The sequence below is a fragment of the Lotus japonicus genome, chromosome 2 (genome assembly GCF_012489685.1).
Source record: "Lotus japonicus ecotype B-129 chromosome 2, LjGifu_v1.2".
Classification (NCBI taxonomy): Eukaryota; Viridiplantae; Streptophyta; class Magnoliopsida; order Fabales; family Fabaceae; genus Lotus; species Lotus japonicus.
Window position 1 is genome coordinate 2,793,725 of NC_080042.1, and position 119,543 is coordinate 2,913,267.

Sequence of the window (119,543 nt, forward strand, 5' to 3'; positions counted from 1 at the left end):
TATTCACTTTGTATCTAATATAGGAATTTTAGTAGCTAAAAGAGGTTCCCCCATTCAGATTCAACTTGAGTAGTTAATTGAAAAATTGGGATTTGGCATTATGCAATAGTAAAGCAAAACAGATGATGCATTAACTTTAGTGATTCTTAAAATGAAGCTAAAAGCAGAGTGGTATATACGGAATGCAATTGACAGGACAAGATTCTATTGCCTCTTCCATTTTGTGTTCAGAATCAGCCCACTGAGCAACATCCCTTGCTCTTCCATAAGTTGATAAAGTCGAAGACAGGAAAGCAGAACGGCTACACGAGCATGAAACATAAAAAGATTATCAGCTGCTCTAAACATCAGTTAGCACAACAAATTGGAACAAGTAGTATAATGTAATGCCAAACTAGAACTCCCTAAGAAGCAGTGTTATCAAATAGCGGTTATAGCGGTTCTATGCCGCTATAGCGTAGCGGATTTTTGGCTTATCGCGACGCCGCTATTGCCCGCTATAGCGCGCTATTCCCGCTATTTCCGCTATTCGCTGCCAAATAGCGGCCGAAATAGCGGATTTTTGGCTCACCGCGATGGTCCACGATCGCGATTTGATAACACTGCTAAGAAGTAAGAATCTGAAAGAACTGCCTAAACTTCCTGAATGCTAAAACCAGAACTGCCTAAATTTCTTGAATTCCCAAAGCCTGAGCTACCAAAGGTTAATGTTCCTGAATTGCCAAAACCTAGAGTTCTCAAAGCCAGAACTGCCTATGTTTCATGTTCCTGAATTGCCAAAGACTGAACTACCTAAGGTTAATGTCTCTGAATGGCCAAAGCCAGAGCCACCTAAGGTTAATGCCCCTGAATTGCCAAAACCTGAGATGCCTAAGGACCTTGAGTTGCCAAATCCTTAACTGCCTAAGGTTGATCCAAATTATCAATCTTATGAAACAAGTCAACACTCCCTGAAGCCAATTGAAACTGGAAAACCTGTATTCACTTCCACAATTTCACTCGATCATATCATACCAATCCAGCTAGAGAAATCCAAGTTAAGCAAACGATAATAACAAAAAATTTAAGAGAATACGAGATGAAAAATGGGTAACGAACCTATAAACATCAAAATACTGAGCCTAACAATGAGGAAATCGTCTTACCTTCCAGCTCCAGATAATTTCTGCCTAATTTGTGATTCCAAAGAGAAACAAAACTCAAAATCAGAAGCAAAATTGAAACACATATGGAAGTGGAGTTGAGTTCTTACAAGGAAAATGCAATTGAAGCAGAGATCGAGCGTTCTCTCGTGAAACACTGGAGATTGAGGAATCAGGAAGAGAATCGAGAGTAGATTTTACGGTTTAATTGAGAGTGAAGGTTGAAATCGAGAGTCGAATCGGTGGAAAGGATTCAGGAGCTTCCATGGTTAACGAATAAGGTTGAAATCGTGAGAGTGAGAATGAGAAACGAGTTCAGAGTGAGACGAGAGTTCAGAGATGAAAATTGGGAGAGTTAATTAACGTAATTTTTTGCGGGGGTTATTAAAACCTCCCCTTACTAATGAAAATGAACGTAATTTGCGGAGGTTATTAAAAACCCCGCTAAATAACCCCCACTAAATAACGTTTTTTTTAGTGCAAATATAACTTAAGGTAAATGCTTAAAATGAATAACATGTTATGTAAATGAACGATAGAACTTGTATTTATAGGGTGGAGCGAATGATAGTACAAGCGTGGATAGCTTCCGTAGAAGGGGAGCATGGTATAATAAGGTGGTGACTCGCATTTGAAGGGGAGGATGTTGAGAATTTAAGTGTGAGTTGGAGTCCACATTACTTAAATATGGGTGAGGTAAAGGCTTTATAAATGTGATTTATGAATATGCTTTTAAGGTTTTGGGTAGGAATATGGTGTCCAAATCTCTTGGTGGTCTTCGGTGTTGGACAATGACTGCATGGTTTCGTGCTTTGAGTTCCCCTTGTCTCCACGACAAGTGGTATCAGAGTCGATAGTTGGTGTAGCCACAATGAAAGCTCCTTGTATTAAAGTGTGGTGTTCAATTCTCTTGATAGTTTTCAGTGTAGGCTCATCGATGCTTGGTCTCATGCTTTGAACTCCCTCTATCTCCCCAAGAAGCTTATATGAGGTTTATCATTATTGTACTGACCTTCATAAAATTTATCATTATTAATATTAGCTCAACAATTGTCTATTATTCATTTAATCTATTTTGCAAAGTAGAGGAGATGTCACTGCAATAATAATAAATTTTAAGGGATGTGTGTGCAATTTCTCATTGAACATATTAATTAAAGAATACATACAACTTATTTATTATTTAGTTAATTTCAACGAAGTTGATCCTGTCATAGCTATTCGAGAAGCAATGGCTGTGGGTTGGTAATCTAAACAGAAGCAGAAATTCTTCCATTTATGAGGAGGTGGTAAACTCTCTTCTTAATTCTTATGCGGTCAATCGGACGAGATCAAAGTCAGTGTGATAATGTTGCAAATTAACTGAAACACTAGGGCTAGGGCTGGAAAGTAATTAGGCCACTAATTCACAGACGTTTTCATACGAGATGAATGGGATGACGGATGACCACTTGAGTGATGTGACGATGAAGGCATAATGACATGCTATTTAAATGAATTACAACAAATTAACTTTTTAATATAATTTAATCTAATCTATATATAATATAAAGCAAAATCACTCCAAGAATTATTTTGCCACGTGTCAACACCACAACAATTCTGCTACGAGAGTGAATTTAGGAGATTTCAAGCCACATGTCATTCTCTTACGAAACGGTTATCATTCCTATCCACTAAGTGCCCACCCACTTCAAAGATAACTTCTGACCCATTAAAAAAATAACTTCTACTCTAACTTCTCACCCACTCTCATCAAAGATCACATCTCTCTTGCTTTGGTTTATTGATGTGGTAAATATTGAACGATCAAACTATCATTTCCTACACCCCACTAACTTCTATGCTTTAAATTTGTTTTCCACAACACACATTTTTATAAATTTCGATATTTTTGCCACTTAATTTCATGTAAGATCACATCTCGATTTCATGAACATAATTTTAAAATATATAAGTTAATAGGGAAATATACCCTAACTTTAACAAATATTTTTTTTAATATTGAAAACATGGTATATTGATATTACGGATTTTAATAGCTAGAAGAGTTGTTACCATATACACTTTTTTTAATACTTAAAGTGTAGAACCCTTTTATTAGATTTTTTTCCTTTTAACCTCATTATTACCATAGACAGTGTAGAAACATATTCAATTTAACCACCGACTCATTTTTTTTTCTTTTACTATGTCTCTACCACGTAATAAAAGGTTCATGGTATGAGCTCACCATGTTAAAAAAAAGACTAAACCTCCCACCATGTTAAAGGAAATAACCACCTACTCATTAACTTCCACCATGTCTTTCTCCTTTGAAAACCGCCCACGATGTATAAGCTCCCCATCATGTTCCAAAAACTTCTTTTCAACCGTAAAAAAAATAACTACCTTCAATGACACTTCTTCTATAAATTCCTCATGTGTCTTCACAATCCATCCATCACAATTCCATCTAAAAATTATCATGACTCTTAGTCTTACTGTTGACGATTTCCCTTCCATATCAAAGGAAAAGGATGTGTGGAGGGTTATTGTGAAGGTGGTGCGGAAGTGGTTGATTCCAAGTTTCGATCGTACAACCTAACTCAATGGAGTTGATTTTAATAGATACTCTTTGCTCGCTGAGCAGTTTTTGACCATCGGATGGAGATGAGTCAGATGATTCGAGAAGTCATCATGAGATAATACTTTTTTATAATTAATTGTCTTTTGTCGCAGAATCGACATTTACCTTAGGGTATTCTTTTTAGAGACAATAAGTTAGTTAGAACACGTGGCGACGTGTCGAGTGAGGTCGGAGACGTTGTTTGGCTAATCACTTTGCATTCATGCACACATTTCTGGGGTTAATACACGGTGGGATGCCGGACCTCGGTGGATTCCAAAATGGTCATAAGACTCGGATTTCCACATAAGAACACTGCGGTGATTCTTAGTAGCAGACGGAAATGGCAGGCCTTCGGGGTTTACTGCTGATCTGACTACCTTTTGTTTGGTATAAGAGACACGCGAGCGGAAATGGTCCCACCGTGGCTGGTGTTAGGGCTGACTCGTTGATGCCCATCCCTCTGGATTGCATCTTGTTCCTCGTCATCTCATTCATGCACCATGCATACTGATTTAGTTGCCGAGTGTGATTGATACTTGTTAATCTTACTTGATGCATGTTAATTGTTATTATTGTCATTTATATTCATTGGGAAATATAAAATTTTATGATGCTATCACTAACTTCTAAGCCTAAGTAGCTATCCCTTAAACTTTATCTACTGGAGCTATTACTTATGTAATTCTTTGGAGTTGACCCTCGCGTCTTCTGTGTGTGCTTTGGCGGACTACGCCCATTGTCAGATGTCCATGGCGGATTGGTTCACGATGGTTCACCCTTCGGGGGGGACTAGATTTGAGATGCTTGATCAGGAGGACCCCGACTCATGGGTGGTCGACCCCGCTGGCCACCGAGCGACTTACTCGGGGAGAATAATGGAAGACCGTGTCGACAGTCTGGGACACTTGACGGAAGGAGTTTTGAGGAGATGTACCGTCAGCTTCAACCTGCCACCCGGCGTGCACTGCGGACCCGGTGTAGGAGTACCACCACCACCGTCATCTTCGGACGACGAGGACCCCTCGGAGGAGGAGCCTGTGGGAGGGACTTCTTCGGACTCTAGCTCACCTACTGTTGCCGTCATTGATGACCTTGGTTCGGGCCCTAAACCCGTGAGACCAGCACAGGAGCGTGTCGCAGTAGCAAGAGGGGGAAGGATGGTGTATATTGACCTAGTCGTTCTGGATTCCGATTCGGACGATGACCACTCTAGCATATTGTTTTGAGTGCTGAGTGAACTCCTCTAGACAGGATTAGTGTAGGAGTAGTGTCATAGCTCTGGACGTCATGTTTCTTTTTGGGACAGGGTAGTTTCCTGACCGTTAGCTTTTTGTGTGGTTTTCTTTATGGAAATCACAGAGAGTTGGTCGGACTAGGAGGTCTTGTTTAGGCCGTTTTGGGCTGACTTATTCTCGTTTTTGGAGGACTGTGTTGCGAACACTTGACCTTTTACTTTGGTTTGTACATATTGCCTACGGGCGCCACTTTCGGTTACTTTCCGTCACTGGAGGATACTCGTGACGTGGTTCACTACTTACAGCGGGGGCTGTAAATATATATTGTACATTAGTTATGTTGTCTTTTGTTGTAGAGTCTTTACTTCAACAAGTCTTTCGTTTAATTATTTAAACAAATCGAAAAAAAAATACTCACGTTTTTCCGCTTTATTATCTTTTGGTCACTAAAGTGATGCCACCGAAATCGGGGTGTTACATTTGTTGATAAAAAAAATTAATATTGATAGATGAACATCACATTTATTTTTTTCCATTGTTATGTATGTGATTTCAACATTTATCTGCGTTTCTTTTATAGGTATATATACGAAGGCAAGAGCTTATTTGAAGGTTGGTTTTCCTTTTATCATAAATTTATAATGAAGATATTAGGTAATCTTTATTTATTCCTATTGAATCCTTTCGGTCTGTGTTGTATTGAAGATTTTTGAAAGCAGTGAAGGAGCATTCGTGATTTTTTTTTTGATACCAATTCTTATTTTAACAATACAGGCTTTTATCCACTGTAATGTGTTCTTTTATTTTAATTGTCAAGTTGGAGCAGGTTTCGTGGTCACTGCTGGTAGTGATTACAAAGGCAAGGTCTTGGCTAAGAAATGAAACAGATGTGAAAATCCAAGATGGGGAAATACATAGCAAGTTGACTTTATTCTGCTTCAGCAGAGGTTGGAGCAAATTTTGAGACTTTTGCTGTCAATGCTTACAATCTGGTGATCTTGGCAGGAGGATCAAGCAAATTCTAATACTTCCAATTTGTATTTCTATCTTTGCATTTTCACTTTCTTACTACTTAGTTTGAAAATGCCTTCACTTGGTGTTGAGGTTTTATTTGTATAAATGACAACCCATTGGTTCCTCTTAATGAGAGTTTTCTGCCTTCATTTTTTTTTTTTATATATATTGCCTAATGTCTCTTCTTTACACTAACAATGCACATCCATTAAACTAAAAAAATGGAGCATCCTCTAATCAAATTCACACGTTGCTAATTTTTTTGAATTTTTTATTAAGATATTTAAATTTCTATAATTTATGGTGTGAACAATAACATATCTTTTGAATTTCAAACTCAATTTGTTAGTTTTTTTTTAAAAAAACTTTGAATAAGTCTGAAGATAGGATATTTATGAAGTTTGTTATGATGTTAGTCTGATTATGTTTAAATCTGTTTAGAGCTACCGTTCAATTAGTTTTCAAATTCTGTAGATTATAGATTTTATGCAGGTTTAATTTTTAGATTAAGTTGTTAGTCAATTATTGTATTTAAAAAAGTAAGATGAATAAAAATGAAGGCTTCCATCAGAACTATTTTCACCCTACATTAGTCTTTTCTCCCATCTTTCATCTTCACATTTAGAAAAACCAACAATGGATGCTACTCTACCGTCTACATGATTTGCACAATGCCTATACGAATTTTTTTTAAATCACCTTGATTTCGAATGGGAAACATCACTGAAAGCTTTTTTTAGTACATCGGAAAGATAAATTGCACTCGACAGGAATCGATCTCTGGACCTCCCCATATCCAACTCATATGTCCTCCAGCTCCTACCACTTGAGCTAGCCTACGGGGACATCATTGAAGTTTAGTAATATACGAAGTATAAAAGATAAATAATTAAGTATGTACTAAAATTTAAAATAAATCTTAATCATATTAATTTTTAAATTGTTCTCTAAATGATTATTTTATTTTATTTGTTTAAATATCACATATTCATTAAAAAATTAGATAGAATCATTTATCAAGCAAGTTTTTCATATATTCTTTTAATATTTATTTTACAATATTTTTTTTACTTTTAGCATCTTAAATTTGGATACAGTATATAATTTAATTAAAATGCTCTCACAAGGAGAAATATTTTACGGGACAACACATTCATGTTCAAAAAATATAGACATGAAATTAATTTCCATTAATATAATCATATAATTTTTTATTATTTTAAATAATTTTAAATATAATTTCATGTTAAATGTATACTATATAACAATATTATCTACTTTAATTTTCCTACAAATTAAAGTGTAAGAAGTTACAACGGAAGGAACATTTTACATGAAATTACTTTAATGTTTATAAAACTACCATGAAGAGAAATATCTCATATTAAAACTAATAGAATAATGTGCATAAGATTAATGACATGTTTTCCATCAAAGATATAGTCACGTAAAATTTCTGCTATTAATTTATATTCGTGCTTATGAGTTCATTGATTTTACTTGCTGGGTGGATTAACTCTGGTAGAGTTATAATCTACGGGTATCTCTATAATCTCAACTCAATTATTACTTTGTGCATTATAGGCGTTGTTTCATGTAACACCCCGATTTCGGTGGCGTCACTTTAGTAACCAAAAAGAAAATAAAGCGGAAAATCGTGAATATTTTTTTTTCCGATTTATTTAAATAATAAAACTAAAGACTTAATGAAGTAAAGGCTCTACGAAAAAAGACAATATAACTAATGCACAATATATATTTACAGCCCCCGCTGTAAGTAGTGAACCACGTCACGAGTATCCTCCAGTGACGGGAAGTAACCGAAAGTGGCGCCCGTAGGCAATATGTACAAACCAAAGTAAAAGGTCAAGTGTTCGCAACACAGTCCTCCAAAAACGAGAATAAGTCAGCTCAAAACGGCCTAAACAAGACCTCCCAGTCCAACCAACTCTCTGTGATTTCCGTAAAGAAAACCACACAAAAAGCTAACGGTCAGGAAACTACCCTGTCCCCAAATGAAACATGACAGTCAGAGCTATGACTCTACTCCTACACTAATCCTGTCTAGAGGAGTTCACTCCAGCACTCACAACTACATGCTAGCGTGATCATCGTCCGAATCGGAATCCAGAACGACTAGGTCAATGTACACCATCCTTCCCCCTCTCGCTACTGCGACACGCTCCTGTGCTGGTCTCACGGGTTTAGGGCCCGAGCCATGGTCATCAATGACGGCAACAGTAGGTGAGCTAGAGTCCGAAGAAGTCCCTCCCACAGGCTCCTCCTCCGAGGGGTCCTCATCATCCGAAGATGACGGTGGTGGTGGTACTCCTACACCGGGTCCGCAGTGCACGCCGGGTGGCAGGTTGAAGCTGACAGTACATCTCCTCAAAACTCCTTCCGTCAAGTGTCCCGGACTGTCGACACGGTCTTCCATTATTCTCCCCGAGTAAGTCGCTCGGTGGCCAGCGGGGTCGACCACCCATGAGTCGGGGTCCTCCTGATCAAGCATCTCAACCCTAGTCCCCCCCGAAGGGTGAACAATCGTGAACCAATCCGCCATGGACATCTGACAATGGGTGTAGTCCGCCAAAGCACACACAGAAGACGCGAGGGTCAACTCCAAAGAATTACATAAGTAATAGCTCCAGTAGATAAAGTTTAAGGGATAGCTACTTAGGCTTAGAAGTTAGTGATAGCATCATAAAATTTTATATTTCCCAATGAATATAAATGACAATAATAACAATTAACATGCATCAAGTAAGATTAACAAGTATCAATCACACTCGGCAACTAAATCAGTATGCATGGTGCATGAATGAGATGACGAGGAACAAGATGCAATCCGGAGGGATGGGCATCAACGAGTCAGCCCTAACACCAGCCACGGTGGGACCATTTCTGCTCGCGTGTCTCTTATACCAAACAAAAGGTAGTCAGATCAGCAGTAAACCCCGAAGGCCTGCCATTTCTGTCTGCTACTAAGAATCACCGTAGTGTTTTTATGTGGAAATCCGGGTCTTATGACCATTTTGGAATCCACCGAGGTCCGGCATCCCACCGTGTATTAACCCCAGAAATGTGTGCATGAATGCAAAGTGATTAGCCAAACAACGTCTCCGACCTCACTCGACACGTCGCCACGTGTTCTAGCTAACTTATTGTCTCTAAAAAGAATACCCTAAGGTAAATGTCGATTCTGCGACAAAAGACAATTAATTATAAAAAGGTATTATCTCATGATGACTTCTCGAATCATCCGACTCAGCGAGCAAAGAGTATCAACATACTCAGAAACTACCCGTTTCCCGGCTTATCTTTCAGATAGCCAAACAACAAAACTGCTCCTCGAGCAAACGAGTATCGACATACTCGGAAACCTATGAGTTTCCCCAAAACTTGGATTCGACGAAACTTCTCTTTTTCCAAAACTAATATTCAAACCCTAAGCTTTCATCCGAGATTGTTATCTTTATTTAAAGGTTCAGAGGTTGTTTAGTGTCTTATGAATTTTCCTTGTAAAATAGTTTCCATTTAGTTTTATCTCTAATCTTATAAGTTTAAAAGATCCCATAATCCCAAGTAACTCCCAGAGAAGGTCTCGATCCACTAAAACAATAACAAGGCCCGAACCTCCGTTCGTCCCGTCAAACTTTCCCAAAATCTCATGATAAGTGTGGCATAACTGCCCGTTATCCTCACTCTGACGTACAACAGATATATATGTAATTGCATAATCAAATTAGCACAATCCAACAGTCATGGCACATATATCAACACATCCTAGATTAACCATTTAGCACATAGCAAGTAGATCAATATCAACACATCCTAGATTAACCACTTAGCACATAGCATGTGAATCAATCTCAAAAACAACCCAGAGATGAATAATCATCATTGTCAGCCGAAGCCTCAGAAAACATTTCCCAGTCAATCACAATCAAGTGCATAAACAATAAATCAAGTCGAATTCGTCGACACCTAAAGCATTATCTAGTATTCAGTGAGTAGCCCTCACCTGTAACTCCTCCAGTGTTATCCTGCAACGTTCCTTCACAATCTCCTCCTTCCTCTCCTTGGAATTCCTCAAATGAACCTTAGAGCAAAAACCACAGAATTCAATCACAATCAATCAGAAACTCAGCAACCACTACCTACTAAGGTTACACGAAGCAGCATGTACTCCGAAGTGCGATAATCTAACGCGATAGGACAAGTTTTTGAAAAGAGAAATTTTCTCCTCCTCCCCCCTTGGAGTGCTCTCGGCCACACACACTAATTGTGTGCGCCGATTTTTCTTCGATCAAACTTGGTTCCTAGGTTATCATTAGTCGTAACTAAAGCGAATCAAAACTCGGAAAAATTATCGGATCGAAAACTGTCGCAGGGGTATTTTGGTAAATATTTTTAGCTCAGAATTTCAAAATTGGAAATTCGAAAAATAAATTGGATGGGGACGTCACCAATGACGTTTATGACAGCTAATCCTATTGGCGCTAAGCTCAGTCGAGAGTTTTAAGCCTAAAGGGCGAAACTTTAGCCAAAAATGGGTTTTTCAAGCAGAAATGAAACTCGGCGGCAGTTCGGCGAGAATCGGCGAAATGTAATCCGCTAAACATGCTCTTGGGCACGCAGGGAAGAGGTTTAGATAGAAAGATGAAGTTATTTGGACAGTTTTACAAAAAGCTCAAAACTTAGAGCAGAGAAAGACATAGAGAAAAATGACAGAATTGACGATCAGAAGTAAGGAATAACATCTATACCTCGAGATCTTCAAGTAGCAACTGTCGATGCAACGATCAAGCAAGAAACGGCGAAAATCTTTTCTCCCCTCCTTCTCCTCTTGCTTGCGGGTTTGATGGTGAAATGGTGAAGAGTTTTTGGTTTTTCTCCTATTTATAGGGGATGGAAAATGCGGAAAAATGAAAATTTCGCGATTCCGATTTTTCCTGTGCCATCCTCCGTGAATTCTAAGATAGGTTCTGGCGACAGAATTCCATAACTCAAAATAAGTTTCTTGGAATTAAAACAAACGATTCAAAGTCGGGGTAAATCTATTTTACCCGAAAAACTACTTTTTGCAGTGGATGTCGGATGAGAAAACTTCCTTCTGAGGAAAGATTGGAAACATCAAGAGAAATGGGTGTACGCGTGTGGAATCTTCGTTTGAAGCTCCGAATAGAAAAAGTCTTCATCAACCGTTCATTTTAGGTTTCTTGAGCTATCATGGTTTTAGTTTCGGCAAACCTCCAAGAATTGGAATCGGACGTTCGTACATTCTAGGGTTTCGCATCGAAACGCTTGTCCTGGAAGGATTAAGAGAAGTTCTAACATTTCTCTGAAGATTTTTGGAATTAGTTTCCATCATGTCTTTTAGTGCAAATTAGTCGTTTACTAACGCTCTCGTCCTAGGGATAAGCGAATACTACTTGTACTATAACTTATATTGACTTTAATACAATCCTTAGCCTTTTCCTGAACTTTCTCCTTCACAAATTCATTCCATTTGATAAACACTTGTTCAGGTTTTTCCTTCACGTTACATCGAAACTAATCGTGAATAGGAATTTTATTCGGTTTATTCCAAGCTTAAAAATTTGGGTCTCACATTTCAATTACACCTACACTTATAAGCAAGAAAGAGTCATAGACTCATAGCATTCATGAGTTAGTTTATACTTTGAAGACTTGAAGGTCAACAAAGGAACTCTCATGCACATACCACAAGAGACCTAGCTGGATAGACAAGCTTTGGTTTATTGCATTGCATTTTAATATCTCTGTTTCTTTTGTTTCTTTTGATACATTATATATATAGTCTATTTTATCAAAGGATGTAGATCTTCTCAAGTGCATGTAACTTTCTCTCAAACTTTCTTAAGTTAAAATTTTATGTCTATTTATCTCTTTATATTTATTAAATAGGAGGGACGCATCCATATTAATAAAAAAGAAGATAATTAAACACAATGTTTCACTTGACATTTTCATTATTTATTAAATTTTCAAATTTCAAAGTAAAAAACACACGGGAAGGAACATTTTAAATAAAAAATTTAGAACTAATAAATAAATAAAATGTAATATAATTTCAAAAAAATTTTATATATTATTTAAAAAAATTTAGGAGTATATATATATATGAATATATACTCCTTCCGTTCCTATTTATAAGAACCAAACGAAGAGTGTAGCTTGGTCCTTTTTATAAGAACCAATTCAAATTTCAAGATGCATTAATTATTTTTGGGCAACAATACCCTCATTTAATAGATGTTTCTCTTTCTTTCCACTATGCAACTCATTAATGATAAGTAGAAATTAAAAAATAAAATAAGTTGGGGTAGTTTTGAAAGTTGAGATGAATTTGAACAAATTTAATACTACCAACCACTTTCTTAAGGGGCGTGAAATGTTAGTTTGGTTCTTATAAATAGGAACGGAGGGAGTATTATATATTAAGTATGATAATATAATATGCATTTATATGTTTCTTGGGAATTGTATAATCATGTTGAAGATTTCCTGATCAAAGAAGTGCCTCAAAAGAGTTATTTATAAAACATTTTCCTTTTTTTTGTCAACTACATTTTGTTTAATTATGGTGGTTTTTTTTTGTGACCACCTGATTAATCTAAAAAGTAACATTCCTTTTTTTTTTTCTCAAGTATGATAATCTAATGGTATTTTTTTTATACATTGGAAAACTGATAATCTAATGTTATTGATAATCTAAATTTAGGAGTATATATATATATATATATATATATATATATATATATATATATGAATATATACTCCTTCCGTTCCTATTTATAAGAATCAAATGAAGAGTGTAGCTTGGTCCTTTTTATAAGAACCAATTCAAATTTCAAGATGCATTAATTATTTTTGGGCAACAATACCCTCATTTAATAGATGTTTCTCTTTCTTTCCACTATGCAACTCATTAATGATAAGTAGAAATTAAAAAATAAAATAAGTTGGGGTAGTTTTGAAAGTTGAGATGAATTTGAACAAATTTAATACTACCAACCACTTTCTTAAGGGGCGTGAAATGTTAGTTTGGTTCTTATAAATAGGAACGGAGGGAGTATTATATATTAAGTATGATAATATAATATGCATTTATATGTTTCTTGGGAATTGTATAATCATGTTGAAGATTTCCTGATCAAAGAAGTGCCTCAAAAGAGTTATTTATAAAACATTTTCCTTTTTTTTTTGGTCAACTACATTTTGTTTAATTATGGTGGTTTTTTTTTGTGACCACCTGATTAATCTAAAAAGTAACATTCCTTTTTTTTTTCTCAAGTATGATAATCTAATGGTATTTTTTTTATACATTGGAAAACTGATAATCTAATGGTATTGAAAACATATCATATGAGATTGTACCAAAAAAAAAATATCATATGAGAAAATGAATATTTTAAATGAATTTAGTTTCAAAAAGATATCTTTGTATAATTACCTCACATGAAACATGTTATTTTTTACTTCAGAAAGTATAATTATCTTTGTATAATTGCACCCTTTTATTCATCCCTAGCATGGTAGTTAGTATCGTGCGTATCGCACGATACGTATCCCGATACGATACGAAAATCAACCAAACGATACATATCTCATGAACGTATCTTTTAGTGTTCGTATCGTGACCTGTATCGCACATATCGCATGATTATGGCACGATACGTATCCTGATACGATACAAAAACAATTTTCAAATGTCGTTTCATCTTACTCTCCTAGAAATTAGGGAGTGGGCATTTAATTTCATTAAAAATTAGTAAATTACCCTAAAAAGTGATGTTTTCTTTGATTCTTTCACCGTTTCACGTTCAACTTCAGCATCTTAGGACTTTAGTTTGGCTTATGGCTTGGAATTAGGTTGAACTTGAACTTAGTGAGACTATTTTTCTACTTATGACTTGGATCTTTGATTATTTTGAACTATATTTATATGATATATTAGTATATTATTTAATCTATGACTAAATTTTTTTATGTCCGTATCTTACGATACACGTTGCGATACGATACACGACACGGAATTAGGGTCTAGCGATACACGATACGTATCTCGATTTGACTACCTTGATCCCTAGACCTCCCACATCCAACTTATATATCTCCTAACTCTTACAATTTGAGCTATCATTTAGGGTCGACACATTGAACATGTTTACTGAAGAATATAAAATTTATTTATTTTAGTATCATAACCGTAACCATTTTTTATTTCAATTGTAGTTATAAGCGAAAAATGATTCAAAAGTGTTATTACCTATATTTTCTTAATTGAATTATTAACTTTCTCAATCATATGAAAAAAAAAATTCATTTTTTTCATAGGCATGAAAATGGTTCTTCATCCATTGCACAACATTGCACAAGTACACACACTATGTTTTATTTTTCTTCATTATTCACCACCCGTGCAGGGCACGGGTACAAATACTAGTTTTTATAATTTGGTAAAAAATATTATCAAAATGTATGTTTTATCTATGCAAATACTATCAAACCACAAAAACAACCACATGTTTGGTTCAAATATTACATTTTTGGTTCCCTTAATAATTGGAACGTGCTTCAGGATAATATTGATGTCATCAGCTTAAACAAGATTATTTTCGGTGTATGATACTAGATAAAAAAAAAACACCTGAACAACCATCCGCAAATAGGCGAATTGGGTAGGTTAAAACTTAGGTAGCGTTTGGAAACCAAATAGAACATAACGAAACATAACATAACAGGACGGAACAGGACAATAATGTTCTGTGCACTGTGTTTGGTATATACATCACATACAGATCAGGACTGTAATGTTAATTACCTATGTATGCTTACCATGTTTCAATGTTTAATTAAGCATGAAAAATAGCAAAACAATGGAACATATTACTTTTTTTGGATAATGAAACATATGGTTGATGGTGATGGTTGATATCTTTTATATTAGCGATTGAATTTTTTGTTGACGGAAGATCAGTGATTGATATTACTTACTAGTGTACATTGGATTGAGAAATGGCATCAGACCATTGTTTTCATCCATCAAGTAATTAAACTGGAGATGAATTTGTTTCGATAACGTCCATCTTCTATGTGGGTGTACATGTCGATGTGATTAAGAGGAAAAAGTAGAGTGATTGATTTTTTTTACATGGAATAGAGTTCGCAGATGATGAAAATTGAGATGGATGAGACGGCTAACAGAAAACAGAAGAGAGAAATGAAAATTGGGGGAAGATGAGAGCATAAACCTAGGGGTAGTTTTGTCCGTGTAAGTATTTTATTTGAGTGTCCTGTTCTGTTCTCTTTGGTTCCACCCTTTTTCAGGGAACCAAAGTGTACTGTTCAATGAGTATTTTGTCCTGTTCCGTTCCTACTTAAACATATAACAAACATGGAACAGAACCCACATGTCCCGTTCCGTTCCGTTCCAACTTATCTACCAAACGCTACCTAAAATACAGCCCCTCTGGCTATTTAACTCAGCTCATTTAACTTGCGAGTCAAATATCTTTTTTTAATTGTGAAATTTTTTACTGTTAAAAAACCTTGAAGATGAGAGTGGACTCGGCAAGTGAAAGCATGCTAGACATTGTTATCATTAAAAACTCAAGGGGAAGAGCTCCTCCTTATCATATGTTTGGAATCAAATTGAATTAGTTTCTGAAGAAAATCATAAACAAGGATAAATAATGATTTTCTCGAGTTCAATTATAGTTTCAGCAAAACTCAATAGAATTTTAAATATGTTTGGACTTTAAAGTTTTTTTATTATAACATTTTTAATATTTTTCACCTCACTGAATTGGTTGAGCCAATCTACGGCGAATTGAGCCAAGTTCAACATCTCCGAGACTTGTTTAAATGTAATCCAGGTTGGCCCAACCTGTTTTCTTCCAACTCGGCCATGATGAGCTAGCTTGTATATTGGTCGGACTGACCCATGTTGATTGCTCTATTGTGTAGGTGTATTAATTAAGCGCTTATGGTCATAAGCGCATATGACATAAGCGTTTATTCATAAGCTATTTTAAAAAAAAAGTGAAAAAAATTGAAAAAAAGTTATATATAAGCATAAGCTCTTTTTCATAAGCTATCCTCAATAGATTATGAAAATAAGCTTAAAACAGCTTATGGTAGGCCATAAGCTGTTTGCATAAGCTCTCCCAAACACTAGCATAAGCTATCAGATAAGCTCAAATAAGTTCTTCCAAACGAGGCCTAAGTAACCAATATGTTAACTTTTATGTTTTTTTTTTTTTTTTTTTTTTTTTTGAAAGGAAACTGCAAATTCATTAATCAAAAGCAGGCATAGAAGCCATTACATCCTTATGAACCAGAGTTATGACCTCCCTAGGTACCTCTTCCAACCAAACCATATCAGTGTACTTGGAAGCGGTACCAGCTAAGATATCAGCAACAGAATTGCCCCCACGGCGAACAAAAGACAAGTCAACATAATCAAAAGAACGAGATAACATAAAGCAATCACCAACAATAATAGATAAATACGATCGACCATCTGGAGGTTTCTTCCAAAGCTGGAACAGTCGCAAACAATCTGTCTCGAAAAGAACCCGACGAAACCCCATCTGAATGGCAAGTTGCATAGACCAGCGGAAGGCTAAAGCCTCCCCAAGAATCGCTGAAGCTGCATGGAGAAGATATTGTGCTGCAGAAGCAAGGACCTCACCCAACATATTCCTCACAATCAAACCAAAACCCACCTCTCCCGTGGTAGCCACAGCTGCATCAAAATCCAGCTTGTAGATACCATAAGGTGGTCGGGCCCAAGTTGCCTGCAACAACGGGGTTGGTCTAGGCACCACTATCACCTCTGACACCGGCGCAGCAGCTAGCATGGAACATCGCTGGATCACGGCTGCTATGGGCACAAGAATCTCACCATCTCGGAAAACCACACGGTTGCGCATCTCCCAAAGAGCGTACACTGCCATAGTGCGAGAGCATCATCATCCGCTGCTCGAAAAAAGTCCGCCAAGAAGTCCTCCATGGAGCTAAATCCGTGCACACGAAGGGAAAGAGGAGAGCCAAACCAGAAATTCTAGGCCACAGGACAAGACACGAACAAGTGAAACACAGTCTCCTCCTCATCAGCACACACCGGGCACAAAGGGTCCACATCCATGCCTCTCCGACGAAGCGCTGCACGGACTAGAAGTAAAGATGAAACCACACGCCACACCACCTCTTTGCAACGGGGCTGGACACTAGTACGCCAAAACTTCTTCCACAAAGGAGCTGGAAGCGATGGCTGGGAAGAGGTTGACGAACAAGCGCCAAGGAGCTTCCTGCGAACAAAAATATAACCAGATTTGGAACAATAATTGCCATCAACAGTTTCTGGCCACATGAGAGTATCAACACTACCATTCAAAGGCAAAGGAATTTTTAAAATATGAGATACAGTGGCTGGGTAGAAAATAAAATCCACCAAAGCATACTTCCAAGATTTGGCTGCATGATCAATTAAATGAGAGACATTGGACACTCCAAATTCAGCCATTAAATCTTGACTACCTATAATAGGTACCCCCTGAGGTAGCCACTGGTCATGAAGAATATCAACCTGACTACCATCACCAATTTTCCACCGACCACCCTCCTGAAAAATCCAGCTGGACTGCAAGATACAAGACCAAGCATAGCTTGGACGATAGCCACGTTTGGCCCCCAATAGATCACCTTGCGCAAAGTACACCCCCTTGAAAACTTGAGCAAGCAAAGTTTCAGGTTGGGTATAAATTCTCCACCAGTTTTTGGCCACAAGGGCAATATTAAAAGACTTAAAGTCACGAAATCCAAGACCACCATCAAATTTTGAACGAGTTAACTTTTTCCAACTAGCTCATTGGAGGCCCCTCTTATCGACATCGCCACCCCAGTAAAATCTGGACACCATCCTTTCAATATCTGCACAGAGAGAGTCAGGTAAAATAAAACATGACATAACATAAGAAGGTATCGCTTGTACCACAGACTTAATCAAAACCTCTCTACCTGCCCTGGAAAGAGTGGACTCCTTCCACCCTTTGAGCTTCTTCCAGACACGATCTTTAACAAAGTTAAAAATTCTAGTCTTGGACTTACCAATCATGGTGGGTAAACCAAGATACTTGTCAAAAATCTCAACTGCCTTCACATTCAAAAGCTGCTTTAGCTCATTAAAACCATTCTGAGGTACATTGCGGCTCATAGAGAGCTGAGACTTATCCAGGTTAATGACCTAACCAGAAGCCCGCTCATAGGTGGACAGAATGTCAAGAACACACTCCGCCTCCTGAGTATTGGCTCGTGCAAAAATGATACTATCATCTGCAAAAAGAAGGTGAGAAATCACAAGTGCTCTGTTAGCCACTTTAATGCCATGCAACATTTTAGAAGCCACACGCTTCTCAATAAGAGCTGAGAAAACCTCTCCACACAGAATAAAAAGATAAGGCGAAAGAGGATTACCCTGACGTAGGCCCCTAGAAGGAGCAAAACTCGGCTGGGGATTTCCATTAAGCATAATGGAAAACCTAACAGAGGTGACACAACTCATAATCAAAGAAACCCATGAGGGGGGAAACCCCATCTTCTGAATAACACCCTGCAAGAAAGACCATTCGACTCTGTCGTATGCTTTGGACATATCAAGTTTCAGAGTCATCATGTCATTACGGCCAGGAATTCTCTTCTTCATAAAGTGAAAACACTCATAAGCGACAAGCGCATTATCAGTAATTAATCTACCTGGCACAAAAGCACTTTGAGTTTGACATATAATATCAGGCAGAATAATTTTCAATCTATTTGCAATTGTTTTAGTAATAATCTTGAAAAGCACATTACAAAGACTAATTGGGCGAAACTGGGTCGCATGCTCAGGCTTCTTAATCTTAGGAATTAAAACAAGTAAAGTTTGATTAATCATACCTAGCAGGATTACTCCCTGGAGCACCTGAAGGCAAAAAGCTGAAACATCATCACCTATGATATCCCAATATTTCTGATAAAACAAAGCTGGAAATCCATCCAAACCCGGAGCCTTAGTAGGATGCATCTGGAAGAGAGCCTCTTCCACCTCCTCCCTAGTAAACGGCTCCCCCAACACTGTCAAATGGGATTCTTAAACTCTTCCAGCCACCAGGTTTGTTGTCTCCTCAATCCCCTCAGGATTTGAAGATGTGAACAAACCTCCAAAATAATCACCAAGAACCCGAGCAATATCTGCATCATCCTCCACCTCCCTCCCATTATCATCCTTTAGAACCTCAATAAGATTCCGTTTCCTCCTCTGATTCGCCTTCTGGTGGAAAAACCTAGTGTTTCTGTCACCATGTTTGAGCCAAGAGGCTCTAGACCGCTGCTTCCACCATACCTCATCTTGTTCCAACAGGGAATCCAAATCTCTTTCCGCCACATTAATCGCCATGAGCACCTCCTTGGTTTGATCTTTCCGCTGCAATTCTTGTAAGAGAGCTTGGCCATCTGAAATTTCCGTGGTAGGTCACCAAATTGTTCCTTCCCCCATCTCCCCAGCAAGCCACTCATATCAGATAACCTGTCAGAAACTTCTGTGAGAGATCGACCCCAAGTTTCTGCAATCACCTCTTTGCACTCTTCATTTTTCTGGAGCCATAATTCCTCAAACCTGAACATATACTCCCTCTTAGATTGTTTTCTCTTTCTGCGATCAGCGCACATAAGAAGGATCGGGCTATGATCGGAGCAATGTCTATGGACATGACACACCTTATTAGAAGGCCAAAGCGATTCCCACGCATAATTAACTAATGCATAATACAACCGTTCCTCTACAGTACCAGGCTTTGGTCGATTATTAGTCCATGTAAATCTTCTACCTGTAAAATCAACAACATGTAAAGCACAGTCACTACATGCACGTGTTGCCACCTGCATGCGGCCCATATCGGGCAAATCACCACCAAGCTTATCAGCTGGGGACAAAATATCATTAAAGTCGCCAATACACGGCCAAGGGATGTCATCTCCTGGCCGAAAACGTTTGATCAATCCCCAAGTACGATGTTTATTCCGATCATCATGGAAGCCATATACCGCAAGAACCTGCATTGGTAAACCATGATCAGGGTGAGTAATAGTAAACAAAATATGATTAAGAGAAGAGTTCTCAACCTCCACTGTGACATCTCTATTCCAGAGAAGGCAAAGTCCGCCAGATCGGGATTTCCCCCGACCGGCACAATGAACAGGAAAAATGTTTGAGAGACCACCCATCCCTCTGTGACTCAACATTTCTGAAGAATAAAGTTTAGTTTCTGACAAAAACACCACCTCAGGACCTTTGGAATGAATGAGTTCTTGCAGAACTCGAACTGTCGGTCGGTTCCCAAGCCCCCGACAGTTCCAAGATAGAATCCTCATTGAGGTGGGCGGGACTGCTCAGCAGTCTCCGCCAATCCCAATCCAATATCAGAATTTGTCTTCTTCCAAGGGGGTGAAAACCCCGAGCTCTCACTACCCATGGCTGAAGAAGAAGCACTTGGGCGTTTACGAGCAACAAACCTCCGCGGCGAATGATATTCATGATCCTCCCTTCGAGAATGATGACTATGAAGCGAAGGATGCTTGCCATCTTGGTCTCCCCTCGCACTACTATCCTTACGGCTTGGGGATTTTGATGGCCTGTCTTTTACCTTAAGTTTCTCATCACGACCAGCAGGTGGAGGGTCCGTTGCACTCATCTGGCTAGTCTCCTCATCAACTACTTCAGTGGCATGGTGCCTTCTATCACCCTTGGCCCTCTCATTCCTATTGTTGCGGTTATCGTTTCTCACCCGAGGGCGAACACGGCCATCCTCGGCCCTCAACCAGCTCCCAAACGGAGGCGGGTCACGCGGCTCCAACACACAATTTCCAGCAACATGATCAAAAAAGCCACATTGGTAGCAAAAATTATGCAATTTTTCGTATTTAAAAAACACCTTAAAAGGGTTGCCTTCCTCCGGAGCTATCATCTGTCCACGGCGCAGCGGCGAGTCCACGTTGACCCAAGCTCTCACCCGCATGTAGCCTCCATACAAACTGGCCTCAGAGCGATCCCGAGCTATGAAACCAGCAAACCCCTCGCCGATCGAACGAGCCACAACCTCAGTGCGTCCCTCCCTCGGCAAGCAATGGACCTGAATCCATAAGGGAACTTTAGAAAGCTCCACCGAGGAAGGGTCGCTCCTCCCGTCATAGGCACCCAAGGCGATCAAATGCCTATCAAAAAACCATGGTCCAGACTCAAGAATGAGACCCCTGTCTTTCTGGGACGCAAACTTAAAAGTGAAAAGATTTCTCCCTGCGTTCCTGATCTCTGTACAGCCCCGGGATGACCACAGGTTGAACATAACGTCCTTGAATGTTTGTATGCCCACATAATAGTTGATCAGAATCCTGCCGACAAGCCACACGTTGGAATCTTCCATCGGATCCTTGGCTAATTTTCCATCTTTCAGTACCACAGCTTCCTCACCCTCCAAGTCGAAATTGAAATCCCACTGTTGCGACTTCATGGCGCTGGCTTGCGGGCAGTAATAGCAACCCACAAAGAAACAAGTTGACGAAGAAAACAAATGGAAGAAAACACAGAATACAGTCCAAAAGCACTCAGTTCTAGAGAAGACCAAGTGTCCACGACAAAACCGTAAGGGAAGGAACGGTGAGCCGTGCACGGGAGCAAAAAAACCAAAAATTTGAAGTAACCCAAAGAGAGCTACACACGTAGGTGAGCAAAAGGACCAGCAAAGACTGCTACCGCCGACAAACCGACAAAAGACAAGGATTGCACAGAATTTTTTTTTAGGTGGCGGCGCTTGTCTTGACCTACCAAACCCAAACCCTAGGAGAGCGTTGGGGACCCATCAAGATTTTTTAACTTTTATGTAATTCTGATGTATTTGTATAGATTTTTTATATACAGTCGACATATGAGGGATAAAATTGACACCAAGCATAGTGTGGATTTCTTATAAGATGAAGTATATTTTTTTATCATTATAAAATTGACACATTCTATTTTGACACTTAAAAAAAACTTGATTTAGAATCAAAATATAGTGTTGGCCCTGGCATTGAAGATGAAATCTTACGGTTGCGCCGGCTAAACCAGTGCTATTCCATACACAAAGCGTAAAAATTTGGATTTTTCTATTTAATAGGTAGCATCGACTAAACCCACTCTACGACATATAAAAGTCAACTTTACAACTTTTGTGACAATCGATGCTAATTAAGAGCCCACATGCAATGGCCTAATGGGTAGCGTCGGTCAAGCTAACACTAATGTTAAATGAAAGATGTAATCCCTAGCCTCACGACCACACTTTCTCTCTTAACCTTATAACTTGCACATACGATCGTTCCTCCAAACCCGACTACATCTCCTTTGACTACTCTGGTGATTGCCACTGCACCTCCTTCGACCCTCATTATCCCTTGGGCTTCCACCGTCGAAGGAACTGTCATTTAAAAGCATCAAGATTTTGTCTTGTGCTCCCTACCACTAGGAGTGCCACCATCCTTGCCCTTCCTTAGTGGTCATTCGCCGATAGTCACACAACTTTGTATGTGCTTCCCGCCGTCAAGAAATCTGTCATCCCCATCCCTCTTATGTTTCTTTTGAGTAACTCTCTCTCTCTCTCTCTCTCTCTCTCTCTCTCTCCCCCCCCTTCTGATAAGTTTCAAATTTACCATGCTTCTATTATTGTTTAGGCACTTATTTTATGTAATTATGAGAAATATCTTGCAAGTCAACTCTCTTTTGATTAGAACTTCTGAAAATGTGAATTTTAATCTAGAATGTGTTTTACTCATGATTCCAATCTCAATTTGAGTTTATAGGAATGAAATTTAAGAACAAAAAGCTTGTTTTGGGAGAAGAGGATATTTAGGAATGAAGAGACCAACTAAGCTTCTCATAACCCGCTCAACCCTTTGAAGCATTGGAGAAAATATTGAATCTACTGAAAATCCGCTAAGCATCCAACAAGAATGCTAATTAAGCATCCTATGGCGGTTCAGGGAAACCCGCCTTTGAAGAAACAAGGCGCTAAGCGCCAAGAATGGGGTACTAAGCGCCCTGTTTAGATATGAACCTTATAAATACGATTTTTAAGCATAAAAACTAATCTATCACAAAAAATATAGGAGAAACATGCAGAGAAGAAAGTAGAGAACACTTCTAAGGTTCTAATATAGTTCCCAACAACCTGGCGACAAACCGAGGACGACACTGAATCAACTCGTCTCTTTTCTCTTTGTAAGCTATACAGCATCCATGTTTATGGATAGCTAAGCTTTTCTTTGTTGGGATTTGGTGTAGTACCTTGACTTTATGTATCTAACTTAGTTCTTATGCATGTGAATCCATGTATCTCTTGATTTCAATGATATAATCTTGTTCTTAATGCTTGATCAATTAGAACTTGATTTGAGATTTGATGTGTGAGTGAAAACTACATATTTGAATTGGATGTAGGTTATATGATCTAATAATCACAATTTCTAGACATAGAGTTAGGTTTTTTAATTGTTAAGCACCTAAATTAATCACGCTTCGCTTTGTTATTTATGCGAGACATCGATAATTAGGAGATCGGACCGTTAATCTTCTCATGTAAGGAATTAATGAGTTATATAAGAACTGGTGTGATGGAATCAATAATAGAATGACTCATATGTTTGAATTAAAGGATTCATAATGGTTAAGGTGTGAAACCAAATCCCAACAGTTTTCTCAATCTATTTTAAAACCGTTTTTACTATTGTATGTTTGCTTTTTTAAGTGTTTCTAAGTGTGAACTAAAACAACATTTAACAAACTTGATCCATTGCTTAAGTGTTTGGCTAGAGAACGACATTGTATTTTCAATTTCCTGAGGACAATAAAAACCCTTTGCTATACTACGACTGAATCAAAGTGATTTGGTATTATTGTGGTAAAAGATCTTTCAACAACTTCCCTCTGTAAGGCGATGAAATGTTATTGACCATGTTAAGCATGAAGTAGCATTTTCCGTTAGTTTTGTTATGAAGAATGGAAGGTTGCGGAAGATTGGTGATGGGAGAAGTGTTAAAGCATAGGAGGATAATTGGATTCCTAATGGGTTACCAATCAATAATTATTTGTCCACACCTCTAAATTGAGGCGGAAAGAGGTGGAGGAGGAGAGAGATAGGAAGAAAAGAAAAAGTAAGAGAGAGAAAGTATAAGATATGATAGATGATAAGAGGAGAGAGATAGAAATAAAAATAGGTGGAAATGAAGTGTATAAATAAAGAGGTGTGTATATATCATTACCAATTTGTGTACTGAGAGGATGTTGCTCATGAATTGAATATTAAATTCGTCTTTGATTTGATGGTTCCCTCTTCTTTGTCTTGGAACCCGGATCTTATTGATTATCTATTTTGACCTTCTACCGCGTGCATTGTGCTGCCCATTTTGCTTTCCATGCTGCTGCGAGATGATTTGTTTTTTAGGCCTCTAACTTCGGACGATGTCTTCGGTGGTTCAGTTTGAAACTGAACCACCATGGTGCAGGTACTGTTCCACACTTAAAGTACCAAAATGCCCATTTATTTTTTTCACATCCCTTCCTTCTCCTCTACTCCCACAGTCTCTCCTAGATTGTCTCTGGCGACATGTGTCGCTGTTACCAGCCGCCGCTCCACGACCTCCACCCCTCCACCACCTCTTCCAATCTTTCCTCTTTCACTGTCAGCGAAAATGGCTGAAGAGGCTTATACCCTCTGACCAATCATGGAATTGGTCCATTACCTCAACAAATACATCCCATGAACCCACCATTCGTGTCTTCAGTTCGTTTTTCTCCTGCTCACTCTCTCATCCGCACCAAGAACAAAGGCCTCCTGAAGAACATAACAATAAAGCCATAACAACCATCTAAAAAAAAGGAAAAAATCAGAGAGCCAAACACACTTCTTCTATTGGACTTTCTATGTCCTGGGTTTGCAATTCAACGGTGCTTGCTTTCAATAATTAACTAGTTAAGTGCTTCAATAATTCGGTACCAATTTGGGATTAGAGTTAGGATTTTGAGTAATTTCAATATAATAACATTTGGGGGTAAAATAAGAGACAAATTCATGGATGGAAGAGATGAACCGGAAGAGATGGAGTGGTGGCTTAGGTGAGAAGCACAGTGGTATGCCTTGAGCTTGGTGGAGATGGAGTGAGAACGGAAGAGAGGTTCACTGTACCAGTGAGGAAGTAGATCAAGGGTCTTTTTGTTATTGTGATTATTTTAAACCTTTAATCTGAATCGCCTAATATTTAACCAATAAATCCAACGGTGGAGAATAGAATGTACCACGGTGAGTCAGTTTTTCACTGACCCACAGAAGCCAACACCCTAACTTCGGATGAAAGTTATTCTTTCAAGTCAGCCAACTCTTTTATTAGACAACAAGGTGCTTCCTTCGTAACATCTCCATGTTCTACTTTGAATTTACTAGTGAATTGTTGGAAAAAGCTTTGGAAAGATGATTCGTTGCCTCGGTTAAGGATACTACTTGGAGAGCTTGTATGAATATTCTTCCGATTCATTCTAATCTCATTGGTCCTGGTTTGGAGTTGGATCCCTTGTGCTCGTGTTATCTTTCTACGTAGAAACTACTCATCAATATCGTGCACTGTCATTTTGTCGTGAAATTAAGCTGATTTGGTTTGCTTCTCTCTCTCTCTCTCTCTCTCTCTCTCTCTCTGGATAGATAATGAATGTGCTTTATTTTTTGTTGTAGACTTCTTCATTGGGATTTTTTTAACAAGTTGTTATTTACCCAACAGTGATCATCACTGATTCAGCTCCCTTAGTGTGCAAACAGGGCTGCAACCTTTCATGGTGTTGCGTGGTTCTGCTCTGCGCCTTGCAGTGGCCCTCCAAGCGATGTAGGTTCAACCAGAAAGGCAATAATTATAGTTAACTTTGATGCGTTTGTTTCAGTTTCCAAATTAGCAAGCTTCAGATTCATGACTCACAATTGTGATGGTGGGAAGATGGCAGCGGCAACATCATCTTCTGTTGAGGTTTTAACCCCAATTCTTGTTGAAGCTCTCTGTTACGAATGTGATTGTTAGAGTTAGTTAGACAGCTGGCAGTTAAGCTGTTAGAGTTTGTTAGGAAGTTAGGAAAGTTGTTAGAGAAGTTAGTGAAGCAGTTGAAGTATAAAGAGCTGCTAGTTGATGAATTGTAACCATGTTGTTGATGAATGAACTTCTCTCTTTCTTCTGAATCTTCTTTCTCTCTCTATCTCTCTCTCTGGTTTCTTCCCTAACATTGGTATCTAGAGCCTTCGATTCTCGGAACCGCCATGGCTGAAGCAACACGATTCCAGAGTTCGATTCGTGAAGCTGAGGAACGAATCATGGCTGCCATGGATCCCTGCATCGCGTGTCACATGCGTGAGCTGGAACTCCGATTTGAGACGCAATTCAATAGATTCCAAGAAGCCATGCGTGGAATTGGGCTTCAGGTTACGGATCTGGCTTCGTCGCGGCGAAGCAAAACAGCAAGCGACGGTGATTACCGAATGCCAACCCGTCTCACGAGGTTGGATTTTCCGAAATTCAGCAAGGAAGACGTTGATTCTTGGATCGCGAAGTGTGAGCGATTCTTCGCGTTGGATGGAACTCCGGAAGCGGAGCGTGTCGCCATCGCCAGCATCGCTTTGGATGAAAGCTCGTTCAGATGGTTTCAAGGATTGGAGCAAGGCACTGTGGGCAGAGTGACTTGGCCTGAGTTCGCGGCGGCGTTGCGAACACGATTCGGCGTCGAATTCGAGTCCCTGATGGAGGAACTCAAGCGATTGACGCAGCAAGGAAACTTGGAGGAATTTCATGAAGCGTTTGATAATCTGGCATGTAGAACAGAGCTATCTGAACAGTTGAAGCTTCAATGCTATTTAGGAGGCCTCAATTCCGAGTTGTGTACTGGGGTGAAGATGTTTGGTCCTCGTACGGTTCTGGAAGCAATGAGGATTGCTAAGCTGCAAGAAAGGAGTTTGGAGTTACTGCACAAGAAGTCTAATTTAGTAACCAAGTCCTATAGCAATTGGTCTGAGAAGAAGGGAGTGACTCCTGCAATCGTGGAAAAGAGGGGAATTGATCGGAAATTGGTTGGAGAAAACAGTCAGAAAGGTATTCTGGGAAAACCAAATTACACATTTCAGAAGAAGCTAACTCCCAAAGAAATGGATGAGCATCGAGCTCAGAATTTGTGTTTCTTTTGCCATGAAAGGTATACTCCAGGGCATGATTGTCCTCAGAGGAAAAAATCTCAGGTTTTTTTCATGGCAGTGGATGATCTTGATCAACAGGAACTTCCTGTAGAGGTGGAGCATGAAACTGGGACAGAGGTAAGTGCTCCTAAGGTTTCCCTTAATGCTTTGCATGGTGATTCTATTTCTCTCAATGCCTTAGAGGGTGATTCCCAATATCCTATGATGCGGTTAACTGGTTGGTTAGGCAAAAAGAGGATTTTTGTATTAATAGATACAGGAAGCACTCATAATTTCATTAATAAAAAATTATGTCATGAGGGTTTAAGCAAGCTTCAATGCTTACAACCAATGAAAGTAACAGTAGCAGATGGGGGAATTATACAAGGTTCTGGCTGGTGTGGGGGAATTACTTGGAAGATGCAAGGATACACTTTTACTGATGATGCAATAGCTATTCCTCTAAGTAGTTGTGATCTCATTTTGGGTATGAAATGGCTTAGACAATGGGGAACTATTTCTTGGGAGCCAATTTAATAATGGAGTTTGCTATGGGTAAGGAAATGGTCAAGTTGCAGGCTATGGAAGAAAAGGAGAACAAACTAGTTTCTGCTGCTAAATTGCACCACATGGTAGGGGAGGATAAATTCAGTTATTTGCTGCAGATCCTTCATTGTTCTAGAGAGGTAGCTTGTTGCACTCTCAAGGCTAAGGAGTCATTAGATTCTGGGTTAACTGTGCAAGGGAGAGATGTGGAGTTGCAGGCTCATGAGGAAGCCATTTTGCAAGATTATGGTGATGTGTTTGAGGAACCTGCTGAGTTACCACCTTTCAGGGGCATCCATGATCATAAGATCATATTAAAAGAAGGGTCAAATCCCATTTCTCTCAGGCCTTATAGATACCCTCCTGCACAAAAGGATGTCATAGATAAAATGGTGAAAGAGTTGCTTGAGTCCGGGGTAATTCAACCTAGCTCTTCTCCTTTTGCTTCTCAAATTGTTTTAGTCAAGAAGAAGGATGGTAGCTGGAGAATGTGTGTGGACTATAGGAAGCTCAATGATATGACTGTGAAAGCAAAGTTTCCCATTCCATTGGTGGAAGACTTATTGGATGAATTAGGGGGAGCTAAAGTTTTTTCTAAATTGGATTTAAGGGCTGGTTATCATCAGCTGAGAATGAGACCTGAGGATGTGGAGAAAACAACATTTCAAACACACTCAGGGCAATATGAGTATGTTGTCATGCCATTTAGTCTTACAAATGCTCCCTCAACTTTCCAAGGAGCCATGAATGCTATATTTGCTCCATATTTGAGGAAGAGTGTGCTTATATTCTTTGATGATATCTTAGTGTATAGTGCTACTATTGAGGACCATATCCAGCACTTGAGAGAAGTCTTTGAAGTCCTTAAGAAGCATTCATTCTATGTCAAAAAGAGTAAATGTGCTTTGTTCACTCCTATGATTGAGTATTTAGGCCACTTTATTTCAGCATCAGGGGTTTCTACATATCCTACCAAGATCAAAGCCATTCAAGAGTGGCCTGAACCAACTACAATTAAACAATTGAGAGGGTTTTTGGGACTCACAGGCTATTACAGGAGGTTTATTAAGGGCTATAGTATCATGGCCTCACCATTAACAGACCTTTTGAAGAAAGATGGCTTCTGTTGGTCAGTTGCAGCTACAGATGCTTTCCTAAAGCTCAAAAATGCATTGGTTACAGATCCTGTCCTTGCTATTCCAGATATGCAGAAACCTTTTACAGTGGAAACTGATGCTTCCAGTACTGGCATTGGGGCTGTTCTACTTCAGGATCACCACCCTGTGGCCTTTATTAGTAAGGTCTTATCCCCTAGAAACAGGTTGTTGTCAGTATATGATAGGGAACTTTTGGCTCTGGTCCATGCAGTTACAAAATGGCATCAGTATTTGGCTATCCAGCCATTTACTATTCTTACTGATCAGCAGAGCTTGAAATTCTTATTGGAGCAGAGATTGTCTACTCCAGCTCAATATAGGTGGGTTACTAAGTTGATGGGTTTGTCCTATGTAATTCAGTACAAAAAGGGTAAGGAAAATGTAGTAGCTGATGCTCTTTCTAGAGCCTCTCATGGAGAATTATTGCAGCTTTCAGTCTCTTCCATATCTTCAGAACTGTGGGCCTTACTTACTCAAGCTTATGCAGCTGATGATGCTCTTAAACTCCTTATTTCTCAGGTTCTGGCTCAACCCCAGCTGCATACTCACTACTCTGTGGTGGATGGGTTGTTGTTTAGGAAACATAGACTAGTGGTTCCTAATGATGCCCAGGTTAGGACTTTAATCTTGGAGTGGCTTCATTCCTCTCATCAAGGAGGTCATTCTGGCATAAAGGCTACTGTGGTCCGGATTAAGTCTTTCTTTTACTGGAAGGGGCTTAGTAAGGATGTAGCTGCATTCATCCAATCATGTGAGACTTGTCTCAGGTGTAAGTATGAGAGAGTTGCTAATCCTGGTTTGTTGCAACCACTCCCTATACCTGCTGGAGTATGGCAAAGCATAGCTATGGATTTTATTGATAAGCTGCCCAAATCTCATGGCAAGGATGCTATTTGGGTTGTCATTGATAGGCTGAGCAAGTATGCTCATTTCATACCCCTCTCTCATCCTTATACAGCTTCTACTTTAGCTGAGATTTTCATTAAAGAGGTTTATCGGCTACATGGTGCTCCCTCCAATATTGTTAGTGATAGAGATCCTCTTTTTACTAGCAAATTTTGGACTGCTTTCTTACAACAGCTGGGAATTTCACAGAGTTTAACCACTGCTTATCATCCTCAGTCTGATGGTCAGAGTGAGGTTCTCAATAGGTGTTTGGAGCACTATCTTCGAGCTATGACTTGGCAGAGGCCTAAGGAGTGGGCTACATGGTTGCCTCTAGCTGAGTGGTGGTATAACACCACTTATCATTCAACTATACAGACCACACCTTATGAAGTGGTGTATGGTTAGCAACCTGCAATTCATCTCCCTTATTGTCCTCAGAGTACTATGGTGGAGGCTGTGGATAGAAGTTTTATAGCTAGAGAAGAAATGATTCAAAGGCTTCAAGCTAATCTCATGAGAGCTCAGGCTAGGATGAAGGTCCAAGTTGATAGACACAGGACAGATAGGGAATTTTCTGTGGGCGATTGGGTCTTGCTGAAATTGCAGCCTTATAGGTAGAGTTCTACCCAGCATAGAGCCTCTGAAAAATTGTCTCCTCGTTTCTTTGGCCCTTATCAAGTCCTACATCGTGTTGGCAAAGTTGCCTACACTCTGGCTCTACCACCTGACTCCAGAATCCATCCCACATTTCATGTTTCACTACTGAAACCTTGCCCTTCTTCTGCTATGCAACATGTGCCTTTACCTCTGGATTGGGGCAACATGGATCAGCCACGTGCTCCTCTTAAGATACTGAAGCGAAGAATGGTCCAGCGCCGACACAAAGCTGTTATTGAGGTGTTAGTTCAGTGGCTAGGAGAGCTGGAAGAAGATGCTACTTGGGAGGTTCTCTACAACCTCAAACAACAGTTTCCTACATTTGATACTACTGCTGATGTTCCTGTGGATTTACAGGTTCTTCCTTGAGGACAAGGAAGTTGCTAAGGGGAGGGATATGTTACGAATGTGATTGTTAGAGTTAGTTAGACAGCTGGCAGTTAAGCTGTTAGAGTTTGTTAGGAAGTTAGGAAAGTTGTTAGAGAAGTTAGTGAAGCAGTTGAAGTATAAAGAGCTGCTAGTTGATGAATTGTAACCATGTTGTTGATGAATGAACTTCTCTCTTTCTTCTGAATCTTCTTTCTCTCTCTCTCTCTCTCTCTCTCTCTCTCTCTCTCTCTCTCTCTCTCTCTCTCTCTCTCTCTCTCTCTCTCTGTTTTAGGTGTGTGCTCTCCGATATTTACTTTTACCGGGTTTGTTTTGAGCCAGAGTACATGTTATCTCAATCAAGTTTGGAAACGTCCCTCTGAGTGGTTCTTATTTAGTGCGAGACTATCATGATTTAGATTTAGTTTCTCCCTTTGATGTTGATGATTAACTGTTTGTTCATCGAACTAGTAATTATGTGACGAACTTTTAATTCATTTGTCTTTTTTTCAGATGACTTTGTTTCAATTGAGAAAGCCCCCATGCTCATATTGATGTATTGGCGGTCATTGAGCTAACTGCTAAGCAAAACAACTACTACCTCGGTTTCTATTTAACTGTCAAGACATAAAAGAAAGACGCATGTTAAGGAGTACAATTAATTTTGTTAATTTTAATAAAAAATTTATTTCTTTTTCTATTTTACCCTCTAAAATGTGTTTTATATTTCTTCATTTATTACTCCTACAAAGGCACTCTTAAGAAAAACATGATTTTTTTTTGTTTACACTAGGAAAAGTAACAGAAAAAAAAAAAACAGAACTAGCTAAAAGAATCTAAGAACAACGAAGCATAAACAAAAGAGGGTGGTTGTTTCCACACTTGAGAGGGACATCCAAGACGACCAGCTTCCCGTGCAAGGCTATCAGCTGTGTTGTTCATGTCTCTTCCAATCTGAACCAAATGAATATCCTGCAACTTGGCCATTATCCCTCGGACTCGATTGATATCCTCTCTATTCTAGTGAGTTGCAATCTCGGCGCCTGTCTGCAGAGCAAGAACCACCCGTGAACAATTAGAGGAACACACCACAGAACTGTAGCCCAAATCAAACGCATGTTGTAGACCCAATTCCACTGCTAACAGCTCTGCTAAGAATGTTGTGCCATAGTCGTAACTTACTGAAATCGCAGATACCCAACTACCGTGAGCATCCCTCACCACTGCTCCACAACCCATTCTACCATTCACGGGATTCCAGCTGCCATCCACTGCCACACGCACACTAGGAGAAGTCCCTTCAATGCTCATGCTCGCCACCATGCCAGAATGCAACGACGAGTCCAGCAGGACGTGGCTCCAAAGAAGTTCATCGCGCAGAACACACCTCAAAATCTAGTTCAGAGTTAGACCTTGCACCTCAAAGATACGGTGATTTCTCCAGCACCAACTCCACCACAGGACAGCGATGGCCAGGGTAGCGTTCCGGTGCACTAGCAACCCCGCAAACCATGAATTGAATTCGACATGTGCAACAATAGAAGGTAGCACCCTCCTGAACTGATTCCACAAACTCAGCGACTCCGGACACCCACGAAAGAGATGATCTAAATCCTCTACATCGGCGTCACACCGAGTACATGCTGCACTCGCCGAGAGATGAGAAAAACATGATTTAATGCTTATTAAAATGCTAAGTTGACAGATAAAATTTTTTTTTGGTTACAAATGGAATGAAAACAAACAACAAAAGAAAAACTAGCTAATAATGTCTTCACAGAGCAGGGGAATCACTGTTGCTGGTGGTTGGGACCAGAGTTTCCAATCCTAATCCTCATTCCCAGTGAGCTTTGCCAATGCATCTGCAACTTTATTTTTTTCCCGCGGTACATGGAAGACCGACACACTCCAATCTCTATTAATCAATTCCCGGATGGCCAGAATAACATCTCGGTGCCAAAAGTTATCCACTGCTCTGTCACTTGCAATTACCTCTTGGGCTTGAAGACAATCCATATAACAAACTACACTTATGTATCCCATCTCCCAAACGTGAGAAAGCCCCTTCCTAGCAGCCAAGAGCTTCGCTTTGAAGGCATCTCCAGCGCCTAAGCTGGCAGCGAAACCAGAGATCCAGCGACCGTCTCGATCTTGGAAAACGCCGCCACCACCCATCCTGTTCACTCAAGGATCCCAACTTCCGTCAGTATGCAACGAAACGGAGCTTGGCGCAATTGTTATCCCAGGCGACGGTTGCTTCGTGGCTAAACCGTGCTTTTGGAATTCAACCATGTCAACATGTATGCGACGCAGCACCTCACCGGGTTGCCACAGAGATTGCTAAAAAACAAACGAGTTCCTCCACTTCCAGACGGTCAAACCGTAGCTAATATTGTTTCCATATATTTATATATCTGTCAACTTCATAAGATCGTCAGAGATTTATAAATATATGGAAACAATTTTTTATTTATTTAAATGAAATTAATAAGGAATAGAGACGACCAAAGTTTATCTGTCCTCTAACTAGCCCGTCACAACATTCTCATACCCTCCCCGGCTCTGTAAAACAAGAACTTGCGCCTCCGGTTCGTAAATTTGAAAATTTGAGGCGGAAGCGAAACAAACAAATACAGATACAGATACATATACAAGTGAGAGTCAGAGAGTGTGTATCAGACGCAGCAATGGCTCCACCACCGCGCACGATCTCGCAAGAAGCATTCGATGAGATGGTGAAGGAGAACATCGACGACCTCGACATGGAACCCGCCGAGGCTCTTCAAGACGCAATCCAAACCCTCACTCTCCAAGGCGTCGATCTCTCCGGTATCGTCACCTGCGTTCCGGGAGAGAGCAACCCGGTGATCGAATGCTTGGAGAGGTTGAAGCGGTTAGATTCTGAACCGGTGGTGGTGGATTTGGATGGAGTTGTTCAAGTGTTTGATCAGATTAAGGACTTGTGTGCCGCTGAGATTGCCAATGCGGCGATTGCCACCAAGAATGGTGCTGTGGAATTGGCTTGTTCTCTTTGCTCCAAGATAGCTGGATCTGACGCTGCTTTGCTTTCCGCTTTCAATGCCATTGCATCGATGCTTCGCGGTAAGATCTTCGTGCTGTGCTTTTATCACTGATTGCATGAATCACTGTGTTGAATAGAGTTTTACCGCTTATAGTGATCTTACACGACAAATCACATGTTTTAATTATGGTATGCGGCAGCAATTAGGCTGCAATGGCTGTGACTGCATCATCGCGATCGCGATTGAGGCTTTATTGACTGTATTTATTCGCAATTTTCCACATTATGAATGATAACAATGTAACTGCAACGGTGATGGTAACCGGTAACCACAACTTAAAACCTTGCTTGTGATCCCACACCATAGATATTCATTGTGTTTTTGAATTAATCCATTGGTTAAGGGAACTTCAAAGAGTAGCCACCATGTGAAATTTCAGATGAGGTGATGGAAATAGAAGGCCTTTAAATAGGATTTTTTTCCAGCTGGAGTTGGCTTTTATGGATGTGGAAGTTAAGAGTAGGGAAGTGTCAAATCTTCTAAATAGAAATTGAACTGAACCGAGATTAAGTCATTACCAGAACTGCGACAGTAATGCAAACCATAAATGCCGGTCATGAAGTTAAACGGATTTTTATTAACTGGTATTTGAACTTTTAAAAAATAAGATTGTGTGAACTATGAACCGGTTAGCTGAACATAGTATATGAAATTGCTCACAGCGTCACTGACTTATGAACCTTAAACCCTAATCCCTGATTGGGTTGTTGTTATTACAGTTAGTATTATTATACATCTGTCAATGCTTGGTTAATGTAGTTGATGTTTTTTATTTGGTAGTTTAATATTCCTCAAATGCCTGTAATGTTGTATAAATCATAATTGTCTGGTTCATAATGTCTGTATTCCTTCCCTGTTTCTACAGATGTTCAAAGTACTGGAGCATTTCAGAGAAGTAATGGACCTAGGATTATAGTTGATATCTTAAATGATAACAAGCAAAAGATAGACATCCTAGACAGTGGCTTTCATGTTGTGGCTTCAGCTGCAACTGGTGATGAGATTGTCAAGGAGTCATTCATGGAGTTGAAAGTTGATGAGTTAGTTATGGAGATAATGTCCATACATAAGAACACTGGAATTCAAAATGTATATGATGCTATTCGTGCTCTTTTAACACCTGACGACAATAGAGTTGTTGCTTCGCAAGTAAGTAAAGGCTGCTTGAGTGTGCGTATGTCATATATGATTTGAAGAAATATAGTGTCACACATGCACACACAGAAGAAAAAGGCGTGAAGTTTGCAACATAATTTGGTAAATAGGAGGGTCTTTCGAAATTGTAAGTTGCTATCATTTCAGTTAAGTGTGCATCATGACTTTAGCCAATACATCCAATTTTCAGGTATATGGTTATGCACGGAAATTTTCTAAGATTGGGATTGCAGATGCCATTGTGGATTCTCTGCGAGCAGGACTTAGCTCCCCTCACCTAGTATCAGCATGCATCACCTTAAAGGCCATTGCTGTAAATGTAAGAGAAGTTACCCTACATCTAGTATGCAGTATTCACTTTGCATTATATTTCAAGGGAAAATGGCCATTAGATCAAAATAATTTAGCTGGATTGTTTTAGGTAATATTTGAAGTGACTGCTCCTACAGAAAATTATTAGTCATCTTCAATTCTAATCTAAAAATAGTTTTTTATTCTAATTTTATTCATAATAGTTGTATACTTGTATGATGCCAAATGTTGAGTTACTGCTGCAATGGCTGCCATTCCTTTTCCTGAGTCGGATGACCTTGGTGGAAGCTTTCTGAAGCTATCCTCATGATATTTCTTTCTTCATGAAGAAACGGGTTGATAGTGCGAGTGGACTCATTAATAGAAAAATAAATCATGGCTAATTGTGGGTGACACTTGCCTATGTATCTTTTTGTAGGACAATGGCTCACAATTAGTAGATTGGTCAATGGGGATGCCTTGAACTCAAGTTTTTATTCTTTATACCCTTAGATTTTTGTAATGTTTCTTAATATTTAGATTTGGGATGTTGTGCCACTCTTGTTAACACCATTAAATTGAAACACTTAAACTAATATGCATTCTCTTGTGTTATCTTTGTTGAGTATTTATATTGTGTTGCAGGATGAAATATGTAAATCCATTGCTGATAAAGGTGGTATTGATTCAGTGCTCAGATGTATAGATGACAGTGGTGAACAAGGCAACAAAGCTGTGGCCAAAGTTTGTTGCTCATTACTTTCAAATGTAGGTTCAAAATGTTCACTCTGGACCGTGGACTTTTTTTACTTATTATTTATTTCCTTTTTTCCCCCCACTTCCAGCGGTTGTTTTGAGTGTTTGAGTTCTCCCTCTAAGTTTCCTACCTGAGTTTGTTTCATTATTTGTGTCCTAGATGTCCTTTGCATCTTATATTTTTTTGAAATAAAAGAATGCATATCACACCATTCTTATAACTGATAAAATTTGGCTAAGCTTCCGCAAAAGCTGGAAGAAGCAAAAACTGGAGTGATTTGGCCTCCAATACTACCTGGGCTTTTATTTTCCTATGCTTTTCTTACAGTTCATAATATTGAATTTAAATATTTATGTGAATTATGTCATACTTGACTAATATGGGGAAAAAATGAATTACATATTCATTACTTGATTGCCTTTAACTCCTGAGGTTCAAAGCACTTGTATCCTCCACTAGACTTGCCTTTGGAAATATTGTCTGCCTTAGCTCCCTTTTTACTTTAAATGTGATAGGATGATTACTTTTGCATTTTGTTTTCTTGATTTGAATGATTCCATTATATGTTTAACTGATCAGTTAGCAGGAAGCGACGCAAACAAGAATGCAATCGTTGGAAAGGGGGGTATGGATAAGCTTATCAAACTTTCTGCCAGATGTGCTGATGACCCTTCTGTTTTGCAAGAGGTGAGAACCTGCAATTTTTGTATACGGAGCCTGTGTTTAGAATTCAAAACAACCAGTCTTTTGACAACCTATCCCAAATATAGTAACTTATTGCTAGTTTGATAATTGATTCATGTTATTTCATCTACTGATTTATTCTTCCACTTTAGTATTGCTATTCATTTGGCTTTATTTAACCAAAGAATGGACATTGACTAATTTGAAAATGTGGAAATTCTGTAATCATTTATAGTTGAACATAGTCCTAATTCCTGATATACTTCATCATCTTATGGGTGCCAAGTGCCAACATTTACAAAATTCTGGCCATATCCAAGACAGAATTTTATCTTTACAAGTCCTGATATGCTTGTTTACTCTCAGTTCGTATCTGTGCATCTTATACCTGTCTTCATTTTATTTGTGGCACAGGTTATGTCTATCATTTCTGTGCTTTCATTAAGATCCCCAGAAAATGCAGCTCGTGCCATTGAAGCTGGTGCTGGTGACCTTGCTATTCAAGCCATGGAGAAATTTCCTGCAGCACACCAAATGCAAAGAAGCTCCTGTCTTATGATCAGAAACCTAGTAGTCAGAAATCCAGAGAACAGGCAAGTTTATAATTTGTGATATTCCTAATGTAAGACGTTTAATTATACAGCGCCAGGCATTCTTTTCTGTTTATCTCCCCCTTCTTTTATATTTTTCCAATCCTTGCCTTCTAGCATATTATACAAGGGAATGTAGCTCAGCTAGAGATAGAAGATTATGGATTTGGCTCCTCTAGAGTGAGTGAGTGGCTTTAAAGGGTAAAGTAGGTCACCGGTCATCACAACAATTGATTGAGAAATCAACGGTTGAGACTGTATCATATACTTGCACATGTATAACAAGTTATGTTGCTCTAAAAATTTCAACTGTCAATTTTCAATTAACAGTTGTGACGATTTACTCTACTCTTGAAAGCAGTTCCTTCACTTTAGAGGAGTTAAATTCAAAGGTTGTCAATCCTATTACCTCTTGATCATTGCTCACTTGCACACTTTCTATTGGACAGAACTATATTGCTTAAAAATGGAATTGAGAAATACATAAGGAAGGCAAAGCAAACACATGGAAACTGTAAGGATGCTGCTACAGATGCACTGAGGGATTTGGGGCTTGATAATTACAACTTGTAGCTGATAATTTTTTACCTCTTGTTTTTCAATGTAACAGTACCGATATTCTTTTGCTTCTGAAGAAAATATGAGTATGAGTCTATGACTTCATGTTCTTATCATTCTCATTCTCTACTAGATATTGTATGTGCGGAATTCATTGTACAAAACTGAGGATGAAATCTTATTCCCTTATCTGTCATATATCTGTGTGTGATATCCAATAATTAAGATGAATATTATTTATTAGATGTAAATCATAAGCAATGCGATCACTTATCACAGTAATAACAAATATGATTGAGTTTGTATATCACCAATTGGATTGTCAGCAACTCGAAATACTTTTATTGGTGTCTTCCATTGTTGCAAAGGATTATCCACAGTTTTCATTCAAATAATTAAACGTGGACTGTCATCACCACCAGAAACTGAGGGCAACCAAAGCGCTCTTCTCTCCTTCAACCGCCAGGTCTTCCCACACTCACAAATTCCGATGTTGAATCCGCAGGACCCAACAACCGCCACATGGATAGTGATCAAATGGAGAAGGCCATGAATCACTCTCTCAGTGCTTGTAGAGGCATTCTCTTAGCCCCTCTGCAAATTCAGCATACATCAATTAAGTCTTGATTCATAGAATTGAGAAGTTTCAAACGTAGAACAAATCCTGCTGCTACGTTCCTGTATAGAATTCATAAATGGGTTGGGTTCCTACCTTCAATTTCTCCCATTGGAAGGTGGGGCTTCAGGTTTTGGCTCTTTAATGGTGAATTGGTGATGATGAGATGTAGTTTCAAAAGGAGAAACAGTGTGCGGTGGTAGCTATCTTGTCTTGAGTGTGGCTCTGTATGAATGAGAATCCATGGTAGTGGTAAGGGACAGTAAAAATGAAGGTTAGTGGTAATGATGTGGAAAGATAGTCCATGTGTAATATTTTGGTTGGATAACAGGACCAACAGTACTTATGGTACTGCAATGCTACAATAATTAAACGGCGAGAAAGAACAATCAAGATCATTCAAAGCAATGCCACAACCATGTTGAAAATAAAATACATATTATGCCGAATAACAGTTACAGATTAACTACAAAATACAGCAAAATCTTTACTCTCTAGTTCTCTGTGCATTAGAAATTAGCAATATACAACTAGGACATTTCAGAGGAAGGTTACCACAATATTCAAGTCCTTTCATTTTGCAGCCATCGCAGTTACTTCAGCGATAAGAATCACGAGAAGTACAAAATTCAAACATGTTCTGGCCACAAAAGCCACTTCTCCAAACCATCATCATTTATGAAATTTGGAAATCTTGATCATTGGGCATGCAAACGCCTAATAAAGCATAATGCAGTACCACCTTCTTCATTCGTATGAATCGCTATTGAAGTTAATGTTGTCTTGACTTTCCACTGAATCCTGCTCCAGCATCTTATCACGTGTCTCTGGAAAGTATTTTACGTCTTCTAAAACATATGGCTCAACCAATTTCCAGAACCAAGTTGAATTGCTTCCGAGAATACCAATCCAAAATACCTTTCCTTTCCTCTTTACTTTACAATCCATGGACATTGCTTTGAACTTTTTGACAATGCTCAGAACACCCTCACGACTTCCCTTTATCTTTAGTAAAATATCACCGGACGAACTTCGTCGACCCCCATACATGTACCAGTATGCAAGAACACACGGTGACAGCCACCTATGGACTAGTTTTGGAATTGTAGGTTGACCTTCTGACCAAAACTGTTCTGCATAAAAGCCAAAATGAGAGCTTGCAATGGTGCAAAACTTAGCTGGTATGTCCTCACTGTCATCACTTGGCTTACAAGTAGGATGCAGCCACTCATAAAACTGGCGATGTAAATGACTCTTCAGGACATGATGACTGATGGAATCGCTATCAAAATTAAAACAGATAACGTGATTCTTCCTTTGGTCATCAGAATCAATCTGCAGGCCACCTAAAAGCAATCCAATTAAGATTTCCCTCTGTTCTTTGCTTAGCTTGAGGCTCACAGGCTTTTTAATAAATTTTCTTCTCAAGCTCAAGATATAGTCAAGCTTCTCCATCAATGAGGTTTCAATTTCATACTTCTTTAGGCACATAAAGTCATAGATCTTCTCCGCCTTTAAGTGATTGTCCGAGGACAAGTATCCTCTTAAGATTGCGTTACACGATCGAGCATTGACACCAATAGTCACATCCCGATTCATTTGGTAAAAGATATCCTCTGCTTTGTCAAGATTACCAACTTTTACCAAAGAATCCAAATATATATTGTAGAGAGTACAATTAGGACGACATTTCTCCAGGCACTGGGAGAATGTCTCTTCCAATTTATCATGTAATTCCAAATTGGAGTACATGTTTAGTAAATCAATGTATGATGGTGTAAGGGGTTTCAGGCCACTCTTGACAAAATCTGTCATGATTGATTCTGCAAACTCTGATTCTTGTGCTTTGCATAGTATCTCTATTATTTTACTATAGGCTGCAACACTTATTTTACCTAGTTTCAATTGCATTTCCCTAAATATCTCCAAGGACTTCATAGGCATGCCAACTTTTGAGTAGACTTCCATTTTATACACAAAAGCTTGCGATGGGGGATTACTTTCAAAAGGAAGAAGTTTGGACCAAGTTTTCTCTGCTTCCTCCACCTCACACTCCCTTGCACAAGCCCTCAAGATCGATACCAGCACCTCTTTGCCCTCCTTAATTCCAGCACGTAACATCTCTTGCCGCAATGCTGCTATCCGTTCTTTATCTATGGAGTCCTGATAGCTATGCAGCCAAATTAGACCCCCGTAAATATCCTTATGCACATCAAGTCCAGAAGTAACCAATTGATGATATATAAACTCAGCTTGCTTAAGGTAATCCTTTGAAGAGACCCCTGGTTTGCTTACAAGAGCTTTGAAGAGGGAATTATGCAAGCTAAGACGGGGCTGGTAACCACCCAACTGAATCATACGGTTGTAAATGCTGCATGCTTCATCCAAACAACCTTGAACAGGAGCACTAAGGTAAGCTACAATCAATATATGGAAAGTTGACTCGCTAGGAACACGGCCTTGATTGATAATATCATCAAATACCTCACGGCACTTAGAAAACTTTCGCTCTTTACCCATGTAATCTGCGAGCGTAGTGGCAAGAGCAAAATCAAATTGATACCAACTTCGTTGCATCATCCACTTGTATACCTTTACGAGGGCAAAAAATAAATAAATTAGTAATTGATTTCCAGCTAATGGTAATATTTTGCAAAATGTTCTGCTTATGTGATCAAATAAATGAATAATCAATGCCAAATACCCATTCCAAAAGTAGGAGAAAAGCAGAATAAAAAACCAATTCCCGGGAAGAACTGATCTGATAGAACATTTAAAGGTAAACAAAATGATCAATAATGACGCAAGACTAGCAACAGGGAAGTTCTATACTATTAGAAATTGGGAGGCCTATACTCAACCACAAAAGCTAGCTCAAGAGTTGAGGTTTGCACTACCCTTATAAAGGCTATCTATGCTCTATCTCTAGCCAATGTGGGACTTCTAACATATACCATTTACTATCCCACACCCAAATATATACCACACTCAAAAGTTGACTATTTTTAAAGTTCGATACACTTAAATTTGATCATTTTAAAAGTTGATCATTTATCTCCAAGGGAAAGTTCTATACCTTTCGCTGAATCTATAATCCACAAGCTTTATACCAGAAAACTATAACTAACGTTTAGTATCACAGCTTTGGAACTTTGCTAAAACACCAATTTCATGAATATCCAAAACAACACTGTCAATACATGATAACTTACAAGACTCACCACAGGCTTCCCTTCTTCCATAAGCATTAAACCAATATCACATGCAAATAAAATAGCATTTTCCACAATTCCTCCCATAGTTGAATTGAAGCCTATGGTTCTCATCAATCTCCACATGCAAAATCATCTTTAAAATGTTACAAAAAAATACACGAAAACAAAAGCATGGTTTAATTACACAAAAACAAAAGATTAGTTAATCCAGTTAGAGAGTTTATCTGTTAGCATGTGCAGTCGTCTCATCTTAGCTTAGTTACTCCAGTTTCATAGTATAAATAAATGGTGTATCACTTATCCAACACATGATAATAAGATGAAACCTCAATTACTTTCTCTCAAGATATCATTCTCTTCCTCCCTCTCTCTATCCATTCTGATACCTTATAGTACAGAAACAATACGCATGAATTAGTAAGAACCAAACAACTTGACTAGCAGTTTAACTTCCAATGAATTCTCACCTCTACCTTCATAGTCTTGTTCATTTATTTATCAATTGGTTCATTTTTTTCGAGCACAAATTTTCGCATATTACAGCTCTACTGGAATCTAAATTATTAAAGATTATAGTTTGCAAACTTCAAAAGTGCACTTAAGAGTGGTTTCTTTTAGGTAAATAACTTAATCATGCACTTATACCAGATAATTCGAAAACTTCACTGGAATAAGTTCAAAAACTCTACTAAAAGTTCATGAATATAAGCTAAAAAAAGCTTATAAATAAGTCATAAGTTATTTTCATACTCTATATTAAAAGTTCATGAATATAAGCTCAAAAAAGCTTATAAATAAGCCATACGTTATTTTCATACTCTATATAAAAAGTTCATGAATATAACCTCAAAAGGTTATTTTCACATAAGCCCTTATTCATAAACAAATTTGAAAAGCTTATCGAAATAAGCTCAAATTAGTTTATAGGTAGATATAAGTGTTTATTCATAAGTTAATATGAACCGCTTGTAAAATTAAGCTTAAAACAACTTATTGGTAGGCCATTAAACTTATCCAAATACTAGCATAGAAATCGCTTAAACTACAAGTTAAGCTCTTATAAAAGCACAAGTGTTCATAGTTTTTTCATAAGCTTATCCTTATCCAAACACATGCATTGCATTGAGAGTTTGAGACCCTTTATCTAAGTGTTTATTCTATAAGATAAACTCCTAAAGTTTACAAATGATAAAAGCGAAGAAGAATCACTACACTAAACTACACTTACCCTAAACGCAGTCTCATTCTCCCGAATCCGCAAGCAATGCATCACGACATAGGTGGTGTCTCCTTGCCTCATCCACTTCTTCTGCGCGTTCAGTATCCTGATCAGAGTCCCCGCCTTGTGCACCGGCAGCTCCTTGCATAGCCACGCCACCCTCGACCTCCGCCACAGCTCCGGCAACTCACTCAGCTCCTTCACCTCCACCTCCGGCCGCGGCGGCAGACGCTTCACCTCAACCTCCGCTGCCGCCGCGTCGAAATCGAAAACCTCGTACTCCGGCAGCTCCTCCTCCTCCTCCTGCAGAACAGCCGGCTGCTCCGCGCTGCTGACGGAGAGACGCGGGAACTGGCGGATAGTGACGGTGGAACGAATGGGATGAAAGAATTTAGGGTTTGAGAGTGTGTTGCGAGAAAGAGGAGGGAGTTGAAATGGAAGAAGAAGCTCTTGGCCTGTGAGTCTCACCACCATGTTCTCTCTATGTAATAATTGGAGGAGATACTTGGGCTTTATTGACCCCAAAAATAACATCCTCTTCAAGAGGTTTTACTGACGTTTTCTTTGTTGGCTTTGTGGTTATGGTTGAACAAAATGGTGATGGAGAGATATAAAAATACACTTCAAATGGTAAAATAGGAAAATAAAAAATATGTTTGAAATTTTTTAACAATATTATTGTGTTTTTTAATATGTTTGTTAATTTTCTGTGTGAACTGTTATTTTGAAACGATTGAAGTACTATTTCCGTTGCAGAAAGTTTGTTGTTTTGTACCTTCTTTTAGGGCTCGTTTGGTACATCGTATTAGGCATGATAGTATAAGCTTATATAATACATCATGAGCATATCCATTGTTTGGTGCTCACATTGTATTGTATAAGCTTATACATCAATCTCTTCTTTCGAAAATGTTTGTTGTTTTAGAAATCCAATGCATTTTTTGCTTAATTTTTCCACATACAGTAGAAACTCTTTAAATTAATACTCGGTAAATTAATAAACTCTCTAAAATAATAAATTTGTCCAGTCCCGACTTAGGTCAATGTAAAAAATTGAAAAACTCGATAAAATAATAAGATAATAATTTTCGGTCCCAAGAAAATCATAAATTAATAATTCATAGAAACTGGAAAAATATATTACACTCAATTGAAATATGATTCAATAGTTGTCTGTTTTCCTTTAAAGTTCAAGTATATTTGGAGCTGTAACACCCCACTTTTCGTTATTATATTATTTATTATTTAGTTTAATTATTATTATGCTATATGGTAATTTGATAATTTATGTGATTTAATTAGATGATTGTGTGATTTAATTAGATGATAATGTCATTAAGTGATTTTTTAGATAATTAATTTATTTTGTGATATAGATAAATAAGGGTTCTAGGTTTTATAGTGACTAGTTGGGAGTGGGGCCCATTGTAAGACTATTTAAGGGTTATGAGTGAATTAAAAAGAAAGAAATCAGAAATAAGGTTCTCCTTCAGTCTATTAGTTCTTACGTCTTAGTGGGTTGTATTTTAACGAAAAAAAGAAATGAATTTGAGAATTGGAGAAGTTAGCAGACAAAGAGAACACGTGAAAAGCAATGAGAGGAGAAAAGAGAAGAAAACCTAGACTTTGATCTTCAAGAGGTAAGGGTTTGAATTTACCTTGTATGATTGTAGAATAACAGAGGTTGAGTTTAACATGAAGGAACCCCCAACTTCTTACTGTGTTGAGGGTTAACATGTGGTGAGCAAAATTGATTTTGAGCGAAATTGAGGTTTTAGGGAAAATTGGGTTCTGTTATGCCCGCAGATACCATAACAGTATGTGTTGTAGAGAGCATAACTCTCTCTAAAGAATTTCGAATTGAGTGAAACCACTTTTGTATGAAAGCTAACTCATAGGGTTATGTTGGGTAAATTTTTTTTAATTTTTGGGTTACTGGTTCAGTACCAGAATTATCTGCAAGTTCACTCTGTTTCTGCCCGCAGACACCCTAGCAGCTTGTGCTATAGAGATCATAACTCTCTCTACAGAATTCCGAATTGAGTGAAACCAATTTTGTATGAAAGCTAACTCATAGGGTTATATTGGGTAATATTTTCGTAATTTGTTGGTTGCTGGTTCAATACCTGAATTATCTGCAAGTTAACTCTATTTCTGCTCGCAGACACCCTAACAGCCTGTGCTGTAGAGAGCATAACTCTCTCTACAGAATTTCAAATTGGGTGAAACCAATTTTATATGAAAGCTAACGTATAAGGCTATGTTTGGTAAAATGTTCATAATTTTTGGACTGCTCATTTAGTACCAGAATTATATGCGAGTTTGCTATGTTTCTGCTTATTTCTGGGATTGATTCTGAAACTGATTTCGGTAATTGATGTGAGACATTTGATGATTTTGTGTTGCTAGTATGTTGGTGGAATAGTGAATGATTTGATAATTATATTGAAGTGTTATTTTGTGCAATTTTGGTGTGATTTCCGTTAAGGAATTTGGTGAGAAAATATGTTATATATTTGGGGCTGGAGTGGTCTCAAATTGCATGTTTTAATTTATGAGTTTTTGCACGAAATACACTTCATTTAGTCAAGAGGCAACGTGTCAGTTTTCCGAAAACTGAGGTTTGTCCCAGAACTGGAGTGGTTCTGGAAGTCTGGAGTGGACTTCATTGGTGGTTAACTGTCTGGAGTGGACGCGGTGATACCGCTAAGGTTAACAATTGGTACCACATGCATACATTAGAGTCTCACACACTAAGTTTCACGTTTTCAGTGGTTTTATGTGTTTGGTGAATTGTTGGTGAATTGTTTTGCTGTTGTGGTAAAGTCGAATTATTATTCTTCTTAAAGCTTATAATTTTTCGAAATATTAATAAGAATTGTGAACCTGTCTTGAGAGCAAATATTATAATCACTCAGATTTTAAAGAAAAGGTGAAGAGTTTATAAAGCATAATCTGAATTGTTTACTTGCTCTTTGTTATGCTATATTTTATACAATATAAGTTCTTACCCTTCTGTTGGAATGATGTTCTATGCGACATCGCTCAGGTACTGGAGGTAGAGATGTGGCTCATGAGGAGTAGCTTCGGAGAGTCTTAGTTTATGTTATCATTATTATTATAATAAAATAAGTGTCTTGCTCTGTAATGTAACACTGGGTAGATATTTTACGTTATTTTTACATTTCTGTTGAGAGGATTTTATAACCTCTCCTTATGAAAGTTGTTGAGTAATTTTCTAAATTATGGCGATGTCGTACTGTTGATGGCCGAAGTGCTTATGAAATTCAGTTCTGAGTATGATGAATTTTATTGGAATATCATGAAAGATAAACCTATTTAATTAAGTGATTTTATGCCTCTTAGGATTATCTGGCTGGTTTAGAAATTTTATTGGCAGGAATAATTCGTTCTTTGAAAATCATATGAACTTATAAATTTTCAAACACAATCAGTGTTAATTTTAATGAGTTTTCGTGAAGAAGTGTAATACTCCCTTGATATGTTTTTAAACTCTGATAAACGTTTTTAAATAAAACAATGAGAAAAAGGGGGTGTTACAGGAGCTCATCTCTAACTTTTCTTATTGCATCCAATAGCTCAGGTGTTGTATTATTTTTATTGTATCATAAAGTTGCATTTTTGTTTGGTATGTATAGTATAATTACTTAAAAAATCTTTAAATAATAATTATTAATTTATCGATAAATTAATAACTCTCTAAATTAATAAATTTCTCCGGTCCTGACATTATTAATTTAAAGATTTTTTACTGTATATCATCATTTAATACATTTTCTCTCACTTATCACCTTTTATATTAACCTACCACAACTCTTCTCTATTAATTACATTCTTCTCTATCTAAGTTATAAGTTAATAGTTGCACATCATACTAGTAAAATTAAATAAGGACAATCTAGTCAAATTATACTATCAATAATTAATTTCATACTCTTTGTTCCAGAAAGTTTGTAGTTTGATAGAGGGAAGGAAAACACTATCGAAATATGTGTCTTTCTAGTTTGATTGTGATATTAATGTAGATGGAAAAATTGAATTTCATGGGACCTAGTAGAAAATTGTTTTCGTTCACGGTCAGATATAGAAAACTATTAGTCCCTGAAGGATAGCTCAAGTGGTAAGAACTAGGGACATAAGGGTTGGGTGGGGTGAGGGGTCCCGGGTTCGAACCCGGATGAGAGATTAATTTACTAACATTTTCCTATAAAAAAAAATAGAAAACTATTGAATTTGGATCCTCTCCAGCAAATATTATTGTCCAGCTCCTCCAGCAGTAACACTGATCGTTAGATGCATTTGATGGTTCATAAAATTAACTATAATAAAACACCTAAAAATTAATTACACATTAAATGCCAGCCATTTGATACATCTAACGGTGGAAAAATTTATAGCTTCTAAATCCATATCCTTCCTTCGTTTTTTTTTATAGGCAAAGAAATGCATTATTGGGAGTAAAGGGGTACTCAACCCATAATACAAAGAGCAAAGAAAAAAAACAAAAAAAAAATACAGACCCAGTAAAAACAACAAACAAATGAAGCCTACATGCTACCAATCCTCACCCCAATTATATGAACGAACCTTCCACTGACCACACCCAATTAAATAACAAGCAAATGAACAGCAAGAAACAACCCCCATCACCCAATATAACCTGATACGAAAAGCCAAACAAAACAGCAGTAGTGCAATGAATTACAAGCCTTCCAAACACAAAATTGGGTTCATAGCCCACTCAAACAGTGAGTGAGAAAATCCACTCATATTTGATTTATTCCAATGCCAAGACCGCCACTTGATAAGATCCATAACAGAAGAAATATCATACACACCGCCCCTGAAAACAACTAAATTCCTCACCAACCAAATAGACCAAATTGCAGCAAGCCAAATAGAAAGAGCCTTTTTTTCTGATACTTATTCCAGCCAAAATCAAATTGAAACAGATGATCACGTGGCGACCTTGGAAGAACGTTTGTATTCCAATCCAGCGGTAACACCCCCACCACAAATACAAAGAAATCGGACATGCTAAAGCTAGGTGAGCAGTAGTCTCCACAACCGACTGACACACCTTACAAACAAGGTCATCTTCAAACGGAATGATCTTCCGCTTCCACAAGTTCTCATTACTAGAAATTATATCCAGCAAAAGTCTCCATAAAAATGCATTCACATTTTTAGGAGCAATAGACTGCCAAATACGACTAAAAGCCAAATCTGGGTTCACCGCCTCAGGTACCTGCAAAAACGAGTAAAATGAGTTAATAGTAAAAATCTCATCTGGACTTAGGAGCCAACTCCACTCTTGCTCCCTTCCTCCTAAACCCCTCCTCCATCTAAAACTCCACCGCCACACCCCATGCACCCACTCCCCACAATCTTTGATAAACTCAAACTATATCCTTCCTTCGTTCTCTCTCTTCAAGTACAGAAGCAACATCCGTCGATGTCGCCCAGTTCCCATCTTCCCCACCCTCTGCTGTAGGAATCGGTTCATGGCTGCAAGAACAGAAGCAACCTCAATGCCCTCTATGCCAGAGACTTTCCGCGGTTGTTCCAACCTGCCGCTGGGATGGTGAACGAGACTTACATTACCCAAGATCTTGTACCTGCAACTTCACCCTTTTTGAACTTTTTTGAAACACATAGAACAATAAATTTAAGAATGAAATAGAATTGAAATTCGTTAGTTTAGGAAAATTGTGTCAATTGAATTGAAATCAGTACTTGCATGCATATTGATAGTTAATATTGCTCTCCCACTTGGATTGGATATGAGAAAGAGGCACACAGGAACCAAAATGAAAAGCAAGGAGATGGGGATTCATGGAGAAATAAGAGCGCAACATGCGAGAGAGAATGAAATCTGAATTGGGTTTTATTTTTCCCACCGTTTGATGTATCAAATGGCTGTTACTTTATGTGTAATTAGATTTTAGGTGTTTTATTGTAGTTAATTTTATGAACCATTAGATGCATCTAATGGTCAATATTACTGCTGGAAGAACCAGACAATAATATTTGCTAACTATTGCTCCACGTAAATGACCAGTAACTCAATCTCTGTTTCTTGTTACAAAAACTTTCAACTAATTTTGTAACTATCAATAAGTAAAGTTACGCGTTCTAATTTCTTTTCATTCGTAAAAAACATTACTTGTTATAAAAAAAAAGTAAAATGATACTAATTAGTAGTGGAATTATTAAAATAATATTTTTTAAAAAGGTAAGTTTCATATTAATTTATAATAATGATAATAATATAAAAATATCCTAATAAAGTTCTTTTCTTAAAAAAAATTATTGAGGGCATGTAAGTTTTTTTTTGTAAAATTATCTCTATCTTTCCTTTTCCACTCTCTCCCACTAAACAACCCAACAAATTCTCTCACTTTCCATTCTCTACCCTTTTTTCTCTTTCTTTCCTTACATTTTTCTTTTCTCTCACTTCCTTTCCTAATCAAACATAACATAGCATTAAGATATTGGCCAATTGGGTGTGATTGTTGAATCAGTTTTTTCTCCAAATATAACTTATCTTTGGTATTGCTGAAAGCAAGAATAGTAGTTAAGAAACAAAAATAATCCAATTGCCAAAATCGCACAGTTAATTAATAAAACAAATTAAAAGTCCAACATGGACACAACGATTAGACATGTTAACAATACTCATACTAGTAAGTAGAAAATATGTGAGTGATTTTTGAGTTTTAGAATTGGAAATAATCCAATTGCCAAAACCACACAGTTAATTAACAAAAACAAATTAAAAGCAACACAAGGATCAAACATGTTAACAATACTTATAATAGTTAGTAGATATCATTGTTCATCAATCTGTCTTCAAGCTTTGTTGGATCCTTACTGATGTTCTTCAATCTGGTCTCAAGTCTCATCTTTCGGCTTTGTTGTATCCAAACAAACCAGTACTGAAAGAAAAAGTTGTGTGAGAAATAAAGAATAATGATCTACTTCAATTCAAAAAAGAAAATAAATAACTGATAGAATTAGAGAAATAAGTTGATTACCTTCTTTACCACCAATGTTCATCAATCTGGTCTCATCTTCAAGCTCTGGTGGATCTTTAGCACCGATGTTCATCAATCTAGTCTCATCTCCAGGCTTTTCTGGAATCCATACAAACTAGTAGTGAAAGAAAACGTTGTGTGTGAAAAAAAGAATGATGATCTACTTCAATGCAAAAAAGAAAATGAATAAATTGATAGAATCAGAGAAGCAAGTTGATTACCTTCTTTACCACCGATGTTTATCAATACAGTCTCATCTTTACTGGAATCCAAACAAACTAGTACTAAAAGAAAAAAGTTTTGGGAGCAATAAAGAAGGATGATCTACTTCAATTCAAAAAAGAAAATGAATAAATTGATAGAATCGGTGAAACAAGTTGACTACCTTCTTTACCACCAACGTTCATCAATCTGGTCTCATCTTTAGGTGTAGCTGGAATACAAATTGTGTGCAAAAAAAAAAAAGAATGATGATCTACTTTAATGCAAAAATGAAAATGAATTAACTGATAGAATCAGAGAAACAAGTTGATTACCTTCTATACCACCGATGTTCATCAATCTGATCTCAGCTTCAGCCGTTGCAGCTGGAATCCAAGCAAACAGTAGTGAAAGAGAAGAAGGGAGAAGAATATCAGAGAGAGGGTATAATGAAGAAGAGCGAAAAAATATAGTGTGAGCATAGAAATAAAGAAGAACAATCATAGACATATCGTTGCAATTTTGCGCACATAATTAGAAAAAAAAAATATAGCCTAGAGAAGAAATACTCAGAGCAGAAACTTAACCCGAAAAAAGAAAGGTTTCAGGGCATTGAACAGTCTCTGAATTGGGAAAATAGAGTGCGTGCAATGTGCGTGTGTATTGTCTGTAGAATTCTATTGTCAATCCATTTAATAGACGAATTTAAAAGAAAAAGTGCTCAAATTGTATCTAAGCTCAACAATGTTATAAGATAGATTAAACGTGTTACCTATGAAGGGAATCATGCGGTTGATTACCGCAGCGGAATAAAATTCCCTATATGAGAAGATCTTGCAAAATACATGTTTCAAAGTTCATGTAACAATCTAACACGTAAAGGAGTAATAAGGATTACCTCTTGAAGACAGTTTGGGCAAACAAAACACTGGTAGCCTTGTCTCTACAGAAGTCCACGCGAACTCTCCCACTAGATCTCCCTTGCAGCTCTTTGTACTAGCAGAGACAAGATTGTGTAATTTTCTAATGTAGGGTTTGAGCATCTCATGCTCTATTTATAAGCACCCACAAGGAGGCTAACCATAATTCTTATTGGAGCCTAATTGGGCTTATCCAATGAGTTGGTCCAATAAGACATAATTCTAGTGGGCTAATTCTATGCGTGTGACCCTATAGGTATCTCTTACATATTTAGGTTGTAATATTTAAATATAAATATTAAGCTACTAGTGCATATACCAACAATCTCCCACTTGCACTTGAGCTTAATCAAGTATATTTAATATCACTAATAATGAGCGGTATCTAGCAATACATCACTAGGACCTAAATATTAAGAATGCCCTTGCACCGACATAGTATACCTTGTGACAAACATTTTATATGATTGATCCCTTTGTCCTTATATCTAATTGAACCAAGGCATGGATGTGTCATCCTTGTATGTTCAATTTATGTTCCTCGATACCCGAGAAGACTTTCCAGAAATAAATATCCCATATTTACCCTTTCTGAGCATGGCCATGCATTTCAAAGTCTTACTCTATCAAGTGGCCTGTAGATATTTACTCCTGTTACATAGGAGGGACAAATCCTATCTACATCACTCACATTCCTCCACATGATTCGTGTTATACCCAATTATCGCCTTTATAGTTACCCTGTTATGGGTAATGTTTGACGACATTAAAATATAAGACTACTCATGTAGGAATCATAGTGACTTCAAGTCAAAGGATTACATATACCATTGTCACAATGAGAACCGTTTATAACACTCACGTAACGATCCATGTTACGTTCTCATGGTGGGTCAGTCCAGCACACCATTACTCTTAATGTGTGCCCGCGTGAAGACTTGACATCTCATGGCCATGATCTATGAGATTTAGATCATTTAATCACTCACACACTAGTCTTAATATTGCCCAGATATTAATAATGACTAGGGACAACATTTAAGAACAGTATTTTTTAGAATCTCACAATTAAGTCTACTATTCAACGTCTTACAAATTTGTATATACTATTCTATGAACGTTAATATTCGTTATAGAAATATTAAACTGAAATGCCTTTATTAATAATAATAAAATGATACAAAATGTGTCAAGAACATATTGGATCCAAGTGCATATAATAATGGTCTCCCACTACAACTAGAGCCAATCAGGCATAAGCTTAATGCCTATTGCGCTAGTATGACTATCATGCTTCTGTTGTGCATGAGGCTTAGTCAAGGGGTCTGCAACATTATCATCAGTATGCACTTTGCATATTTTCACATCTCCTCTATCAATTATTTCTCGGATGAGATGAAACCTTCTAAGTATATGTTTGGATCGTTGATGAGATCTAGGTTCCTTAGCTTGGGCAATGGCTCCATTGTTGTCACAATAGAGATTCATTGGACCCACAATGTTAGGAACCACACCAAGTTCCATAATGAAATTCTTGATCCAAACTGCTTCCTTTGATGCATTTGAAGCAGCAATATACTCAGCCTCTGTGGTAGAGTCAGCAACTGTTTCTTCCTTTGAACTCTTCCAGCTCACAGCGCCGCCATTTAAACAGAACAAGTAACCCGATTGCGACCTCGAGTCATCTTTGTCAGTTTGGAAGCTAGCGTTAGTGTAACCTACTACACTTAGCTCATCTTCCCCTCCATATACCAAAAATGTGTCCTTAGTCCTTCTCAAGTACTTAAGGATATTCTTGACAACAATCCAGTGACCTTCACCGGGATCTGACTGGTATCTACTCGTTACGCTTAGTGCATACGAGATATCTGGTCGAGTACATAGCATGGCATACATTATAGATCCAATTGCCGAGGCATATGGAATCTTACTCATGCGTTATCTCTCTTCCTTATTAGAAGGAAATTGAGCCTTTGAAAGGCTGATGCCATGTGACATAGGCAAGGATCCTTTCTTGGAATTTTGCATGTTGAATTGTTTCAACACCTTATCAATGTATGTACTTTGACTTAGACCAAGTAACCTCTTACATCTATCTCTATAGATCCTAATACCCAATACGTAGGTTGCTTCGCCTAAGTCTTTCATGGAAAAACACTTTCCTAACCAAGTCTTCACAGATTGAAGGGTAGGAATGTCATTTCCAATCAGTAGTATGTCATCCACATACAAAACCAGAAAAACGATTGTGGAACCACTAATCCTTTTGTAGACACAAGGTTCATCCTCATTTTTAATGAAACCAAAATTTTGTACAGCTTCATCAAAACGGAGGTTCCAGCTTCTAGAAGCTTGCTTTAATCCATAAATGGATCGTTGTAGTTTGCATACCTTATTGGAACCATCAGGCATAACAAAGCCCTCCGGTTGTGCCATATACACATCTTCAAGAAGGTTTCCATTTAGGAAAGCTGTCTTGACATCCATTTGCCAAATTTCATAATCATGGTATGCTGCTATAGCAAGCAAGATCCTGACAGATTTAAGCATAGCAACAGGGGAAAAAGTTTCATCATAGTCTACACCATGAATTTGCTTGAAACCTTTAGCCACTAGTCTTGCTTTATAGGTATTTACATTACCATCCATGTCAGTCTTCTTTTTGAAGACCCACTTGCACCCAATTGGTTTAATACCATTAGGTGGTTTAATCAAGGTCCATACCTTATTAGCGTACATGGAATCCATCTCAGATCTCATGGCCTCACGCCATTTCTCAGATTCTGGACTTTGAATAGCCTCTTGGTAAGTCGTTGGCTCATTTTGATCCATTAGCAGTACATGTCCTTCCTGAGTTACGAGGAAACCGTATCTTTCGGGCAAGAACCGTACTCTATCTGACTTACGCAAGAGTTGCATCTCCTGAGCTTGAGGTAACACAATTGATTGTGACTCTTGCTCTTGTTCCATTATAGGCTCATTGTCATTTTGTGGTTCTTGAATTGCTTCAAGTTCTACTTTCCTCCCACTTATTCCTTTGGAAATAAACTCTTTTTCAAGGAATACATCAGTTCTAGCGACAAACACTTTGCCTTTGGTAGGATTGTAGAAGTAATAACCCTTAGTTTCTTTTGGGTATCCCACAAAAAGACATTTATCATATTTGGGTCCAAGCTTATCTGAAATTAGACGTTTCACATATGCTTCGCAACCCCAAATTCTGATAAAAGACATACTGGGTCGTTTTCCAGTCCATGTTTCATATGGTGTCTTTATGAAAGCCTTAGATGGGACATTGTTTAGTGTGAAAGCTGCCGTTAGCAAAGCATGTCCCCATAAGGAGTTAGGGAGATCTGATTGACTCATCATTGAACGAACCATATTCAATAAGGTTCGATTTCTCCTTTCGGATACACCATTCCATTGGGGTGTACCAGGGGGAGTGAGTTGAGAAACAATCCCAAACTCTTTTAGATAGTCATCAAATTCTTGGCTCAAATATTTTCCACCCCGATCGGATCGAAGTGATTTAATCTTCTTGCCAAGCTGATTTTCAACCTCATTCTTGAATTCTTTGAACCTTTCAAAGGACTCTGATTTGTGTTTCATGAGATACACAAACCCGTATCTAATGAAATCGTCAGTGAATGTGATGAAGTAGTGAAAACCTCCCCTAGCCATTGTGCTCATTGGTCCACATACATCACTATGTATAAGGCCTAGAAGATCACTTGCTCTTTCACCTTTTACAGTGAATGGAGCCTTAACCATCTTTCTCAATAAACAAGACTCACATGTGTCTATTGATTCAAAATCAAAATAGTCCAAGTATCCATCTTGATGGAGCTTGGAAATGCGTTTCTCATTTATATGGCCTAAGCGGCAATGCCATAAATAAGTAGGGTTCAATTCATTGGCTTTAACCCTCTTCGCATTTACGTTATAGATTGGTATTTCGAGATCAAGGACATAAAGTCCATTACTCAATGGTGCACTAGCATAAAACATTTCATTCAAATAAATAGAACAACATTTGTTCTTTACTACAAATGAAAAACCCTTCTTGTCCAAACAAGAAACAGAAATAATATTCTTCGAAATAGCAGGCACATAATAGCAATTTTCTAATTCAATTACTAAACCAGTGGGTAAAGATAAAAAATAGGATCCTACAGCTAAGGCAGCAACTCTTGCTCCATTTCCAACGCGTAGGTCCATGATGACCCGAGGTTTATTCTATGTTTATCGAGTCCTTCTTGTTTCTATCTTTTCCTTTTTGAGTCCTTTATTGAGTTTTAAGTCAAGTTGAGTCCATTTTTATTTCATAATTGAATCTGCATTAGTTTAGGTGTTTTTAATCAATTTATTTAGTCTTTTTTATTAGTTTAGTTAGAGAGTAATTCCTATGGTAAGTTTTGAGCTGAAGTCCTTTGAATTCATGAGTGTTGATTGGACATTGGGGGTTTTATTTGCTGAATTGAAGGAAAGGATGGTGAATTATCATGATTAATGACATGTTCCAATGAGTTACATTGTTGTTTTGATGGTTTCTTGAGATTCTTTTCAGGTTTGATAGGTTTTTGATGGCTAATGATGATGGTTGAAAGCTAAGTTAAGAGCCAAGATGATAGGAGAAGTGGGAGTTACAAAATTGAAGAAAAATCAGATGAGCTACGCATGTGCGCCATGTAGACCACGCACATGCGTGGAGCTCCTGTTGGAAAACCTGATGCCCACGCATGTGCGCCGTCTGATCCACGCACATGCGTGGTAGCAAAATCTGATGCTGCGAATTGTGCGATTTTGAGTGTTTTGCCCACGCATGTGCGTGGAGGAGGCCACGCACATGCGTGGATTACCGCTGGAAACTCTATAAATAGGGATTTTGTTACTTCTTTTAGGTATCTTGTAACTTTTTGAACAAAACTTAGAGTTTTAGTTTCTTGGAGCTTGTGGGAGGCTTCTTGGCACTCTTAATTCAGGTTTTTGTTCTTTTAATTTGGATTATGAATTCCCTAGCCTTGCTTGACTAGTTTTCTTTGTACTTTGGGTGAAGTGAACCTTAGCTTTGATTATGTTTTGAACTTCTGAGTTTCTTATATGAATAAAGTTTCCTTTCTATGTATCTTTTCTCTGTTTCAATATTCTCTTGAATGCATACAAGTGTTTGGCTTTCTTCTTGCACAACGGTAGTTGGTAAGGATTAAGGGACCATGAGATTAGATTGATTTGTTTACTACCACTTAGGTATAAGGGTGGGAATTTATTGTGTTGGCCTGAACATAGAAGCTTCATTCTTCAATTGAATTGACTAGGTACTAAGGCATTAGGCTTAGCAACTGAAATTGAATGATTTACTTGATTAAGGTATTAACAAGTAAAGGTAAAGGCTATAGCATCATAGAAGGAGTTCTAAAGTTCATATAAGGATTTGGTTGTAAGAAACATAATTAGACTAAGTGAAACTTTGCCCAAGGTACTTCTTTGTCTGAATTGATTCTAGATTTTGATTACAAGTGTTTTGCACAAAACAAAACTCAAACTTATATTATTTTTCTTTTTACATTCTAAACACTAAACTCTAAGAAGCAATTGATGAACAACTATCCCTGTGGTTCGACAATCTTTTGTATTACTTCGATCAATCTGTATACTTGCGGAAGTGCTATCAGTCCACTTCACCCTTCGCCAATGATCTACTCCTTCTTAGTTCCTACACATTAGTACAAATGTGAGAACCACATTCAGTATCCAATACCCATGATGCAGAAGTAGATATATTGACTTCTATAACATAAATACCTGAAGTGGAAGTCTCACTTCTCTTCTTCTTGCACTCCTCTAGGAATTTTGGGCAGTTCCTCTTCCAATGTCCTGTTCGATCACAATGGAAACACTTTCCTTCCTTGGCCACCTTGGCCACTGCACCAGTAGGCTTCAAGCCAGAAACACTAGGCTTCTCTTTGCCCTTTCCAAAAGTCTTACTTTTGGGCTTGTATGACATTTTGGCTTTGCCTCTTCCCTTGTTGGGTAAGCCCATCAGAATGGCCTTATCCTTTCCTTTATTAATGTTTTGCTCAGAAGTTCTTAACATGCCAAGCAATTCAGGCAGTGTTTTCTCAATTTCGTTCATGTTGTAGTTCATGACGAATTGATTGAAGCTATCAGGCAATGACTGCAAGTTAAGATCAACAGTCAACTCTTGGCCGAGTGGGAATCCAAGCCTCTCAAGGTTCTCAACATACCCAATCATCTTGAGTACATGAGCCCCTACAGGACTTCCCTCTGCCAGCCTACATTGATAAAGCTTCTTGGAAACCTCAAACCGCTCATGCCTAGCTTGCCCTTGATAGAGCTTCTTCAAGTGCACAATCATATCGTACGCTTCCATGTTCTCATGTTGCTTCTGAAGCACAGAGTTCATGGAAGCCAGCATGAGACAGCTAACATCTATAGCATCGTCTTGCAGCATAACGACACTACGCAGATTAGCACAAAGTTAAGTTAAGGGTTTTGTTTAAAGATTGTCGTTTTAAATAAAATTAATTAATTAAGCGCATAACGACATGAACTCTTCATGTACTGCATAACGACAACCTAAAGATCTAACGATCAATAAACGAATAAAACTAATCGCGGCTTAAACAATCATATCGCATATGAAATAATAAAGAAACATTATAGAACATGTACAAAATTAATCATATCAACATATGAATAAAACACATATATAAAATAAATCATGTTATCATATAACATCATGCTATAAATCAAAACATGTTAAAACACATGTTCAAAAACCAAGTCATGCTATCACATCACATAAAACTGAATCATCCGATAAAAACATATATTGCATACGGCAACTCTTGACATATTCATATAGAAAATTAAGAGAAGAACATGTAATATTATATGAAGCACCACGTCAGGCCATATAAAAAATTCTCAACATGATTCTCGTTAAAAAAGGATGCCTTAAATTGAACAAGTTGAACAAGTATTAAGAAATTTTAATTTGAAGTCTTTCTAAACATATGATTTTCAATTCATCCAATTCAAAGATCACGTTATGTATCACAAAATCAATTTAATTATATATATAATATATATAGTCAAAAGGATATGAAACTATGTTCACAGCACCAAGAAGAATTGATTCGACGTATAAAGAAAGGTTTCAGGCATATGTCTAGAATAAGAATTCTTCAGATTCGCTTGGAATTTCAGATTATTCAATTGATCAAAACTCAAAACATGTTTCAAAAGCAAGGCTCTGATACCACTGAAGGGAATCATGCGGTTGATTACCGCAGCGGAATAAAATTCTCTATATGAGAAGATTTTGCAAAATACATGTTTCAAAGTTCATGTTGCAATCTAACACGTAAATGAGTAATAAGGATTACCTCTTGAAGACAGTTTGGGCAAACAAAGCACTGGTAGCCTTGTCTCTACAGAAGTCGACGCGAACTCTCCCACTAGATCTCCCTTGCGGCTCTTTGTACTAGCAGAGGCAAGAGTGTGTAATTTTCTAATGTAGGATTTGAGCATCTCATGCTCTATTTATAAGCACCCACAAGGAGGCTAACCCTAATTCTTATTGGAGCCTAATTGGGCTTATCCAATGGGCTGGTCCAATAAGACATAATTCTAGTGGGCTAATTCTATGCGTGTGACCCTATAGGTATCTCTTACATATTTAGGTTGTAATATTTAAATATAAATATTAAGCTACTAGTGCATATACCAACAACTTATTTTATCTATTGAAAGTGAAATGTTTTAATTATAAAAGTCAGCAAAATGATTTCCCAGCCTAGAAAAGTATTTAGGATTTTTATCGAAAAAAAGTTACTCTAACATTTTCGCCTTAGGCCCCAAAATAGATTCTAAGATACTTGGACTTGAAAGTAGCACAACCGTCCATGCTATGTATGTCAGGAAGAGGAATTTGATCAAGAAGAAGCAACTGTAAGAGACATAAACACCGACAATTAGGGTCAAAATGGGTATGGCATATGCGAAAATCTCCATGCCTACAACATAATAGATCCTCATGGGTAAAAAGTACTAAAGAGAATCACATGTTCCTCCGCCTTCCAAAACACCGACCACCATTTTTCCCATAATTTTAAATGCTATGAAACCATTCTTATTTTGGGTTGTTTCTCCCTTGAGCATCGCTTATTCTCTCCATTCTGTTATTTCCAAATCATGTACTTCAGATTGCAACAAAATGGCTACGATTTTTTTGCAACACTTTGTTTCTTCTTCCTTATTCATCACACCCTGTTCTCAACACTTTGTTTCTTCCTTCTTATTCACCCCACCCTCTTCTCTCAGCTTGTTCTCTTTATCACCAAAAAAATAACCATGGTCAATTCCAGTGACACCAAAGCGGTTGAATACACTAATAAACACATGTGCCTCTATTATAGTTTAGCCGTGGGGATTTTCACCCTTGCGACACTCATTCTTACCCCAAAGTTTATCCAGAACATTGCTGGTGTTTATCTCTCTTATATTGCCTCCTTCTTCATCGAAATCTTGTTCCTAGCATACATGGCATGGACGACCATGCTTCTGTCAATGTGAAGTTTCCTGAGAGGTAAGGTGGACAATTTACGGTGGTACAAGTTAGGATTCAGGAGCTATTTCATGGCTGAATCCATCCTTCCCACCATCCTATGGACATACCTACCACTGCAGGGGAATTTCTGAAAACTTATGGTGGTTCAAGTTGGGATTCAGGAGCTATTTCATGGCTGAATCCATCCTTCTCACCATCTTGTGGACATACCTATCACTGCAGGGGAATTTCTGAAAACTTACGGTGGTACAAGTTGGGATTCAGGAGCTATTTCATGGCTGAATCCATCCTTCTCACAATCTCGGTGGACAACCTATCACTGTAGGAGAATTTCTTCTAGGCAGACATTTTTTTTCTTCTACTCTTCTCCTTCAGCTCTAAGTTTCATGTTTATTTTGTTATGATATTTCATTATTTATCTTGAATCTGAATGCATTGTTCTCTAATTTTAATGCTAGTTTGTTCAACAAATAATCAAAGAGTATAGAAAAGATGCTATATTTCCCTATGGTAAACCTCTACATAGAATATTTGTTGAAATTGTTTAAGAGCAGTCAATAGTCTCAGAATTTGGGAAGGAATGGTTTCCACGGTATGCGTGCATGCCGTGTGCTATGTATTGTGTATAGAATTTTGTTGTCAATCCATTCGATAGTTTCTTTTAACATTAAAATTGTTCAAATCGTATGTAATCTAAGGTCAACAATGTTATAAGATAGATTAAACTTGTTAACTATTCTATCTATTGAAAAAGTGAAATATTTTAATTATAACAATCTGAAAAATGATTTCTCAGCCTAGAAAACTAAAGTTTAATAATTCATATGATATATTAAATATTTTAAGATTTTTATCGAAAAAAATTTACTCGAACATTTTCGCCTTAGGCCCCAAAAAAGATTCTAAGATACTTGGACTTGATAGTAGCACAACAGTCCATGCCATGTATGTCAGGAAGAGGAATTTGATCAAGAAGAAGACCCCGTAAGAGAAATAAACATCGGCAATTAGGGTCAGAATGAGTATGACATATGCAAAAGTCCCCATGCCTACAACATAATAGACATTCATGGGTAAAAAGTACTAGAGAGAGTCACATGCTCCTCCTCCTTCAAAAAATCGACCACCATTTTTCCCATAATTTTGAAGGCTCTGAAACCATTCCTATTATGGGTTATTTCTCCATTGAGCATCGCTTCTTCTCAGCGTTCTGTTATTTTCTAATTATGTATTTTCGATTGCAGCAAAATGACTACGATTTTTCACAAAGCTTTGTTTCTTCCTTCTTATTCATCACACCATGTTCTCAACACTTTGTTTCTTCCTTTTTATTCACCTCACCCTCTTCTCTCCGCTTGTTCCCTTCCTCACCAAAACAACAACCATCGCTAATTCCAGTTTTACCAAAGTGGTTGAATACACTGATAAACTCATGTGCCTCTATTATAGTTTAGGCGTCGGGATTTTAACCATTGCGACACCCATTCTTTCCCCAAAGTTTATCAAGAACATTGCTGGTGTTTATCTCTCTTATATTGCCTCATTCTTCATCGGAATCCTGTTCCTAGCATACATGGCATGAACGACCATGCTTATGTCAATGTCAAGTGTCCTGAGAGCTAAGGTGGAAAATCTATATAGTTTCTTAGGGATTAGACAAAGTAATTGAAGTTAAACCATGCAGAATGGTTTATATCTTATTTATATATCTATTTTTTATTTATATTACGGTGGTACAAGTTGGGATTCAGGGCATATTTTTGGCTGAATCTATCCTTCTCACCATCCTGGCGGATAATCTATCACTGCAGGGGAATTTCTAAAAACTTACGGTGGTACAAGTTGGGATTCAGGAGCTATTTCATGGCTGAATCCATCATTCTCACAATCCTAGTGGACAACATATCAATGCAAGGGAATTTCTTCTAGGCAGACATTTTTTTCATCTACTCTTCTCCTTCAGCTATGAGTTTCATGTTTATTTTGTTATGATATTTCATTCCTTATCTTGAATCTGAATGCATTGTTCTCAAATTTTAATGTTAGTTTGTTCAACAAATATTAAAAGAGTATAGAAAAGAGACTATGTTTCCCTATGGTAGACCTCTACATAGAATTTTTGTTGAAATTGTTTCTGAGCATTGAACACTCTCAGAATTTAGGAAGGAATGGTTTCCACGATTTGTGTGTGTGTCGTGTGCTGTGTATTATGTATAGAATTTTTTTTGTCAATCCATTGAATAGTTTCTTTTAAAATTAAAATTGTTCAAATCGTATCTAAGGTCAACAATGTTATAAGATAGATTAAACGTGTTACCTATTTTATCTATTGAAAGTGAAATGTTTTAATTATAAAAGTCTAAAAAATGATTTCCCAGCCTAGAAAAGTAAAAGATTAATAATTCATATGATATATAAAATATTTTAAGATTTTTATCGAAAAAAATTTACTCTAACATTTTCGCCATAGGCCCCAAAATAGCTCCTAAGATACTTGGACGTGATAGTAGCACGACCGTCCATGCCATGTATGTCAGGAAGAGGAATCTGATCAAGAAGAAGCAACCGTAAGAGACATAAACACCGGCAATTGGGGTCATAATGGGTATGACATATGCAAAAATCCTCATGCCTACAGCATAATAGACCCTCATGGGAAAAAATTACTAGAGAGAGTCACTTTTTCCTCCTCCTTCAGAAAAACCGACCACAATTTTTCCCATAATTATGAATGCTCTGAAACCATTCCTATTATGGGTTGTTTCTCCCTTGAGCATCGCTTCTTCTTTAGGTTCTCATATTTCTAAATTATGTACTTTAGATTGTCACAAAATGACTACGATTTTTTACAACACTTTGGTTCTTCCTTCTTATTCATCACACCCAGTTCTCAACACTTTGTTTCTACTTTGTTTCTTCCTTCTTATTCACCCCACCCTCTTCTCTCCGCTTGTTCTCTTTCTCACCAAAACAACAACCATGGCCAATTTCAGTGTCACCAAAGTGGTTGAATACACTGATAAACACATGTGTTTCTATTATAGTTTGGCGTGGAGATTTTCACCCTTGCGACACCCATTCTTACCCCAAAGTTTACCAAGAACCTTGTTGGTGTTTATTTCTCTTATATTGCCTCATTCTCCATCGGAATCCTGTTCCTAGCATACATGCGCGACCTTGCTTCAGTCAATTCCAAGTGTCCTGAGAGCTAAGGTGGAAAGTTTACGGTGGTACAAGTTGGGATTCAGGAGCTATTTCATGGCTGAATCCATCCTTCTCACCATCCTGGTGGACAACTTATAACTGCAGGAGAATTTCTTGTATGCATACATTTTTTTCTTCTACTTTTATCCTTCAGCTCTAAGTTTCATGTTTATTTTGTTATGATATTTCATTCCTTATCTTTATTCTGATTGCATTGTTCCCTAATTATAATATCTGATTGTTCAACAAATATTCAAAGAGTATTGAAAAAAAGCTACATTCCCCTATGGTAGACCTCTACATAGAATATTTGTTGAAATTGTTTCAGAGCATTGAACAGTCTCAGAATTTGGGAAGAAATGGTTTCCGCGGTTTGCGTGTGGTGTGGTGTGTATTGTGTATAGATTTTTATAGTTAATCTATGTGATAGTTTCTTTTAAAATTAAAATTGCTCAAATCGTATCTAAGGTCAACAATGTTATAAGATATATTAAATGTGTTAACTATTTTATTTATTGAAAGCGAAATGGTTTATATATGAAACTCTGAAAAATGATTTCCCAGCTCAAAAGACTAAAAAATTAATAATTTATATGATATATTAAATCTTTCAAGATTTTTATCGAAAAAAGTTACTTTAACATTTTCCCCTTCAATGTTTATGTTCATTGCTAGGAGCGCTGCTTCCTTGAGGATTAAAGCTTTGGCTACCTAGGCAGATGGGGTGTGGAGAAAGCGGTTGTTTCCCCAAACAAGCTTGCCCATATTGTCTCTCATAAGGAAACACCCCACTGCCTTCCTTAAAAGGGGTTTAAAACTAGTAGCTGTGTTGCAGTTGAGGGTTCTTTTCCATCAACTCACACTTGATTAAGTGTTTTGGGCTTTTAGCATCATCCGATGCAGCCCACAAATGGGAGTAATGTCACCACACACCACAAAAAGAAATAAGGACAAGAATATATATTAATAAAACTAGTTGTATGGAAATTACTTGCTGCCCTATATTTGTTAGGATAAGTCCTTAGAGGATTCAATTGTGTCGCAAAACTACAATTGCTCTTTGCTATGTCACGATCACAATATTTTGAACGCTTCTCATAAGTTGATGCATTGTTCTGGGCCTTTTCTACCAAAAACGAATCTATTTCCAGAAATTAAGAAGAATCAGAACGGAAAACTTCAACTTGAACCTGTAGAATCCAGACTCAACAACAAAAGCCTTTACCATTGCTTCAATCTACTACCAGAAATTATTACGAATCAAGATTGAATATAGTCACAGTCACAGTTAGTTAGTTTGTTGCTTTTACTCTTTTAGTTAGTTACTTCTACCATGGTTAGTTAACACCATGGTTAGTTAAGATGTTAGTCAGTTAGTTTTACTCTAGTTAGTTTTACTTTACTCTTTGACTATTGTATAAATACACGAACCCTTCACTCTTGTAACTCATTCAATCAATTGGATCAATACAATCTTCATTTCAGTCTTCATCTTCTACCTTTAGCTTCTGCAATTTGTTATGGTAGAGAGAGCTCTGCTGCGCAACAATGGCGGAACCCGTTGAACCCGCCGCTTACCCCTTCACCGTGCAAGATGCACAAACCGCTTCCCACACCTTTTACATTCACCCAAACGAAAGCCCCTCCATCGTTCTTGTTTCGCCGCCGCTATCGGAGGGTAACTACCACAATTAGGCGAGGGCTATGAAGATGAGCCTCTTGATAAAGAACAAGCTAGGGTTCGTAGATGGATCAATTCCAGAACCACCTCAAGATCATCCTGTATCACCCTTCTGGAAACGTTGCAATATGCTTGTTCTAAGCTGGCTCATTAAATCCATGAGCGTGGAGATCGCACAATCAATTCTTTGGCGAGACAGAGCCACCGATATCTGGAAGGAGCTTCGTGAGAGGTTTTCGTAAGTTGATTTGTTCAGAATTTCAGAGCTTCAAAAGGAAATCTTCAGCCTGAAACAAGGTGATAATTCTGTCTCTAAATTCTATACAAGTATGTAGACTCTCTGGGATGAATTAGATATCTTGAATCCATTACCTGTGTGCACCTATAATCCTCGATGTTCTTGTGGAGCAATCAAGAACTTTGAGGAAGAAAGGAATAAGAACCAAGTAGTTAGGTTCCTTAGAGGTTTGAATGATCAATTCTCAGGAGTTAGGTCACAATTGATGTTGTTGGATACTTTGCCTAATGTGAATCGAGTGTTTGCTCTCATTGCTCAGTAAGAGAGATAGTTTTCTGCTGAGAACTTTTCTGGGTCTAAAGCTATGATGGCTTCAAGGGATAGTGCACATGACAATCGAGGAGGTGCATCAACAAGTTATCAATCCCAGTCTGGGAATTCTCAGTCCCAATCTAATTCTAGATGCTATAGCTCTCAATCAAATTATGGAGGGAATTGCTATTCATCAAAGAAGTGTTCTTATTGTGGAAAAATAGGCCACACAGTTGATGATTGTTAAAAGAAACATGGGTTTCCACCAGGGTTCAAGTTCAAGAATCCAAAATATGCAAACAAGTCTGCCAATTGTGTTCACATTGCTGATGAAGATCAAGAGTCTCAGGGTGGATCTTCATGAACTGAATTAGGAATATTCACAGAAGAATGAACTGAATTACAATGTGACAAATGGGTAACTGAAGACTTATTGAGGATGTAGAGCCCCTTGATGTTTGTCCAATTGCTAAACAAAAGAAATTGAGTTTCCCATTGAGCATTTCTTCTAGCTGTGCAATTTTTAGTTTAATTCATGTTGATATCTAGGGTCCAATGTCAGTCCTTTCATTGCATAGTTATTCTTATTTTTTAACCATAGTTGATGACTATTCTAGGTACACATGGGTTTACCTATTAAAGTCTAAAGCTGAGGTTAAAACTTTAATTCAGGACTTTTGTACTCTAGTTGAAAACCAGTTTGGCACCACTGTCAAAAGCATAAGAAGTGACAATGCAAAAGATTTGCTTTAAGTCACTTCTATGCTAGTAAAGGTATAGTCCATCAAACTAGCTGTGTTGAAACCCCTCAACAAAACTCCATTGTTGAGAGGAAACATCAACATATCTTAAATGTAGCTCGTGCATTATTGTTCCAAGCACATTTACCAAAGATTTTCTAGGCTCATGCAATTGTTCATTCCATTTTTCTTATCAATAGATTGCCTACACTTGTCCTTGAAAATAAATGTCATTTTCAGATTCTTTACAACAAAGTTCCAGATTTAACATACCTTAAGGTGTTTGGTTCCCTTTGTTTTGCTTCTACACTTGTTAGTCACAGGACAAAGTTTGATCCTAGGGCTCAAAAGTGTATCTTCCTTGGCTTCAAACCAGGAACTAAGGGATATTTAGTTTATGACCTCAAGACAAAAGGTTTATCTGTTTCTCGAAATGTGGTGTTCCATGAAAATATCTTTCCCTTTTTTCACTCACATGGTCCTAGTCATAGCATTGAGTCTAGTACCATTCCTTTACCCACTTCTTTGTCAGAGGAACCTTTTGATTACTCACAACCTGAAAATAATGCTATTGTCCAGCAACCTTTACCTTCAGGAACTCTTTCTAATCTAGAGGATGGTAATGTCCAGATGATATCTAACAAAGTGAGAAGACCACCTTCTTACTTACAAGATTACCATTGTACTCTTGCTGCTTCAACTACTATGTCCAAAGTCCCTTCAAGTGCATGTATCTATTATCCTTTATCCAAAGTTATTTCCTATCACAAACTGACTCCTTCCTATCAAGCTTTTATCATGAACATCACCACAATTAGTGAACCAACTAGATATTCAGAGGCAGTCAAACATGAGTGCTGGAGGAAGGCCATGGATAAGGAAATAAAGGCTTTGGAAAGGAATCATACTTTGATTCTTGTTGATAAGCCACCTGAAAAAACTCCAATCGGTTGCAAGTGGGTTTACAAGGTGAAACACAAGCAAGATGGAACCATCGATAGGTACAAGGCACGTTTAGTTGTCAAAGGATATACACAAGTTGAAGGAATATATTTCATGGATACTTTTTCTCCAGTGGCAAAGATGACTACACTTCGTGTGTTGCTAGCTCAAGTCGCTTCAAACAATTGGTTTCTCCACCAGCTAGACGTGGACAATGCTTTTCTACATGCCAGTCTTGATGAAGAAATTTCTATGGCATTACCTCAAGGACTTCACTCATCAAAGCCCAATCAAGTTTGTCTCTTAAAGAAGACTTTGTATGGCCTTAAGCAAGCTAGTAGACAGTGGTATACAACACTTTGTCTTGCTCTTCAAGCCCTTGGCTTTGTACAAAGTTCTGTAAATCACACATTATACATAAAAAAGGGAGCTTCAGGCACTTTCACAACTTTGCTACTCGATGTAGATGATGTTCTATTGGCAGGAAATGACATGGCAGAGATCATTGCTGTCAAACATTCACTTCATGATAAGTTTTGCATCAAAGACATGGGTGAAGCAAAGTTTTTCCTTGGTCTTGAGATTGCAAGATCACAACAAGGAATTGTGCTCAATCAATGCAAATATGATCTTGAGCTTCTCTCTGATTCAGGGTTGCTTGGAGGCAAGCCAACAACTACTCCCATGGACAGTTCTCAGAAGCTCAGTACAACTTCTGGATAACCACTTTTGATGTCAGTTCTTATCGAAGGCTCATAGGCAGATTGCTCTATCTCACTACTACACGACCAGACATAGCATATGCTGTTAGTCAGCTGAGTCAATTTCTTTCCGCATCTAATGACATTCATGAGGCAGTAGCTCATAGAGTGCTTCGATACATCAGAGGCAACCCTGGTTGTGGACTTCTTTACTCCTCATCTTCTACTATGACACTCTCTGCTTTCAGTGACTCTGACTGGGCAGGGTGTGTGGACACTAGAAAATCCATTACATGATATAGTGTTTTCTTAGGCTCTTCTTTGGTCTCATGGCGCTCCAAGAAGCAATCTACCACTTCACGTTCTTCTTGTGAAGCCGAGTATATGGCAATGGCAGCAACTGTTTGTGATATACAAAGGATCTCATATTTGCTTACTGATTTGCAAGCACCTCCATCATCTCATGTATCTTTGTATTGTGACAATCAATCCGCTACTCATATTGCTCACAATCCAAGCTATCATGAACGCACAAAACACATTGAACTTGATTGTCACATTATGCGTGAGAAGATCCAACGCGGGCTTGTACACCTTTTACCTGTTAGCTCATCACTTCAGCTTGCAGACATTCTTACCAAACCCCTGACTCTTGGACCATTTCGTAGTCACTTTTCCAAACTGGGAATGTATAACATCCATTCTCCAGTTTGAGGGGGGCTATTGCATATAGTCACAGTCACAATAAGTTAGTTTGTTGCTTTTACTCTTTTAGTTAGTTACTTCTACCATGGTTAGTTAACACCATGGTTAGTTAAGTTGTTAGTCAGATAGTTTTGCTCTAGTTAGTTTTACTTTACTCTTTGACCATTTTTAAATACACGAACCCTTCACTCTTGTAAATCATTCAATCAATTGGATCAATACAATCTTCATTTCAGTCTTCATCTTCTACCTTTAGCTTCTGCAATTTGTTAATCAGAATAAAAAAGTAACAAAAAGAAAGATAGAAATAAGATGCGGTAAAAAGAGATGCGATTGGAACCCTTTTAGATCAAAATAAACCCAAGAAACCCATAAACCCTTTCAATCAGCAAACCCAGAAACACAAGAACTCCCAAAACCCCAACTTAGAAAACCTAGATCGGAACCCAAAAATCCCGAATCGAAACACAATCGAACCGAGCCCAAAATCCCCAAAACCCCAAGCAAAAAACCCAAACCCAATAAGAGAAAGAAAGGGATTACATACTAAAAACAAAACACCATGCAAATCACACTACAGACTCAGAACATAGGTTGTGGGTACGAAAGAGATCGATCGAAGCAGAGGAGAATAGAAAGTGATGGACGCTCAAGGGGAGAGAAGGAAAGAGAGATCGCGACAGAGGGGGAGAGATGAAGGGACAATTTGGCAAGAATTGAGGGTTTGAGATGAAGACTTTAGGGATGGGATGAAGGAGATGAAGAACACTAATTTTGAGATGAAGGAGATGAAGGTTTCAGAGAATTCGAGATTCTGATTTTCCTTTTTTCATTTTAGTTGTGGTAATTTAATTTTAGTTAATTACTTAAGTTGTTAATTATTGATTAGGACCTAAAACTTATTTAATCTTTTATTTAATTGAATTTAATTTTGTATATTTAAAATACAAAGGGGTAAATTTGTAATCTACACTTCATTTTTTTTACTGTGGACAAAACTCAGAATCTATATTTTTAGTATTGTACCATACAAGACCCATAAAATTTGTAATCTTCTATATCTATCTATCTATCTATAATATATATAAAAGCAAAGTTTTGCAGCCTTGGGGGCAAAAAAGTCCTTCAGCAATTTATTTCAAAAACTATGAAAGTTGAGCATGGATACTTTAGTAAAAAAATATTTTATTTCACTTAGATTGGATCTCAGCCGTTGATTCAATGCATTTAGGTTTTTAATTGCATTCGTTTCACTCTTCCCATTCCATTCCATCCCATCTGAAACGCTCCTTTCTGACGTTCTGTTTCTAATACGTTTCTCCTTCTCTGCAGCGTTTCTATGTTGGAGCCCACGTTTATTATTCCTTGCCGTTTCCAGTGTCGTTTGGCAGTTCTGCTTCTGAGAAACCCGAATTTGAGGAACTTTGCGTAAGCTATAAAACCTTTGTCATCCCTCTTCCCCAATTGATGCTGATCGGATCCTTCTTCATGTGGTTATGGTAAGATTTGACATGTTCTTCATTATAACCTCATTTCATTTTGTTTATTTATTTTTTGGTAAAATAAACTGATTTCGCTGGCTACCTCCTGCTTCACACTGCGGCATCTTCTTCCCTTTTCCTCTGAAGCTCACCGGTCGTGTTCTATTATGTTCCAAAGGTAAGCACTTTCACCACTTTTCTATTTGCTTTCCCGTTAAAGGAGTCGTTTTTTCTTCTTATATTTTCAGTTTCGAATATACTCATTTGGTTACACACATGTGGTTTGTGATGTTATTTTTAATTATTCAACCTCTTCATCATATCTTCTCTTCTCATGTATTTTTTAGAGGATTTGGACCACAAAAGGAAAGATCAGAAGGAGGTTCTTTGGAGCTGTTTCGCCTCTCTCTCTCTCTATTGCTACTGAAATCATGTTTTGGGCCTCTCTTGAGTTCCTATTATCATGTGAGTATGTCTTCCATTGTTTGTTTTATGCCCAAATAATTTACTAAACATATGACCTTGCCTATTGTAGCAGATAATGTTTTCCTGAATATATCACGCATGGTTCAGCAAAATTTTATTTTATTCAATCTCCTCAATACTCACCTTGGCTTTGTGGAATTTTCATGCAGGACAAGGCTCCTCCACTTCCTTCTTGCCCTCCAAATCCGGCGGTGGCAAGCAGAATAAGGTTTTTCGTTTCTCTTTTTTTGGTGTCGTTTCTTTTTCCCTTTCTACTTGGCAAATAAAAAGAATTATATGTGCTTCTTTTTGTTTCCCCAAATTTTTTGCTTGCAATTTCTACCATTACTACAATTAGCTCTCAACAAGCAATTTTTTCTTTGTGATGATTAGCATTGAAATCTGGATGATTTTGCTTGACCTTTATCTATTCAGAAGGGTGAAAATGCTCCACATTGGACCTTTTTTTTACTTTAGCTGATAAATGATAATTAATAATTGAGGTGACTTAGGTGGCAGTATGATTCAAGAACTTCTAGCTAAGAATTATTGGATTTCAATATGATCTTTGTAGGCACATATAATATTTCCTTATCAGATACAACACGCTGATTGGTTTTGGACAGTGAAAGAAGTGTTCTTGCGGAAAAGAGAGGAAGACATGTATATGATGAGAAACTGCTCACGGTTAATATGTGTATTGAGGTATGTAGTGTGTGAAATAAGAGCCAAAAATCCATGACAACAACTGTTCAACTTTTTAAGGAAACATTAACAGTTACTATCAATTTCTTGCAGCATCTTGGGCTATGCGTTGGGTTTGGAAGCCTAATTATTGCATCTTTGTATCTACTCATCAGCAAGCATAATTTGTCTGCTGGAGTAAGGAGTGGTAAAATGAAAAGATGGAAATTTGCGTGCATTACTTCTGCCTTGCAATATGTAAGCGAAAGTATTATGAACCGACTAGATCCATAGGGCTTGCCTGCTTCTTTTTCCTCCTACTTTCGACCTCCTCTTATGCACATTATAGTTATTCATTCTACACAGGAGGGCATGATATATGAAGCCCAATAGTCAGTAGATTAGACAAACAAATGAGAGTGTATTTACTATCTTGCTTGATCTCAAATTCACGATGGATTTGTATTAATTTCTCATTACACTTGAGTTACTTAGGAGTTTCTCGAATTGGGAAAGAAAGAGCTCAAAGATAATAATCACAACGGAGCAGCCTTAGTTAAAGTTGTTCCTGAACTCATCAGAAAACAAACCCCTCTCACTGTCAAGCAGTTTTTTTATTCCCTTTTCTCTATTCCCTCTCTACTTTCTGTTGTTGCAAATAGTCTCAGGTTTTGTTGCTTCACTTTAAGTGTATCTTTCTTAACTTGATGCAAGAGTTCAAAGCCAAGTTTTCTAGGTCAGGTATATATACTTTAGTTATGGTTTTGTTCTTATTTTAATGTGAGTAGGAGAAGTTCTTCTTAGACGGCTATTTTAATTTTAAATAAAAAAGGTCCAGTTTGTATGAGTGATAGTTTAAGCATGTGTATTTAAGTAAATCTGATACAATTAATCAGGGTCAAATCTTGGCCGTTGGAGTTAAATCTGATTCATATTAACGTTGTTTTAACTTTTAAGTAATTCATCATTTGTTTTCTTTTGTTGCAGTAGCCTATTCAAATTGAGTTGTCCATATAGTTTTGCCAATCTCAATTTTGGAGAAGATTTATACACTTTATTGAAATATGACTTCTATTCTAATCACAATTCCCTTTGTATATGAACACTTTCACCGATCAACTTTTCGAAAGTTGTGTTCTAACTTTAAGAAGTATACATTTCCACTCTTACTTGCCTATTTGAAAATATTACTTTTGTGTTCTGTTATTTGACAAAAACTCCATGGGTTTCATGATCTTGGCTTCCCATGTATATAGTTATGAAATTATTAATGACATAATGTTTATGATCTTGAATTTATGTTTATTAATTATATTTTAAAGGGTTGAAGGTGGAATTGAGGGTTGGTGATGAAGAAGATAATAGTGAACCTTTGGTGTATGGGATTGTTGAGGAAGGAATTGTCTCAGTGCTTTGAAGAGGTGCTACATTGCTTTCTTCTTTTGCTCTCCTAACTAAACAATTTCTCTTATAACTATTGCAAGAATGAGTATAACTCACCTTCCCTTACTTGCATTTTGTAATTGTCACTTTATTCGTTTGAAGTCTTCCCCTTTCTCAATTCTTTATTCTTCCAGATCCCTTCTTTCAGAATTTCAGTGCTTGGGTTTCCTTATGGTGCTTATGATGATTTTATTTGAAATTCTAATGGCTGCCATTTGATTAATCTTATAGGTATGTTGTCTTTACGTACAAGGTGAGGAAAATCTTCCATTAAAAGTAAGGACACTCAGTTGGTTGTAGCACAGATTCTGGAGATTTAATTTATATACTTTACAATTCTCCACCATACCATTGCTAAATCTTGGGAAAATAAGGAAGGTAGATATAGTTTTGATTTCATTTTATTTCAAAATGTGAAGGAGTTTTATTGGGTGTTGCTCTTTTTGAGTATAATGTCAGTGGGAATTATGTGTTATATAGGTTTGTGTTTGAGATTGAGAAACACAATGGGATTGCCAAGTTGGAGACTTTTGGGAGTGAAAGTGTAAAAAATGCTATTTTTATGCATTTTATAGAAGGGGGCGGAAAGGAATGGTACTGTGAGGCACTGCTACTTCTTACCAAATACATTTGTAGGAGATATACATAGACAGGAAACTGCACGCTTATGTCCTAAAATCAGGGTTTAGCTGTCACTTGATTGCACAAAGTGCTATTTTTCAATGTACACTAATTTTGGACAAATTGCACATGCCTCATATATGTTTACAATGATATGTATAAATGATATAATTTTTTGGGGTTCCATGATTACAGGGTTCTCTCAACTCTATTCAGAGATAGGCCAAGGCAGGGTGTTTGTCAGCCAAGTGAGTTTATATTTGGCAGTGTTTTCAGCGGAATCAGTGCTTGCTGCAGCCTTCTCGAACCAGAATATGAAGGCATATGCATGGAATATGTGCTCAATTTTGTTTAGGGATGAACGCTTTCGCTGAATGCTCTCTCTGTTACATGTATATGAAATTTGGATTTGTACCTTCAGCAAAGATAACGTTTCTTCCTGTATCATGTATGCGTATTATTTGAATTGTCATGTTTTCTTTTGTTACAAAAATGAAATCAGTGCTGTATAGCTAAGGCTTGGATGGTGATATAGATTTTCCTTTATAATCATATTATAGCATGGCTTAAATTCCTTCCCTTGATTTTTTATTGCATGATTTTATATACTGATTTTTCATTCTTTTCTATACAATGTTCTGATTTTGTTTTTCTGTGCACTTAAACTATTTATGGAAAATCCTCATGAACTTTGTGCGTGTGTGGCATCACTTTCTTTTCTAACTCCTTCCCGTTAACATGCTTAAGGTTTACTTGCGAAAGTTTTGAAACTATAAATTTTGATCATTCAATTATTAGTAAGCAGAAAAGCTTTGATTCTTTTCGATATTTAGCTGACGCCTCTTCAAATAGTGTGTTTGGATTTGATTGGGGGCACATAATAATAAATAAATAAAGTGAATCACTTCACATCGCTGACATCTCATCCTTAATAATAAATAAATTAACACTCCCCACTCCCATGGCAGATAGCATTACAAAATGGAAGTGCATTAAAAAAAATTGATCAGTTATAGAATGTGATGACCCTGTTTTAGTAGTGTTTTTAGGGTCATTTTTGTGTTTGTTTTGAGTCTTTTTGTTGAGTCTCATGTAGTGTTTCATGCATTCTCATGCATTTTTATTCTTTTCTTTAGTCTTTATTTTGTTTTGGTAATTTAGTAGTTTTATAGGTAGTTTTCTTGCATTTTAAGTAAAGTTTAGGACTTGCATGGTTTTGTTGTGTTTTATGAAGGACCTCTTGTGCTAATGAGCTCTTGGAGCTTCTAGAATCTTCCTTGACTTGTTGGTTAGGTTTGGAGAGCAGAAACTGAAGGAGAAAGAAGGCCAAGAAGCATGGAATTGATGAAGAACTTAAAGAGGATTGAAAAGAGGAGTTTCAGAAGCCAAGAAGTCCTTTTCAGGCGAGCTTAAGCGCCTAGGCGCTGGGAATGGGCGCCTAGGCGCCAATAGGGTCCAGAGGCATGTTTTTCAACATGCAATTGGCGCTCAGGCGCTCTGAATTGGCGCCTGAGCGCCCAGTCTCGTGTAATTTGCCTATAAATAAGGCTTAGGCCAATTTCTTTGATACATTTGGACATTTTACTCATTTTTGATCAAGTTTGAGAGCTGAGGAGAACTTTGGGGCCAAGGGAGGCTTCCAACTTGTATTTTCTCTCAGGTTTTCTTTACATTTTCTTTATGAATTCACTAGCCATGAGTGGCTAGTTTACTTTTTTGCTTTGGGTTAAGAGATTCTATGAAATTTTAGTTTGTTAAATCCTATCTCTATGCATGAGTCTTGATTTAATCTTGTATTTCAATTCCTTATTGCATGCTTAGCTTTGGTGCACCTTTGCTATAGGCTAGATTATAATCAAATGGAAATTTGTTATGATTTAGGGACATGAATTGGAATAGATCCTTCTATACTTGCTTCTAGGCATAGAGTGAGGGTAGGGTTTTGTTGGCCTGAATAACCATGCTATCATACCTCTTATGAATGTTTAAGTACACAAGGAATTGGGCTTATCTTTCAATTTGAGAGAATTACTTTTGTGAGGAATCAACTAGTAAGTACTTAGGCTATAACAACAAGAGTTAAATCAAGGTTTCACATGCATAGGATATGTGGACTAAAATGGATTAGATGATCAAAAACCCAAGGCAATTTCCCATCATTTGTTTTTCACAACTTATTCATCATTGCTCTTTTGCAAATCTTTTGTCACAATCAACCAAAACCAATCTTGGAAATTTACTGCTTTAAGAACTTGCAAACTTTAGGCTTAAATCAACAATTCTCACTCAGAATCCCTGTAGTTCGATATTTTAAAACCCGGAGGTATTCGTACACTTGCGAATTGACCAACAAGTTTTTGGCGCTGTTGCCGGGGATTGTTTGTGGTTTTCGATTTAAGTTAAAGGGTTTGTTTGTTTGTTTTACTAAGCATTGCATTGAATAGGTGTTACTAACCTTTTCTCTGTTTTATGATTTCAGTTTATGCACGGTAGACTTGGTTCGGATCCACTGCTGTTTGATCCGCAGCCAGAACGCACCCTCCATCGTCGACGAGCTCAACAAAGAGATGCTGAGTTAGCTGCCATGGCTGCCCATATGACGGAGGAGGAGATGCAAGCCCACATTGAAGAAAGAGTGAATGAGGCTCTTGCTCAAAGACTTCAAGAGCAAGAATTGGAGAATGCCAATCGTTCTCTTAGAGACCTCACCTCGGCTGCCATGAGCTACGATTATCCGGGCAGCATAGTTTCCCCCGATGGCACGGGAAACATTGAGCTGAGGCCGGCATTCATTAATTTGGTGAGCCAAAATCAGTATGGTGGAGGTGCTCTTGAAGATCCTCATGCACACATGGAGCGGTTTATCCGCAATTGCAACACCTACAGAGTTCAGAATGTTTCAGCGGACACCATCCGTTTGAGTCTATTCCCTTTTTCATTGAGGGATACTGCTGAGGAGTGGTTGAATTCACAGCCCCAAGGTAGCATTACATCTTGGGAAGACTTGGCTGAGAAGTTCACCACAAGGTTTGTTCCAAGAGCCCTCTTGAGAAAGCTCAAGAACGACATCATGACTTTTACTCAATCCACCGAAGCGAATCTCTATGAAGCTTGGGAGAGGTTCAAGAAGCTCTTGAGGAGGTGTCCTCAACATAATCTTACTCAAGCTGAGCAGGTAGCAAAGTTCTATGATGGTCTCCAATATTCTTCGAGGTTTGGTTTGGATGCGGCTTCAAGTGGAGAGTTCGATGCCTTACTTCAACAAGTGGGGTATGAGTTGATTGAAAAGATGGCTATAAGAGCCATGAACTCTAGTAATGATCGCCAAGCCCGAAGAGGAGTCCTTGAGGTTGAAGCTTATGATCAACTTATGGCCTCCAACAAGCAACTCTCCAAGCAAATGAATGAGATTCAAAATCAAATGAAGACTACCAAGATTGGTGGTCGAGTTGCCAAGGTGGAGTGTGTGACTTGTGGAGGGCCACATGACAGCGAAGAATGCACAGAGACTAGACCGGAGGAGGAAGTGAAGGCTATGGGTCAAGCTCGGAACGACCTATTTTCAAATACTTACAATCCAGGATGGAGGAATCACCCTAATTTTTCTTGGAGGCAAGGTAGTAGTGGGCAAGGAAATGGTTATGAAAGACAATTTCCTAGCCAAGGATTCCAAGGCCAAAGCTCAAGACAACCTCAAGAGCGAGGAGAAGGTGAAGGTAATGGTTCTAAGAAGAGCTTAGAAGAGTTGGTGGAAACTTTCATCAACCGGACGGAGAATAATTACAAGAATCAAGAGGCGGCTATCAAGAATCTTGAGAATCAATTTGGCCAGCTGGCCAAGCAAATAGCCGAGAGACCTCAAGGTAAATTTTCTTCCGACACTATCCCTAATCCTAAGCAAGAAAATGCCTCTGTTGTAGCCACTAGAAGTGGGAGGTTGATGAATGAATTGAAGAAAAAAACAGAGGGAGAAAAGAGAGAGGAGATAGTGGGAGGAGAAGTAGTTGTGCCTATTAAGGTGAGAAAGGAAGTTGATCTTACTCCTGAAACTAGCAAGGTTCCGTTCCCTAAAGCATTGGCTAAGAAGAGCTTAGATAAAAAGTTTTCAAAGTTTGTTGATGTTTTCAAAAAGCTCCACATTAGTATTCCTTTTGCCGATGCTTTGGAACAAATGCCTATATATGCTAAGTTTATGAAGGATATTCTGCATAAGAGAAGAAGATTGAAGGGAGTAGATGAGACGGTGTTGATGACGGAGGAATGTAGTGCGATTTTGCAGCGGAAGATGCCTAAGAAAAGAAGGGACCCCGGAAGTTTTACTATTCCGGTGGAAATTGAAGGCATGGCGGATGTGGAAGCCTTGTGTGATCTTGGAGCGAGCATCAATTTGATGCCGCTCACCATGTTTGAGAGGCTTAATCTAGGAGAGGTTACTCCAACCATGCTCTCCTTGCAAATGGCGGATCAATCCCTTAAGACTCCATATGGGATTGTGGAGGATGTAATGGTGCGGGTGGACAAGTATGTGTTCCCCATGGACTTTGTTGTGCTTGATATGGAGGAGGAGGATGAGAAGATTCCTCTCATTCTTGGTCGACCTTTCTTAGCTACTGGTAGAGTTAAGATTGATGTTGACAAGGGTCACCTCATTCTCCGTGTTGGTAAGGAAAAGGTACGGTTTTCTGTTTTTAATCCTATGATTGAGACTAACCATGACAATGACTTTGTCTGTGATGTGATTAGAAGCAGGACAAAGTTTTTAGAAGAGACCCCCAAAGTTAATGCCCAAGTTGATGAGTTCCATCCGGCTCTCATCAAGCTTGTTAGTGGTAACAAGTATGGGGGTCCAAGTACGAGAACTTACATGCTCATATGGTAAAATTTACCCAAGCTAGCACCCTTGCTAAGATTGAGGGTGTTTCAAGTGATGAAGTGAAGATTAAACTCTTCCCTCATTCTTTGACAAGGGAGGCTAGAGCTTGGTTTGATGAGCAAGAGGACATTGCCTCATGGGAGGATTTACTCCAGAGGTTTTGTGCAAGGTTTCTTCCTTGCACTTGTGGTAAGTTAATCAATGGAAAGTAATTTCCTTCCTAACACCATCGGAAAGAGAGTCCACCTAGGACTATAACATAGGGCTAAATGGGAGACAACCCATTCTTTTAATTTTGTTATTTTCTATCTTTTAATTTTGTAGTATTTTAGGTGTTTGATTTCGGAAAAAAAAAGGAAGTAAAAATTTTTGTGAAAAAACTGGGTTGAGCGCCTAGGCGCCAATTCATGGGCGCCTAGGCGCCAATTAGTGGCAGAGGCACTGCCTCTGGTACTGGTGTGAGCGCCTGAGCGTTCCCCTCGAGCGCTCGAGCGCTCCTGTTTTTTTTTTTTTGCTTACATTTTAGGTTTTAAAACCCCAACCTTTCATTTTCCCACTCTTAACTCTCATTTCTCTCATATAAACGCACCCCACTCTCTCCAAACCCCATTTCTGCTTCTCATTTCTCACTTGCACACACTTTGGCTCTTCCTTTTGCTTCAAAGTTCTGCATTGCATCAAGTCTCTTCCACTTGCACCCACTCACTCTCAAGTCAAGGTAAGTTCCATTTTCCACTTCCCTTCATCATGGTTCATGAGTTTTGCAATGCATGCTTCTTTTGGGTAAGGGTGAGTGACTTTGTGCTAGTGCAAGTTGGGTTTGGGTTGTATTTGTTCTTTATGGGTTGGTTTAGTGCTTAATTAGAAAGGGGTTGTAAATTTGTGAGGAATGGGTAGTTAGGATTTTGTGGATTAGTTTAGTTTAGCTTTTGCTTATAAGGTGTTTGATAGAATGCCTCAATGGGTTCTGTTAGTCGAGTTTTGGCAAGTGCTTGTGGTAGTCTTTCTTTCTTTGCCAAAATCACTAAGAGACTTGTTGGGTGCTCTTAGGTTGTTCTATTTTTGTTTTTGTACAAAGTTTCTTCTTTTATTTTGAACTAACATTTCTAACATTTGTGGCTTGTGTATGGGCTAACAATTTTGCAGATGCCTGTAAAAAGAGCAAGAACCAACACAAGAGCTGCAGCTTCTTCCTCCACCTCCCGGAGTTTTGATCGCTCCCGCTTCCTATCAGCGATTAAGGAGGAGTTTTACCGAGCTCACCTAGCACACAAGGAGTGTGTGAAGGAGCGGAGAGTTTTGTATCGGGAGGGAAGGAGAGACCTCTTGGGCATGCAAGGAGCCAGCGGAAGAAGAAGAGGAGGAGGAAGAAAATGTTGAGGTGGTGAATGAGGTGGTTACTCCACCACGTGCTGACCCTTCTCCTGCTTGGATGGAGGCCGCTTTCGGGCGGATGTTTTTGAGGCAAGATCGCCTCCACAGGGATCTTGACCTCCATTGGGGGGGAGGTAGCACATCAGACCCCAGGTACAATGGGCCCATGGATTTTAATACCTTGGAGCAGGGTATGATAGACTTGAGCTTGATGCATGATGTCGGTGTTCATCCGGATTATGGCGATGGAAGGGGTGACCATGACCCCATGGAGTGACTTTGTTGAGGTATTTCTACTCTTAGTTTAGGTCATGCATCTTTAGCATATTTTTCAATTTATAGACTTGTTTTTCTTCTTATCATGCATTGTTAATTAGCTTTTTGTTTTTGGTTTTTTACTTCCCTATACTCACATGCTTTTAGCTATAGATTTGCTTCCCTGCTTGTGCTGTTTTTGAAAATGCTGTAGAGAATACTTGTTGTTGTTTTTGGGGATGAGTGATTGCATGTTTAGGGAAGAGAGGAGGAGACTTCGGTCTTCCGAGTGTCTCTTGAGAAAAGAGTCGAGGTGAGTCCAATAAGGGTCTATCTTGGACCCTTCACCATAAAAATTCTTTGGAGGATCCTGACTCACTTGCAATTCTTGGTTCTGCGTTGATTTCGCTCATAGCATGCTTAGTGATTCTTGCTTTATTCTTGAGACTTGTAGGATTTCCTAAGATTCTGAATTTGTTGTTTGAACATTGTCCTTAGTTGTCCCATTTGAGCCTTATTGGAGAATTTTTTGTAGCCAAGTTTTTGGGGCGGATGTTTGGTTGGAATATTGGGGGAGTGATGGTCCTTGTTGTGTTGTATGGAGCTGGAAAAATGAGAAATAGTCTCTTGCCCCAAGAAGGAAAAAAAAACAGTAAAAAGAAAAGAAAGAAAAAGAACTCCTAACTAAAAGTTGGAGTTGAAAAAAAAAAAAAGTTTGAAAAAGGGGGTGCAAGAGGCTTGTGAAAAATGTGTGTTGTGAAAAGCTCCGGGGTTATTAGAGGAGGACCACACTCAATGTGTTTGAAAGCCTAGTTTTCCCTTAGGGACCAACCACCATCATGCTTTACCTAGCCAATGTTTCAACCCTTTCGGAAGTCTCTTCGAATATTTGCATGTTTGATCTTTGTTGCTAATGAGTGAATGACATTCAGGACCTATGAACTTGCTTGTGTGCTCAGTGCACTAAATTAACATCTCATCCTAGGATTTTTTTAGTTCTATATGTTTCTCATGAATGGACTCTACACTCTTCTCTTTTCAAAAGATGCATGAAGTAGGTTGTCGGGTCTCTCTCTTGGAACTAGCCGTGATTACTAGGTCCCCCTGTTTTTCTTGTAGTATTCCTTGTTGAGAGCACTTGTTTGGGAGCATTTCTTGCGCTTGAGGGCAAGCGAGTGTTATTTACGCTCGAGGGCGAGCTGTCGTTGAGTATAGTGGTGTGATGACCCTATTTTAGTAGTGTTTTTAGGGTCATTTCGTCGGTTGTTTTGAGTATTTTTGTTGAGTCTCATGTAGTGTTTCATGCATTCTCATGCATTTTATTCTTTTCTTTAGTTTTTATATCGTTTTGGTAATTTAGTAGTTTTATAGGTAGTTTTCTTGCATTTTAAGTAAAGTTTAGGACTTGCATGGTTTTGTTGTGTTTTATGAAGGACTTCTTGTGCTAATGAGCTCTTGGAGCTTCTAGAATCTTCCTTGTCTTGTTGGTTAGGTTTGGAGTGCAGAAACTGAAGGAGAAAGAAGGCCAAGAAGCATGGAATTGATGAAGAACATAAAGAGGATTGAAAAGAGGAGTTTCAGAAGCCAAGAAGTCCTTTTCAGGCGAGCTTAAGCGCCTAGGCGCTGGGAATGGGCGCCTAGGCGCCAATAGGGTCCAGAGGCATGTTTTTCAACATGCAATTGGCGCTCAGGCGCTCTGAATTGGCGCCTGAGCGCCCAGTCTCGTGTAATTTGCCTATAAATAAGGCTTAGGCCAATTTCTTTGATACATTTGGACATTTTACTCATTTTTTATCAAGTTTGAGAGCTGAGGAGAACTTTGGGGCCAAGGGAGGCTTCCAACTTGTATTTTCTCTCAGGTTTTCTTTACATTTTCTTTATGAATTCACTAGCCATGAGTGACTAGTTTACTTTTTGCTTTGGGTTAAGAGATTCTATGAAATTTTAGTTTGTTAAATCCTATCTCTATGCATGAGTCTTGATTTAATCTTGTATTTCAATTCCTTATTGCATGCTTAGCTTTGGTGCACCTTTGCTATAGGCTAGATTATAATCAAATGGAAATTTGTTATGATTTAGGGACATGAATTGGAATAGATCCTTCTATACTTGCTTCTAGGCATAGAGTGAGGGTAGGGTTTTGTTGGCCTGAATAATCATGCTATCATACCTCTTATGAATGTTTAAGTACACAAGGAATTGGGCTTACCTTTCAATTTGAGAGAATTACTTTTGTGAGGAATCAACTAGTAAGTACTTAGGCTATAACAACAAGAGTTAAATCAAGGTTTCACATGCATAGGATAGGTGGACTAAAATGGATTAGATGATCAAAAACCCAAGGCAATTTCCCATCATTTGTTTTTCACAACTTATTCATTATTGCTCTTTTGCAAATCTTTTGTCACAATCAACCATAACCAATCTTGGAAATTTACTGCTTTAAGAACTTGCAAACTTTAGGCTTAAATCAACAATTCTCACTCAAAATCCCTGTGGTTCGATATTTTAAAACCCGGAGGTATTTGTACACTTGCGAATTGACCAACAGAATGTGAATCAGTTCTATAATGGAATTAATAGGAATTTAGTACAGAATTAATAGGAATTCAGGTAAAATCCTTAAAATTTAATTTCTTATGTATACTTAAGTGTGAAGAATATCTTTAAAAAAAAAGTGTGAAGAATATGAAGATGGACATGGATCTTGGTGTTTTAGACTGTTTTCTTGCAAAATATTTGTAATCCTTTTAATTCATAAAGTTCATGTCAAAGGCTTTCATGTTGTGCATCTGATAAGATTGAAATACTCATATTTCTTTCGAGAAATGTTGACGCGTTCATGAGCTGTTGATATTTCCGCATGTTTAAGGTTTGAAACTTAATCTCTTATGAAGCTAAATCACGAACTCTCTTCCTCTTGGTAGTTTTTTCTTCCTTCCGCTCTCTATCCTAATTAATTGCTTTGCTTTCTGATTCTTCTTTTCATTGCATCACCAATTTCTAATTCATCTTTTTGCACTTTCACATTTATAGATACCAATGTGTTGATGGCTAATCTTATTGATAGAGTTTGAGCAGTGCATAAAAAAATCCTTTATTATCAATGTAATTATTCCCTTGAAAAAACTATTAAATTGATACATGGAAAAAATTATATTTTAAAAAAATAATACAAATATCACACAAACAACAAAAATGAATATCCCCGTGCATCGCACGGGTAAAAAGTACTAGTATATATATATATGTAAAGCACACTTGAGTTTTAGCATTAAATACATAAGCTAAACTCAAGTGTTGCATTGTATTAAAAGCATACAAACAAAAAAAACTTTGTAATAAATATATTAAACAATAATAAAATTAAAATGAAAAAAATTATATTGTAAAAAATTATTCAACTACTTACATTAAATAAAAACATTCAAAAACTTAAAATTTACATGAATTTTGTATTTCACAAATATTAAAAATTAAATTTAATATGAAAATAATATTTATTAAAAAAAATTAGATTAAATAGTATTAAAATAAAAAATTCTATTTATATGTAAAGGAGACTTGAGTTTTACATTAAATACCTTAAACCATAAAACTCTCATATCTTTGTATTAAAATACATTAAAAAATAATAAATTTTCTTTGTAATAATATATTAAAAAATAGTTAAAAACTAAAAAAAGAATTGTATTGTGAAAAAATATTCAATTGCTTACTTAAATAACAACATTCATCAAATTTTTGACTTTTTTAATAGAAAAAACACTGAAATTATTAAGTTTTGCATTTGACAAATATTAAAATTAAAATTATTTAACAGTAAATAATATGGATAAAATATTTTAAATTTGAAAAATTCCGCTAAAAAGTATTTAATATTAACTATAACATATATGTGCATTATCGAAAAAAAATATTTAAATATTTTTTTTATCTATGATATATTAGTAAAAATTACTCGAGGAAGCATAATAGAGAAAAACAATAATCTCTAAAGTTGAAGAAATGTTTGTTGTGATGCCTAACATATCCACTTAACGTGATCATAGAGCCACAAGAGATTAGCATCATGACTATCGGCTGTGAGGAAACATTGAAAACCAAATAAGTTGAAAAAAAAAATTTAATTTACAAGATAATATTTTAGGCTATTGAAGTTCTCACTTATTGTAATTCAAAAATGTAAAATTAATTTACTCTTCTTGGTCTTGACATGTCACAACACATGTCTTTTCAAGTAAGAAATATAAACTATAATAATTATTATTGACTATTTTTATGCAAATATATATTGTTGGTAAACCCGTGCAACGCACGGGTATAATATCTAGTTAATGTAAGCTAAAAAAACCCATCCTGCACTTGTAAGATATATGCCACTAAAATTACTTTCGTTACAGAAAACTGCTGCTCCACGTTTGTGCACATAAATGACTTGTAACCCATTCTCTATTGAATGTTACAAAAATCTTCAACTCATTTTGTAACTATGTTAATAAGTTAAGTTATATGTGATAATTTCTTTCCATTCATAAAAAAAAGTTACGTGTTATAAAGCTAATAAAAACGATAATAATTAGAGATTAATTGCGTTGTAATGACAGTGTAAAGTTTTACACCATCATTTAATCACAACATTTCAATTTATATTTTAAATATTATATTAAATTCAAAATTAATTATGAGCTACCAAAATGGAATGATGTGATTAAATGACGTTGTAAAACGTATTTACGCTATCGGTGCATAGAAATTAATCTCATAATAACTTAGTGCAAATTATTAAAATAATATTTTTAAAAAGGGTAACTGTCATATTATTTTTGAATAATGATAGTAATATAAAAGAAAATTTTGCATGGGCAGGGACCCCAGCTCCAGCGTATTTTCACTATGCTTGAGGACCTTCCAGATGTGGTGGCTCTGTTCTTAGCTCGAGATTTTTTAGTGTTAGTTTTCTTTCGGTAATTTTCCTATGTACCAAAAAATAAAGTTATTTTCTTAAAATATTTTTTATTGAGGGCATGTAAGTCTTTTTAAAAAAATATCTCTATCTTTCCTTCCACACTCTCTCCAACCAAACAACCCACAAATTCTATCATTTTTCATCCTCTATCCTTATTTTCCCTTTCTTTCCTCCCACTTTTCTTTCTTCTCCCTTTCTTTCCTAATCAAACATAGCATTAAGATATTGACCAATTGAGTCTGATTGTGAATCAGTTTTTTTCTCCAATTATAACTTATCATTGGTATTGCTGAAAGCAAGAAATAGTAGTTAAGAAACAAAAATATCTGCTCCCTTATTCATCTCAGATGCTGAGGTTTTCGATAACATCGAAAAGATAAACTTAGTGTGAAAGAAAGACAACACAATTACACAAACCCCATCACTAAGAAAGAAAGAAAGAAAAAAAGAGAGTTTGTTCACGTTCACTAGCTTACCACCGCCCTTATGCACCAGCATCTTCCATCTTCAACCACTGCAAAGATCTGATCTGTGTTTTGGATATCTCAATGTGAGAGTTGAGTTTTGTAAGAAAAAAAAGTTGATATTGTTATCAAGTGTGGAAGAAATGGATCGTTTTGCGGGCACTGTTGGGTCAGGAATGGATATTCCGATCAAGATCATGCATGATAGTGACAGGTATGAGCTTGTGCGTGATATTGGGTCTGGGAATTTTGGTGTGGCTAGGCTCATGAAGGACAAACACACTGGGGAGCTTGTTGCAGTCAAGTATATTGAGAGAGGTGATAAGGTTTGAGCCTAATTTGTCTATACTTCTCTCTTTTTGTTGTTGCTTGCTAAGTTCTGGTTTATGGGTATGTGGGTGGAAATTTGGCAATTGAGTTATTGGTTTTCACTTTTCATGTCAAAGATCACTTTTTCAGAAGGTATTGATTGATTGGTTTTTTTTTTTTTTTTTTTTTGTAATTGTCTTTGATGGAATGGATGTTTTTGATGGTGGGTGTTTTAGTTTTGAGTTGGATAGGGCAAAATAGGTAGTGATTATTTCATGGTGGTATACATATCTTGGTTTCAGTCTTTTTAAGAATTCAGCTCCATATGTGTCTGCCCTCTTGAGTCATAGTGTTGATTTTGTTAGACTTGTATACTTGAATGTGAAACTAGTTTTGGTTTCTCTCCTCAATTGAGCTCATAGCATGTGTGGAAATCGTTCTACAATTGATTTTAATTAGAAATCAATTCTAGGGAGAAAGCTTCTTCTAGATGCTATAATTAGAAATCAATTCTAGGGAGAAAGCTCATAGAATTCTTTTTTATTACGTGCACATGATGATCAATTTGATTTTTTGTAATGTTTTAGCCTAATTCTAAACATTGGTTGTGGTTGTAAAATTGAAAGTAATATTGCTCTTGTAAGCTTGATGGCAGGCCTTAACTTGATTGCCTTGATTCAGTAACCCATATTTGCACCTCTATTCCCCCTTACAAGGAAGCTTATTTCCTCTACTCTGACAATCTCAATGATTTTTGTGTTTGTGGGCTTGAATTAATTGAAGTTTGGAAGAGTTGCATGAATACGATTTTTTCTGCTTGATTTTGAGCTTTACCGTACTTATTTTTTTTAACAGATAGATGAAAATGTACAAAGGGAAATTATAAATCACAGATCACTGAGGCATCCCAATATTGTCAGGTTCAAGGAGGTTTGTACTCTTTACACTGTACACATCCAATCTTCCTACCTGAGATGCATTTTAATTAGTTCTCATACTGTGAAAATATAGGTAATACTGACCCCTACACATTTAGCTATCGTGATGGAATATGCTTCTGGAGGAGAGCTATTTGAGCGAATATGCAATGCAGGGCGGTTCAATGAGGATGAGGTTCTTATCTATGGAATTCAAGCATTTTTGTTGAGGTACTGCTATTGCAGTTCCCTCTAATGCCTATTATACTGTCCTGCAGGCACGCTTCTTCTTCCAACAGCTTATATCTGGTGTTAGCTACTGTCATTCAATGGTATGTGAGTTCACCACATCTAGTGCATGTTTGGAAATTCTTCTAAAATTGATTTAAAGCCAAAATCAATTATGGAGAGAAACTTCGGTGAGTAGCTTTTGGGTGCCATAATTGATTCTGAAGAAAGAGAAGTTAATCCAAACATGCTATTAGTCTTTAACTTTTACAACAGCACATTTGCGACCCAAAAGATATAGTGAAATGTCTTACTAGAATATCTCTCTTTGTCTTCTCTAATATAGCAAGTTTGCCATCGTGACTTAAAGTTGGAGAACACATTGCTTGATGGTAGTCCAGCTCCGCGTTTGAAGATTTGTGATTTTGGTTATTCAAAGGTATACTTTCCTTCTTCATTCTGTTGATATCTTCAGGTTCATAGTACCTGCATTCCAGATTATTGCAATTGTATTTGAACTGAGCGCTATTAAAAAAGTTAATTAAACTTCTATTTTCCACCAAGATCTCGCAAATTTCTTTGTTCGTCCTTTACCTGGGGTGGATTATTTGTGATATCTATGATGCAAAGTTTGACTCTTCTTTTTTGCAGTCCTCAGTCTTACATTCACAACCAAAATCTACAGTTGGTACCCCTGCATATATCGCTCCTGAAATTTTGCTTAAGAAGGAATATGATGGCAAGGTATTTGGTAACTTCAATCTCCTGAAGAAAATTCATCTAACTAGTGAATTCTGAGAATTTCAGTTGAGATGTTCTTTATTTTAGCTCTGTGCTTTAGCATGTTTTGTTTATGTTGTAGTTTTATCTTTACCTTGGCCATTTTACTTATAACTTCCATTTTGTAAATTGGCATTTGTGACGACAATCACTTGTTAATTGGTTCAATGAAAGACTCACTATTAACTGATAGTTCTAGTTTCACCTCAGAAAAACTAGAAAGATATGTTGTACAATGATCAGTGTTCTTCCTCAACCTCTGGATCTTGGTCAGCAATTCCTACTCAAGGATGCATGGTGGTGCTCGGCTATAAGGATGGATGGAACAAGGCGGAGCACTGTAACTGCAAAAGGCATTTCGACGCTCAAGTCAGACAAGTGTGATTAGAGTATAAGGAAGATCAATAGAGAGCATAGAGTCTACCTTTCTTTGTAATGATAGTATTTATACCTGGTTCATACATGGGACTTCTTTGTCTCATCGGCTACTGAGCAGTAACCGCTTGCCAGCATGGCATAACTGTTTGCCCCCGTGGCATAATCACCTAATCATTGATTAAATGGCCTAACCAACCTTGCATTGCTGGCATAACTGATTTGTATAGCCGTCTTCCATGCGTCAAGTCTGACCCTGGCCCAGCAATGAACAGGTCAATTGGGCCTTAACTCTTTGGGCTGGCTGGCCGGATCTCGACCTAGAACAATCAGGAATATAATTGGATTGTCACTTGTTTAGCCTCATCCAACGTGTTTAGGTCATTTGGTTTGTTCTAGACTTTGGTTACCAACTGGAGTTGATGTTTTAGTATCCATTGGAGAAAGACCTACCATAATGGTCAATGTAAAAGTATTTCTCACCTTAACCAAATATTCACCTCCTCCTTCTCCAAATAAATGAAGAAAAACAACTGTAGAGAATGGAAATATTTTTCTATTTAAGACTCATTGCACCTGCTGTTTGTATCCCCAATGTGAATGTTTCTTTTCTTCTTATTACTTTTTCTTTGTACGTTTGTGTTGAGTGGCAGCTGCGTTGAGAGGGAAATTTCCATAAACATCAGAGTAATGCATAAGCACTGGTTTCAGACTAGCACTTTTTTTCTTGTTTACTAATTCTTTGTACTGATGTTGTTACTCAACTATGACTCAGCTTGCAGATGTGTGGTCTTGTGGGGTGACTTTATATGTGATGTTGGTGGGCGCATATCCTTTCGAGGATCCTGATGAACCTAAGAATTTCCGGAAGACAATTCATGTAACCTTGCACACCTTTTTTAGGTCAATGCAGCAATAACATTGAATTACTCTTCTGAAATCTTGGATTTTGCTTGCAGAGGATTATGAAAGTCCAGTACTCAATTCCTGATTATGTTCATGTATCTCCTGAGTGCTGTCATCTTATCTCAAGGATCTTTGTTGCAGACCCTGCACAGGTCATTTCCCAAAACTTACGTGTTTTATTTACATAATTGAGCCCTATTGTCATATATTTCCCTTATAAAGAGTTGAAGAAATGTACACTTCTATTACATCCTCCTCTTTTGTTTCTTTTTTCCTTTTCTAATTGCTGAAGGACGATGGCATGATATTTCAACTAGAAACTAATTTTATTTGAAGCAGAGAATAAGTATTCCCGAGATTCGAAACCATGGGTGGTTTTTGAAGAACCTTCCAGCTGATCTGATGGTTGAGAATGTGAAAATGAACAACCAGTTTCAGGAGCCTGATCAACCAATGCAGAGCAATGAAGAAATCATGCAGATAATTAGTGAGGCTACAATTCCTGCTGCCGGAACTCAGACTCTCGACCAGTATCTGACCGGTGGCTTGGACATTGATGACGACGAGATGGATGAGGACCTCGAATCCGATGCTGACCTTGAAATTGATAGCAGTGGAGAAATAGTATATGCTATGTAAGCAATGATTACTCACTTCTGGGTTAATTTAAATAGTATACCATGGGTTTGTATGTTTCTGTGGGTTTGGAATATATAGAAGAAAAAGATTTCACATCTACATGGAAGGGATTCTATGATATTAATTTCCTAATACTGTTAGAGGATCCATCCTGCTTGTATTTATGGTCGCTCCTAATTACATGCTGCTTTGTATTGATACAAATGATGGTGTTATATTATGAAGTGTTTATCTTTCCCTTCCACACTACTTTTTTTTATGTCATATGACCGTTTGTTGACTATTTTCTTTTACTGGCATTTACTACCCGTTCTAATGTAAATCAAAGAGCACTTATTGGAGATTATTAGTACATTTTCTAGTAGATAAGCTCGAATAAGCCTAGACCCAACCGGCCCCTATTTGAGTTTGGGGTTCCACTCTTGAAGATTTGGTGGCTTGGAATTTTGATGAGTGCATCCTTAATTGGTTCTTAGGCAAGGATGCTAACAGTAACATTGTCAACTGATGGGATCCCAAACTGAGCCAATCCTTTTTATTAAAAATGTTAAATTCATTTTATGTACATTATTAAATCAATCATTAAATTTAGCATGTACAACAAAAATTTCCTTCAGTTATTTTTCCTTTTTAATCCTTTTCCCCCATCCATCATCCGCAGACCACTGATTTTGCATTAATAAATATCCTAAAGTCCTTGCATCAAGTTTAATTATGTAGGGGGCTTAAAAAAAGTTTAATTATGTAGGGAAAAACTTTAGTGAAGAGTTTTTAAAATTAACATGAAAACTCATAGAGAACGATTATAATTATAATGTGTATTTAAACTTTTTATAGTAATATATTATGTTTTTAAGGCTGCAAATTTATTTGTATATATTTCACCACAACTTGAAATTCATGGATCCGTCATTGTTCCTACCCCTACGTTCACCAAAGCAAGGTAGATCTGAAAAATTCGGGTAGGGGCACCAACTGCACGCAAGCATCCTTTCAAACCCTAGAAACCCTCTCTAGTATCCATTCATCACACTCACCATCCACCCTTCCTTAGATGCTTTCACTCAAAGCCTGAAAGGACAATTACACTTCTTAGTACCGGTGCCCTGACGCTTTAAGACTTCCTTGTGCGGAACATATTTTCCCACTGTTCACATCCTAATATCATAAAGGTCTTCTTGTTTTTTTTTTTTGTCAAATAAAGGTCTTCTTGTTAACACCACCATTACCAGACCTCGTGATAACAATAACAAAGCCCAATTACTTCCCAAGATTACGAGCTCATTCCAATACGTCATCCTGATAATCAAACACCTACAAGCACATACAATTGGTCATTACAAGGTCACTTAAGATTAAGTTTATTATTGTCAGACATAAACAGTAAGTTACCTTATCCGTGGTGAGTGCTCATGTATAGTTCACAAAAAATGGCTCGTCTTGCACATCCTCTGTGTTTACTAACTTCCCAGATAATGACTTATCTTCCGGCTTGTCAACTTCATAGGACTTAAATGGACTCATGGTAATACCTTCTACATTGGCAAAAACAATGGTAAACAACCATGCAACCCTGCAATTTTTCCAATTTTTTCTGCATTCTGATATGTTTCGCACTTTAAAGTGCGTTAACTAGTGCGTAGTTAACGCACTTCAAACTAAATTTAAAACTTAACTTAAACGCACTTTAAAGTGCGAACGATAGCAGAAACGAACGCGAGCGATACCTTGACCAGAGGTGATAGCGGCGATGGCGAAGGTGATGTCGCGACAATGACGGACCCAGGGGCGGATGGCAGCGACGACCAGAGCAAGGAGGGGTAGAGGAAATGAAGGATGAGGAGGAGGATGGTTTTGGAGAGAGAAATTAAGGATAAGGGGGGGGGGTTGGTGAAGGAAGAAGAAAGATGAGAGAAGATATGAGGAATGGGTGGTGGGAGGGAGATGGATAGGGGAAGTTTTTTTTTTTAAATGGATATTTCTATCATTTCACCATTTTAAGGGGGTTGAATTAGATGACGAGAAGGTGAGAATAACAATTACCTAAACCTTTTCATGCCGATTCATATCCAATATGGGATTTGCCTCCTAAATGTCATACGGGAAAATTAACGGTTGAGATCATAAGTGTAAATTTACACACACACACACACACATATATATATATATATATATATATATATTAAATTACAGTTTTTTATAAATCTCAACAACCATTAATTTCTCAGGAGCTGAGATGATTTATTTTACTCATCACTTTCCAGAAGCTAAATCCACGTTCCTGATAAAGTAGGAAATTGAAACAGATAAGCTTAGGCGACATCTAGCACATCTTTAATATTGTTATATATATTTTGAATAACATATGATATCAGTCTTAGCTATGTTTTCTCTTTCGGCAAACAGTTAATAGAATAATCATTTAAACATGCAACAAGACGGCAAACTCAAACGGCAGCTACTATAATTAGACATTAGATATGTATACCTGTCGGCTGTCCCTCTCCATGTTACCAAATTTCTGGATCTGTTATATTACACAAGTATAGATATTGACAAAGTTGAAATGATGTCAGATATGCTAATATAAAACTGCTAATAATAGTAAGTATATTTTTATAATTACTAGTAGTCTTTCAGCATGCAATATATGGAAAACTGAAAGCTCATCTGCATTATTTTTCATGTTGAACAAGCTATAACTTGGTTTAAATACACACACAAACACACACATACATTGTTAGGGTTCTAGAAATTAGGAGTAAGTTTATTTTATTTCTATCTTTTAGCTTAATGGTATTTTTTATTTTAAGAGTTATCTTAAATTTTTCTTAGTCTATCTTCTTTATTTCTCAGGGGTTCAGTTAATCATTATCAGGATCAGTTTAGCATAAATAAGAGCTCTCTCAAGAAGTTAAGGTAGCAATTGATCATTGAGTTAGAAAAAGGTTTATACCCTATAAAGGAAAAAGTATTTTAATTCAGAAAATGACAATTATGTCCCTGTTTGGGTGTTAGGGATGTCCAACCCTAACACACATAATACATCTTATCATCCATTAGCCAATTTTCTATTTTGAAAGAACAGATGCTTATAAGTATCAATGTTGTACACGAATCTTACTAGAAGGGCAGTTTGAACATGAGTCCCTAATCTATTATTTAAGTTCAAAATTGTGTACATACTCAAATGTGAAGCCAGACTAGCCCCTTCTCCAACCACAGGTTCGAAAAGCATGATAAGAGGGAAAACTTTTCTTGTACAAAAGATGAGTCAAAACTAACATCCATTTCTCGAGTACAGTTTATCTATATGCTTCTAATGCTTACCCATCTATTATCAGGGTCATTCAACACAGCCAAATCTTCCATTTCCAAGACAAACTACAGTAACCAAACATAGCAGTCTGCATCTTTTCTCAACAAAGTTTCAATAAAATCTCAAAGGAGTTGCTTAATTCTCCAACAGGTCTTCGCAAATAAAAACATTTGCTTCCTGCATCAAAGCAAATATAAGTTAATGATCGATTCATCAATAACATTTTAAAAAAGAAAATTGTTAAACAAACAACTTAAGTCATCTTAAACATGATATTGAGTTATTGAGTAGTAAACTGTACACAAATGTTACATTGTAGGATGAATACAATACAAGAGAATTTCTCTATATAGCAGTCCTCGTTGTTCAATATGCAACTCAAGTCAGCTTGGACATGATACTGACAACCAAAACTATATAATGTTGCATGATTAATACAAGAGAACTTTATCATGTGGTGAACTATAATTATTTTTATTTTCAGTCAACAAACTAGCCTTATTTACTACACAATCTAATAACAAACTAACAATAGCAAGCACTGGGAAATCGATCCCGCTCATGAAAGATTATGCCTCCTATGCTGAAAGGTTAAAAGACATAAATAAAGCATATGAAACAACTGCAAGTTATAATCAGAATGGGGAACAACAAAACAAAGCAATAAAAACACCGAAAATGTAATGCAAAGCCGTTCTTTGAGTTACATGAGGGATAATCAATAGCTTGATAAAAGCATAGTTATCAAGATTGGTCATTAGCGAAGTTATCAAGTGTCCGAGGTCAATAAGCTTGGCTCAAGCTTGATTAGTTTATGAATGGCTTAAATACACTTTTGGTCCCCCTACATTTACCTTTGGGTCCTAGTCCCCTTATTTTCAATTGCACGATTTTAGTCCCTATATTTTTTGAGAAGTTGCAATCAAATCCCTTTGTTAAAATACCATCTAGTTTAACAAAATTGTTTATGTGGCAGATGATGTGTTTGTTTACATCATCTTAAATGACACACAAGTTATATTTAAAAATTAAAATTACTTAAAATGTCAATAATAGTTATTCAAGAAGTATCATAATATTTTGTTTTATAATTAAAATAAATTACATTTTGGCTAAGTAAGGTAATGGACTAATGGTCCTTCATTGCTAGGGCTGGAAAGTTCGTAGAATAGGTGTTTGTCGATGGTGCCCTTTGTTTGTCGTCCCCCCACCACTTATGCCGTGATGCTTCATCCACGCTCATCCCTATTTTCAAAACCACCCAAACGTATAAGTAAGAGGACCAAAAGTACACTTAAGCCTTTATAAATGATGAACTTTATAAAAGAGTAAACCCTCAAATTGCCCGTCAAAAGATGTTTGGAATATTATTTTGGTCCTTGAGTATTAGGAACACTAAGTTGGTATCCATGGGATGATTTTGGTCATTCTATAACATGTCCTAGTAAAGCATAACTTTAGGACTACTATGATGTCAAAGAAAGTGTCATTCAAGGAACAGATGGTGGTTCTCTTAATATAAGCTAACAATTTTTATAATCTAATTTAATATTGCAAATTATAAAAAACAGAAAAATGTTGAATTACTATAAAGGTCCCTATAGTTTTACTAAAATTTAAATTTAATTTAAAGCTATAATCGCGGGCATCATAGTTGTAAAACTCTAGTTTTGAATGGTAAAAACCGTACGAGTTTACGATCCCAGGTAACCAAAACGAGCTATATCGCATGTTAACTCTGATTTTGACAAACTCAGGTGAACTTGGTAAACTCGCAAGTTTACTTCCGAGTTCACGAGTTCAACAAATAATGGAGAAAAATCAATTTGCGATAAGAATGGGAGGATGGAATAATTTCTATAGAAGGAAATAGAGAATTAATCTCTTGGTCGTTTACAAACTCAGGTTTTCAAGAGTCTGTCTCTTCACTCAGGTTTTTTGAGAGCCTGTCTCTCCACTAACAATTCCCTGAATTTTCTGATGTCTTCCACAATCAGATTTGCCCCCTATTTATAACAATTGAACATACCTATTCCTAATAGTCATAACTACTCCCACCAGACACATCTATTCAAGCATGACAACTCCCAACAGGCATAACTGTCCATAACATCCACATCTATTCAGGTACGACTACTTCTAACAGTCATAACTGTTCACGCATACTGCCCTTCAGTCAACTGTTGTGCCCCCTAGTCTGAAACCTGCCCACGGGTCGCTCCCTATCAGACAGCATTTCATGACAGTCTTTTAAGTACTAGTTTTATTCTTCACAAATCCTTCCGTTTTCCTCTATTCCCTAATATTTCTCTGACTATTGCGCACAAGAGTGAGTTGCTGCAAAATTTCTAAAATTGAGTACAAGCCTTGATTTTGAATCTTTATGCTATATAAATTCTTACTTTCAAATTATGAATTGATAATCGGAAATTGAGAGGATTAAAAAGTAGTTAGATTTTTACTCGTGTTTGAAGATCATGACTTATTTGCTCTCGTTTGAAGCTTTCAGTCTTTTACCTTATGAACATGTGTCATTTTTTTTCCTATGAACTTATGTTTAGTCATTTTATGTATGATTTAACTTGTACTGATATTTTGGTCATTGTATGATTTGGCTATTTAAGTATTATTTTAAATTTGTTGATGCTTTTCATCATTATTGTGGTTTTCTAAATATTATTTTGCATGAGGTGAACTTGCACGAGTTGAGTTTACGGGCACTACACGAGGAGTTTACGTAAACTCTCGAGTTTTTCAGCCTTGGCTGTCATATTGAAGAAATCAAACAGACTACACGGACCTATATGACTGACAGCACAATTGAATAAATCTATGTAGTTTATCCAAGTCTTCAAATAGTTGTTTATAGCTTACTTGAATTTGATAAAATAATACTTGTATTTCATAGATAATACTTGACTAGACTACAATATATATAGACTAACAAATAGATAAAAAGAAACTAAATCTATCTAAACCTATCTCTATTTAAATAGATATTATCTCTATTTAAATAGATACTAATCTAAAATAGAGAAACAAATCTAAACTATATCTCAATGAGATAAGACTAATAGTAAACTAAATCTAAACAGATATTCAACACTCCCCCTCAAGCTAAAGCTTACTTAGCTTTAAGCTTGTAACAAATCGAACCCAAGAAGAAAATTATCTTAATAGATATCCCTTAATAATGACAGTCTTGGCGAATTTCTGAATTGAATAACCTTTCAAACTTCTAGTAAATCCATGGCGATAAAAGCCAACTTCTCATACTTCAAATTGAATAATCTTTCGAACTTCTGCTAAATCCATGGGCAGGCAAAAGACAACTTCTCATACTTGATCTGGCTGAAATTGATGCAAGACAAAAACCAATTCTTCTGGAGTATCGTAGGGTAGCTGAGTCAGCAAACAAGGGCGAAAAACCAGCAACAATACGCCCGAAAACAAAACAAGGCTGAAGCAACAACTCACCAACAACAACCACACAGAAATAAAACATACTTGAGGTCGATCGATTGATGGCTTCTAAGACAAACAATGGTGTCAACTTTGACACAGACAACTCTCAAACATTAGAGAGCAGGCCAGCGCAACTCGCAGCTAGAGCCCTAAAACCAAAACCAATAACTCTCAACTAGAGAGTGGGCCAGAGCAACTTGCAGCTGAAGCCCTAAAACCAGAAAACCAAACAATCGAGACAAAACAAACGAAGGTGACATTGTCACCTTCAAAACCAAACAAAACCAAATTGCATAAAGTCAGCCAAGATCAATATAATAAGAGCATCACGAACCATGAGACGCAAACTAAGAACTCAAACAGCAAGAAACATTGCAGATGAGAAAACACAGCAGACCCACAAACCAAACTGGCAGAGGAAGACCGGACGACCATTAACGGTGGCGCCACAACACACGTCAAATAGAGGACCTTAAAAACCAAACCTGACCGAAACACAAATAGGACCAGCGAGAACAATGCAGCGCAATACAATTAGATCCAACCAAACACTTCTTGAATACACCCTCCACCAAACCAGCAACAAGGATAACGATTGTCGGCGGTGGTTGACTGTGGTCTCTATTAGGATATTTAGCAATATCCAACACTTCCCTTCAAACTATAGCATATATGTCATATGCATAGCTTGTAACAAATATAATTAAGATTTAACAATATTCAGATCTTCCCCTCAAGCTAGCGCATATATGTCATATGCATAGCTTGTAACAAATATAATTAACTTGAAAAGCAGCTGCTGCCGGAGAGAGATATTCCCAAAAATAGTCCAAAATTTATACACCAACAAACCACACAATGCAAAACCAATTCTCCACTTTAATAGAGAGCAAAAATCTTTTCCAACTCCAAAACCACATTGTGCCAACCAAAACCAAGAAACCAAAAACAAGAAACTAGAACAACCCAACACACTAATTGAGAACTGGATTGGACCAAAGAGCCACATGGTACTGCTTCATTCTGGCATCATCAGAAACTTCCAATATCACCATCCCAACGCATTGGCATTCCATATTTCCACTTCATGTAACCAATACTCTCGCTGGCAGTGAAGAATTATTATGTCATTCCAATCAAGAATTCTTGAGTAAACAATTGTTGAATCAATTCCCACAATTTCTTCCAATCACGCAACTGCATTAAAGGAAGGAAAATCTGGAGAAAACAACATCTGGAACAGAACCAGGAGGGAGAGCCAAATATCCTGACCAACTAGACTACAACGGACGAACATGTATGTGGTCGTCGCGTCGAGTTCAGGTTTGTGCGTTACCTTCACGCGCCGAAGAAGAAGGTGCGGTTGTTTTAAGTATTAAGAAACAAGGGTCAATAGGGTTCCAAGACAAAGGGGACCATAATCAGAAAGAAACGAGGCCGTAAGAAAAGGCTAGATCGAACAAGCGCGGAAGCACAGGACGAGTGAAAATAATCCAAAGAGATTTGGAAGGTCACCATGAGGGGGCTCACGGGGGAGGAGCCCCCTCACAGCGGTAGGATCGAAACTCGCTCTGATACCAACTTGAATTTGATAAAATAATACTTGTATTTCATAGATAATACTTGACTAGACTACAATATATATAGACTAACAAATAGATAAAAAGAAACTAAATCTATCTAAACCTATCTCTATTTAAATAGATATTATCTCTATTTAAATAGATACTAATCTAAAATAGAGAAACAAATCTAAACTATATCTCAATGAGATAAGACTAATAGTAAACTAAATCTAAACAGATATTCAACAAGCTTAACTGAGGATTAATGACTATTGGTGAGAAGAGACTTGTGGGAAAAAAAATCTTGGACCCAAATGCAAATTATAAACTGCATACCCAAATGAAACTCAGTGAAATTATGGGGACCTAAAAAAAATCTTAAAATTTATTTGAGTGCGACTTGAGCTTGATACTAGATTTGAGTTGATCTCATGCATTTCAGCTCAGCTCAATTTGTGCAATACATAACATTTACACATAACCAAGGAAAGAAAATATAGCCTCAAGCAGATTTCCAAGAATTACGAATATCATATGTATTGAATTTAGGATCTAACTTGTAGAATGAGTTAATAGTATTAGTACTTACTAATGAAAATGACTTTGCAGGCTGGTAACGTTACACTAACTATCTTCTTTTGAATCTGACATCTTCAAAGCTTTTGGTCTTCTATACCACAAGATTGCAAACCATAAAGTCCTCAACAGAACCCCATTTGCAAAGTGAGGAATAAATATACGTCCCCAATAAGGGTAATATGGGCCAGGCAATTTAATCATTGTGAAGAAAATGGCCACTGCAATTAAATGCCATGGAACTTCTGCATCCTGAAAACAAGACCAGGTATAAGCAACAGTAAAAGGGGAAAAATCAAAGAAGACCTAAGCTATCCTGTTATGAATTGGGGGAGGGCATCGGAGATTAGTTTCTTGTTTCTTTTTCCAATATTATGTCAAATGAAAATAATCTCAAAAAATATCAATACCAGTGTATGTCCCTAATAGAACTGCCACTGTCAATGAGGCAAGCAACTAGTTGTGGAAACTAAAATGTATATCCAAATTCAACCTGATATTCAATACAAGCTAGATGGCTAAATTGGAATCTGGAAATACAGGAAATAGGCAAGGAAATAACATTTATAGTAACCATCATGTTGTTAATCCACTGTCAAATAACGACAAAGTAAATTCATCAAGTGAAGTGAGGTCAAGTACTGCAAAAGAAACATGCTACATCGTTGGAAATTCACAATTTGGAGACAATTGGTGCTCAAAACTTTTACAAAAGAAAAAAAAAGAATAATGTATGAAGCTCAGGCATCATGACAGTTTCTTTCCAAACATTGTAAACTATTATTTAGAAGAAAACAGCTTAATGCTATGTCCAATTAATGTCTCTGATATCTAGATGATAAAATGATGCATAACCAACAATTTTACCCTCAGGCGTGGAGATAAATCTAAGGCAGTCTCTTTAAGGATCCCAGCAATAGCAACTCCAAAGAGAACCGGAAGAGGAACGAGAACTAGCTTCCTTTCATGTGCACAGTAGGATAACTCACTGATGGAGGTAACTGCAAATAAAGGTACAGATAGGTACTTGACAACAGCCAAAGTAAGATCAAGAATGAGTTGAATGAAGTTGTCCAATGCTCTGTTCCACGGGAAATTCTTCACAGGCTCAGGAGAAGTGTCCCAGAGTGTTCGTGCTTTGTCCAACAACTCTTCCAGTTTCATTTTCCTATGATCATCTGATTGATGTGCAGACATATTCATACCACAGGAGATTTTGGACCCTGTCTTCTGAGATGCACAAAATGGCTTAACACCTAAACAGCAATTGTTCTTCTCAACAAAACATGATGTACCCTGTCACAGAAAAAACAGGACTTTCCAATTGATGAAGCCATTCACCAAACCTATACTGTTGTAACTTGCAATGTACACAGGAAAAACCTTTTTTTTTTAACAGAATGTAAAAGCAGTCTACATTCAGAAACTCCAAAACAAATAATAACGGGTCATTTTCAGATTCAAGTAATGCCACAAGCACTACCACAGAATTCCTGAATGTAGATTAAGGGCCATTAAAACACATCTTGCATTTATCTACTTTCGAAGCAGTCTACATTCAACAAAAAGAGGTGTTTCCAACCGTTTAAGTGTACAGACTTTCATCCCAATCCATAAAAAGATTTTCATTGACTATTTTTATCTTGTAGTGCGTGCTAACATCGATCCATTTGCAGCAGTGGCAACAGATACTAAACATGGCCTAAGTCAATCACAAAACCTAAATTGGCGTTGTAGTGTGTGTTTGTATTTGTGTTTGAAAGTACTTACAACCCAATGAAACAAATACTCACTTGTACTTATTTGTTGTTTGGAATGTGTGCAAAGTGGGTTAGAAGCAAATGAACTGAAACTTAAACTTGAACACAAATGATAGCAAGTAATTTTCAGATTGAGTAAGGACAGAATTGTGACACATCCTATTATTCGTATGCATTTGTGATTTGACTACTCTACACTTGTACTCCAGAAATTGACAATATTGCAAAAGGGAAAGTTGAAAAGGGTAGGTGGAAGGAATACCTTGAATCCCAGAAAGGGAGGTTCGAAACGAGCGGAAACAGCAGCAGCAGCAGAAGAAGATAAGAGGTAAGAGGAGGAATAGGAGAGAGACATTTTGAATTCAGATACCCTTTGAGAGGATGCGGTGTTCAGTAGCCAAGAGCGGACCTTGTATTGTAATGGCTGCACCTTCTTTCGCAGCTCCCTCCCCCCCCCCCCCTAAATGGACATCAGATTAGCTTTTTTTTTCGATGGTTGGACATCAGATTAGCTAGTGATTAGTACTCCCTCCGGTCCTATTTATAAGCTCGAAGTATGAGAGCTAAGTGTGTCTTTTAAATGCCTTTACATGTGTCCTATTGGACATCAGATTAGCTAGTGATTAGTACTCCCTCCGGTCCTATTTATAAGTTAATTTTCTTTTTCACAATTTTTGCAATTTAAAGTTCATTTGTTTCAGTTTTTTCTTTAGAAATTCCTTTTTTAATTAATAACAAATTATAATTTTTTTTATTTTTTAGGTACAAAAAAAATCACCTTATAAAAATAAAAATCATTATTTTAAAAAATTATGAAAGCATGTTTTTTTTTTATGCTTAATACAAAGAGAACCAAAGCAAAACAAAACAGAAAAAAAACCCTCTACTACCTAACTACCATGGTACCCAAGGAGTCGGCCAGGAGCAAAGCCTCAATGTCAGGGAAGGGATCCCGGACATGGAGGAGTTGTAAGTCTTGGGACGCACCCGCTTTAGCCAAAAAATCAGTACAAGAGTTCCCTTCACGAAGGATATGCTCCACCCGAGTCACCCAAGCGTGGTTCAACAGCCCACAAATATTGCTAATGAGAACTACAAACACATGGTGCTGTGTAGGGGAGCACGCACCAGAGAAATAGCCAGCATTGAGTCGGAAAAACACACTGGACTGGGCGAGCCCCTAGAGGGGCAACGCCCAGCATGTAGCCCGCCTTGAGGCGGGGCCCTGGCCTTAAAATTGGGCCTTGATCTCGGAGGCCCAATTGGCCCAATAGGTAGTACCCAAGCTCTATAAATAGGAGGTAGTTATCAATTGTAAGAGACTTTTGCTCATTTGATGAAATAACACATGAAATTCAGCATTCTCTCTCCCATTCTCTCCCTCATTCTCTCTCTCTAGCACAATCTCTCTACTCTTAGGTACTATACCTTTCCTCAATGTTCATTCCCAGAACATTTGGCGCCGTCTGTGGGGACTGTAAACTTTCTACTCCCATTCACGTGGATTGATTGTGCAGGAAGTTATCTCTGATTGCGATTAGGCAATTCTCTGGTTTTCTGATTTTGATTCTGTGACCGGTGTTCGTTTTCCGATCGGGTTTGCGTCATTCCTAGTTTGGATGGAGACTCGACGCAGGAGGCAGCATCATTCACCAGTGCGACAGCGAATTTCGCCGCCTCGGCGGCCTCATCGAGTTGTCCTGGATTCTCCGATACGAACGGCGGGGGTACAGCCGCCTTCTCCTCCTCCATCACCACCACCTCCTCCGTCGCCTTCGCAGGTCGGATCTCTGGAGCGCTCACCAGAGAATTCACCTGCTCCGGAGCAACAACCGGCGGTGACACAGGAGCAATGGCGCCATATGATGCGCAGCATTGGCAACATCCAGCAGCGGAATGAGCATCTACAAGCTCAGTTAGATTTCTATCGCCGCGGGCAACAGGATGATGGAAGCAGGGAGGCGGATTCTGTAGCCGAGTTCCGTCCATTCTCGGAGGACGTTGAGAGTGTGGCAATTCCGGATAATATGAAAACGTTAGTTCTGGATTCCTACAGTGGAGATTCTGATCCGAAGGATCATCTACTGTATTTCAACACTAAGATGGTGATAATTGCGGCATCGGATGCGGTGAAGTGCAGGATGTTTCCATCGACGTTCAAGTCGACGGCGATGGCATGGTTCACGAATTTGCCGCGCGGATCGATTTCGAATTTCAGAGACTTTTCATCCAAGTTTCTGGTACAATTCTCGGCGAATAAAAATCAGCCGGTAACAATCAATGACCTGTACAACATTCGCCAACAAGATGGCGAGTCACTGAAGGAATACATGGCACGGTACAGCGCTGCATCGGTTAAGGTAGAAGACGAAGAACCTCGAGCTTGTGCTCTGGCATTCAAGAATGGTTTGTTACCGGGAGGGTTGAACAGCAAGTTGACACGCAAACCGGCACGTTCGATGGAAGAGATGCGTGCTCGAGCCAGCACCTATATCCTAGATGAAGAGGACGATGCTTTCAAAAGAAAGCGCGCGAAACTGGAAAAAGGCGACACGTCACCCAAGCGCACGAAAAAAGATAAGAACGGCGAAGATAAGGGGGATGGCAAGCAGCAGAGACCAGATAAGGGGAAGGCGGTATTCAAACCGACCAAGGAACAGTTGTATCCACGGCGCGATGATTATGAACAACGCCGGCCTTGGCAATCTAAGTCTCATCGCCAGCGGGAGGAGACTGATATGGTGATGAACACAGATTTATCGGATATGCTCCGAGGGGCGAGGGACGCAAATCTAGTGGATGAGCCAGAGGCCCCAAAATATCAGCCACGGGACGCCAATCCCAAGAAGTGGTGTGAGTTCCATCGGTCCGCCGGGCACGATACGGACGACTGTTGGACTTTGCAGCGGGAGATTGATAAGTTGATTCGGGCGGGATATCAAGGGAATCGCCAAGGTCCGTGGCGCAACGGTGGCGATCAAAACAAAGCGCATAAGCGAGAGGAGGAACGAACGGACAATAAGGGCAAGAAGAAGCAAGAATCAGCGGCTATCGCCACAAAAGGGGCCGATGACACGTTCGCTCAACTCTCAAGACCGCCCGTAGGGACCATAAACACCATCGCCGGAGGATTTGGCGGCGGTGGCGACACCCATGCGGCGCGAAAGCGTCATGTTCGAGCAGTTAATTCGGTTCATGAAGTTGCTTTCGGATTCGTGCACCCTGACATCACAATCTCGATGGCAGACTTTGAGGGGATAAAACCCCACAAGGACGACCCGATAGTGGTGCAATTAAGGTTGAATAGTTTCAACGTCAGAAGGGTACTTCTGGATCAGGGTAGTTCGGCTGATATTATCTACGGTGACGCATTCGACAAGTTGGGACTAACTGACAATGATCTAACTCCGTATGCGGGAACCCTGGTGGGTTTTGCAGGTGAGCAAGTGATGGTGCGAGGATACATTGATCTAGACACAATATTCGGGGAAGATGAGTGTGCCAGGGTTTTGAAGGTAAGATATCTGGTTCTCCAGGTGGCGGCATCTTACAATGTCATCATCGGGCGAAATACATTGAATCGCCTTTGTGCTGTAATCTCAACAGCCCACTTGGCGGTTAAGTATCCGCTGAGCAGTGGAAAGGTTGGAAAGCTGAAGGTGGACCAGAAGATGGCGAGGGAATGTTATAATAATTGCCTTAACTTGTAGGGCAAGAAAAGTGCGTTGGTCGGTCATAGATGTTATGAAATTGAAGCTTCGGATGAAAATCTTGACCCACGTGGCGAGGGGCGGGTAAACAGGCCCACGCCAATCGAGGAAACAAAGGCGCTAAAGTTTGGCGATCGCACTTTGAAGATCGGGACCAGACTGACGGACGAACAGGAGACGCGCCTGACAAAGCTCCTTGGGGAGAACCTAGATTTGTTTGCTTGGAGCTGCAAAGACATGCCCGGAATTGATCCAAACTTCATCTGCCATCGGTTAGCATTGAATCCAAGTGTCAAGCCAGTTTCACAACTCAGGAGGCGCTTGGGTGGCGACAAGGGGAGGGCAGTGCAACAGGAAGTTGACAAGCTGCTGACGGCGGAATTCATCAGGGAAGTGAAATATCCGACGTGGTTGGCGAACGTCGTAATGGTAAAGAAGGCGAACGGGAAATGACGGATGTGCGTGGATTACACAGACTTAAACAAAGCATGTCCAAAGGATTCGTATCCCCTTCCCATCATTGATAGTCTCGTTGATGGTGCCTCGGGCAACGAACTGCTTAGCTTGATGGATGCTTATTCTGGCTATCATCAAATCCGCATGCACCCGGCAGACGAGGACAAAACAGCTTTCATGACCGCCAGAGTCAATTATTGCTATCGCACCATGCCGTTTGGACTAAAGAATGCTGGGGCGACCTACCAAAGATTGATGGATAGGGTGTTTGCTGGGCAGGTGGGAAGAAACATGGAGGTTTACGTTGATGATATGATTGTTAAATCAGTACATGGTTTGGACCATCATCAAGATCTGGAGGAAGCATTTGGCGAGATAAGAAAGCACAATATGCGCCTCAACCCGGATAAATGCTCTTTTGGTGTTCAGGGGGGCAAGTTTTTAGGATTCATGCTCACATCCAGAGGAATAGAGATAAACCCAGATAAATGCAAGGCGATTCAGCAGATGAAAAGCCCTTCTAATGTGAAAGAGGTCCAACGTTTAACAGGGCGAATAGCAGCTTTATCTCGGTTTCTTCCTAAATCTGGTGACAGATCTTTCCCTTTTTTCAAGTGTCTTCGCAAGAATGTTGCATTTGAGTGGACGGTGGAGTGTGAGGAAGCTTTTGTTCGCCTCAAGGAGCTCCTGTCATCACCGCCAATCTTGTCAAAACCAATACAGGGACACCCGCTGCACTTGTATCTTGCTGTGAGTGATAGCGCTCTGAGTTCGGTGATACTACAGGAGATAGACGGCGAGCATCGAATTGTTTATTTTGTTAGTCATACACTCCAGGGCGCAGAGGTCAGATACCAGAAGATTGAGAAGGCGGCGCTGGCGGTCCTCGTCACCACCCGGCGGTTGAGACCTTATTTTCAGAGTTTCCCAGTGAAGGTGCGGACGGATTTGCCCTTGAGACAAGTGTTACAAAAACCGGATTTGTCAGGTAGATTGGTCGCCTGGTCGGTTGAATTGTCGGAGTATGGGTTACAATATGATAAGCGGGGCGCGGTTGGTGCGCAGTCACTAGCTGATTTTGTGGTCGAGTTGACTCCAGATCGGTTTGAAAGAGTGGACTCTCTTCGTGGATGGATCCTCCAATAGTAGTGGCAGTGGCGCGGGAGTAACGTTAGAAGGGCCGGGGGAACTAGTATTGGAGCAATCGTTGAAATTCGAGTTCAAAGCAACGAACAACCAGGCTGAATATGAAGCTCTCATCGCCGGATTGAAGTTGGCGAGGGAAGTGAAGATCGGGAGTTTGTTGATAAGAACGGACTCGCAATTGGTGGAAAATCAAGTGAAGGGAACTTTCCAGGTCAAAGATCCCAATCTGATCAAGTACCTCGAGCGGGTGCGATATTTGATGACACTTTTTCAAGAGGTCGTGGTAGAGTATGTTCCTCGGGCAGAAAATCAGCGGGCGGACGCGCTGGCCAAATTGGCAAGCACACGGAAGCCCGGCAACAACAAAAGTGTGATTCAGGAAACGCTGGCGTACCCAAGCATTGAAGGCGAGCTCATGGCATGTGTAAACAGGGGGGCGACATGGATGGGTCCCATAATATCTATCTTGGCGGGGGACCCGGCGGAAGTGGAGCAATGCACGAAGGAACAACGGCGGGAGGCGAGCCACTATACTCTCATTGACGGACACTTGTATCGCCGTGGTTTTTCAACGCCGTTGTTAAAATGCGTACCGCCAGAGAAGTACGAGGCGATAATGTCTGAGGTACATGAAGGAGTGTGTGCGAGCCACATCGGGGGAAGGTCTTTGGCTTGCAAGGTGTTGAGGGCGGGTTTCTACTGGCCCACCCTCAGGAAAGATTGTATGGACTTCGTGAAGCGATGCAAGAAATGTCAAGTGTTTGCGGATTTGTCTAAGGCACCGCCAAAAGAGTTGGTAACGATGAGCGCCCCATGGCCTTTCGCCATGTGGGGTGTGGACTTAGTTGGACCTTTTCCGACCGCCAGGGCGCAAATGAAGTTTATATTAGTAGCGGTGGACTACTTCACTAAGTGGATTGAGGCCGAGCCCCTGGCCAAGATTACTTCTGCGAAGATAGTCAATTTCTATTGGAAGCCTATTGTTTGCAGGTTCGGGATCCCAAGGGCGATCGTATCCGACAACGGGACCCAGTTTTCAAGCAGCCAAACAAGGGAATTTTGCAAGGAAATGGGCATACAGATGAGGTTCGCCTCTGTAGAGCATCCGCATACGAACGGGCAAGTGGAATCTGCAAACAGGGTAATCCTACGTGGACTAAGGCGACGGCTTGAGGAGGCTAAGGGAGCTTGGCTGGATGAACTTCCTGTGGTGCTGTGGTCGTACAACACCACTGTGCAATCTACTACAAGGGAAACCCCCTTCAGAATGACCTATGGGGTAGATGCCATGTTGCCGGTGGAGATTGACAATTTTACATGGCGGACTCAACCAGATTTTGAAGGGGAAAATCAGGCCAACATGGCGATGGAGCTGATCCTTTTGGCAGAAACGCGTGACGAGGCGCACATTCGGGAAACGGCGATGAAGCAACGCGTGGCAGCCAAGTACAACAGCAGGGTTCGCGTCCGAGATATGCAGGTCGGCGACCTGGTCCTCAAGTGGCGATCAGGAGCCCCGGGAAACAAGCTGACTCCCAACTGGGAAGGGCCCTATCGCATTGTCAAAGTTCTCGGTACCAGGGTCTATCACTTGGAAGAGCTTGATGGAAGGCGGTTACCCAGGTCGTTCAATGGTCTGAGCTTGCGCTACTATTATAGTTGATCGCAGGCGAGAAAGTGAACAAGGCGGAGTCGCCGAAGCTGGATATCCTTTAAATTTTTCTGAAAGGTGTCTTCAAATTCTCCAATGTATTGCTATAACAAAGCGTGCTCTTTTTCTCCGAAAGGAGTTTTTTAATGAGGCGCTCCATCAATAAAATAAAATGAAAATTCATGAAATTCGTGTCCAAAAATTCCAGGGATTCCCTGACGATCGGAATTGCCGATCGACATAAAGAATTACGGCGATCACTAAGTGGGACAAGCTTGATCCCCAAAGGGGCTTGCTGGAACCCTAATGGTGGCGGCGATTCCACAAATGGCCCTTGACGCCTGGGAATCACCCCCCGGAAAGTCTGATGTGATCGCCGGTCCCGTAAACGATGTGCTGGGTAAGTCTCGCCAGAATACGACGAGCACCGTTAACTAGGCAAAAGTCTTGGGACCCCCAAATGGCCATTGGGACCCAAGCATTGTAAGCCCCGAGCGGGCAAAGCCCCGGGCGAAGCCCTCAAGAATGGAGGCCATTTATCCCTTTGTGGAAAATGTTAAAGTCTTGGTGGGGAAATACCAAGCAACAAGTCCTAGTTAAAATTAACGCACAGAATCGTTAGGCGTAATTCAATCACATGACAAGTGAAAAAATAGCGCAAGATATAAGGTCGGCGAATGAATATTTGGCGAAAGCATTCCAACATGATTTACAAAATATCCAACGATGATATAAAAGCTATGGCGAAAGGTTGCTTATATATATGAATGGCGGAAAATTGCATTACAAGAGGGCGGAAAAGGCTAAGTGACATTAAAATTACATTATTCATTGTTTCTGTTTTTTTTCTCCTATTTCTTCTTCTTCCTCTTCTTCTTCTTCTTCTTCAGTCGCCATCCAGAGGTGTTGGTCAATCAGGGGAGGATCGTCAGGACCAACCAGTCCTTCAGCGGTTATCTCTTTCATCACTCCCATAGCGCTGAAATCAAAGTTCGGGTACAAATGTTGGGCCTGATCTTTGGCAAGGTAGAAGCCGCGCTCGCGATTGTCAAGGGCAATGTCAGCGGCTTGTTCCCTCGCCTCAGTGGCTTTGGCTTTCTCCGTCGCCAGCTCGTCCTCTAGCCCTTTGATCTTTGCCAGTTGGGAGGCAATCTCAGCATCTTTTGTTGCGAGGGCCTCAGCATGAGCTTCGGTCGCTTTCTTGATCTCCTCGGACGTGGCCTGCGTCACTGCCTCCATATCAGACTTCGCCAAGGCCAAGGACTCAGCAGACTTTTTCTCTTGCTCCGCCAGCGCTTTCCTCACTAACTCCAGCTCAGCGCGCAATGTGGCGAGCTTTGACTCCTTCGCAACCAGCGCCTCGCCTCTGGCGATCAGGTCCTTCTCAGCTTGCTCTTTTTCCTTCTTGCAAGCTTGAAGACTTGTGTCAAGATCATCCGCTTCTTCCTTCATCAGCGCCAGCTGATCCTCCAGTTCGCCGATTTTAATTCCCGCCGTGCCAATCAACTTGTCGGCATGGACCTTGTCTTTTCCAGCCTGCGTCGCCAGTTTGTCGAAGCGCCTTTCCCAAGCAGCGGCGGCTTCTTGGTGCTGAGCACTCTCAGCCTTCAACCGCTCAGCTTCAACGGCGGTGGAGTTGAATTTCTCAAACGCGTGGGCGAAAATGCACCCAGCACGTAAAAGACTGGCAAGGGTTTCCTCCTTAGTCTCGTTGATGCCTCGGCTTAGCACTTCTTTTTCTATGGCATCGCGGTTGAGGCCAGTGAGCAGGAATTATGAAGGTTCAATGGCGTTGGGAAGCATATTGTAATAGCTTGAAGAACCGCCCTCGGGAGCAGGAGCTTGCTCAATCCGGGCTGCTTCAGAGGTAATAGCGGCGCCAGGACAGGATCTTTCCTCTTGATGAGGCGGGGAAGGCATGGAGCCCCCATCATTTGTTGGGGGTGGGCTAGGAGGTGCGTCCTGGCGAGTGGGAGATTTCGGGGTTTCATCTTCTTTTCCTTTCTCCCCAGCTGGAGTATCGGAGGACGCAGCAGCTTTGGTGGCATTGACGGCAGCGGGTTTCTCAACAGCTGGAGATTGGGAAATGTTGGTGTTTGTGTCAGCGGTTGGCGGCTGGTCAGCGGAGGTGGCTATGGCACCGGAGGAGGCGGTTGTGGCGCCAGCAGTGGACTTGGCGGCGGCAGTGGCAGAAGTAGGAGCCGGGACGGTGGTTGTCTCGGTGGTCGCGGCGACGGAGGCTTCAGTGACATTGTGGCCTTTAGACGCAACGGCAGTGTTGGGCTGAGCGCCGGGGTTGGAAGAGCCGGCGATGGAGGAGACTTTGGCCAATTTTCTTCTCTTAGGGGCTTTGGCGCCCTCAGCTTGGTTCTCGGCACCGCCCCGCTTTTTCACGTCGCCCTCAGCGTTGAACTTTGGGGAAAAGCGGGCCATTCTCCTCTCGCGGGCCTTCAGGAGCTCGGCGTTCGTGAAATTCATATCTTCTGCAACAATAAAAAACATCAGTGACAACTCAGGAGACGAGAAAAGAAAATGTCGATAAGAAAACCAAGCTATGGACAACCTAGGTATTTGGGAGTCCTTGAGTGGTCAGCGCCCTCAAGGACTGTTGAGCAGTCAAGGATGGGGAGCGGGGCAAGGAGATTCAGAAAAGCCTTGTCGTTGGTGGACAAGGATTCCTCTGAAGGATCAGTAATCCCATTAGGCTTCTCCGTCCAGTAAAGAGGGAAAAGGGCGGTCCCATCCCTAAGGGTGAAGGCCTCTGGGTAGGCGGGGTGAACCGCCACACGAAAGTACTTCCGCGCGAAGGAGGACTTCGCGTTACTTTTGTGGGGATGCAAGCACTTCCGGCCGGCCCGGGCCTTTAGGGAAATCCATCCTCTGTTTTTGATGGACTTGGGGTCAACATCGTAGAGGTAGAAGAAACTGGTGGGAGATGGGGCGATGCCAACCGCGGCGCATAAGATTTCAAAGCACCGAATGAAGGCCTAGGCGTTGGGGTGGAGTTGGCAGGGAGCCGCGTTGATGTCGCGAAGGACGGTTTGGACAAAGGGCGAGAAAGGAAGCCTGATTCCAAGCTCGCTAAACATGTATTCATACGCAAAGAAAAAGTGGGATCTCTTTACGTCGCCGTTTGGCTTATGAAGCCAGGGGCGATCCCCAGGATTGCAGATCTAGATCCTGAGTTTGGCGTTAAACTCATCGTCATTAGACAAACCACCCAGGGACCTCACGAATTGCACAATGAGATCGCTATCCTGGAAAATGGAAGGTTGGTCTATAGCCTCGTGAGTGGGGGCTCTTTGGACTGGAAGGGGCAGAGTGGCGTAGGTTTTTAGTCGGTAAGGAGGGATCTCCGGGACCTCTAAACGGAGGCCGCCGGCGGCGGTGGAGTCAGGGTCGCTTCCGGAGGAGGAAGAGGAATGATTAGGGGAGGTAGGGTTTGAAGCCATTTTTAGAAGACAGCGAAGTGAAAGAAAGGAAAAGATGAGTATGTGTATGATGCAAAGATAAGGACAGTAGGACTCACCGGAGTAGGATGTGAAGAGTGGGTAGCGGAAAGGGTGATAAGCGACGGCTCCAGAACGGAAGTGGTCAGAGGGAGTTTGGTAAGCGATTAGGGAGGTGAAGAGAGGTTTCGGAAAGAGATGATCGTAGGGAAGAAGGGTTTTTATAGGAAAAGGAGGGAGGCTGGAAGTGTGGCGCGTGCTGGACGCGTGTGGAGGGTCGAGAGTCATGATGGTTTTTTGGGGAAGTGGGTTGCGTGTAATGAGGAGTTACTGCGCATGATGGGACAGTTATGAAAAGTGAAATGACGGTTCCGGAGAAAGAGGGAAATTGATGTAACTGACGCATCACGTGGGGCAGTCACGTGGGCAGTTAGGGATTTGAAAGGTTTTTGAAATAAGGGAAAGCGCGAAAGGCCTCGCCACTGAAGAAACCAAACACCATCGCCTGACAGGTGATACCAACAACAAAGTTTAGTCGCTCGCCGGGAATACTGCCAGTCCATGGTTGGATGATCAGCACGTGACCAATGCCTGCCACCTTTCCCGCCGGCGAACGATCATGTACCTGCTCCAGCTAATCGCCAGCACGGAGCGATCGCTCTCGCCGCTTGTGGACTCGCGGACTTGTGGACTTGCCGGCTCGGGCTGCTCGCCAAGTCAGTGGACTAGGTGGCTAAAGATGTTAGTTTCCTTTTGCGCACGCCATGTTGGCGACGTAGTTTACCACACTTTTCTCAAGTCATGTTGACAGCTTAGATCTCAGTGTACAATAGGACACATGTAAAGGCATTTAAAAGACACACTTAGCTCTCATACTTCGAGCTCGGTGTCTTGTGGACTAGTGGACTAGTGGACTGGGCGAGCCCCTAGAGGGGCAACACCCAGCATGTAGCCCGCCCTGAGGCGGGGCCCTGGCCTTAAAATTGGGCCTTGATCTCGGAGGCCCAATTGGCCCAATAGGTAGTACCCAAGCTCTATAAATAGGAGGTAGTTATCAATTGTAAGAGACTTTTGCTCATTTGATGAAATAACACATGAAATTCAGCATTCTCTCTCCCATTCTCTCCCTCATTCTCTCTCTCTCTAGCACAATCTCTCTACTCTTAGGTACTATACCTTTCCTCAATGTTCATTCCCAGAACACACACTACTCGACGGTGCCCCAGGTTCCATGCGAGCTCCAAACCATGAAAAATGGCCAGGAGCTCCATATGCAGCACTGATGCTTGCCCGCGATAGCCCATAAAACCAGCAAGCCAACTTCCCCGATCATCCCTAAGACAGCCACCGAAACCAGGCGCTATCCACGACACTAGTCGCGGCTGAGAAGGACGCTGCCCCAAAGGCCAAGCGTGAAGAATCAGCCGCTTGAACTCAAGAATGTTTTGCACGAGACGGTCCTCCGGCAACATAGTTTGATCTAACATCGCCCTGTTCCGCGCTGTCCAAATCTCCCAAATAGCAGCTAACACTGTCGCCTCATCCCCACCAAGAACTTCTTGAACCAATCACATGGAGCCAACACGCTGAAAGAGCCATGTCTCGGAGTAAGCCCTAGCCGAAGCCAAACCCTGCGCGCAAACCAACAATCGCGAAGACAATGCTGAACCGTTTCAGGGTACAAGTTGCACATAGAACACACCGGTGACGCTGTCATATGACAGGAAAAACGAAGATGGTTCACTGGTAGTGCATTGTGACAAACCAACCAGATTAAGAAAAGGATTTTGCAAGGTCCCTTGAGACGCAAAATTCATTGCCAACTAGCGTTTGGAGGAGGAGGAAGAAGCCCATCCGCTACTTGAGCCGTCTCTGATGGATCAACCATGTTATTTGAATAGGTTGTTTTGATTAATTTAAAAAAATATTGCAGTAGATGAGAGAAAATAATACGAGGTAAGAGGAGGGATAGGAGAGAGCCATCGAAACCAAATCGAATTGGAACCTCAAGCGAGCTACCATCGCAGTTAACGACAATCTTAGAAGCACTAGGCGCTATCCACGACACTAGTCGCGACTGAGAAGGACGCTGCCCCATAGGCCAAGCGTATCAGCCGCTTGAACTCAAGAATGTTCTGCACGAGACGGTCCTCCGGCAACATAGTTTGATCAAACATCGCCCTGTTCCGCGCTGTCCAAATCTCCCAAATAGCAGCTAACGTCATCGCCTCATCCCCACGAAGAACTTGCTTGAACCAGTCACACGGAGCCAACACGCTGAAAGAGCCATGTCTCGGAGTAAGCCCTAGCCGAAGCCAAACCCTGCGCGCAAACCAAAAATCGCGAAGACAATGCAGAACCGTTTCGGGGTACAAGTTGCACATAGAACACACCGGTGACGCTGCCATATGACGGGAAAAACGAAATCGTTCACTGGTAGCGCAAAACCAACCAGATTAAGAAAAGGATTTTGTAAGGTCCCTTGAGACGCAAAATTCATTGCCAACTAGCGTTTGGAGGAGGAGGAAGAAGCCCATCCGCTACTTGAGCCCGTCTCTGATGGATCAACCATGTTATTTGAATAAGTTATTTTGATTAATTTAAAAAAATATTGCAGTAGATGAGAGAAAATAAGAAGTAATTTTTATTAATGTAACCAAACACAATTATTTTAGGTGTTTTCATTAAAATTTACATAATATCTTTTTTTTTAGAGATCTAAATTTTTTTTGTATAATAAACAAATGCACTTTTAGTCACTTCTTGCGCCGCAGTAATGAATGGACCTCTGTCGACATGAGCTATTTGGATGAGACGGTGACTTAAACTTTTTAACAACTATCTCCTTTCGATGGCCCAGAATTTAAGCTTAGACAATTCTGTGATTGATGTCACGATAGAAACAAAACCAAATCAGGCTCCGGCAACCGAATCAACTCAACATTGGGTAAGGTTGCATGCTGGCTGGGCAAAAGCTACAGACTTCATGCTAGTGCTGAGTAAAGTTAGTTTAAGCATTTTAATAAATTTGATTTCGGTCGTAAACAAACAAGGTTTTGCAAACTTATGTAACTCAGCACAAAAGTTGAACATACTTTTCAATTTCATCTGTGTAGATCACATGTAGGCTTTAAGTATGAAAATACACTACAAGGTACAAATACAAATTTTAATTGAATACATGTCAAAGAAAAAACAAGATGAAAATTTCATAGTCTACTTAAACATTGGCATTCCAAAAGACCAAAACTACATGCTACCACCTTTAGTGACTTACATACTGTTTGGTTCAAACTTCAAAGGAGGGGAGGGGAGGGATTTTAATGGAGGGGAGGGGAGGGGAGGGGAAGGGAGAGGAGTGATTTTAATACTTATTATGTTTGGTTCATAGGAGGGGAGGGGAGGAAAAATAACTTATTTTTATTTGGTTCATGAGGGGAGGGGAGAGATTTTATAATTAAAATTACCATAAACCTCAATCGACAGCACTACTCGTTCCGGTGCAAAAGCAAGGAGAAAATCTCAGAAAAAGTTCAAAGGAGTTATATAAAATCTCAAGGCCTGCACGGTCTATAGCCTATTGCGGAAATCAATGATCTAGGTTATTGCGAAATGGTGTGAATTTGATAACATTGAACAAATGGAAAAGGAAAAATTGTAAGAAAGATGAAAAACCCACCTGGAAGAAGGAAATGGAACGGAGAACAACGGATTCAAAAAATATAGAACTAGAGTAACTGAGGAAGGAAAGCCAGCAGAAGATCCAATAGTGAGTGTGACGGTGGAATATTAACAAAAAGAAGGGAAACCCTAGGATAAAAAATTGGAATTTTAAAATTTGTACAGGGTTATTTTTGTCTGAAATTTATTTCCCCTCCTAATTCCCCCACTTTTGGGGGGAACAAAAAATTGAGGTTGGAGGGATTTTGCTCCCCTCCAATTCCCTCCCCTCCTCTCCTAAAGTTTGAACCAAACAAAATCAGATTTTAAAAATCCCTCCCCTCCCCTCCCCTTCCCTCCGTTCTCCTCCAACCAAACAATCCGTTAGTGTTCGTTTGGTCAATCAGCAAACTACATGAATCTAACATGAAAGAGAAAAACTACAAAGCCTTATTCGGTTATTCCAACAATTAAGAACACGGAAAAGAAAAAAATTGGAGCGATTGGTTATGCTTAGTGTCCCTGCTGTACCAAATTGCCTTAAAAATTCAGAAGAAATACAAATTACAATCCCCAGAATTGATTCCATAATTAGAAAATGTTTCCATCAGTCCTAGCCGACTAATTGATTCTGCCCATTACTTGCTGCATAAGCCAATAGAAGCAATAGATGGAAACAACCCATTAACAAGTTTACATGAAGGATAGATGCCAAAGAGAAATAGGCTTAAAAAATTCTGACTTATTCTTGTTGGATAAGATAACTACCCTAAGGAAACAGGGGCAGGTAATGAAGCCCCAGATCTTCTGGAAATCCCATTATCAAATTAAGGTTTTGTAAAGCCTGACCTGAAGCTCCCTTCACTAAGTTATCAATCTGCAACAACATATCCATCAACATACTTAGAGCCAAGCATAATATAATTAGGTTATATTGAAACAGTTTATCTGAATTTACCTTATAGCATAAGCATTTATGCAAGTGTTTGGATTAGCTTATGCCATACCTATAAGCTGTTTTAACTTATTTTCAAAGTTGTTTATATTAACGTATGAATAGGTGCTTGTACCTACCTAAAAGCTGTTTTGAGCTTATTTCAGTAAGTTTCTCAAATAAGCTTATAAATAAGCGATTACGTGATAAATGTGTATTGCCATAACCTATAAGCATTTAATTAAGCAGTTTATCCAAATGCACCCTTAAATTAGACAAATATTTCACCTAAAACTATAATATGCATAGAAGAAAAGAACTTAACATACCACAGATATAATAATCGCTCTACCAGGAATTCGGTCTGGAAAAACATTGATTAAACAGTAGTTACTTCCTTTAACACTATGAGTTCGAGGAATAACGCCCTTTTCCAACAGTACTACAAATTTTTCATCCTGAAATCACCAGAAAGAAGAAAAGAGAAAGTAAGAATTGGAGAAACATAGAATTTCAAACAACAAATAGATAGGACAAATAAAGCAATGAAGCAATAAAGAAAGCATCCAGACGAATGCAATGTATGCATGTTCCACAGCCCCCACGAAACTACGCAGGATAAGCCCTTCAAGATTTAGATCTTAATAATATGCTAGCAGCGAGTTACTGATGAAATTTTGTCTTAGGAATGAACAGTATCTATGATAGGGAACTGCATGAACAGTACTCGTGAACTGCTATGGTTTGAATTTAAATCATATAGGAGTGGTTATAAATAGGAGTTATGTAAGATAGTTGGGATTTGTCAACAGACTGTGAAATAGAGCATTTAATGCTCTTAATTAGCAGTTATATTTTTGTCTGTATATAATTATGTTGTTTCCTGTTTGTACTTAGTTTATTTTAGGTAGTTTCTTATTTCCATTCATTCTCCTTAATTCTCTCTTTAGTCAAGGATTTCCTTCTTTGACTTTGATCAATCACATTATGTAATTCCCTCTATAAGAAGAGGAATCCCTGTACAGTTTTTCATATCAATAATATTACCAAATATTTCAACTTGGTATCAGAGCAAAGATCTCTGCGCATCTGATTTGCAGCCATGGCTGACAGTTCCTCAGCCAGCGATGATCAGAATACGGAGGAGATTGTGGTTCCCAAAGTCTCGCAGCCTCCAAGGCAGGAGCAGCGAGTCCTGTTCGGCGAATCTCATTCTGTGCCTCCAAGGCAGGAGCAGCGAGTCCTGTTCGGTGAATCTCATTCTGTCCAAATCACCACTTTTCGACTCAATGGGTCGAACTATTTCCGATGGTCCCAATCTATCCAGTTGAATATTCGTGGCAGAGGAAAACTTGGGTATCTCACTGGTGAGAAACCCATGCCAGATATTGCTGATCCACAATATGCTGTTTGGGACGCTGAAAACTCCATGGTGATGACATGGCTGGTAAACTCCATGGAGGAGGACATTAGCAGCAATTACATGTGTTATTCCACAGCCAAAGAGCTATGGGATAGTGTCACGGAAATGTATTCAGATCTTGAGAACAAATCTCAGATCTATGAACTCACCTTGAAAGTCAGAGAAATTCGGCAGGGAGGTAATAACGTGACAAAATACTTCCACTCTTTGAAGCGAGTTTGGCAGGATCTAGATCTCTTCAACACTTACAAGTGGAACTCTGCAGAGGATGCCAACCACCATCGACAGACCGTGGAAGAAAGTAGAATATTTCAATTTCTTGCTGGTCTGAATGAAGAGCTAGATGAAGTTCGTGGCAGAATCATTGGGAGAGCAACCTTACCTTCATTGGGTGAGGTCTTTGCTGAAGTTAGAAGAGAGGAAACTCGCAGAAGTGTGATGATGGGAAAGACCAAAACGGATGCACCTCCTTCTGAGACCAATGCTCTTGCTGTAGAAACTGCTGCCCTTAAGACTTCTACTAACCAGAAGAACTTCTCAAACCGCTGATGTGATCACTGCAACAGACCAGGTCATACTCGGGAAAGTTGCTGGAAAATTATTGGGAGGCCATCACATCTAAAGGGTGGCAAGTCAGGTCCTAAAAATAAAAAATCTTTCCCTACAGCTCATGAGGCAGAAAAGACTTCCTTGAAAAAGGAACAAGTTGAGGAACTCATAAGGTTGTTAAATTCTAATTTTTTATCTGGTACTCCTAGTGGTTCTGTGGCACAAACATGTAATTTTTCTACCCCTAGCTCCCTTAATTGCACCTCAAATATTCATGCACCATGGATCATTGATTCAGGTGCTTTAGATCATATGACTAGCCTTTCTCCTTTATTTAAAACCTATTCTCCTTGTTCTGGAAATGGAAAAATTAGAATTGCAGATGGTTCTTTTTCCGCAATTGCAGGGAAGGGGAAGATTACCTTATCCAATAACATTGGCTTAGGAAAAGTTTTACATGTGCCCAAACTATCTTGCAACCTTCTTTCTATTAGCAAAATCTGCAAAGATTCCAATTGCAGTGTGACATTCTTTGACACTCATTGTATTTTTCAGGACCGGATTTCGGGGAAGATGATTGGCAGTGCTAAGATGAAGGATGGACTTTACTACTTTGAGGATACTTTCAGAAATAAAGCAACTCAGGGTCTTTGTGGTATGAGTTGCACCTCTGTTAGGGACCAAATAATGCTCTGGCATAACAGACTAGGGCACCCGAATTTTCAATATCTTAGGCATTTGTTTCCAGATTTATTCAAAAATGTTAATTGTTCTTCTCTTGAATGTGAAAGTTGTGTTCTTGCAAAAAATCAAAGAGCTCCTTATTATTCTCAACCTTATCATGCATCTAGACCTTTTTACTTAATCCATAGTGATGTTTGGGGGCCTTCAAAAATTACAACTCAATTTGGAAAAAGGTGGTTTGTAACCTTCATAGATGATCACACCCGGTTGTGTTGGGTCTACCTTATGCATGAAAAATCTGAAGTTCGTAATATATTTAAAAGTTTTTCACAAATGGTAGAAACTCAATTTGACACAAAGATCTCCATTTTGAGGAGTGATAATGGAACTGAGTACTTCAATCAAAATCTCAATGAGTTTCTGAAAAATAAAGGCATTCAGCATCAATCGACATGTCCAAATACTCCTCAACAAAATGGCACCGCTGAAAGAAAAAATAAACATATCCTTGAAGTAGCTCGTGCCATTATGTTTGAGAGTAATGTTCCAAAGTATTTGTGGGGAGATGCTGTCCTAACAGCAGCCTATCTTATAAATAGAATGCCCACTCGTGTGTTGAATTATCGCACACCTTAGGAAAATTTCCAAACCATTTTTCCAGCATGTCGATTACATACTGATATGCCTTTAAAGGTGTTTGGTTGTACAGTTTTTACGCATAAACCTTCCACATCTCGGTCCAAACTAGACCCAAGGGCAGAAAAATGCATTTTTGTTGGCTATTCTCCAAACCAAAAAGGGTATAGAGTCTTTAATCCTATCACAAAGAAGCTTTGTGTTAGCATGGATGTTACCTTTCTTGAACATCAACCTTTTTTTCAAAAAAATTCCCTTCAGGGGGAGAATAATAATGTGAGTGAAGACAATTTTTTGCATGAACCGCTGCCTATTCCTATTGTACACACAGAGAATACAAATTTTATTGATGAATGCAACAAGGAAGAACATGTGGAAACAAGTTCTGAAATTTCTAAAGGAAATCTTATGCCAGACTTAGGTGGAGCCCAAACAGAGAAAGAAATACCACAGTCAAAAAAGGAGTTCCATGTTTATACTCGGAAGTATCCTAAAAGGACCAAAGACCAATCCATCATCTCTGCACCAAGCCAACCAGAAATCCCGGAAGAAGACCAAGTAAGAATACCACAAGAAATTCGAGGTAACACTGACATTTTCACTTCTACTATTGAACTACCCATAGCTATTAGGAAAGGAACCAGAACCTGCACCCAAAAATCAGAAAAATCTAGCACAAAGCATCCCATTTCCCAATATGTTTCCTACCAAAATCTTTCCCCGAATCACAAAGCTTTTACCTCTAAAATAACAGATCTGTTTGTGCCTAGAAACATTGAGGAAGCACTAGATGATTCCAATTGGAATTTAGCAGTCTTAGAAGAGTTGAGTGCACTGAAAAAGAATGAAACTTGGGAAATAACAGACCTGCCACGTGACAAAAAACAGGTGGGTTGTAAGTGGGTATTTACCATTAAGTGCAAGGCCGATGGAAGTGTAGAGAGGTACAAGGCGAGATTGGTGGCAAAAGGGTTCACTCAAACTTATGGAGTAGACTATCAAGAGACGTTTGCTCCAGTTGCTAAACTTAACTCTGTTCGGATTCTTATATCCCTTGCTGCAAGTTACAACTGGCCTTTACATCAATTGGATGTAAAGAATGCTTTCCTGAATGGGGAGTTAGAGGAAGAAGTGTTTATGAGTCTTCCCCCCGGATTTGAAGAAGAACTTGGAAGAAATAAGGTGTGTAGACTAAAGAAGTCATTATATGGGCTGAAGCAATCTCCAAGAGCATGGTTTGAGAGGTTTGGAACAGTGGTAAAAGGGCTTGGATATATCAAAAGCCAAGCTGATCACACATTGTTCTATAAACATTCAGCAGATAATAAGGTTGTTATCTTGATTGTATATGTTGATGATATTATTCTGACAGGTGATGATTGCTTGGAACTCAAAA

At 38.7% G+C, this 119,543-nt stretch overlaps 8 protein-coding genes and 1 non-coding gene across 13 annotated transcripts in view; 2 read left to right on the top strand and 7 right to left on the bottom strand.

Moving 5' to 3' along the window:
• Window positions 1-16,327: 16,327 nt before the first annotated feature.
• Window positions 16,328-16,990, bottom strand: LOC130735910 (uncharacterized). Its single transcript, XM_057587782.1, has one exon. It carries the CDS (start codon window positions 16,988-16,990, stop codon window positions 16,328-16,330), a length of 663 nt encoding a protein of 220 aa, XP_057443765.1.
• Window positions 16,991-17,097: 107 nt separating this feature from the next.
• On the bottom strand, window positions 17,098-18,249 carry LOC130735911 (uncharacterized). The gene is made up of 3 exons (XM_057587783.1): window positions 18,054-18,249; window positions 17,953-17,966; window positions 17,098-17,838 (listed from the first exon to the last, which is right to left on the bottom strand). The coding sequence occupies exons 1-3, from the start codon at window positions 18,247-18,249 to the stop codon at window positions 17,098-17,100; spliced, it is 951 nt and encodes a 316-aa protein (XP_057443766.1).
• Window positions 18,250-33,427: 15,178 nt separating this feature from the next.
• LOC130737408 (uncharacterized) lies at window positions 33,428-38,232 on the top strand. Its single transcript, XM_057589170.1, has 7 exons — window positions 33,428-34,020; window positions 34,867-35,150; window positions 35,347-35,475; window positions 36,093-36,215; window positions 36,784-36,891; window positions 37,303-37,481; window positions 37,928-38,232. The coding sequence occupies exons 1-7, from the start codon at window positions 33,606-33,608 to the stop codon at window positions 38,049-38,051; spliced, it is 1,362 nt and encodes a 453-aa protein (XP_057445153.1). The 5' UTR covers window positions 33,428-33,605; the 3' UTR covers window positions 38,052-38,232.
• An 841-nt stretch (window positions 38,233-39,073) lies between these two features.
• On the bottom strand, window positions 39,074-43,656 carry LOC130737407 (pentatricopeptide repeat-containing protein At2g15820, chloroplastic). 3 transcript variants are annotated; one of them, XM_057589169.1, is made up of 3 exons: window positions 43,096-43,263; window positions 41,874-41,982; window positions 39,074-41,244 (listed from the first exon to the last, which is right to left on the bottom strand). In XM_057589169.1, exons 1-3 carry the CDS (start codon window positions 43,110-43,112, stop codon window positions 39,400-39,402), a joined length of 1,971 nt encoding a protein of 656 aa, XP_057445152.1. In that variant the 5' UTR covers window positions 43,113-43,263; the 3' UTR covers window positions 39,074-39,399. The 3 variants fall into 3 exon arrangements, with proteins under 3 accessions (XP_057445152.1, XP_057445151.1, XP_057445150.1); XM_057589168.1 differs by having other exon boundaries at window positions 41,865-41,982; XM_057589167.1 differs by lacking the exon at window positions 41,874-41,982 and having other exon boundaries at window positions 43,096-43,656.
• A 6,084-nt stretch (window positions 43,657-49,740) lies between these two features.
• Window positions 49,741-52,139, bottom strand: LOC130735913 (uncharacterized). The gene is made up of 7 exons (XM_057587784.1): window positions 52,094-52,139; window positions 51,244-51,396; window positions 50,681-50,731; window positions 50,530-50,577; window positions 50,366-50,428; window positions 50,145-50,243; window positions 49,741-50,045 (listed from the first exon to the last, which is right to left on the bottom strand). Exons 1-7 carry the CDS (start codon window positions 52,137-52,139, stop codon window positions 50,002-50,004), a joined length of 504 nt encoding a protein of 167 aa, XP_057443767.1. The 3' UTR covers window positions 49,741-50,001.
• A 23,988-nt stretch (window positions 52,140-76,127) lies between these two features.
• Window positions 76,128-76,234, bottom strand: LOC130741628 (small nucleolar RNA R71). The gene has a single exon (XR_009020515.1). It is a non-coding gene; the product is annotated as a small nucleolar RNA R71 (small nucleolar RNA).
• Window positions 76,235-84,840: 8,606 nt separating this feature from the next.
• LOC130737409 (serine/threonine-protein kinase SRK2E-like) lies at window positions 84,841-89,410 on the top strand. The gene is made up of 9 exons (XM_057589171.1): window positions 84,841-85,336; window positions 86,175-86,249; window positions 86,331-86,432; window positions 86,515-86,568; window positions 86,811-86,903; window positions 87,116-87,208; window positions 88,395-88,499; window positions 88,579-88,677; window positions 88,865-89,410. Exons 1-9 carry the CDS (start codon window positions 85,154-85,156, stop codon window positions 89,162-89,164), a joined length of 1,104 nt encoding a protein of 367 aa, XP_057445154.1. The 5' UTR covers window positions 84,841-85,153; the 3' UTR covers window positions 89,165-89,410.
• A 1,883-nt stretch (window positions 89,411-91,293) lies between these two features.
• LOC130737410 (uncharacterized) lies at window positions 91,294-100,317 on the bottom strand. 3 transcript variants are annotated; one of them, XR_009018675.1, is made up of 6 exons: window positions 100,112-100,316; window positions 98,957-99,385; window positions 98,103-98,341; window positions 92,495-92,660; window positions 91,653-91,691; window positions 91,294-91,445 (listed from the first exon to the last, which is right to left on the bottom strand). XR_009018675.1 is itself a non-coding variant. In XM_057589172.1 (4 exons), the coding sequence occupies exons 1-3, from the start codon at window positions 100,202-100,204 to the stop codon at window positions 98,138-98,140; spliced, it is 726 nt and encodes a 241-aa protein (XP_057445155.1). In that variant the 5' UTR covers window positions 100,205-100,316; the 3' UTR covers window positions 92,125-92,660; window positions 98,103-98,137. The 3 variants fall into 3 exon arrangements, 1 of the variants encoding a protein (XP_057445155.1); XR_009018676.1 differs by lacking the exons at window positions 91,294-91,445; window positions 91,653-91,691 and adding an exon at window positions 93,589-93,728 and having other exon boundaries at window positions 92,125-92,660; window positions 100,112-100,317; XM_057589172.1 differs by lacking the exons at window positions 91,294-91,445; window positions 91,653-91,691 and having other exon boundaries at window positions 92,125-92,660.
• Window positions 100,318-114,428: 14,111 nt separating this feature from the next.
• Window positions 114,429-119,543, bottom strand: part of LOC130737412 (probable N-acetyl-gamma-glutamyl-phosphate reductase, chloroplastic) — a 21,208-nt gene continuing 16,093 nt past the window's right edge. Inside the window, exons 12-13 of the mRNA XM_057589173.1 lie at window positions 115,185-115,313; window positions 114,429-114,798 (exon numbers count right to left, since the gene is read on the bottom strand). Coding sequence (XP_057445156.1) covers window positions 114,691-114,798; window positions 115,185-115,313 — 237 coding nt within the window. The 3' untranslated portion in view covers window positions 114,429-114,690. The remainder of the gene's footprint in view (window positions 114,799-115,184; window positions 115,314-119,543) is intronic.

Coding starts and splice junctions, on each gene's coding strand:
- LOC130735910 (XM_057587782.1), bottom strand. CDS start 16,990: ATGGCAGTGTACGCTCTTTGGGAGATGCGCAACCGTGTGGTTTTCCGA.
- LOC130735911 (XM_057587783.1), bottom strand. CDS start 18,249: ATGAGCCGCAATGTACCTCAGAATGGTTTTAATGAGCTAAAGCAGCTT.
- LOC130737408 (XM_057589170.1), top strand. CDS start 33,606: ATGGCTCCACCACCGCGCACGATCTCGCAAGAAGCATTCGATGAGATG. Junction 35,476..36,092: donor TAAAGGCCATTGCTGTAAAT/GTAAGAGAAGTT, acceptor ATTGTGTTGCAG/GATGAAATATGTAAATCCAT. Junction 36,216..36,783: donor GTTGCTCATTACTTTCAAAT/GTAGGTTCAAAA, acceptor TTAACTGATCAG/TTAGCAGGAAGCGACGCAAA.
- LOC130737407 (XM_057589167.1), bottom strand. CDS start 43,620: ATGTTATTTTTGGGGTCAATAAAGCCCAAGTATCTCCTCCAATTATTA. Junction 41,245..43,095: donor AGAATGAGACTGCGTTTAGG/GTAAGTGTAGTT, acceptor GCCCTCGTAAAG/GTATACAAGTGGATGATGCA.
- LOC130735913 (XM_057587784.1), bottom strand. CDS start 52,139: ATGGATCGTTACGTGAGTGTTATAAACGGTTCTCATTGTGACAATG. Junction 51,397..52,093: donor CGGTTCTCATTGTGACAATG/GTATATGTAATC, acceptor GCTTATAAATAG/AGCATGAGATGCTCAAACCC. Junction 50,732..51,243: donor GCCCAAACTGTCTTCAAGAG/GTAATCCTTATT, acceptor CTTGGATTCCAG/CTGCAACGGCTGAAGCTGAG.
- LOC130737409 (XM_057589171.1), top strand. CDS start 85,154: ATGGATCGTTTTGCGGGCACTGTTGGGTCAGGAATGGATATTCCGATC. Junction 86,250..86,330: donor ATATTGTCAGGTTCAAGGAG/GTTTGTACTCTT, acceptor GTGAAAATATAG/GTAATACTGACCCCTACACA. Junction 86,433..86,514: donor GGCGGTTCAATGAGGATGAG/GTTCTTATCTAT, acceptor ACTGTCCTGCAG/GCACGCTTCTTCTTCCAACA.
- LOC130737410 (XM_057589172.1), bottom strand. CDS start 100,204: ATGTCTCTCTCCTATTCCTCCTCTTACCTCTTATCTTCTTCTGCTGCT. Junction 99,386..100,111: donor CTCCCTTTCTGGGATTCAAG/GTATTCCTTCCA, acceptor TTTCTGTGACAG/GGTACATCATGTTTTGTTGA. Junction 98,342..98,956: donor ATTTATCTCCACGCCTGAGG/GTAAAATTGTTG, acceptor TCTTGTTTTCAG/GATGCAGAAGTTCCATGGCA.